This window comes from Camelus dromedarius, chromosome 14 (genome assembly GCF_036321535.1).
Source record: "Camelus dromedarius isolate mCamDro1 chromosome 14, mCamDro1.pat, whole genome shotgun sequence".
Classification (NCBI taxonomy): domain Eukaryota; kingdom Metazoa; phylum Chordata; class Mammalia; order Artiodactyla; family Camelidae; genus Camelus; species Camelus dromedarius.
Genome location: NC_087449.1, coordinates 30,075,331 through 30,192,891, shown reverse-complemented (window position 1 = coordinate 30,192,891; position 117,561 = coordinate 30,075,331). Strand labels below are relative to the sequence as shown.

Sequence of the window (117,561 nt, the reverse complement as noted above, 5' to 3'; positions counted from 1 at the left end):
AATGCTTAACCTTGAATCACCCCAAAACCCCCTGTGGTGTGTGCTCTGAGTATTCCCATTTTACAGGTGAGAAAACTGAGGCACAGAGCATTTAACTAAATTACCTGAGGACACAAAGACAATGAGCAGCAAGGCTGCATCAGATCTCAGGCAAGGCAGCTCGAGGACCTGTCTACCTCATCTCCTCATGCGGTTTCTGTCTAAGCTGGACAGCCCCAAAGCACATCCAAAACCACCCCTCATTTTGAAAATGAAGAAAATGAGGCCCAGGGAGAGGGAGTGATTTGCACCAGCCTGGGACAGAGTCTGGCCCAGAGCCCCTGACTCCGCCATCCAGTACCCATCTTGCCTCCCGGCACTGCCCCTCCTCCAGCCTCCTCTAGAAGGTCCACGTGCCCCTGGCTGGAAGCAGCCTGAGCTTCTCGCTAACGGCGTGGTTACGCGGGCTGAGCTCTCCCCTCCAGGAAGCCAGTTTACGGGACATTAAAGTCTCTTGCTAATGACTTATATTCCTCACATTCAAACTGGAGCTCGGCCAGGTACTCCAAGCAACTCCTTGCATGGGTCACGAAGCTTGAGGCTGGGGAATAACCAAAGCCAGATATTTCCAGAAGCAGGAAAACCCCTAGGGTCCCATTCTTCAGCCCCTCCTCAGCCCACAAGGAGGGTGCTCTGCAGCCAATGGGAGAAATTTTCATTTCTTCTTGAACTCTCAGGGATGACACCTGGTTAGCTGGGATTACCAGCACCTCCTAATCACCCTCACCCCATAATTATTCTAGAAGTGAAAAACTTGAGGATGGGAAATGCCTTCAGCTCCAAATCCTGCATTGAGCCAATGGGGAAACTGAGGTCGTCACGGAGACGGACCAGCTCCAGTTACAGCAGAGCCAGCAGTGGCCAGAGGCTGGCTGGACACCCCACTGTTCTGTTCTGCATCCTCCTCCTTCCCAGCACACCTCGCAGGGTCCTCCCAGCATGCACAGAGAAAACCCTTACTGTAAGTGTTTTATAGGAATCTCAAAACAAAATCCTAAAAGGTTGTAGATAGCTTTTCAAAACAGATTTGTAGAAATAAAGAAAAAACAGTTCAGGGAATAACTTGTCTCCCTCGGGCCTTACATAATCTGTTTACTCAGGGTTACCAGGCCAATGACCACGCTGTCCCCTCTCCTTCTCGAGGGACCTTGAGGAAGGTAAATTTAGGACATAACAATGAGTTCAGTGCACTAACATTTGTGAAGTGCTCCAGTTTACACAGTGTTTTCACGTTACCCTTTACAACAGCCTTGTGCAGTGAACGCACGCCCATTGCCAGAGAGACAGCATGGCCTGGCCGTGTCTCTGCTGGACACTGGAGCCAGAGAACACTAGGGCTGGTCCCCAGTCCCAACACACACACTGTGTGAGCTCAGGCCAGTCATTCATCTTCTCAAAGCCTCTGTTTTCCTCATTTACAACACGGACATCGCACCCACCTCTTGGATGGATTAGATGAGGGCCCAGCACATCACAGCCCTCAGCAAATGCGGAGGTGCTGGCCGCCATCCTGCCGCTCTGTGGAGAAAGCCAGCATGGAGGGAAGGAGACCTGAGATGGGTCCTGATGACATCATTTGATCCATCCCTCCAACAGGCTGTACCCCAGGACCTTTAAATTGCATGGACCAAAGCATTCTTTCTGGGTGGGGGAGAGTGTCCATCGCTTGCAAGTGAAAGAATCCTACAGATTCACCCACTGGCCTCAAGGGCTGTTGAAAAATCAAGAGAGACGCTGTCCTGCAGGGTGAGAAAGGTTGGATGGTCCCTCTGGAATGACATACACAGGGCACGTCAGGCCTTTGTGGAAATGCTCTACTTCCTAAACAGAAGAGCATGTATGCAGATGTTTTTATGCTATTCTTTGTGCCTTGCACATACGAAAAGTCTCACAAAATTTTTTTTTCTTATTCTACCTACAGAAATACAGCTCAAAACAATTTTCTAGAGATAGTTTGTCAATCCAGATCAATTCCAGTGCACAGATCTATTTATCAGTTCCATTAATTAAATTACCCATTTAAAACGCATGTATCTTTTAGCCCTAAAATTCCTCCTCTTATCCTAAGAAAATATTAAAATGTGCACAAAGATTTCTTTTCCACATTGATTGTCATTTTCAAAAATTGAAAAGAACTTAGGAGTTTTATTAATAAGGAATCAAGTAAATTATGGTAAAGTTCTAATACTTATGTAATCCTGAAAAGAATGTAGTAGATTTTTTTATGCATTGACAGGGAAAAATATATATAATATAAAGTTACATGGAAGGGGTTGGGGAGAACTGTGTATCATTTAGAAATTGTGTCCATGTACCAGTAACAGAAGACCTCATCACGGTGGCTTAAAGTCACAGGGAATTACTCTCCAAAGTTAAAGGAGGCCTGGAGAAGGAGCATGGGAAGTGGGATGGCTATTCCTTTAAGTTATCAATGAATGAACTGGATCCTCTCTTCTGGTCCTCAAGGTGCGGCTTCCATCCTCCGAGTCCCCTCGTAGCCTAAGACGACTGCTGAAACTCTACCTTCATATCTGTTTTGTGGGTCAGAAGGAGGCAGGAAAAAGGCTGAAAAGACACACCTCCCACTGAATCGGCCTCTCTTAAGCAACTTTCTTGGTGCTGCACAACCTGACTCCTTTGTGCTATTGGCTAGAACTTCGCCCCGTGCCCACCCCTTGCTGGAACAGAGACTAGGAAACATTGTCCCTGTCCAGGGAGCCGCGGACTCGGCCACAGCTCAAGATTCGGCACTAAGGTGCGTCTGCGTGTGTCCATAGAACACAACATGTAGGTTTGTACGAGCACAGAATAAAGCCCAGAAGCACACGCACGTAACAAAAGATAGTTGTGTCTGAGAAGTCAAGTCAGAATTCTTTCAGTCGCAGCGCCACATCACCCTGAATTAATAAAATTATTTTCAACTGACTTATTCTTTAAATCGGGGGAAAGAACATAAGTATATCTCAATTTAGAAGAAACAAGAGAGAATGGTGTTAAAGTCCTATCGACTTCTGCACGCACCGTGTAGTGAGCAACAGCGCTTTATGCCAGGGATGGAGTACAGCATTTATACTCGTGCAATTGTCAAGCATTCCGGGAGCCTTCAGAGTGTAGTAGGTGTTGAATCAGGGAAAGGCCAGACGCAGAAGGCATGAAAACCTCTTTTCTCATCTGAAGAAATTAGAATCTACTGATGATGCTCTGAATTTGATTCAATGACTTCCTTCTACAAACATTTCATCCCCCCATGAGATTCATCCAGTGAACATGAATTCAGTGCCTGCCACGGGCCAGGCAAATTATGAGGCTCTCTGAACCTCTTCTCATTTAATCATATATACACACACACACACACACACACACACACACACACACACACACACACACATATATGTATATATAAATACACACACACACATACACATACATATACATATATATATATAATTGAAGTATAGTCAGTTTACAACATTGTGTCAATTTCTGGCACACAGCACAATGCTTCAGTCATTTAATCTTCAACAAAGTCTCTGTTGGGCAGATGCTATCGTCCCATTTCCCAGACAAAGAAGCCAAGCCTCACTGAGATGAAATAAGTACTTGATCAAAGGCAGCTCAAGGCCGGATCAACCTGACTCCAAAGCTCAGCCTTTTCCTACACCACTGAAGGACGCCATCAGATCAGCCCCAACCCTTCTTCCGGAGGCCAGTGGATGATAAATAGCAAATAATCCTCACCTGAGGTCCCCGTCTCGTGCCTTAGGAGCCTCAGAGTCTGAGGCTTTCTAAAATTAGGTCGATCGCTTCCTTCCTCACCTCTAGCCAGTTTTAAATATAAGCTCTCCTATCCATCTTCCTTACTCGCTAGTGTTTCCTCTCCACCTTCATGGACCATCAAAACCCAGCAGTATTTTTCCTATTGCCCTCTCAACTTCCTTTGGGAGTCTGATTTGTGACTCATTTTGGACCCCGTGTCTTGTGAACTTGTTAATGGTCTTCCTTACCTAACTCAGCTCTGACGCAAGCCAGGAAGAGCCTCCCATGTTTTAGTCACCCCTTTGGGATAGGGCTCTGAATGTCATGCTGTCTCTACAAATTATTTTCAGTGAATTTCCCGGAGGCAAAGGGTGTGGTGGAGGGAGCCTGGGCTTTGGACCCAGACGGACTTGGGTTTGAACCTTAGCTGTGTGATAATTCTGAATCATGATTTCCTTATTTCTAAAATGCAGGTGATAACCTCTTTTTCAGGCTGCATCTGAGGGTTAATTGAGATAATACAAGTATTTTATTGCCTGGCACCTGGGAATCGTTTAATAACTTTTGTTATTTGTCTCACTTCCAGTTTTCTTGATTGAAAATGCCCCCAAATTCTCACCTTATGGCCAAGGAATAACATCAATTATAATTATGCCAACAATTACATGGAATCATCATTAAAAGCACGCGCTCTAGGACCAACTGCCTGAGTTTGAACTCGGCTCTGCCACTTAGTATCTGTGTGACCTTGAGCATTTACTTAAACCCTCTGAACCTCAATTTCCCCAACTGCAAAATGAGTTTTATGATCGCACGCACCTCATGGGGTTAAATCACTTAGACTCTGAAAAGAAAATATATATACGTGTGTATACATACAACTGAATCACTTTGCTGTACGCCTGAAACTAACGTTGTAAAGCACCTGCACGTCGGTAATGTTAATCACTTGGAATAACGCCTTGCCCACTGTAAGCACTAACCTTGTGTGGGGTACTCTCATTGCTGTCGTGCACTGAGCTCTTGTTAAGTGCCAGGCTCTGTGTTAAATTCTCGTGCATCCTTTCGTGTTTTCACAGTGACGTGGGTCATAGAATCCCCACCTTTGCGCTGGGGAAACTGAGATTCACCGGATGATGACTTACCCCGGATCCCCGAGCTCGTAGGTGGCAGAGGCTGGATTTATGACAGGCGGTCACTCCGGAGCCCTTTTCACTCCACTTTGAGGTTATCTCTGACTTCTAGCTTATTCTCCAAGGAGCCCCGTTGGCTCCCTCCCAACTTCCTATCCTGATATCTCAGGGACATTTCCACATTAATCTCGGTTTCCTTGGCTATTTACGTCCTGTTACCTTGCCCGTGCTGTATCACAAGGGTGGATTAATCAGAAATTGTGCCTCCCGTGGTTACAACCCTAAAGGAAATGTCTCAGAACCCCCGTAACCCATTCTTGATCCCAGCTCCTGAATGACAGGCTGTTTATATGGGGCAGAAGGCAGCCTACTGTTGGGAAGTCAAGAAAAGATGACCAGGTGAGAGGGCTTCGTATAAGACATGGGCCCCCAGGACCTGCTGAGTAAGCTGGTGTGCTTGTGGCTCTTGGGAAACAGGACGGTGTTGGCCCAAACTGCTGACACTTGGCGTTGCTGTGCTGTGAACTGGGTCTTCTAGGAGCAGGGAGGCATCGCCACAGAGAGGGTCATGCCTCCATCTAACCCCCAGTAGGAAATGAAATCATAGCAGCTGCCTCTGACTGGGTGCTTCCCATGTGCCAAAGAGGAGGTCACATACCTCCCAAGTGACAGCTGTCACCAATCCTTGCCTTGCCCTTGGAGCTGCAAGAATCCCAAACAACCCAGAGCTCCCCAGGGGCACCATGCTTCTTCTTGCTTCTGTGACTTTATCCATTCCTTCCTTCATTCAACACATAGATTCTGACTTTCAACTATGTCTTCCATGGGTAGAATTGTGCCCCACCCTTAAAATTCATACCTTAAAGTCCTAACCCCAGTACCTCAGAATGTGACCTGATTTGCAAATAGGGTTATTGTAGAGATGTAATTAGATGAGGTCACACTGGAATAGGGTGAATTGTGTCCTTGTAAAAAGGGGAAATTTGGACACACACACACCCCCACATGCGGGGGTAATGCCACGTGAAACTGAAGGCAGAGAGCAAGGTGTTGTGTTTACAAGACAAGTAACACCAAAGATGGCCAGCAAACCACCATGAGTGAGGTGAGGGATGTGGGACTGATTCTTCCTCAGGAGAACCTCAGCTGGAACCAACCCTGCTGGCCCCTTGATCTCAGATTTCTAGCCTCCAGAAACCTGAGAAGATAAATCTCTCTTGCTTTAGCTGTCCAGCCTATAGCACCTTGTCACAGCACCCCTGGCAAATGAATATGGTGCCAGAGCCGAGGCGATGGGGCCCTGGCACTGGACGAGACAGAGGAGCGTCCTGCCCACATTCAGCTGATAGAGACGCTAAGGGCACAGACATATGGTAAGTGGTGTAAAGGAAACTGAAGCAGGCTAGAGGGACAGAGAGTGACCTAGGCAGAGAGAGAAGCTTGTGATGAGTGCACACTTGGAGCAGAGCCTTGAAGGAAGTGAGTGAGCAAGCCATGCGAAGTGACAGAGAAAGAGCATCCCACGTTGGCCCCTTTGTCTGGGCGCTGGTCCACCTCGCCTGGGGCCTCTCCCAGCCCTTGCACCTGGCTGACTCATGCTTCAGGTCTCAGCTCAGCTGCCATCTCCTCCAAGGAGACTTTGCTGACCCCCAGGCTAAGCTAAATGCTGCCCTTCTCTGGGCTCCCAAATACCTGGAGCACAGGTGTGTCCCTGAATGCCTACTTTGTTTTATAATTTTTTTTGTTTAGTTTTGTGTCTCTGTGCCTACATTGTGTTTTCATAGAGAACCGGACCCTGTCCTATTCATTTCTGTGTCCCCAGTGGTCAGCATATAAACTGGTGAACAACACTTGTGCAGTATAAGTTTGTCGGATGGATGGTTGGGTGGATGGATGGATAGACAGATGGGTGGCTAGAAGAAGAGGTGAATGGAATCACATCTTCTATTCCTCACTACAACCTTGTGAGACGGTTATTATTGTACTCATGGTGCCGATGAGGAAATCTGACTCTCCACTAAGGAGGGGCCCTGCTGTTCACACTACCAACACTGACCGTGTTCTAGGCCACAGTTCTAGGCCCAAACTGGAGAAGGTGCTGGCTGGGCAAAGTCACCAGTTGTGCCCAAGTTCCCTGAAGTGCACAGCGTTTTACAGGTTAAACTCTGACATTTCTATTTGGTCCTCACAACAGCATTGAAAGTATGCAAACAGGATAACTATCGTCATTTGACAGACAGGAAAGTCTCGACTCGGGGAGGTCAATGGCCCGGTGTCTCACAGCTGCCAAGTAGAGCAAGGACTCCCAACTCCCTGCTTTTTCCATTCATGGTGCTGCCTCCCCAAGAAACTGACCTTCAGAACCATCTCTTAGATGCTTGGGCATAAGAAGACTTGGACTTCATCTGGCCCCACCTTTCACAGGGAAGGAAGGAGGGACTCAGGGTCGACGACCCCATGTTCACCGTCCTGCCCTCAGACTGGCCCCATGTCACCTGCTCTAAGAAAATACCAGCCAGATGCTGCTCTGTGCAAAGACAACAGGAAACACCTGCCTTTGGAAACAAAATGAACAAAAAGCAAGATAAAGAAAGAAAAGGAAACCATTATCTAGACATAGTCCTAGAACCCATTTTTCCCTGAGAGCTGCATGATCTTTCTTCAAAGCCCCTTTCCCTTTAAGACCATAAGCTTTTCTGGAGGATTAAGTTGGAGGGGACAGGGTGATGATAAATCGGCCCACCACAGCAGCCCCTCCACCAGCACTTTAATGAGAAACACATGGAGGTGGAGGGGGACTGGCGGCAAGGATGGGCAGAGCTGGAGAAGTTCCTCCCTTTCGGGGAGGCTGTTGCTTTTCTCCAGCGGCCCAGCACTCCCAGAGGGAAGTGGTGGAGAGAGAAGGCCCACCGCAGACGGCAGCCTGCGGGGCAGCAGAGGTGGCAAAGTCCTCCTCTGACTCGGCTGAAGATCGCTGTGATGTCACTCCCGCCGTCCACGCTGCCTAGAAGCCCTCTATTCTGTCTGGGGCCTCTGTGCCCCATTCAAGGTTATGGATTCAACCCTGAGAGCTCAAGGTCAGACCCAGGAGCTGCAGTCAGCCCCAGTTCCCCATATGAAGAAGATCTTTCAAGCTTCCAAAGCATTTCGGGGTATAATATCCCAAAACTGGTCTAAAATGGAAGGCTCTGACTCACCCCCGGAAGCCTGCTTCCACTCCTGAGTTCTCAGTGTCAAATATTCACCTATCATTCAGCTAGAAAAAAAACTCAGTACCTTCATTCCGTCCCTGCATCAGTCCCGTTTCTAACGATGAGCAAAGGCAGCTGGTCCTATTTGAGAAATGCCTCCTCCGTAGCACCTCCTTTCCATCGTGGACCACCCACGCCAGATCCTGCCCCGTCACCTCTCGCGTGGCCTTCTGATTGAAGCAGCCTCTCCCTCCCCTGACAACCCTCCCCACCTGTTGGTGTGATCTTCCCACACAATTAACCTGATCAGCTCAGCCCCCTGCTCCAAATATTGGGGCCTTTATTTATCCCTGGAGATAGGTCCAAACTCTTTATCAGGGCACACGAGGCCCTGTATTACCCAACCTCATCTCCACATCTCCTCCCACCTCCACCTCCCGTTCTCCTCCCCAGGGGCTCTCAACTGCTTGTCATCACCACATTGGGACATTTATCATCTCCATTCGTTTCCTCATGTTCGTCCCTTCTCTTGGAATTTCTCACTTCCCTCACCATCATCTTCCACCCCCTATTGCCCTGTCTAATTGCTTCTCATTCTTGGGGGCACAGCACAGGTGTCATCTACTTGAGGAAGGTTTGCTAGATCTCCCTCACCCCAGACCAGCCATCCAGCAGGGGTAGGTGTCTTCTCTGTGCTCCTACAGCCCACCCGTGCTACCCTGTGCCACCCAGAGTGACAGCCACCTGCTTATGTCTCTTTCTTCTCGCTCCACTGTGAGCTCCTCAAGGGCCAGGGCTCAGTTTTACTCATCTCCACATCACCAGCTGCTAGTCAAAGCCCTGATCAGAGGAAGACCTCCATCGATGTCTGATGAATGAATGGATGGTTGATGGACTTGATGTAATTCACGAGGGAAAGAAAGGAATCTAGGATAGTTCCAGCTTTGAGGAGACAACGAGGGGCTGGCTATTGGTGCTGGCTGGCATAAGGCTGGACATACAGAATGAATGAAGGTTTAGAGAGCAGATGGCTGCCCCCATTGGGCAGAGATGTCCACGAGGCAGTGAGATCTCGGTACCCATCTGAAATTCAGGAAAGAACTCTTCAGGAAGAGACACATCATTTGGGGAATCATTGCAGTGGGAAATTGCTCAGAGAAGGGTTGAGAATGAGAAAAACAGGAGAGGAAACCCTAAGGAACACTGGCTTGTAAGCACAGGCAGAGAAAGATAACCCCATGCAAATAACAGGGGGCGTGGCCAGAGAGGCAGAAGCCACTCCATCAGTGTCATGTCATCCAGACCAAGGGAGGAGAGCATTCCCACAAGAGTGACTGCTGTTTCCAGATGCAGCAGTTGCTCCTTCAGCGATGGGCAAGCCCCTGTACCATCTAGCCCTGGCCTAGACTTCCCACCTCCTCCCCTCACACTGTGGATTCCGGGCCGTCGGCATGGCTTAGGGTTCCCCGAATACCCTAGGACGTTTCACCTCCCTGTACTTTTGCTTGTTCATTTCCTCTCCCTTGTTCATCCACCCACCTGGAAATTGTCATCATCCACCAAAGGCCATCTTGAGCTTTTCCTCCTGTAATGCTTTCCTAGCCCGTTGGCCACTCCTTCCTCCAGGCCTCCACTTTTTTGTGAACTTGGCTTACACATCACCTGCAATGCTCTATTTGTATTTCCCTGCCTCTCTTCTCCACAAGAGTGAGTCGTCTGGGGGCACGGGTTGTCTATTTATCTCTCTAATGCCAAGAGCAGACACAGAGTCTGGCATAAAGTCAGCAGCCCATATATTTTACTGAATGAGAAAAACTGAACGAAAGACTTTACACATCAACATCACTCAGGGCAGAAATCAGTAGAAGGGCAAAAAACAAGAGCTGCTGAATTGAGGGTTCTCCTTTGTTGGGTTCTGGTTAACTGACGTTCCCCCGGGTTAATATTAGCCCAGGCTCATATTATACAGGATGCACTGAGTTTTGCTCTGGCCAGTGTGAGCTCTCGAATGTGGTTGCAAATGGACTCATCTGAGGGGGCGGATCACCTTTGTGGGGTTATATAGAAACATCCGTTCTTGTCGAGGCTGCCAAACTGGCTTTCCCTTGGTCCCACTGCACCAAGGGTGTCCCATAAATGTTAAATAATCATAATGACCAGGCTTAAGGGGGTGTCAGTGGTCATAAAATCCGGTTTTAATGGATGCTTCCCTGCGTCTCCTGGTGGGTGGCTAGAAGTTGAGGAAGGCCGACGGCCAGAGGTCTCCACACAGGCTGCATCTGAGAGACCTGTATGCTTGGGTGGCAGGTGGGGATACAATCACAAGCTGGGACGCCCAACCATTGATGGATTGAGGAAGCCCACCCACACTGAGCCTTCTGGAATCCATTGGTGAGTCATGGGCCAAAGGGTTATGTCTTCAATACGGGCCGTCGGGCCTGATACCTAGGCATTTCCTGCTCCCAGCTTAGGGGAGCTGTCCTTAATGAGGGTGATGACCTGTAGGTCCAAGAAATAACCAGATGAGAGGAAAACCCTATTCTCATTTACACGTCGTGGGACGTGGCTTCCTAAGCCTTTTCTGTTTGATTCTACACTCTCCAGCAGACCTCCGTTTCATTCATTCCATCATTTATCTGTGGTATTCATGCATTCCATGGACATTAAATGAGCTCCCGGGCTAGATGTTAGAAGTACAGAGATAAATAAGACATGGTTCCCCGCCCTGACTGGGTTAACTGCAGAGAGCTGAGATACCCATTCCTATGCCATGTGTTATGCATATGCAGCCACAGAGGTACGTACAAGGGGAAGAAAGGGGACCGGGGAGGTGACATTTATACGGTTTTAATGGATGAATAGAATTCCACCAGGCAAATAAAACGGTAGAAGAGAGGGTACCGGGTATCCAAGAGGGTAGAGGAGGCATTTTAAACAATTAGATACATAGAAAGAGAGAAGTGCTGAAATGGGGGTCAGGAGCAGGACCTCTGCCTCCGTAATTCCAGGGGTACCACTCACATCAGAATCTGCAGAGTCACACAGGGCATAACCTGGTGGTTACACGGCCCTCAAGGCCCTTGTCAGGAGACTTGGGTTCATTGCCTGACTCTGCTGTTAGCCCGCTGTATGACCTTGGGAGAGGTTCTTCCTGTTTCTCATTCTCTTCAAGTGTAGGACAGAGAAACGGAACTGGATGGCATCCAGATCATCTCCTCTCTCTAGACCCCTCCATGAGCCTGAGGCCAGCTGAGACGAAATGACATTGGAGTTAAGGCTTGTCCTTTCAGGGCTGATTGAGCATTGTCTTTGGAAATAAGACTTTCATCTTCCCCGAACTCTTGATTTCTGTACATATTTTTTTTTACATAATGTTTAAACATTGATACAGAGAATATTAGCACGGGAGGAAATTAAAAGATCATTTACTCCAAGTGGTTCATTTTTGAGAAGGTGAGGCTGAGGTCCAATGACAGGAAATGATCCACTTAAAGGCACATGATAAGTTAGATCAGGACTGAGACTCAAACCAGGACAGAAGTGTTCTTTGCCCCAAGCCAAGCAGTTACTAAGTTTGGCTTCGACTCCTTCCAAAACACTGTAAGCTCCTTGGCCCAAGTTTCAGGTTTATTAAAAAAAAAAAAGAGAGGAAAAAAAAAAAGGAACCAGGAGGCAAGGCAAAGCGAGCATACTATTAAGAAGCATGCTGTTGCTAACGAAGGTTGCCTGCAGATCTCCCCTCCTGGCCCCCCTGTTCCCGCTCTGCTGGCTCCCAACGGCACAGCACCCAGTTGACAAAACCTGCAGATCTAGGACCACAGCACACCTCCACCTAGTACCTCTCTAAAATACAAGAATTCCAAACCATTTTCCTCATAAGTAAATTAAATCTATGTGTATCTTCAAGTCCCTTTAGACGTGGCCCAAATATTCCAAGCACCATCCAGCCAGGCACCCAAATGAGAAATCCAAGTGGGCTTCTAGTCCCTTCTCCTTCTTTCTCCCATTCTCTCCTTCCAGTTCCAAAGCATGTCCCTGGCTCCACCCCCACTGACCTGCTCCAGAGACACGCTCTTCCTTCGCAGAGCCGTTGCATTCGTTGTCTGACTAGTCTCCTTCCCTCCCATCCATCTTCCTCCTCCTCCCACTGTGACGGTTTTGATTCTGCCCTGCTCAAGGGCCAACCAGGGGGCACTCACACCTATCAGCTAAAACCCAGTCTTAGGCCTGGCACCCCACATCATCTGTGTTCTTCCCCCACCCACCTGTCACTGTTCACCTCTGCTTGTGTTCTCTACCGGAGAGCAAGATGATTCTTTCTGGTTCCACAGATATGTTGGGCTGCCTCAGGTCTCCACACCTCTACTTGGGCTTCTTCCTGTGCCTGGAATGCTCCCCCCATCCTCAGACTGACCTGCCTTGTACGTCCCTCCTATGCAAGTCTGCTCAGGAGACCACAGCAACACACCGCAGACCGGGTGGCGTCAACAACAAAAACGTTTCCTCACAGTTCTGTGAACTGGAAGTCCATGCTCAGGGTGCTGGCAGACTCAGCTTCTCTTCCTGGCTTACAGACAGCCACCTTCCTCAGTGTGCTCACAGGGCCTTCGCTGTGTGTGCATGGAGGGAGAACTCCCTGGGGTCTCTTCTTATAAAGACACCAGTCCTATGGGATTAGGGCCCCACTTAACTTTAACTGCCTCCCTAAAAGCCCTACCTCTCAATAAAGTCACATCGAGGGTTAGGGCTTCAACATACAAACCTAGGGGGAGGGGGACGCGGTTTAGTCCATAACACCACCATTACAGTGCTTCTCTCTGTGATGGCGGTTTATGTTCACATCTGTCTCTTCCGTTGGCTTCCGAGTTCTTGAGGAAATTTAGAATTGTCTCTGAATCCTTATATCAGTGAGGACGGGTCCAGGTTTTGTGAAGGCCGAGGTTTATTGCATGTAGTGGGCCCTCACTAAGGAAAGGATGAAAAACTAGGTCTGAAGTGAATTTATAAAGGTCCTTGCTGAGCTTCCAGCTTTCCTGCTTCACAGTTTACTGCCTTTGGGCTGACAACAAAAAGCTTCGTTGGGTCATACGAAGACCACAGGCTGGAGGGCCTTCCAGCTGCTCGTCTCCCTTTGGGCAGGTGACTTCATTACCCGCACCTCAGTATTTCTGCACATGTACAACGGACTTACAATACCTGCCATGAGGGAGTTTTGAAGGTGTCATTAAATAACCTGAAAATATGTTAACTATTCATTGACTTGCTCACTGTCTGATGTTTCCAACTAAAACTGTAAGCTCCGTGAAGAAAAGAGACCCTGCCCCGGGCACGGCTGACCCTCTTCCATGACGGTGCCTGCAAATGGCTGGACGTTCAGTAAATATTTGTTGGCTGAAAGATGTAGTGCCTTGGAGTACCTGAAAGAACGGTGCTCGGCGTCTGTTGGAAAGTACCTTCTCCCGATTGTAACTATCACTACTGTGAATGAATCTTAGTTAAACGAATAAGGAAGAGACGGGAAGTACCAATGATCAGAAGACGTGGAAGTCACTGACAGCTAGACTCTAGAGAGCACTGTAATTCAAAATCTCTTACCGTCCTGAACGCTTTTCAACCCAGGGTAATAGAACTTCTAGAAGGAAAAAAGGAGAAGGGGGAGGAAAAGAAACAGAGACAGACAAAACAAATTTAAAGAAACAAAACAAAACAAAAGAACACTGAGAACCATCCAGGCAGTGGGGAGAGTCAAAATAGGAAAGCCCCAGAAATTTGACATCGTTTCTTCCACGACCAAGACAGCGTATTATTCATTGTCCCACAGCCCTCTGCGCACCGTCCGGGGAGCAGAGAGTGTTGCCGGGCACGCAATGCTCTCCAGTCCGCCTTTTAAGAGGGGGCAGGCACAGCCGTCGTCAGACAACCTCAAATCATGTCAGGCTCCAGTCTCTTCCAGCTTGGAGCTGAAAAAGCCCGTCCTCCAATTTAGCTCTGAACTCCTCACCCCAATCAATTAAGAGAAATCCCATCAAAAACCCCAAATAAGTTTGCCTGGCTTGACCTAGCTAAAGAGACATCGCTCCTCCTGGAAGAATCTGTCATTGTTAAATGGCTCACACTGATGGTTGAGGAATTCAGGGAGAGAGAGTGAATCCCAGCCCTCAAGAGGCAGGAGAGACCCTCACACTCACAGAGGATGGGCACCCTTATTACAGATGGGGAAACTGAGGCTCGGAGACAGCCACTGACTTTGCCCGGGTCACACAGCCTTGTGTTATTATTGTTAAAAGGAATCCTTGAGATGGATTTAGCTTCCTACACAGTCCGTTTAACTCTCACACTTGACCATGTCAGTAACTCTGACTCGAGGTTCAAGAATAAAAGCATGCATTTGTAGCAACATGGATAGCCTTAGAGATTATCATACTAAGCGAAGTAGGTCAGGCAGAGAAAGACAAATATCAAATGATACCACTTGTATGTGGAATCTAAGAAAAGGACACAAATGACCTTATTTATAAAACAGAAAGAGACTCACAGACATAGAAAACAAACTATGGTTACCAAAGGGGGAAAGGGGAGGGGAGGGATAAATAAGGAGTTTGGGATTAGCAGATACAAACTACTATATATAAAGTGGATAAACAACAAGGTCCCACTGTACAGCACAGGAAACTATATTCTGTACCTTGTAATAGCATAAATGAAAAAAGGATGAAAAAGAATATATATGTATAAGTCACTATGTTGTACACCAGAAACTAACACAACATTGCAAATTAGCTATACTTCAATTTTTTTTAAAAACTATTAAATTGAAAACATACATATAGAATAGTTTTGAGGCAAAAAAAAAAAAAAAAAAAAGGATAAGAGCATGACCCCAGCTTCACAAACCATGCTTCCGTTTCTCATTCTGCTTCATGTACACTGTGGGAACCTGGACAAAGGACTGCAACTTTCTGGGCTCAGTCTCATCCTTGCAGGATGGGGCAGCAGTATTTGTCTCACATGTGTGCTGTCAAGATTAAGTGAGATAGCATTTTCTTAAAAGCGGGTAGTTTCCGTGCTGAATAAATGCGAATCTCCCACCGTTTCCCCTCCTCCCCATTTCCCTGCCTTCTTTTTCCTTCCCTCCACCCCTTCTTCCTTCCTTCCTCTGGTCTTCCTAGATATGATGATGAATGCAAAGAAGTATAACACAGGGTCCTCACTGAAAGGAAGTTCATCTCCAAACAGGCTTCAGTTGGCACTTCCGCAAAACCTGAAAGCGGGAAGAGGTGGTTTCTCCAAACCCAGGTCCCCTGACTGGCCTCTCTGTTGTCACAGACGTTTATATGTATTCAGCACAGGCAGCCCAGCGCCTCCCCTGGGCCAGGTGCCGGGCCAAGCCACAGGGATACAGGGATGTCCATCCTCTGCCCTCAAGGAGCTTATAGAAAATTGCAGCTGGAGACAAGGGGGAGAAAACTCCACAGGATGCAAGACATTACATAAACATTGTCTAGTGTTCCGAAGTCATGCAGAGGAAGGGGAGAAACAGCCGCGTCAGGGTCCAGCGACAAATTGTCAGAGGGGGAAACCCAAGAGGTACCAAAGTTCTCCTTGTCTGATTAAAAAAACAAGCCAAAAAAAAAAAAAAAAGTTAAAGGGAAGTAGAAGTTCACCAGTCAGGGCAACTATTTCTGGGCACCACATTTTCTAAAGAGAATCTGCAGCATATGAACTGCTACTTTTTTTTTTTTTTTTCAGTCCTTTGGGTCCTGTGATTATTGAACCAGATGGGGAAAAAAATCTAAGATTACCTGAGACTGAAACAGTGGAAAGCAAATGAAAGGTAAAGAGGGAAAAAAAGAAGAAAGAAAGGAAGCTACCTTTAGTTTACACTTCTAAGTCCTAAATCAGGTCCCTTCATTTATTCACTCTATAATGGGAAAAAAAGAAAGAAAGAAAGAAAGAAAGAAAGAAAGAAAGAAAGAAAGAAAGAAAGAAAGAAAGAAAGAAAGAAAGAAAGAAAGAAAGAAAGAAAGAAAGAAAGAAAGAAAGAAAGAAAGAAAGAAAGAAAGAAAGAAAGAAAGAAAGAAAGAAAAGGAAAGGGGGGGTTGGGGAAGGGAGGGAAGAAAGAAGGGTGAGAGGAAGAAGAAACCTGAGAGGTGGATATTATCTTCTTTTTAAACTAGAGGAAACTGGAGTCAAGAGAAAATGCTTCGCCCAAGGCAGCACAGTAGGACGGGGAGTGAAAGCCAGGTCTGTCTGACTGCAAAGCTCAGACTCCTGCAGGACACCCGACCCCGCGTCAGAGTCTATTCTAACCCTCAAGTGATAGCATAAGTAGTAAGGGATGGTCTCAAGAATCAGGAGGTCATGGGAGTAAGACTATAAAGCACAGAGAAAGTCCCACCACTCCTGGGATTGTCTCCACAAGGTTAACTTCTCCCTTTGCTACTGACTGAGTTAACCCTGGGCAGGTCACCCAACCTCTCTGGCACCCAGTTGCCTTATCTGTAAAATGGGTCCATAACATCTTCATCATTTGTTGAAAGAGACTGCATTAGCTGACGTCTTGAGCTCCCTTCCAGGTTGAAGTAGTCAGATTCTACTCACGTCACAAAATTTCACACCTAGAAAAAAACTGTAGAAATTCCCACATGTCTCGAGCTTGAGAAATGGCTAGACCCTTGGCAGAGATTTCCATTTCGCTCATTTCTGTGTTCTCTTCTTTCACGTAATGATAGAATTTTTAGCTGGTCACGAGAATGCCCAGCAGGTCGGGGTGGCCGTAAGATGAAATTATTGGTAGTAGGATGTGAAAAAAAGTATGATGTGCAACTTCTACCCTTAAAAAGAAGGCTCTCCCCTTTCCTCCTTCCCACCTTCCTGTTGGAATGGAATGAACACATGATGGCAGGAACTGGGGCTGCCATCTTAGATCACAAGATGGAAGGCACACGATGAGGACCGCAGAGCAACATGATGGGAAGAGCTTGGTCCTGCTGCTCAAGAGGCCATCGTTCTATCCCTGGACCGCCTACCTGGACTTTATATACAGGAGAGAAATAAATTCATATCTTGTTTATGCTACTGGCTTCTAACAAATACATCCCTTTCAAAGAAAAACAAAGCCACAGATTGCCCAATTTGGGAAACAGACTGCGTGGAAATGGAGAACATTTTAGACATGTTCATGGTGCTGCCACAGTTACAAATAGAAATTTGAAGGGGGCCACTGAAATCTCATGTCTATACATGGAAATGGACGTCGGGGGAGGCCCATCTAGATAATCCAGATTATGTTTATATCAGATGGGGAGAGGGTTGGATAACCATTTCAGTGTATACACAAAACTGTAAAAATTATCACCCAACTTTTCAGTTGCTCTCACCCCTACCCTAAGCCCAGGGGCCAGGGGAGCCCGATTAGAGGAAAGATGATCTAATCCAATCATTTTCAAACCAAATCCCACTCTGACCCCAGTGCACGATCTGGCAGTGGTGGAAGTCCGGAGGATGGGGCAGGACAAAGTGGAGCTGAAATCAGCCGATCTCCAGGCCCCAGCCCTTGTCTCAACCGCAGCACCACTGCTGTGAGCTGCTTTACATACTGAGGTTCCACAGAAGGGTGCAGATGACTCTGTTGTTCAAGTCTGAGTAAGCCCAACCTCCTGGCACATAGAGGAAGAAACTAGTACCCAGAAAGGGGAAGTGACTTGCCCACAGCCGCAGGGGACGGGGAGGACAGGTCCCCAGGCCTGGGAATCAGTCCCTTTCACCTGAAAGAGACAGAAGAGAAAGAGCCTTCGACCCCAGCAGGTGGCCGCAGTCTGAGGATGAACCAGTGACTTCGTAGAGTGGCCCCAGGAAGTCACAGGCCGTGTGGCAGGAAGTCATGTGGACCTTCCTGGCTGGGAGGGGCCCGAGTGCAGAGCGAGGGGAAGCAGCACAGTTCCTGCAGCATCATGATCAGAACCTTAGTTCTCTTCTTCCCAGAAGGCAGGATCGGGCAGGTGCCTGGTGTCAGGAACAGGCCCCGAATTCCCTGGGCACCAGTGTTGGTCATTCAGGTTAAAAGAGATTACATTCATTGGAGTGATCCAAAACCTCCCAGTTCTCAAAGGGAAGATACACATATCATCTCATTTGGGGGCTCATACAGTGCTAGAGGGGAACTGGGACGGGAATCAACATGGCCTTGAGCAGAGGGTATCGTACAGTGGTAGACTGCGTGCTTAGCATGCACGAGGTCCTGGGTTCAATCCCCAGTACCTCTGGTAAAAAGTAAATAAATAAGTAAACCTAATTACCTCCCCCTCCCTCCCCTAAAAATAGCAAAAAAAAAAACAAAAAACAAATCAACATGGCCTTATGATGATGTCATGGACACTGGCAGAGCATCAAGACTCACTGGAGTGTGAATTCCTCCAGGGCAGGGGAGAGGGTTGATTGTGTTCACAGCTCTTTCCCCAGTGTTGACAACAGTACACTTGGAATGATGCCCACTAAATATTTACTTCAGAAGTGGAGGAACGTCCTCTGCCAATCTTCCCAACCTCATCTCTCCCCAGTTCCTCCACTCCATCACTCACGCTTCCTTCCCATCACATTGAACCACAGGCATAGCCCCAGGTAGAGAGGCAGCCCTTTCTCAAGCCTGCAGGTGTGATACATGCTCCTTCCTCAGCCTGGATTGGACTCTGCCACCTTTTTCTTCTACAGGACATTTATATCTCAATCTTGACATTCAGGGCTGCTGTGTTCAGATAAGCAAGTTGTTCACCAGGCAAGGCGATCAGCCCAGAAAGTAACTAGGCGCACAAAGATCTGCTTGGGCTCTATCTGCCAAGCTGTGCATCCCGGAATGGGGCTGCATTTGTCCAGGAAAAGGGGTGCCTTTTTCAAATTTTCACACAGCTTCTGTATGGGCTACGGTCCTGTTGAAATCAGTTCCTCCAGGGAGCCTCTGCCCATAGCCCAGAGGAGCTGAGAATCCACTCACCATCTCTGGCCTTTATTTTCCCTCAAAAGGCTCTGAGGTCTCCCAGTGCACGGGCTGTCTTGTTAGAAGTGTCTCAACCATTAGGACAGTGCCCCACCCACAGAGGCGCTTCAAGAAATGTTGATTGAATGGCAGAATCAGTGAATGAAAAATGATGAACTTAGAGAGGTGAGCTGCCTTGTCCAGAGTCACACAGCCAGTCATTGGCAGAGTGGCTCGAGCCCCAAGACCTCCTGGGATCTGGTCCAGAGCTTCCTTCCACAGTGGAAACCCTCCCTCCAAACATCCCTCCTAGAAGCCAGCAGACACCTTATTTAGCTGCGAAGACAAGCCAGATGAACCTAATTAATTCTGAACACACTCATGCATCTTTTTCACTCAAGTCAGTGAGGGTTGCTGGTAAACAGAAATATTTGGGGAGACTCATTTTTCCACCCCCAATTCATAATTCTGTCTACTCATCACTCTTCACCCAGATTTAAGAACTGCTAACTAACTTCATGCAGGCCCCCTGCATCCAAGGCCGGCTGTCCTGACCGGGATTTGCCCCTTGATGCTTATCGTGCAAAACTAAATCCAAGGGGTTTGACCAAGTGGCTTCTCTAAAGGGCCCCAGAGCTAAAAGCATCTCACACTTTTGTCTTTGGGGATAATGTGATCCAGACCCCCTGATGACAAGTTGCGCAGAAGAGAGTGTGAAGGAACACAGAAAATCACCACACTGGCAGCTGCAAGACCCAGGTCCCTGTCCTGTTCCGATAGGTAATTCCTCATTGGAAGAGTGAGACTGGACAATACCACTGGACCAGAGCCACTTTGCCTGCAGATGACAACACGCCCAAGGCAGAACTGTTTGGAAGATTTAAGACGATCAAGAGACGAGGGGCTTTGATTGCATCTCTATCCAAGGTGGGGGCTGTGCCAGGAGGCGAGAGAACCCAGGCGTGGTCTTCAATGCCCACTCCACCACTTGATTGCTGTGTGACCTTGGGCAAGTCACTGAACTTCTCTGAGCCTCAGTCTCCTCATCTGAATAAGGAAGATAAGAATGGGTATGTTTTTTGGGTCACATCCTTCTTTATTTATGCACTACTAGAGCAGAGAGGAAAGAGCTGGGGCTCTGGCTCCAACTTGCAGCCTGAACCTCAATAAGTCACTTCTCCTAGTCTCAATTTTCTCCTTGGAAAATACTATCTACCTCATGGAGTTGTCACAAGAACTCAAAGAAAGGAATGTATGGAAAGTACTTGTTTACGAGGTGCCAAACAAGTGTGAACTACTCTGACATTATGTCTGACTACTAAGTTACTAATAAAGACAGACCACAGATTACAGGGCCCCAGTTTTGTCACTCTTTTTTGGTCATCTTAAATAATGAGGTATCCTCTCTGGGCCTCCATTTCTTCCCTAGTCAAATGAAGGAGTGGTGGCCCCCTGAGGGCCTTCCCTCATAACACTGCGGGTACCAGAATCTCTGTCCCTTTGAACTGTCTGCTCCCTGGGCCTAAAATGTCTATGCCTATGGAATTCCCGGCTCATCCTGTAAGGCCAGGTGAAATGAACTTCCTCTGGGGACACTTCCCTGAAGAGCAAAGAAACAAGCAGACAAACAAAAATAAGCCTGGTGCTTTCCCTCGCCTTTAGTGGTCACCTGGATTCAGCACTTCCAGCTTTACTGATCAGTTCTCTGGTCCTCTCCCCACCCAGCAAAGCCAGTACCCCTGGAGGGCGTGGCTGCCATGGAATAATAGTGCCTGGGGTTTAAAGGCAGATCTGGGCCAAACTGAATTCTGTCCCGCCTAAGAGATGATGTCAATAAGTCACTTCAATTCTCTAAGACTCAACTGCCTTATCTGAAAAATGGGAGACCAATGTCGACATCACAGGTTGTGAGGACTCAATACAGGAACAGCCAAGAGCTGGAATTAGAGTTGCCCTTCTCTCTGTAAACGTTTCCAGGGTGTGGCCCAAAAGTAGCATGAAATGAAGTGTTGGGGGACAGCACTGTGTGCATGGAGCTGCTTGGAAATCCAAATCCTCCAGCCGCCAGGCCTCCCTCACCGATAAACCGCCGCCACAAAGAGTTAAAGTTCAACCTCCCTTCGGACCCCGTGCCTTTCAAAACGAAGACAGGATGGAGGCCCTGGGCTGCTCCCACTGGGCCGGTGCCTGCCGGGCCTTCCCTCTCCAGGAGGTCTCTTAGAAGAAGAAAAAAAAAGGCAAACAAAACCTTTTGCTGTGATCTCCCGGCAAACACTCTCCCAGATAAATGCCCAGCTACCAAAGCATCTGCCTTGCATTCTAACACGTCCGCTGGGCAGAAAACAAGTCGGCCCGCGCAGCCCCGGCCAGGGCACCCACCTCCCAGGCCCGGGACTGACCGTCCGCAGGCGCCGCGCTGCCCGGGAAGGACCCCGGCGAGCTCAGCTCGCAGCCGCCCCCCGCCCCCGGCGACAGGCCCCGCCCCCGGCGACAGGCCCCGCCCCGGCTCGCTGGGCAGCCAACCAGCGCTTCCTTCTCCCCCTGAACCTGAAGGGACCGCCGGGATCCGCGGGTGCCGGAGGAAAGCTCGGGACCAAAATAAACAGAAAAGCGGATTCCGAGGAGAGGCACGCAGCCGGCCACGCCCGCAGCCGGCCACGCCCGCAGCAGAAGTACCACGGAAAGAAACCGCAACAGACTTCCTCCGAGAAGTTAGAAGATATTCCGTAAAAACGACGGCAGAGGTGTTGAGGAAGGAAGAGGAGGAGAATCCGGGAGTCAGAAAGTGCACTAGGAAAAAATATATATATGACGGCTGCAATTTAAAGAGAAAGTCAATACTCCAAACCCGGCATTTGGTCCCCTCATTGATTGCATCATCCACCCCTATGTCGTCCCTTCCCTCTTTCCACAGCTTTAAGTCCAGGCTCCATCGTTTTTATGACAGCCTCAGCTCCCTTGCACTCGGGACCATCAGTGTGCGCATCTGCGGAACCCCAGGCTGGTTAAACGCTGCTCTCCCATCCGTAAGCCCTCACCTGCGCCCACCCGGCGGCACATGGCAGAGGAGCACATGGCCTGGCTGACTCCTCTCAACAGATTCCTGAAACCAGCACAAGCCCTACTACACTTCCCAAGTGGATGGATCCCACTCTTCCAAAGGACCACTTTACATCTTCCCGCTTGTCGGCCCCAACACCTCCCCTACCCCTTACTCAAAGCTTCTAATCTTGCTCTGTTTTCATTCAGGAAATAGACTCAGTCAGAGCAGACCTTCCTCCAGCCACCCCCCGCCCCCTCTCCCCACATGAATATCAGCGCTTACCCTTCGCGGATTCTCCCTGCCCTCCGTCCTGGAGTCTGTAAGGTCGCTAGGCCTTGCCCTTTCACGGGCCTAACCTCGACTGGCATTCCGTGCCCAAGTCCTTCACTGCCCCAAGCAATCCTCCCTCCTGCCCTTCTTGTCTAAACCATTCTCTTTGGCACACAAACATTCTGTAATTTCTCCCATCTTTAGAACCAAGAGCAAACCCAAACCAAACATCCCTTTTGGTGTCTTCCTCCAGCTACCAACCCATTTCTCAGCTTCCTGTACAGCACGATTCAAGTTCGGTCTGCACCAGCGGTTTTCAGACTGGTTTGTTTCACCTGCACCAAAAGAATTTTGAAAAATTATGTACTCTAACATACATTTTTAAACTGACATCTAAAGTTGCATATTGTAAGTTTAGTCACAAAGTAGGTAATTTATGGCAATTTGTAAATACTGAACATTCTTTTATTAAAGTTACTGAGACAGGAGGGAAGGAGCAGGTCACAGCCATTAAAGGAATGACACAGCATTTAGTACCACGATGGCAGAAAAGTCAGTTCCCAACAGGCCCAGGATGGCGGGAGATTCGACCTCCAGCAGACCTTGAGCTTCATTATACACACTGTAATGTACTAGCATGGTGAATGACACACCCATAAGCACCATGACACTTCTGAGGCTAACCATGAAAGGTCAAAGAGAGGGTGATGGCCCAGTTCCTGGGAGTCCCCACCCCTTCCCCAAAGCAGTTGGAATAATCCTCTCATTTGTTAGTATATAAAAACTAGCAATGCCTCACCTCACCTCTGGGTCACTCTCTCGCCCGCCTAGACAGCCCGTAATCTGTCTGTGGAGTGTGTTTCTACCTTTACTTTAACCACTGCCCCTCCCACCCCAACCTAGTGAACATCTCTTTAAATAAATCTACTTTTACTCAACTATGGCTCGCTCTTGAACACTTCCCTGCACAAAGCCAAGGACCCTCACTTGTCAGGGTGCGTCCCAGGGATTCAACCAAGTCCTGGGACACAGCCATCCTCTCACCACCCCCTCACCCCCCACCCCCACCACCACCACTTTTTCCTGTATCAGTACTAAGTCTCTATTTTACATGATCTAGTTGAATTTGAATATCATAGCGTTCTATGCTTACATTTACTTTAAAAAGTAAGAAAGAGCTCTTCTTAACAGTCAGAAATTTTCATTTCTTTTATTCTTTGAATTTATATTTTTATTCTATTTATTCCATTTACCTCCCCTCCAGAATCTTAACCTAACACAGATTATAAGATTGAAAATCTTTTACTAATCACCACATCGTATATCTCTAACAAAAACGTATGTAGATCGAAATGTAAAATGTTTTGTTTCCTCTAGCCATATGGTTCTAAGCATTTAAAAATTCCATCTGCATTGAGTTATCATAATCATCAGTAGAACACAATTGATCAAAATAAGAAATATGGATTTTTAAAAATAATTCCTAAGCATATAAAGTAAAATGTTACAGGAAATTCATCTCATCATGAGATATCAGAATTTTTTTTAATTTGTTTATGTTTCCACTGGGATATAATATTTATTGCTAGAATGACAGAGTTAAGCATGGATTCTAGTCCTATTTTTCATTTTTACAAATGTCAACACTGAGACAACTTAGTGTCATTGTGCTGTACACCAGAAATTGACACACTGTAACTGACTATACTTCAATAAAAATAAATAAATAACAACCAAAAAAATCAGTACATGGGGAAGGTGTTTTGTTATATGAATGTGACTTTATTCTTTGAATTCCTTCTAAGTTGTATTCCAAAAACCACATGGTGAACTATCATCAAACATTATTTTTAAGACTATATTATCTGACAACTACTCAGTCAGGAGCTCAGGAGAGGACATGCTGATTGTAAGTTGCCTATCAGACATTCAAGCAGAGATATCAAGATATTGTGTCGTCTGTCTCCTGCAGCAGGAACGCGGTGCCCCAGGCAGGATGAGGATGTGAGGGGGGCTGCAGCGGGTGGCTGCAGACGCTGACCCTTACCCTGACCACCATGGAATGGAAAAAGAGCTGCACTGGAGTCAAAGACTTGGGTTCTAATCACAGGACCAGCACCGCTGACAGTGTGACTGGGATAAATTATAAAACCTCTCTGAGCCTGTTTCCCCTTGTCCTTTTCATGCAGGTCCACCAATTCTGAAAGCAGGAGAAACTCTTGAAGGAGAATTAATAAAATGGCCGCACTTAGGCTAGCAGATTGCTTATTCTTATGCTTGCCCTTAAAATGGTCAACAAATCTGACTGACCTGTTGCTACTCACAGCTCCAGGCCCATTGTTAAAATACAGCTATTAATTTTACTATTTCTGCTTTATTCCAGTAATCAAAAGTAATAGTCATGCTTAGTTTCTGAGTCATTTTCCAGAGAGAAAGTCACGGAACTATAACTTTACAAGGTAGCCTGAATTATCAAGAAGACCACACCTTGGCACTTCCAAGATAAAGAGACTGAGAGAGCAACACCCACTAGACTCTGTAGAAGTGGCCGCCTGGAGACACCGTGACCCCACTCTAAGTCTTATGACAAGAAAATGGTTCTGTTGATTGTTATGTATGTTTTATTGTTTAAGCTATGGCTATGTAATCACCCTGCCCCATCCCCAAGATGGGTTCACAGTTTGAAGGCACCAGCCTGCTGTGAGCCCCTTTGCCTGGCAAAGCAAGAAAGCTGTCTCTTTTCTTCCATGCTCTAAGACCCTGTCTCTGAATTTCAATTTGGCTTATCAGGGATGGGGGTCGATCTTTTGGCAACACTCTCATTGGGGACACAGACTTTTTGGCTGAATCACTAGTCACACACTCTGAATTTTTTATTATTTTTATTATTATTATTATTATATTACCTCTTAAATGTAGTATGATACATATAAAAATTACCTTCTTAACCATTTTTAAGTGTACAGGTCAGTAGTGTTAAATATATTCACATTGTTATGCAGCCAATTGCCAGAACTTTTTCATCTTGTCAAACTGAAACTCTGTACGCACTTAACAACTATCCATTCTCCCCTCCCCTAGCCCCTGGCAACCACTCCCCTATTTCCTATTTGTATTAAGTGAAATTATGCAGTATTTGTCTTTTTGTGACTGGCGTATTTCATTTAGCAAAATGTCCTCAGTGTTCATCTACGTCGTAGCATACGTCAAGATTTCCTTCCTTGCTAAGGCTGAATTATATTCCATTTTAGGTATATGCCAACTGTGAATTTTATTGCACACTGAGGTTAGATTTTTGCTTATTAACAAAATGTTTATTGAGCACCTACTGTGTCTGTGTGCATACATTTGTGTGTGACGTACAGTGTGAACCAAACAGATATAAAGCGCATAACCTGGTGTAAAGCGGACCCATTCTCCTGTCCTGTCTTTTCATCCATCAATCAGGCCTCTGGGTCAGAGCATCAAGGTGGCATGGAAATCCCAGTGTCCCAATCTGCAGCCTGGAGATGACCTAGTTCCATCTTCCACACATACCGCTCACCTCCAGAGCCTGCCTCACACCAACATAACCTCTGCCCGACCTTCATTCCCTCCTTTATAATAGCTGCATAGACGTCTGCTTCTCTCATGAGATTATAAGCCTGTTTGCAAATAAGAAGCAAACAAGATTTAGTTCTGTATCCCCAGCACTTTAATAAGCTGCTTGGCACACAGAGATGCTCAATAATGGTTTTTAAATATTTACTCATAAAGCTGGGAAACTATTTCTTCAAAATTATTCAAATAATTCAAAAATCACTTTTTGCCTACTGTGTGCCAGGCTCTGTCCTAGAAGACAGGATTATCACCAAGAACAAGACAAGCTTGACCCACACTTAAGGATCAAGGTTAGGGTGTGGAGAATCAGCAGTAAGTGAAGAACAGTCAAAGAAATAGCAGACAGCGATTAGAACAAGGTGTGAGGGTATCAAAGGCCTGGCTTTACACTGGTTTATTCTGGAGGGTCAAGAAGTCCTCTCTGCAGAAGTGTTAGTAGAGCAGAGATCTGAATGATAAGAAGGAGCCCGGCAGGGGCAGCTCATAGGGAATGGCATTCTAGGCAGAAGGAACAGAGACTGCAAGGAAAGTTGCATTGATGCAGGTGGAAGCGGTGAACTAGCATTCCGAGTTTGGAGGTAAGACCACCACGTCTAAGGCAGATTCAGTGATCTGTCCACCTCGCCCAGAAGTGGTGGCTAGACTGGGAGCGGAGTATGGTCAGAAAGTAATCATATAAGAGGAGTTTGCAGATATTTATCAAAGTAGTTCAATCCTCTAAGCCATAGAAAAGAAATAGCCTGACTGAACGTGATCCAAAATAAGCCCACACTTCTCATTCCGCACTCCCCTCCTGGGCCATCTGTCTCATCCACTCCTCTTGTCTTTCTCCACCTCCACCATGTCTAAGTTGTTGACTCCTAAAAGTCTGTCTCCTGCCCAGATGTCTGTTCTGAGCTAGGGATTCTAGCCCCTAGCTGGAATGCAAGCTCTATTTTGTTTTGGACATTGCTTTCCAAAACCAAAGCATTGTCTGGCACAGAGCAGGTCCTCGATAAACATGTTTTGAATGAATGAATAACTAAATGAACTGCAGGCCTATTTATCCAGCTAGTTACCGGACATGTCCATCTCAACATCTCACAAATGCCTGAAGTTCCATATATCCAAAATAGAATTTCTTATCTCTACCATTCTCTCCTACAAAATGCCCTTTCTCTGTTTTCTCTCTTGGAGATCAGTACACAGTCCACCTGACTATCCATATCAGAAAGCTGGCCACCATGTTTGATTTCTTCCCTCTGTTTTCACCCATACCTAACAGACAATGAAGGCTTCTCAGTTCTAACTTTCTATCATTTCTAGAATCCACCCCTGTTTCTTTATCCCTTCTGGATTTGCCTTGGCTAGAAATCTTATCAATTCTCTCCTGGATTATTGTAATAGTCAACTAATTGCCTCATTTCTTTCTGTCTCTCCATAGAAACCTCTATTCTGTGCAATACCCATAAGAGTGATACTTTTAAAATATATTTTTAAATTGTAAAAGCTACATATTCATTCTAAAGATGTGGAAAGTACAGAAAAACTTGAAAAAGAGAAGAGAAATCACCAACAGTTCCACTATGCAGAGATAACTATAGTCATTTTTTTGTTTTGGTACAGTTCCTCCCTATAGTTTTGCTGTGCACATAGTTAGTTATTCATTCATTCATTTCTTTATTTATTTTAAATCAAAGTCAGAATCATTGTATTTTAGCTTTGAACTCTTCTTTTTGGGTTGGCACTTTATTACAAATGCCTTCCTATACCTTTAAGTATTATCAAATACATTTAAATGCTTTAAAATATTGCCTCAGTTGGAAGTATCAATTTAATAATTTTTCAATTATTTAACATTTAGATTGTTTCCAATTTCACTATTATAAAACAACTTTCAGTCCACATTCTTGTACATAAATTTTTGTCTTTATTTCTGATTTTCTTTTGATAAATTCCTAGAAATAAAATCAAATTTTATTTCTAGGAATTTACTAGATCAAATTATATAACCATGCATAAGGCTCTTAGCACTTCTGTCAAGTTGCCTCAGAGGAACTTTTAAAAAAGAGCAAATCTAATCAGGTTATTCTCTTTTGAAAATGTCTAAAGATGGATCTCAGACACTAATTCAGACTTCTTAGGTAGGTATTCAAAACTGCATGACTTGGCCTCAACTTACTGCTCTGACTTCATCTCTACTGCTTCCACACATGATCCCTTTCCTTCAGTCACATCAAGCTATATATCAGCTCATAAAATGTGTCAGCCCTTTGGACATATTTGTGTTCCCTGCCCAGAAAACCACACTCTCTTTTCTTCATCTAGCCAACTCCTACTTGTTGCTTCGAAATTTAGCATTAACCATCATCTATGTAAGATGGAAAATAGCTTGAATTTAAATGACTGCAGTGAGTTGGGCTCTATGTTAAAAACTCATTTGATTTAATTATCACAACCATTTTGCAGAAGTATGTTATCTCCAGCATCCAACTGAAAATACAGAAGCTCAATTAGTGTGGGGCTTATGTGGTTCAGTAGCAGAGTGGAGATTTAAACTCAAGTCTATCTGACTCTGAGCCCACATTCCTTATCAGTGTGTGTATGATTTGCTTCCTCTCTGATCTTTCTGTCATTTAGGTTCCTTTTTGGGGGGGTTTCCATAGTATCCTGGGATTACCTGTGTCTTTCTGTTTGTTGATACGTCAGTCTCCCTCATTAGACAGTAAATTTGTTGAGGGAAAGAACCATGTCTAATTCACAGTGTAGGCGCTCAGTGAATATTCACTGAATGAATGAAGAATGAATAAACAAACACTGGTTGTACTCATAACTCTGACCTCAGTTTTCCTTAATTTCCTTTGCTGTCACTGATGATGACTTTATGAGCTTGTCTCCTTGGGGGATCACCACTCATTTCCTCTGATGTCTTGATTCACGCTGGGGTCCTCCAACTGAGCAGAGGTGACATCATGGACACGGAACTCCTCTGCCAGTAACGATGGACCCCCAGACAGCATCCAGTGAATCAAACAGAAAAGAAAGATGTTGAGCGGGAGCGCCAGTAGAAAGTTTCTGTTTGCCCACACATGCCAGAGTAATGAGAGGAAAGGAAACACAGAAATAGAAGGCAGAGGCTTAATGGGATGGAAAGAGGCCCCTGTGTGAGGCAGGAACTGGCCTCAAAGGATTAAAAAGAAAATGAAAAGTGAAAACTTGGCACATAGCTTCAGTTGGAATTAAGAGATCAGGTCCACAGGAACCATTGTCCACTGCTGTCCTACTGATGTCAAAACTCATTCCTCCCCCTCCTCCCAACACCCTAAAACCAAGAGCAGTGCAGTGTTTGCTTACGTACAATAGATTTCACCCACCAAAACAGGCACCTTCCATAGGGAGAGTTTCTGAGAGCTGCTTGGACCACATATTCCATAGTTTGGTCACCAAAGTTGCAATTATCCTTTATTTCCCCTCTCCACTGTTACCGCAAACATCACAGCATCCCCACAAATGCCACCTAACAGTTCGTGTCACCCACTCAGAAGAAGCAGAGCAAACATGCACATACACGCATATATTTGGGCACACACACAATTGCATGCATGTCCAGAGCAAAACAATCATGTCCTTGCAAATACATATACATACTTGTATATATAATTCACACACACTTTCATGTATATATACTAAAGAAAAGACTCTCTAGTCATCTTTTCAACCAAAAAATATTTATCATATACTTATTCTGTGCTGGCCACTGTGCTCGCCACTGTGCTCCATCCTAAGGGGAAAATGACGGATAAGGCAGTGTCATTGCCTGCAAGGAGTTCACAGTCAATAGGTGAGACAGACCGCTAGTCAACTGCAGAACAATAAGACAGTGGAAGGCCAGCAAAGCCATCCAACCCAACCTTTGGGCACAGAGATTTCCCAGATAAGGTGGGGACAGATCTGATCTTTGACAATGATAGGAAGAAGTAGCTATGTATGCAAAAGCAAAGTGTATGCGTTTGGGAGAACTGCAAACAGTTCAGCATAGCTGGATTTTAGGAGACAAGGGGAAACGTGGGTGTATCCAAAGAAATAGGGTTATAGGGATAGGGGAATCCCAGATCACGAAAGAAATCCCATGCTGAAATTCCAAATCCAGCAAGGTGGCAGACTTCATTAATGTAGAACGACCTTCCATCAAGAAAAAGCACATAGAAATACTGACTAAAATATAACAGCTCCTTCCACGGAATAAAGTATAACAGTTCCCCTCCCCCATTAATACATGGACCAGATCAAAAAACATTTCACACAACAGAAATAAAAGAAGAGTGTAAAACCAAGGTAATAACTTCAGTCTGAAGTTGGTTGGAGAGGTATGTTGAGGCCAAATTGTACAGTTCTGTATATACATCTAATAAGGCTGAACTATTTTTTAAATCCTCCTTTAGAAAGTTTAAAAAGAGAATAACAATAAGATTTGCACAGCCCAGAACCTATGAGCCCTCTGGGATTCCTTCCTGTCAGCATCAAACCCCAAATTTGCTTTTTAGAGACAATGTTGTGTGGGACTCCCACAGAAAACACAAGCCCTGCTATAGATAAGCTCACAATAAAAAATTATAAACCCCACAAGTCCAACCTATTTAGTAGGCAAAGTGAAAATTAAAATTCAGAGGGATTTTACCTATTCATACTTAGCAGATTATTAAAATTTAAAAGTCTACCAATACCAATTATTGAAGATGGAAATTGATTGGAAATCTCACATACTGCTAAAAATAGTATAAATTTGATACAACTACCTTTGAGAGCATTTTAGCAATAGTATCTGTTAAAGTAGAGATGTATATACTCTACTATCTAGCAATTCTATTTCTTTGTATATTGGGACTAAAATGAGAAATACATAAAGGAGTCCATTTCTGCATTGTTTGTAATAGCAAAAAACTGGAAATAACCTAAATGTCCATCAACTTTATAATGGATTAACAAGTATAGTCCACTCATAGAGTGAGGCTACAGAGCGTCCAATGAACATCATACATCTGTGTGCCATCGTGTATAAATTACAAAAACACAATGTTGAGTGATTAGAGCAGATTATAAAAAACACACTACTATGATACTATTTACATATATATACACTTAAAACTCATAATACAGTTCTATATATAGCTCATGGATGCATATGTATGTTGAGTCAAGTAAGATAACCTGATAGGAAAGGACATACACAAAACTTAGGATGAAATTGCCTATTTAGTTTTTTTCCTACAAACGTCCCTGTTTTTCCTTTTTCGGTTGAGGTATGACACAATAGACAAATACATGAATCAAAATATACTGCTTAATAAATTTTTCCCATGACCACCATCCACATTAAGTCCTCTCCCTATCAATATGTCCCACAAAGGTAATCACAAATCTGACTTCCATCACTATACATGAGTCTTGTCTGATTTTTTAATGTAGAATTGAATTTATTGAAATAACAGAGGCATTTAGTTATCACACATAATGAGAAGTCTAGATGCAGGTGCACCCAGGACACTGGGTCAACCGCCCTGTGTGGTTCTGGGCTCTTCTTTATAGCTGGCAAGGGGCTGGCACAGCCCCGAACAGCATCCCCTCACAGCACACTTTCGAAGGAAGGAAGCAGCAATAACCAGGCTACTGAGACAGCTCAAGGGCTTTCCTGTTTTCTTAGATACATAAAACATGATCAGCTGCACAGAGGCTGGGAAGCCAGTGACCCACTCTTCTAGAATCTGTGACGGGAGATGAGTAAAGAAAAAGAAGGTTGGGTATCATGATGACAGTCAAATAATTTCCTGGGTTTCCTACCAGGCTACTTCAATGCTAGGAATCAAGTCGTACAAATATTTATTTTGGTTCAAGTGTGTTTTTCTGACGAAGGTAAGAATCATTGCTCTGGAATTTTCTGTTCTTACTGAACTCCTTGACGTGTATTGTTTTTACTTGCTTGTTTGGGTTTTTTCCCCTTTCTTTTCTCTTTGTTTTATTGAGATATAGCTGACACACAGCAGTGTCTAAGTTTAAGGTGTACAGCATAATGATTTGACTTACGTATATTGTGAAATGACTACCACAGTAAATGTAGTTAATATTCATCATCTCTTATAATACAAAAGAAGATAAGGAAAAATATTTTTTCCTGTGATGAGAACTCCTAAGATTAATTTTCTTAACAAATTTCATATATGCCATACAGCAGTGTTCACTGCAGTCATTACGTTGTACGTTACACCTCCTAGTACTTATTTATCTTAAAACAAAAGTCTGTACCTTTCAACTGCCTTCATCCAGTTCCACTCAATCCCTCCACCCCTGGTAAGCACAAATCTGATCTTTTTTTCTAAGAGTTTGGTTTTTCTTCTTTCTTTTTTTACATTACACATATAAGTGAGATCATACAGTATTTGTATTTTTCTGTCTGACTTATTTCACTTAGCATCATGCCCTGAAGTTCCATCCAAGTTATTGAAAATGACAGAATTCCTTTTTTATGGCAGAATAATATTCTGTTGTATATATATTCCACATCATCTTTATCCATTCATCTGTTGAGGGACACAGGTTGCTTCTATGTCTTGGCTACTGTAAATAGTGCTGTTGTGAACACTGAGGTGCAGAGATCTCTTCAACACAGTGCTTTCATTTCCTTTGTACATCTTCCCCAAAGTGGAATTCCTGGATTATATGACAGTTCTTTTTTTGGTTTTTGGGGGAAATACTCCAAACTGTTTTCCACAGTGGCTGTCCCAGTTTACCATCCCACCATCAGTGCACAACGGTTCTCTTTTCTCCACATCCTTACCAGCAATTGTTATAACTTGTCTTTTTAATGGTAGCCCTTCTATCACTATGAAGTGATATCTCTTTGTGGTTTTGATTTTCATTTCCCTAATGATTAGTAATACTGGGTATCTTTTCACATACCCATTGGCCATTTGTTTATTTTCTTTGGAAAAATGTCTATTCAAGTCCACTGTCCATTTTTTAATTGGATTGTTTGTTTTTGCTATTGAGTTGTATGGATTCTTCTTCTTTTTTTTTTTTGGATATTAACTTCTTGTCATATGTAAGGTTTGCAAATACCCTTCTGCATTCAGTTGATTGTCTTTTCATTTTGTTGTTTGATTCTTTTGTAATGAGTTTTGCCTGTTTTGAACTTCCTAATAATGAACTCACACAGTATGCATATTCCGTTGCCTGGTTCCATTCACTCAGTAGTCTTTCTGTGAAATGCACTCATATTGCTGTGCATTGCAGGGGTTTGTCCGTTTTCATTGCTAAATGGTATTCCTCATGTAAATATTTCATTCCATTATTTAATTATCCATTCAATTGTTGGTGGGGATTTGCGTTGTTTCCAGTTTGGGGTAGCGTTGCCATGGGCATTCTTATACATGTTTTGATGAAAATCCATCCAACCCTCAGCCCAAAGCCCTGGCTTTGAAGAGGGAGGAAGAGGGCCACACACCAAAGAAAGCTGCTGGCCTCTGGAAGCTGGAAAAGGCCCGGAAACAAGAGCCCTAGAGCCTCCCGGAAACATGAGAGGATACCTTTGTGCTGTGTTACGCTACAAGTGGGTGGTAAGTGGTTACAGTGGCAACAGGAACTAAATCCAAGTTCTGGCCTGCAGTTTGCTCCTCCAGGCTCTTAGATGGGTCGTTTCATCTTTGCATTCCTTCGTATTCCTTATTTCTCAAAATATGAACTGTTGTAAGGATCGAAAGTGACAAATAGGGCAAAGTGCCTGATAACGCAGATGCTCACAAAATGTGAGTGTCCAGGTTGGGGAGACGCAGGGAGGAAAGGCAGGAGCCAGATGCCATTCTTAGCGGTGCACCCTCCTTCCTTGGATGTGGACGGGACTCCCTCAGTGAACTCCCCAAGCACACCTTATCTAGAGCCTGCCTCTTATCTGCCCCTGGGGGACCCACACCCCCCTCCTCCCTGAGGAAAACCCCTTTTACAACACAAAAGCTCTTTAGAGGAGCCGGAGATGAGAGCAGGGCCAGAGCCTTGCTCTGCAAACAGGCTTTCAGAGATGAATGAGCTTCGACAACGTCCGTATCTACACCTCAGCCACCACATTTCCCCTGCAGAGACATTCCCACGGCGGTGCCCTGAGGGGCGACGCCCCCTCCTCCCACTCACCCGAGACAACCCCCCTCAAACACTCCAAGCTTCCAACTCTTGCCTTAGTTGTTATGAGCTTTTATTTAAAAAGCACATTTAATACAAGTATAGTTTCGCAGATACAAGTTTTCACTTTGTATTCTACAAAAGTCTTTGAATATTATTCTCTTTACAAAAATGGAACCTTACAAAAATACTGACACTTTAATGTTTTTATACAGTTTTCTCTAGTTGCAGTTATTTCTTCCATTGTAAAAACAGTGTCTACCACAGAACTACGGTATTTTAGTTGATATTAAAACAAAATGAACTTGATGCTTCTTTAAGCAGCTAATGTAAATAACACAGGTCGAAACACAGTTTATAATCATAGTGGATAGAGCTAAAATTGTTTCAGAAATAATATCTTACATAGTTAACTTTGAATGTTTTATACATTATTTATATAATATTTATATATAAAAATCATAGCTTGCTATAAGTTGAAATGAAAGGACGGCTTCTGTAGTAAGGATGTGCATGTGGTTGACCCATGTGGTTACATTTAGCCCTTTGAAAGGTTTGCCTCCAAGATCTGAAAGCATTTCTTCCTTCCTCTGTCCCTCAAAGGTTCAGGAGAGGCAGTCCCTGTCTGCTACCGGGAGTGGGACCCTGCTTGGAAGGACACTTATGCACAGAGAATGAGGAACCTGCACAGAGATTGAACCCACGTGTTCTGCCCAGCAGAACCTGCCAAGAACTGGCCCTGGAGATCAACCCCAAGACCACAGCGCTCTACACGGCTTAGCAAGAGCGGCTCCCACAGAGGCCCCCGACAGCATCATTATCCGGAAGGGCAGCCCCTCAGGCGTGAGACTGGCTGCTACCCTGGCTCATTCGGGCTTGGAGCAGCCAAAAGGTTGCTTCCTTTTTCATTCTGCCCCCTCCACCCTCCTTCATCTCTTGCATAGAAGGCTGCTTTCCATCAGCCGATGGCGGACCGCATCTTTGCTCATCTCCGGACCCTCCCAGGCAATCCCAGTGGGCACACAGCAAGGGTTTCGAGGGAGAAAGCAGTAAGAGTGTGCGGCGCCCGGGTGGTTGGTGCACACAGCATCAGCACCCTGTAATCTACGTTTCAGCGTCACAGGACGGCGAGTCAAAAGAAGACACAGGAGGGCCTGTGCCCCCCTCAAGCTCTTCTGAAATTGTGCTATTTGTGAAATTCATTCATCCACAGAGTCTCCCGATCACGAAAGTGAGGGACTGTGGTTGCGGCCTACAGGCTGAGGAAGGGAGGGAGGGAGGGACGAGGCGAATTTGGATTCAGGATGTGATCACTCAACTGAGCAAACCTGCTCTTAAAGTTAAAAAAAAAAAAAAAGTTCCTGAACCAAAGTCACAGCAGAGAATCAAGTGGTGTGGACAGAGGGACATAAGCGGGGAACCCCTAATGGCTGTTTTCTTGATTCAGTGCTGTTTCTGGCATCCTGTGCTACAAAGTGAATTTGAGCTCCTCGGGTCACAGGGGTGACCGGCAGACTAGGCGCATCATTTTAGTGTTTGTTGCAGAGCTAGCCCGTGCTCACTAGAACATGAACACTCGAACCGACGGCACATCCAGGCTTCCGGCACTCAGTGTTAGCTGGCTGGCTGTTGTTTTCCATACAGGTGAACGCTACCTATTTTGGAAGGCCACAAAGGAAGACTTTTTTTTTTTTTTCTCCTTTAAAAAAAAATCAGTCGGGCAAAAAGTTTTTCCCTACATTCTACTGTCTGATGAGATTGGAGAGCAGCAGCAAAAACTTGCTGTCAGCAGTCATGTTACAGATCGGCCAGGGCGGCGGGCGCGCCTACACCATGTTGTGGTGATTGTTCCTGTCGATGATGTCCACAGGCGACAGGAGCTCCTTCCTGATGGCGGAGGGAGGCAGGGACAGGGTGGTCTTGGTCTTGAAGAGGTCAGACACGAAAAACACCTGGAAGCACAAGATCAGAGATCCAGATCACTAACTGACGTCTGGGCCTTGGGGACAGGCAGAGGCAAAGGGCAGAGCATAGGAGCACGGGTTTTAGGAAAAGGGGCCCCCAAACTGTAGCTCTTTGAATAGGAAAGGACCGTGGAGACCACAGAGTCCAATTCTCTCTTTATTTTTTTGGTGGGGGAAGATAATTAGGTATATATATAAAAAATATATATATTTTTTAATGGAAGTACTGGGGATTGAAACCAGGACCTCGTGCATGCTAAGCATGTGCTCCACCACTGAGCTGTACCCTCCCCCAACAGAGTCCAATTCTCATTGTACAGAGAGGGAAATGGAGGCCCAGAGAAGGGCAGTGACATGCTCTGGCTTGCACAGCCATGGTAAGAGCAGACCTCACTTCCAGGGGCTCTCAGTCCAGTGCTCCATTATCTGCAGGCCCCACTTCCTTATTTCTCAAGGCAAATGAATAGCAGTGAAAGATAAGTTCTCAAACAAAGGAAGCCAGTCATGATTAGTCACCATCATTCGTCCACGATACTTTCCCTTTCCTCACAAAGGAATCTAGGGTGTAACCAGACGAGATCAGCCAATGTGAATTCCTATCAGCAGGAGCGGGAGTGAGGAAGCAGTTGTGACCACTTTTTCCTGAAAGCCCAGTGATGTCAACCATTTGACGGGGGTCAAGGAGCCAGGGTCTCTTGGCTGAGGGAGTCAGCAACTAACCCAGAAGAAAGGTCAACAGAAACCCTCCTATCGCTGCTTCCCAACCTCCTTCTTCCTCCCGAGCACGTGACCTTGCCGGGCCGTTCTTAGACCTGTTAAGAAACATTACGGAACGCGCAAAGGTGTAAGGATGGCTCAGGCGTGGTTCCTGTCTCAATTAGCCTCTGATAAAAGACTCGAGAACTTGATGTGTTACCAGAGGAAAAAAAAACTCATGCTTTGTATTTGGTGGCAAAGTAAACACACGGACATCCACTTGAGCCATTGAGCAACAGGAGTTGTATTAAGTAAGAGGCAACTGTCAGTCACATCATTTAATAGGAAACATATGGCTGGGTTCTGAAATGGGGACTAACGCACTTCAAAGTTCCTATGGCTAACAGCTTTTTGGATGGAAGCGTCTTTGTCCTGCAGATGCTAATGTGATCGCTAATAATGACAGCCCTGTGACTTCATTCTGGACACATTATAGGCAAGAAGATGAAATTCTTAATAAGACTGCACCAGCACCAAGGCTCCGGCAGCCTGGGCCTGGCCACAGAAAGTTTTTGGATCCATTGCTGAACCAATTTCCAAAACGGTCCCTCTGCAGTGATACAGCAATCAGCCAAGTGCAACCAAAACCACAGCGAGAAACTGGTGTTGCCGTTACCCCAGGAGAGCGGGGTGATGAGAAGACAAAAGTGAAACAGAGGCTTGCTGCTCATAAAACCCTCTGTACCTTTTGAATTTTGCATCCATGGCATATATTACCTACTCAAGAATTTCCTTATTATTTTTTTTGGTTAAAAAGATCTTTTAAAAAGTATAGGTTTCTTTGCAATGAACAAGAAAGTGATATATTAGCCAAGAAATGTAACATTTTAGTACCTGTACAGTCTGCGTGCTACTGAACGTTCCATTTTGCAAAGGAAATAAATTAAGCGTTTTGGTCCCTTTCTTTTCTAAGGAGATGTGAAGAGCGAGAACTGGGGCCCAGAAAGGCTTGTCTAGTAGCCAGAGCAAGCTTGCAAACCAGGAGAGAAAAGACCTGTACCCAACCGCGCCAGGAGGGCCCCAGGGGAAAGGGTTTTCAGGTGCCCCCAGTTTAAGGAAATCCTACAGAACACGATTAAAGTTAAATGCGGAGGTCGTTAAACTTTTCAACTCTTCTCTGACAGGTGCAGAGTCAGCGTACTCACCTCTACCTGGAAGTTAACCTTCCTCATCTTCCTTCCCTTTGTCTCTGAGGAAGGAGTTTCTGTCAGCCCTTCCAGTGCTGGTTCTCAACCCCACTTCCTGCCTTCAGCCTAGCCACTAGCTCCACCAAAGAAGGGCTCTTACTGATTTCATTTCTCAGAGATCCTTCTCCCAGCCCACATCCCATCTGCTGGGGGCAAACACAGCAGTGGACACTCCCAAACAGACACCCCTCCCTCCAAGACCCTGACACCACCTCCCTCGACTGGCTTCTTTCCCAATTTCATTTCCTGAGCTCACATCCACTACACAGTAGGGTTTCCGTTTCCTAAGTGTGAGATAGACATGATGTGAAGGTTCAAGGCAAGAACGTACTTGAAAAGAACTAAACCTGTGTCTGGCACCTAGTTCAGTAAAAGGCGTTCCTTTCTGTTACGCTCTGGGCCCCAAGGTGGTGACTGGACTCAGTGAGCCGGGCCCTCCTGTGTCTCCAAAACTTTGCTTATCCACCTTTCTTCCCAAACAGGAGGCTTCTTAAAGGAGCCCAGCCCCAAACATTCTACATTGCCCACAGCACTTCGCGCTGAGCCTTGCACAACCAGGGGCTTATAAAATGTTTGCTGGTGAATTTCCACACCTCTCTCTACTGGAAGCATGCATCCCGGCCCTGGGTCTTCTCAGCACAGAGAACTCCCACGGACTTCAGGGGAACCACATCCTCACACGCCCCAGGCACACAGCCCAGCAGCAAGATGAGACGTGGCATCTGGTCCAGCAGGAACCAACCTCCCCTTAAGCTATATTCCTCTTTCCGCATAGCTTGAGGTTATGCAAACACTTTTTTGGGGATCCTGAAACGCGATCCCGGCAAGACTCAAACAGGGCTCTGTCTTCCCCACGCTTGAACAGCAGAGCACCACGAGGACTAGGAAACGGGAAAAATTCTTGGCTTGGAGCAGTTCTATTTCCTGTAGAAGGTGATCTCTGCCCAGAAAGAAAACCCAGAAGCCCAGGCTGGGAAAGGTCCCTACAAATTAGGTAGCTATCCCAGGTCTGCGGGACAAACCTGCTGCCAGCCCACAGCCCCACCGCACAGACCTTCTCAGCCGTCTGAGAAGACATCAGGTGTCAGTCTCTCAGCACACACACGAGATCTATGCTCCAGGCGCCACAATGAGCTCCAAGTTATGCAACCCTGAGCACGTGCTTTCAATTCTCTCTCTCCTATTCTCTGCATTCCATCAATTGCTTCTTTTTAAATTTATTTTTAATTTTTTGATTTTTTTTAATTTTTTAATTTTTGAATTGAAGTATAGTTGGTTTACAATGTTGTGTTAGTTTCTCGGGTGCAGCATAGTGATTCAGTTATATATATATATATTCCTTTTCATATGCTTTTTCATCCTAGGCTATTATAAGATATTGAATATAGTTCCCTGTGCTCTACAGTAGGACCTTGTTGTTTATCCATTGCTTTTTTGAAAAAGGCAATCAGTAAACACTTACTGAACACCTGCTCTGTGCCAAGCCCTGGGATTATCATGATGAATATACATAAGACAGAGTTCTTTGCCCTCCGAGAGCTCACGGGGCAATGAGGGAGAGATCTAGGTAGACACACAAGTGTAATCCAATGTTCCGAGGATTATGATGGAGGGAAGTCGGGGTGCTGAAGCCCAGAGAGTGTGGCACCAACTCAGGCTGGAGGGGAGGGGCGAGGGCCTTAGAAGGCTTTCCTCCAGGGAGGTGTACTGGAGCTTAGCTTTGGAGGATAAGCAGGAGTGAGTCAGGTGGTGAATGCCAGGACTGCTGCTCCAGGTGAAGGGCGCGAGGGCGTCCGGCGTGCTGAGGAGCTGTAGGAAGCTCTGTGTAACCAGGGCGGAGCAGTCAGGGAGGCGGGAGAGGACAGGCTGGATGGTGAGAAGCCTCCTGTGACACGTTAAGGAATCCGCAGCCCGTTGTCAAGGCTGAAGCAGGGACGCAGCGTGGTGGGAAGACCTGCGTTAAGATCAATATGTACCTAAGCAGCAGGAGTCAGAAAGGGAGCAGAGAGCCCGAAGGCGGGGGTACCGGTCAGGATGCTCCTGCAGAACCTAGGAGAGGACGAGTCCTGTACGAACACTGTGCGGTGAAGACGAAGAAGAGGAGATGCGTTTTGGAAACACTGAGGCCAGAGCCATGGTTTCTGTACGTGTGCGAGAGGGTAAGTGGGCTGGAGGGGGTAAGGCTTTTCTTCCCAGTTGTGTCTTCAACTCTAGAGATCTTGCACTTGTTCCCATCAAAACTCTTAAAGTTTGGGAAACTTAAAGTTTACTAGGGAAAAAGATGCCAGCTCTGCTCTCCTCTGCCTGCTAACATTCTGGCTCTTTCTGATAGCGGCTTGGGGAGGTGGTTCTGACTGTCTCCTGAGTCAGAAGAGAAGGCTAGTCTGTGATCTGATTTATCCAAGCACTCAGGACCATGTAGCCCTTCCATCAAGAGCAGAATGACACACAAATGAGGCTGAGGGAATCCCATTTGCGGGGACGAGGAGGTAAGACGTGCACAGGAGTCTCCCTGAAAACGGCGACTTGCTGTTATTGGGCCACTGGGTCACCGAGTCCCCCTCCCCATCCTACACCTGCAACCCTAGTGACAAGCTTTGCTCTGGGAAGTAGGACAGCCTTGTCTTCCAATCCAGGTCTTGCCATTTTCAGCAGAATACCTAAACGAGGGATGCAACACCTACCTCAGAGGTTTACTCTAAGGACGATATGATGTAACAAAAGTTACATTTATTAACTATGTGTATTATGAAGTGTGGCTTGTTAAAAAACAGAGCCATGATCACTGGCTTGAGTGTTCAGAGCCTTTCCTACATCAAGTCATTTCTCTTCCCCTACCCCTTGGGTGGGAAGAAAAGAAACAAGAGAAGGAACTAGAAAAAAGGAAGAGAAGAGAGGGGAAAACAGAAATGACTGAGACTGAACAAATAGGTGAAAGCCTGTAAGATTCAGGCCAGCTGTGAAGACCACGTGAGACAGGAGTTTTCCATAGGCAGACAGGATCTGCTCTCAAAGTCCCACCAATTCTGGGGCTATTTTGGGGAATGAATCTGCACAATCAAAAAGGAGGATGCTTCTGACGTCTTGTCCCCGGCTCCAGAGACGCCAGTGCCCGGAGCACCCACAGCCCAGCCCTGCAGGGTACTGCCTAGCTCACCCATAACCAAGCTGGCCAGAGAGAAGTCTGGCTGGCAGCCAGGTTTCCACCCCCATCGCTGTGAATCGCTGAGTCAGCCAATCCTGAGGGTCATTTTGTTAAGGGCAGACTATGGCAACAAAGTTGTCCTTTAAATGTTTCTGGAGTCCCTGAATGTTTCAACCCCTGGGAGTGTGTAAGAGGACTCCTTAGAGACAGGAATCACATCAAGATTTTGATAAGCCCCCGTTGACCTTAGATGCCAGATAAATATAACAATGGAACGATTTGAGAATCTCAGAATCAGAAGAAAACTGAGTTGTCTATTCCAGTACTTCTCCAAGTGTAATCCTCAGACCATCTATTTTAGAATCAGCAGGGTGCTTCTTGAAAAAGCAGACTCCTGGGCCCACCCGAACCTCCTGGAAGGGTGGCCTGGAATCTGCATTGAACAAACACTCGTGGTGTCTCTTATGCAGACTAAAGCAAGGAGAGCATTCAGGGGAGAGTCCGTGGAGATGAACTGATGGGCTCAAACCTGAGACCTGCCATGCAATGGCTGTGTGTCTTAGACACCCTGTATTGTCTGAGGGCAGCTCCTGCATCTGCACCCTGGGCTCCAGGAGCCCTTCCTCGAGATGCTCTTAACTGCTCCCTTCGGGACCCATGCTGAACTTTTAAGGGCCTTCGTCTTAGCACTAGGGCTAGGCTTTAGCGCAGTCGTAATGCTTTGCATACTGTGTCATGGTTCCTCCGTAGACAACAAGCTACTCAGAGCTCAGCAAGCGTGGCCCGCAGCAAACCTAGCCCAGCCTCCCTGTGAGGACAGAGCCACAAGCTGCCCCTGTGGCATACACCCCGTGCCTGGGCCTGGGGATGTCCCTTGGGCATCCTGCTCTACCATCATTAACAATCTCATCCATTAAGGAATAATTTTTGTTGCCTTGGAACTTGACTCACCCTCATGCCTTAGAAGGAAAAGCCATCTTTGGCAGCTCCATCTTTTGTCTAAAAGGGAGTCAGACCTGATTGCAGTCATTGCTTTTTGACCTCAACAAAGGCCTTTCGGTGACTTTCTGGCACTGGGAACTGGCCAGCATCTGTACTGAGTAATTTCCTGGTGTATCTGAGAGGGAACCTGATGAGATAGAAAGTGTCACACTAGGAGTCAGGCAGCAGGATCTAGTCACCAAATTGCTACTACTGTGTGACCCAGGCTAAGTCACACCCTTGTCTAGGCTTGCATTATGCAAAATGAAGAGATTTATGATTTCAGATGATGGGTCTGCCCTGCATTTGTGTGCTAACGTTCTTAACAAACCTACCTTCCCATAGTTTCTGTAAGGCTTCCACGGAGGAATGCAGGTGAAAACGCTTCCTACCTATGAAGGGCTCTTCACATCCTCCCTCAGTTACCATCATCACACGTGCCAAGCATGATGCATCTTTCATTCACTGAGTCCTCAATCCAAAGATCAGACCCTATGAGCCCCACATCGTAGAAGGGGAGAAGGGGGCTGAGAAGCAGCGACACGCCCAGTATGCCTAAGCGGCAAGAGCGCACCTCCCCTTTCTGAGTCTCTGCCCCGCCATCCACCCCATTCATCTCAGCAGGGGAAGGAGAAAGGCAGTTTTTGAAGAACTCTGCAAATTGTCATCATCTACTGTGGGGCTAAAGTGGAGCTCTGCCTCTGCTTCCTTCTCCCTCCCACGTCCACGTTCCTGATACCCCTGCCCACCTGAGAGTCAGGGGCCAGGATGGCAAGGTCAGCCCCGGGGCTTCTGGGCAGAGAGAGAGGCTTTGGCGGGGCCAGAAGAGATTCGAGAGGTCGTTTCACCCCTTCCCCTGTGTCCGGGTGGTGGTGGAATAAATCCAATGGGACTAGATGGGCATCTCTAGTTACAAAAGGAGACTTCACAAATTCATGGCACAGACCACACGTTTGGAGCTGACTCTTCTAGTCCTTTGAGATTGAATCAAGAGAGCCAGCTGGTTCCTACTCTGCCGCTGTGTGTCCCTTGGATGTGTTCCACCCTCTCTCTGCACCCCAGTTTCCTCTCTGGGGGGCTGTCATCACTGAACCCTTCTTCCATTCACATTCTCGCTTGTCTCCTTTTCCCAAGGTCACCTCACTGGGGCAGAGATAAAGGATACCCTCGCCCTTCCCTACATCCTGGAGGAAGACAGCAACACACAAAAGGGCGGCTGCTGGCGGAGCCACACCCCCGGCCAGAGGAAAACCAGGAAAGACTCTGCCGCATGTTTATGAATTTCACCAGCAGCTGCTTCCTCTGCTGCACCCACCGTGATGGCGGCTTGGCCCTGACCTGACCCCGCCCTGACCCCTCCCAGGGCCCCGTAATTTGCCATCTGTTGGAGGGTCAGGGAGGAGGTGGCCAGATAGGCAAGTTCTCACCAGACAGGAAATGAACCAATGTCTGTCGCTTCATCCGAGCCCCTGGGATACTCCAGGTGGGTAGGGTGAGCCCAGCTGTAGAGTTCACATCTAGGGAGGGGTGACTGTACGTGTGTGTGTGTTGGTGTAGGGGGTACATGGGACAGGGACTGAGAGGGTCAGCAAGTGCCTGTGTTTGCATTGGCCTGTCTGTCTGTGTATGTTGGCAGTTCTGAGCGCTGGTGGCAGAGGATGGATGTCTGTGACTGGGTACAACTGGGTCTGTCCATGTGCCTCTGGGTCTCTCTGCCTCTGTCCTGTGCACCTCCACCCACAAGCATGAAGGTGTACATCAGGGTGCAGGTCTATTTGACCTTGCATGTCCTTATCGCTATGCTGAGTCCATGATGTCACGTGGGGTTTTTTTTTCTGTGTTCTCTGGAAAGGTCTCAGCCAGCAAGGGGGAGGGAGCTGAACCTGCTCCCGTCTAGCATGTGATTTCTGTCTAGACACGTCTGCTTGTTGTGACAGGACTTACCCTCAACAGGCCCGGGTGAAAGTGCTTGGCTATCACAGCCCGTTGCCCAAGGCTCCGCAGTGGCTGCAGTGACATTCTAGAGTGATGCACTGTACCCCATGGAGACGTAGAGACATGTCATGATCCCCAAATAGAGGCCACCTTCATGGGCCCTGCGGGGAGACAGCTCCATCTGAGAAGGCAGGTCCAGCTCAGTTACTATGAAGGTGGCCGTGCACAGAATCTGGGGAGAAGGTCACAGAGCTCCACGGCCTTCAAGGTCAATTCACAGATGGGGAAACTAGGCTCAGGGGCAGGGGTCACGCCTCAGGTCACAAGTTCATTCGTCACTCACCCTTTACCCAGTGCTTAGCAAGCACCAGCTATGTGTCAGTCACTGCGCCAGACACTGAGAACCAACAGCCAGAAGGTTAGGCCGCGGATTCTGCCACTAAGGCACCCGCAGTCTAGCTGGGGAGACAGACATTTGAACAGGGAATTAAGAGAGAATCAGGCTGAATCGTATGGCAGGAAAAAACATGCAAAGGGCCCTGGGAGCACTAGGAGAAAGCTAGACACTCTGTCTTCAGAAAAGACAGAAAGGAAGGTGTGGGAGACTAAACAATGCCCCCCCCCCAAGGTGCCCAAGTCCTGATTCCCAGGACCTGCTAACACAGTGACCCCACACAGCAAAATGGACTTTGCAGGTGTGATTAAGTTAAAGCTCTAGAGATGGGGGCGATTACCCTGGATTATCCAGGGGGGCCCAGTGTCATCACAAGGGTCCCCGTAAGAGGAGGGCAGGAGAGTCAGGATCACAGAAGGAGACGTGACGATGGACGTGGAGGCCAGAGAGAACAAAAGAGAGAGAGATGAAGATGCTACGCCGCTGATTTCGAAGATGGAGGAAGGGGCCACGAACCACAGGATGCAGGCAGCCTCTAGGAGCTGGAAAAGTCAAGGGAACAGAGCCTCCCTCGAGCCAGCAGAAGGCATGCAGACCTGCCAACACCTCAGTGTTAGCCCCGTGAGACCCATTTTGGAATTCAAAACTCAAGAACTGTAGGAAAATAACTCTGTGTTGTTTTAAGCACTACATTTGTGATAACTCATTGCAGCAGCAACATGAGAAACTAAGCTGCATCAGAGATGGGGTGACACTGGGACTGTGCTCCATCAAAAGGGGACAGCTATCCAAGATAGGAGCTCAGGATGCTGGGAAATCTTGAGAAGTCTGGTGCACCTGGAGGGGAGGGGGTGAGAGGAACAGGAGACGAGGCCTTACAGAGCCTTGGGTGTTGCAGAGCTGGCTCTGAGCTGGACCACCGTGGCTCAACCCTGTGCCCTCTACCCTCTCCTGTTACTGCATCCCTCTCAGTCCTGAGGACAAGAATGGGGAAAGAGTCTGTGCTGGATTTTTGGGGGTAAATGATCTATCTAAAGTGCTTAACATAGTAGCTGGCACACTGAGTTCTCAATCCTCGTGAGCAAATATTATTTCCCTGTTGTTGGGGAGTCCATCAGAGCTTGGCTGAGGAGGGTATCAGGCAGATTGGGAAATGGATTCTGGGGTCCTTGGCCCCCTGTGCCATGGCCTTGTACCTTACTGCCTCGTCCTGATCCTCCTAACCAACTTTAGGTGATGCCCCGGGTTAAGATCCATTCAAAACAGCCACATTCACGGTGGGGAGAAGAGAACTTGACTTTGCCCGGGATTCACCGGGACAGCCTTGATGCTTGGGAGAATGTTCTGCTACGAGACACGGCAGAGACCGCAGGCTCCTGCCTGGGCTGCAAGAGCTACATGCGCAACTCTAGGAAAGCACCGAGGACGCTAGAAAACCTGGGGGGCAGACACCCTCCATCCGCCCCACCGTCCCCTTCCCCAGGCATACAGCATCCTCAGATGGCCTCGTGGGTCGCCAGAACCACTTCTGGCTCAACCCCCGGTCCTGAGCTTTGCTTCTGCCTTTCTCACGCTCACAACCAGGGTGACAGGTCTCATGATGGGGAGTGACTCAGCGCCTGCTTTCCCTGGGCCGAGCATCCTCAAGCCCTTAGACTGACTCCAGTTTCCTGCCCTGGCTTCTCAGAAATGCCTCACTCAGTGCCGGGATTCCGAGCCAGTCAGGACCAGGAGTAACTGAGGACCAGGCTGGGAGTCAGGCATTTGGAGAAAAATGAGAAATAAGATGGAGTTTAGAGCCAAGTGGGCAAAAGACAGGGAAAGACCTTTATTGCCCCTTTCCAAAACATCTTTACACAGTAAAACAGGCTTTCAAACTTAAAGCCATGACTGGATCAGCCCAGAGGGTTGGGAAGGTCCCTGACACCCTGGAATTATACCCTTTAAGTAGATGTCTACGCTGCTTACGCCCCGGGTAACTCTGGCTGCTGTAGCTCCCGTGACCACACCACCTTGCCAAGGGCAGAGGGCAATGCTTCGGAATCAGCGAGCATCCTGGCAGCAGCTGTTGACTCACTCTGACCTTCGATGACTTAAGTCATCTCTCTCAGCCTCAGCTGCCTGATCTGTAAAATGGCTATAGTACGAGGGCTTCGTGGGCCTAAAAGGAGCCAATGAGTAGAGGATCTCAAACAGAGCCAGCCAGGAGTAGGCACTTTACAAACAGTAGGAGCAAGAGCTAAACAGGATAAAAGTCAGACCCTCATTTCCCCTCTCGAAAATAAACCCTGGTCCTCCCGGACGCTCTGTCTCACTGTGTGGAGCGAGAGCTCTATAAAAGACAGGCAGGCTACGAGGGACACCCCCTTCCCCACCACCTTTCAATTTTTTTAATTGGAGGTACAGGAGACTCTAATTAGGGCGGTGGCGCCGAGAAGGAAACACCACCGCAGGCCCCCGGGGGCCGACCTCCTGCCTAGAGCGAGCTCAGAGGCCACAGTCAGCAAAGGGTTACCCTGCCCTGCAAACACCCACCCCCGCTGTCACTTCACATTTAAGGGACAGGCCTCGGAGAACAAGCTGGTCAGGGACAGCTGCTCTCATTAATGGTTTGTTCCCCAATCTCTTTCCCTTCTGGCTCTGACGAAAAGAAAGAAAGAAAGGAAAGAAAGGAAAGGAAGGAAAGGAAGGAAGGAAAGAAAGGAAAGGAAGGAAGGAAAGAAAGGAAGGAAGGAAGGAAGGAAGGAAGGAAGGAAGGAAGGAAGGAAGGAAGGAAAGAAAGAAAGAAAGAAAGAAAGAAAGAAAGAAAGAAAGAGAAAGAAAGAAAGGAAAGAAAGGAAAGAAAGGAAAGAAAGAAAAGAAAGAAAGAAAGAAAGAAAGAAAGAAAGAAAGAAAGAAAGAAAGAAAGAAAGAAAGAAAGAAAGAAAGAAAGAAAGAAAGAAAGAAAGAAAGAAAGAAATGAATAAAGCCTTCAAAACAGCCAGTCCCTTCGGTCAGGGCTCCCAGGACAAGGCTGGCAAGCAGAGTCAGGCCCTTTGGGAGCGAGGGCTGTCCCTTTTCTTTTTTTCTTTTTTTTTTTGAGGGAGGGAGTAATTAGGTTTGTTTGTTTGTTTAATGGAGGCACTGGGGATTGAACCCAGGACCTCGTGCTAAACACGCACTCTACCACTGAGCTGTACCCTCACCCCGAGAGCTGTCCCTTATCCATATCTTTGCCTTCAAGAGAATGTTCCCAAGAAAGGGTAGATCAACTCACAGATTCTAGGTTTTTGTGGATTAAGCACGCGTTTACTCACTCTGAGCTAGAATCCCTGAGAGGCCTTGGCGAGACAGGGAGAAAAACATACACATTAACTCAGGTCCTTGTCCGTGAGGAACAGTCTAAAGGGAGACACAGTGACAACTTTCACATGGGGCGATAAATGCAGAGGAGCAGGGAGGTTATTGCAGGGAGACACGAGGCTGCAGCCGTGCTGAGAAACCAGGCAAGGACAAGGGGCGCTGGTCGAGAGCTCTATTTCCCGATTCCTACCGTGAATGAGCAAGGGTGAAACTAACAGGCGTGGCTCCGACATCCAGCCTAGTCCTGTGTTCTGGGATTCCTGCTGGACCGGAGTGAGCACCGCTGAGCAGGGCCCAGGAAGGCACGTCAGAGTGGGTGCTCAGTCCTGTTTGCTGAATAAGACCCTCAAAACTTTGAGCATGAAATCTAATGTTGCACAGATTTAAAAGGAAAAGAAAGTCTCTCTTTTTGACTCTTAAAAACTTTGAGCAGGCAAGAAAAGCAGAGATTCCCGAGGAGATGGAGGCTCAGAGAGGTGGAACGCCTCCTCCCACCCTCACTGGGAGTCAGCGGGGAAGGATGTGATGGGGGAACCTCGTCATTTGAGGCAATCAGAATGTGGTCCATCCAAGGTCATTCTCTAGGAAGTTCTGTGACTTGATGGACAAGGCCCTCAGGCTAGGAGAGGGCTGAGCCTTCACCAAACTCCCTCTTCCCGAGCCAACACCTAGTTTAGGGTCTAACCAAGTCCTATAAAGGTCACAATGGGAAGGGTAGAAATTTTCCAAGAAGCTGGGAAGTTCTGAATAATAGGCGATCACCAAAGCAGCACATGAGCACAGATGAGTCAGAGACTTAGACTCTTGACATGTGACCTGGGGCAAGTTCCTTCCCCTCCTGAACCCTAAATGTCCACATCAATAGAGCGACTAAGTTGGACAGTATCTCAGGTCTCTTGCAACTCCGAGCACACACCTTCGAAGCTGATGGAGGAGAGGATTCCCAGACTCTGTTGGATTAAAACTCCCAGGCTGGAAAGAAGTAGGAAATATTCTCATTTCACAGAAGGGGTCCTGAGGCAGGGTGGCTCTTCAAACACCAACAGAGAAGGGGATTGTGAGCTCCCTCAGCTTTGGTCCCCGAGCTGGAAACATTTAACAAGCAAGCCGTCCAGAGCCCTGCTTGCGTCCCGAGGATAAGAGGCTACTTACTATGCAGCAGGCCACCAGGGCGCCTTGAGCAAATCCCGCCAGGACGTCACTGGGATGGTGCTTGTGGTCGGACACTCGGGACAGTCCCGTGTAAAAGGCCATCATGATCAGGGTGAACTGCAGGAGGGGCCGGAGCAGGCGGGCACCTCGCCAGGTGAAGCGGGCCTGCAGGTACAGCTGGAGCAAGGAGAGACAGAGAACAGACACCGAGTGACTGGCCGTTCACCCGCATCCTAACACTGGGTGGACACACAGGGCGTTCTCATCTGGACCTTGGGTGCCAAGCTATAGAAAGAGCATACAATTGGACTTGACCTCAAGCCCCTTTTTTTAAAATAAGAAAAATGGAGCTTCTCTAGGAAGAGGATCACCTTTTATCATCTTTTTGATTCAAACCTTTTAGAGAATAGTAATCAGAGTTCGTAAACCTTTCTTTTTTACAACCGATGACAACTCATTCAATGCATTTGTGTGTTTTTCTGGAGATGATGGCTGTCCGGTCCCCACCACTCAGGACTGTCATGTGAATACCCGCATGGTGATCAGGGGAGGGTGTCATGACAGTCACAAGGGGATGCTTCTGCTTCAAAAGAAAGCAACTCTGTCAAAGGACAAGTTTCTAAGTCAGCACTTGGAACTGCGGATTTTGCATCAGAATATGAGGAAACACATACAGCAACCAGACAGGGAGCTTTCAAAGAGAGGTGGACAGACTCTGGATGGGGTGGGGCTGAAGAGCAACCTGAAGAAAAATGGAAGAAAAAACAAAAAAACACCTCCGGCCGAGGCACAGAAGTTGAAATGACGTCAACTGGGCATTGTCCCTTGGAGTTATCTTGCCGCAGTTTCCGCTCTAACCTCTGGGCACAACCTACTTCTCAGGGTTCCTGTGGGAACTTGGGAAACGAGGAGGAAGAGGCAGCGGGACGCGGGGAACTTCCGACTACAAATCAAAGCAAGGCCCCGGGAGAGACCAGAGAAAGGGAAGAGAGCGGAGGGGAGGGGGCGGATGGCCTAAAGATAGACCTGCGACAGCGGCGAGGGAGTGACTCTGCCCTTCCTGAGACAAATGGACACCTTCCTCTGGGTGGCCAGGAAAGAGCAAGCCAGCGGCCGGGCCCGAGGAGACAGAAGAGTGGAAGATTCCAGAGTCGCCCTTGCCCGTGTAGAGAGAGTGTCTAGCACTGAGCCCTCCACTCCTTGGAAGACAGCTTCGCAAAAGCCAGGCCTGGAAGGCAGTCGGCAACTTTACAATCGTTATGAAATTATATGAATGTATTGTTGGGAAATCTGAGAATAACGAGTGAAAAAATAATGAAGAGACTGCATTCATGATGATGGCTGCCAAACCAATGGCTTTCCATATATCAAAAAATAACCAGTTACAAATCTAAAGGAAGAGATAAAATCATCATAATAGCAAAGATGATTATATAAATAGCAATTAGCTCACCAAGAACTGCATAGGGCCTTTATGGAGTAAGGGACGCAAAGGACAATTTGACTAGGTAGCTAGAATTTTTCTTTTTTGTTGTTGTGGTTTTTTTCTTTCTTATCTTCTTTTTTGTTTATTTTTAATTTTTATAAAGAAGCTCAAGTTTCTATTTATTTATTTATTTATTTATTTATTTATTTATTTGGGGGCAGGGAGGAAATCGGGTTTGTTTATGTATTTATTTTAATAGAAGCACTGGGGCTTGAACCCAGGAGCTAAGCACACGCTCTACCACTGTGCTACACCCTCCCTCCGTTTTTTTCCCTTCATTTTTAGTTAGAATTTTTATTCAAGAAGACTCATGTATAAGAACCCTCCCCTTATAATCTCATGAGTTAATATGTAAATTTAATCAGACTCCTATGAACACTCTACAAAGGTTTGGAGAAAAAACTTTTTTAAATTATCCTATATATAAAATAGATAAGCAAGTTTCTTCTGTATAGCACAGGGAACTATATTCAATATCTTGTAGTAACCTTTAATGAAAAAGAATATGAAAAGGAATATAGGTATGTATATGTATGACTGAATCACTATGCTGTACACCAGAAACTGACACAACATTGTAAACTGACAATACTTCAATTAAAAAAAAAAAAAAGAGGAACTTGGGGGGAAAAAAATCCCTTCCTTTTGAAAGTGAGAATGGTGAGGATGTTGGTAGCTCCAATTCAACATGGTCTTTAGGACAATGGCAAGTTCAGGGAACAAGGAATGGTCCCTATGCAGTGTGACCACTGTGGTCTGGACGTCCTCCAGCCAGTCCCGGCAATGGACAAGGGTAGGGTGGGTAAGAGAAAGACCACAGGTTTTCATGGGAAAAATCTCACTGAGTCTCCATTTTCTCACATATAAAATAAGCATAACAACCTCATCTCACAGGCTGAAGCACAGATTGGCGATAACGGAGATCACGTACCTGGCCCCATGGACTGCTTGAAAACAGATGAGTTCATTCTTTGACTACTTTTTTTTTCCTTAATTTTTAATTGAAGTACAGTCAGTTTACAATGTTGTGTCAATTTCTGCTGTTCAGCATAATGCTTCAGTCATACATGTACATACATATATTCCTTTTCATATTCTTTTTCATTATAGGTTACTACAAGATATTGAACATAGTTCCCTGTGCTATACAGTAGAAACTTGTTGTTTATCTATTTTATATATAGTAGTTAGTGTCTGTGTGGTAGAGCACATGCTTTTAGCATGCACAAGGTCCTGGGTTCAATGCCCAGTACTTCCTTTAAAAAAAAAAAAAGACTGACTACTTTTCTTAATTTGGACCTAGCAGCTTTGAGATTTCTTCATTCCCTCAGTTCAAAACTCTGCGGGTCCTCAGAAAATGATTGTTCAAAATCCTCCACCTCTCCCCGCCCCCTCCACGCAGACTTGAGGTCACAGGCCTTGGTGATCAGGGTGGGGCAGAGGAAGGGTGGGTTTCCCAACCGGACGAGGCACACATCTCCCCTTCTACTGACTCAGACACTTAAGGCTAGAGCTTAATACAAAGAAAAAAATATATACATGCGAGAGGAACTTGAGGAGAGAGGAAGAGACTTGTCATCAGAATAGCTTCAGGAAGGGAGTGCTCATGAACGAGAAAGGAGTAGGGGGCCCCGGGGGGAGAGATCCCTTTGGGAAGCAGTCTGACTACAGCGGGCAGACAGAGGGAAGCTCGTTCCTCCATAGTCATCAGTAACTGACACATTGACTGAGAGAAACATCTCGAGATCCCAGGATGGATCCTGGGGTCTGCAGCGGGGGCTCCAGAGGGCAGCTCAGAAGTAGCAAAGTGAATTTTGTGGCTCTGAGAGCCTGATGCCAGTCCTGGCTCCACCACGTATTGACTTCTCTACGCCTCAGTTGCCTTCCTTGTGAAACAGGCAGGACGACAGCCCCCTCTCAGGGTCACCAGGATCAAATAAGACACCTGACGTCATCCTTTTGCTTTGATAAATGAAATTTACTCAGTGACTGTGGTTGATTTCACCAAGACAAGTGAATCACTAAAAAAAGAGACTGCACAATGATCTTCCACCCAGAGGCTACTTCTGATTTGAAAAGTCAGCTGAGGGCCAAAGGCTTGGAGGTTGAGCAAAGGATCTGATAACACCCTCCACCCCACCCCAAGTGGGGAGTGGACTGGATTTTGCCAGTTCTAGCCCAGCTCACAGGAGCCACTCTCTCCATGCCAGAGGCTTGGGCCTCACCAGGATCAGTGAGTCCATTCCGGAGCGCCCTGCTCCCTTGGAAACCAGACCTGGGGATGCTGTGTGGGTCAGGAGGCTCCCAGTAGCCCCACTCCCCAGGGGCAGGTTACCATTACTCAGGAGAGGAAGTCCAACCTCCTGACCACAAGGACATGATGCCCTGTCCTGGACCAAACAGCAAGGAGCCTTTCCCAGAATCAAAACTCCTGCAGGGACTTCGGCAAAGTCCTAGGCATCCTGAAAAGGGTGTTTAAGAAATGGAATAAGCAGAGCTGGACAAAACCAGAAAGCCTAAATCGCCCATGACCTGTCACGGGGGTCAGCAGCCCTGAGGTCCTGTCTCACTTCCCCGTCGGTGTGGAGGCCTCTGGGCTGGAAGAGTCCACTTCCTGAGCATCAGTTCGATGCCCTGAAAGGGTCAGACTTGCAAACAAAGCAACCGGATTCGAATCTTGTCTCTGCTGCACATCAGCTGCCTGACTCTGGGCAAGGCGTTCCGCTTGTCCAAATTTCTGCTTTCTCATACATCACATAAGGCAATTTGTTCACTTAAAAAAAACCGTGAGCATCTATTCCATTCAAAACTCCGTGAAAGACACAGACATGGATAAAATACATCCCTTCACAAAAAAAGAATATAATCTTTCAGCCCCTTTTTTCTACTAAGCTTTTTCTTCCAATTGCTAAAATAAAGCTGCTGATGGTAGATACAGAGATTACAACAGAAAGGTACAAGCCTGCCCACAGCCGCCACCCCCACCCCGGATGTGTGTGAAAGTCCCTGGCACACAGGACCCCGAAGAAATGGAGCTCTCTTCCCGGTCCGAACTTCAAAATCGGGGTTCTGTGGAATTCCAACAAAACCTCCTTAGCAAGGTCTGGCAGGATTCAAGTGGGTTCCTTGGGGCTGAACCAGCAAGCAGACGTGGGGTGAGCCTCACTGGTTCTTGCTTAGTCATTTGAGTTTCATTACACGATTTGCATACTGGTGAAACAGGTCTGTACTGTCCTCTGCTTCATTTCCATTGCTCTTGGGAGCTCTCTGCTAAGAGTGAGAAGGAGGCTTTTGTCCTTCTTTTGTCCCTGCCTGCTCTCTTCCTGGGGAAGTCCGTCCAGATTGCTGACACCCACAGGGAGAAACTTTCTTCCTTCTCTCGCCTCCTCCATGGCTCACACTTGGCAAAAGTTCACGTGCCGGTGACTCGAAGTGATGCAGAACTGGACTGTCTCTCGGGAAATTATTCAACTGCTTTCAGGACAAAGGGGAATTTTTAGTTGACTTTTCTCCTCCTTGAGGAGGGAATCAGATATTGTTTTCTGTCACTATCAGAGAGAGAAAAGGAAACTACTGGATTGCTGAGCACTTAGACACTGAGCTAGGTGCTGCAAATTACATGACCTGCAATTGTCACAACCATCCTGGTAGGAGGACACCATTGCGCCCATTTCACAGATGAAGGGATCAAAGTCACCTGCTGAAGGTAACGAAGGGCCATGATCTACACTGAGTAAGTTTGCCTCTTTTAAGTCCTTGCTCTAACCACAGAAGAACCTGGCTTCCTTAGGGAATTCGTGCTTTGCATGCCAAATAATTGGTCTTTGGGATTGGACTTCTGTCTCTGGAGAAAAGAAGCAATCTGAGGGGACTTCACAGCTGTCATGGACTCACGGACAACCTGAATGGGACATTTGGAACTTCAGGCTCCTCTTATTCACCTGGCATCAACACCCAAGTCTTAAACACAGGTGTCTAGCTTTTGTAAGAGTTAGTAAATCTCTGACCTGATCTTAAGCTACGGAGACCCTGTGAACAGACTCAGCGAACCTCAGAGCCCAGTTCACAGCCCTTTCCTCTGTGCTCCAACCCCTCCATCCACCCCAATCAGAGAACTGAGCTAACTGCTTCGCAACTATTTACTTTCAGGCTTTCCACACAAAATGTGAGCTCTCTTGGTGTCCGCTGGTGCTCACACAAGGTCAGGCACAGAGCAGGTACTCAGAAACTGCTGGATGGATGGATGGTGGATAGATGGATGGTGAGGCAGAAAGGAAGAAGAGGAAAAACATCTGGTACAGTGGCTCCTTGGAAATAACAATCTTGCTCCTGGAAGGCGTTTCACCAGACACTCCCAGAACCTGTGGGCACGTCTCGCGGGCATACCAGACCCCACTGCTCCGGGATTCTAAACATGTTGAACTCAATGACTAACAACCACACGCCGGAGAACATGGCTGTCAGAGCACAGCCACTTCCCTGTTTCCTTGGTACCCGAAAAACCCTCCAACACATCAACAGTTCTCACAGCACCACAGGGAAGAGTCCAGAGGTAAACAGTTCAGCAAAGAGGCAGCAAAGGCCTTCCCTACATCACACATCTTTGCGATCTATCAAGTCAGTGATGAGGAAATGAACAAAATTCTGACTGGAATGGAAAGGAGCAGGGTCTGGGAGTGTCAGAAGACCTGGGATTCATCCATTCATCCATCCATCCATCCATCCATCCATCCATCTATCCATCCATCCATCCATCCATCCAACATTCACTGCATTCTTAACGAAGTGTCAGACACTGTTTGGGGAAGTGAGATACAGCAGTGAATCAAGAGACAAAGACCTCTCCTCCATGAAACTTACAATTTATCTGGTGGAGATAAACCAATAGTAGGTCAGATAGTGAGAAACTGGGAGGAAAATATGGCTGTAAAGGGAGTTCGGGAGTATCAATGGCAGGGGGCGGCCAGGGAAGTCTTCTCCGACAAAGCGAACTGAGGAAGGGGAGGTGCGAGGTGCAGACTCCCGGGAGGGGAGCTGGGCAGTCTGGCTGCTGCCTGATCTGAGCTCCAAATGGAGGAGCTGGGCGGGGGCTGATGGTCCCAGGGGTCTTCTCAGCTCCCCGTGCACCCTCCACTCCCTGCTTCCTACAGTCCTCAAAGCCATGCTGAAATGAACACCTGCAGATTCCACATCACCATCCTCCTTCCTGCCTGCACACAGGTAGTTCTTCCAGCCCTCCCACCTCCACCTGACTAGCCCGCAGGAAGCCTTCCTGAGCTTCCTCCTCCACTCCAGCTTAGCTTGGTTACCACAAGTCTGAACTTCAGTAATAACCTATACATCCCCCGTTGCCCCTGCACCATGCACCAGACTACCATCATTGTCTGCCTGCTCCTCTAGACTGAACTGCCATAGGGCTATGAGCATGCCTTGCCAATCGCTCCATCCCTGCCCTTGCCATGGGGCTTGGTGCCTAACAGTCACTCACGAAATATATGCTGACTGATGAATGCTGAAAGCATAGGTGAGTTCCTTGAGGGCAGGGCCCAGGGCTGATTCACCATCACGGGCCCGGCCGGGCAGAGGTAACTCCAGGCATGCCACGGGAATCGATGCCTGCCCCGGTGTTGGCATTGTATCCAGACAGCCAAGTCATCCTCCTTCCCTGAGCGTGGAGGGGAAGGGCCAATCCCGACGTGGTCCTCTGGGGTTTCAGACCAGGACTCGGGGGCAGGAAGCACCATGGATGCTTACATATGCTGTGGGATTTCTCTAATTAGAATTTGCATTAATCTCTAACAAGCCTTAACCTCACCCTTAAGCTTCCGTGCCCAGAGATAATTTGGCGTTTGGGGCATGGTTTTTCCATGCTCTCCATTTTATAAATCAAAACCTAATATGGAGTGCCCCCCACCACCACCCAAAGCCATGGGAGGCTGGTGCTGAAAGGCCTGGGGAAGGGATGGCTGGTGCTTCAGGTCTGCTGCTCTCTGAACTCCACGGTAACCTGGACATAAGTTTGTCTCTGACGGCTTCCCATGTTCCCTTTTAGCACCAAGGGTAGTCTGAACTTCTTTCAAACAGAACCATAGAGATCGAGAAATAAGTAGGCACCATCTAATTCCACTCTCACATTTGGCAGACGGGGAAAGTAGGGTCTAGAGAGGTGGTAGCAACTCTGCAGAACAGACACGATTGTCTCCCCTGGATGAGTACACCGAGACTCGAACCAACTCATGGTTCCACAGCTAGTAACAGGCACGGCCAGAATCACCCAGCTCTGTCCTGCTCTAAAGGCAAACACTGTCAACACCACACACAGCAGGTTCAAATGTGATTCTCCCCCTGGCTCCAGAGAAGCTGCAGATCACAGGCTGCACTAAGCAAAGCCCAGGGGGCACTGGGGGAGGCTGGAGTCGCCTGTGTCCAACTCAGGCTCTCCTGCAGCCCAGCATAAAAGCACCCCTTCTATGGGAGGGGTCCAGGGGCTTCTCTGACATACTGCAGGATTTCCCACTTCCCCGGACAGGCGGCAATGGTGTTCTTCCAACTTCCTTTAGAAAGCTCTGCAAATTGGACTTTCAAAGGGTTGCGATGTCTGTGTAACATCACATAAAAAGGAGCCCCGGGGAAGAGCACTGCCTTCCTTACTTCTTAGTCTTTACCTTCAGAGGTTGTTTTAGGACAAGATAGTCTTAGAGCTAAAAAGAAAGCCTTGTGTTTGCACGTTGTACACGTGGGTGTCTGTGAGTTGTGAATGTTGAATGCATATATGTTTGCAAGAGCTCCAGAGAGTGTGTGGTGTGGGCGCAGGGGAGTGTGTGTGAAAAATAGACTTTGGAGATGAAGGATTAAGGGGGCTGCTTTCTTTCTCCCTCTCTTCCTTTCTTCTCTCCCTTTCTCCCTCCCTCCCTCCCTTCCTTCCTTCCTGGAATAAAATGATTTTTTTTCCTCCCTCAAAGATGCAAATAAACATCCAATCCCAATCAACTGGTCATCCATCACCCCCACAGGGAGCTCCTATTATAACCACAGCTGGTAGGAGGTGACGGGCAGTGGGGGTGCGGAGCACCTCACTCACTAAAGCAAATCTGAAGGAAGGTAGGTCGTCTTCAAGCAAAATTGAAATTCAGGTTGGAGCCTATATTCTTTAAGTTTATCCTGCAGAGGTTGGCTGGGTTTTGTTTCCTGTCACGCAGCACAGTGAGAAAACATACAGCGGGGAAGGTATAGCTCAGTGGTAGAGTGAGTGCTTAGCATGAACGAGGTCGTGGGTTCAATCCCCAGTATCTCCATTAAAAAAAAAAAAATTAAAAAAAAAAAACATACAACGATGCTGGAGTCATAAAGACCAGCTACCAAATGCTTTTTGAGTCTCTTAGATTCAGGTCTGTTTGTTTGAAACGGAAACAGTGTAATCAAAATATATCTCTTTGGGTTATTGACAGAATCGAAAGTTACGGCGTGAGCTCAACCCAGTGCCGGGCCCACAGAAGGCACCAGAAACCTGTCGGCACTTTCACTTTCGGAACAGCTGTGGAGCACATACAACCGACGGTGCTGGTTTCAAAGTTACCCAGTATTTTTCTCTTGGAAGAAAATGAAGGCACGTTAAAAAAAAAAAAAAAAAACACAGACCCACTTCCCTAAGCACCTTTACAAAACACTGAAATTTCATTTTGTAAAATTGCTTCCAGCCCTAGGTAAAATATAAAAATGGAACAGGAAATGAAATATCGTTGCTAAACTGTCCTTTCTAAGAGCAAAGCAAAAACAAAAACAACCACAAAAAAAAAAAAAAAAAACCGGTGGAAGTACTATCCATGAATAAATAAAATCCACGTTTAATGTTTTTATAGGTGGGGGCCCACCTTTTAGCTCTGCCTCCTAGACGGGAAGCCCAGTGACCTCCAGACTTGGAAAGGATTGAGGGAAAAAACAAAACAAAACAAAACAAAAAAACCCTCTCTGCTGTTTTTTCCAACTCCTAATTATGTTTTTTAAATTAAGTCGAAACCAAAACGTTCTTTTTCCGAACAGCTTATGCTCCTCTGAGCAACGTCTGACCTCTCAGCGCCTTCTCGCTCTGAACTCCATCAAAGCAGCCAAAAGCAGGAAGTGCCTTGGCACACGGACCTCATTCAAGTGGAGAGGAAAGGCAGGGGGACCACATGTAACTGACAAAGAGAAACAGACCAGCCGCTGTCTGGGCGGCAGCTGGAGCGGAGCAGGGAGCTACACCTGCACGGTCCCAGCGTCTCCAGGAGGTCAGCGGAGGACCGCCGCCATGGCAAGGGCAACGCGGGAGCTCAGATCATGGCTCCACCACTAGCTGCAGGTCCTCCAGCACACTGCTCATCCTCTCTGGGCCTTTGTCTCTGGATCCAAGCAACGGGGCTAAGGAGTTCCTATTTCACTGTGTCGTGTTGACGTCACATGTGCTCATGGATGCAGAAGGATTCTGGAAAACTCAAAACCACTCTCAGTAGTCAGAGAGTGATTTTTAAAGCTTTTCCATCAGTAGAGGATGGAGGAGGACTGGCCTGGAGAACACTGCGAGGAATTTGATCAAAAGGCATGGATTTGAGCGCTCGTTCTGGTGTCTATGTAAATTTTGGCAGTTCACTTGAATTCTCTGAGCCTTACTCAGTAATCCTTTCCCACAATAGAGATGATACTACTTATAACATAAGATTCCTGGAAGGATCAACTGAGTTAATGGATTTTCAGAAAACAGTGCTTGGTACCATAAGATGTTACACAAGTGTCTTTACCAAGCAGTAATTTCAAAATGGGTGCTCAATCCTTATCAAGCAGCCATGGTAAATATTATTTTTACTTGAAAAATGGGGAAAGCCTGGAAAGTAAAATAACTTCTGCTAAGGCAGTGGCAGAGCTCAGAATAAAAGCTAATTCTTCTAGCAAACCTCCCTTTCAAGGATTTCTCAGTGAAGGCAGTCCCTAACCATTCCGAGGGCTCTGAGTACAGAAGAGATTTAAGCTGGGGCTGGATGCTGAGCTCCATTGGAGTCGAAGCCAAAGTACTTACCACCAAATACAGCATAGTGTACATGGAGAAGGATGCGTGGCCAGAGAAGAAGGACTTCCTGCAAGAGCAAGAGAGGGCCATGTAAGGGCCATATTGCCATCCCCAATACACATTTGTCTGTCTGTCTGCCCTCCCTAGACTGTGACCCCGAGAGCAGCACCACCCTGTTCATTTTTGCATCCTTGGTAGTGCTTTGGACACATTGCCTGGAACCCAGCAGGCACCCACAGATGCATGAATAAACAAAAGACAGAATGAATGAGTGGATGGACTTAACGATGCGTGATCGTAATTGTCTATTTACTATCTGTCTCAATCATTTTACCGCGAGTGCCTTAAGAATGGGGACTCTACCTTACTCACCCACCGACACCAGGGCTCAGCACTGAGCCTGGCACCTGACTGAGTAGGTGCTCACTGCACTGCCTGCAGCCAAGGGTGAACACAGTCCCCCGGGAGGTGGGGCTCTCACCTGGCTTCCTGGACTTTGCTGTCATCGCCTCTGCATTTGTAGTTTTGAATGTAGCCCTCGGAGCAGTTGATCTGGCTGAAATCAGGGTTGCAGACGCTCAAGAAGTGAGGACGCAGGCGCCCAATGGAGACTTTGGCAATATCTGTGAAGGACTGGCTGATGGCACAGCCGAAGAGGAAGCAGCCCACTTGCTTATAGAGGGCTGCCACATAGGGATTCTGGACTGTCGACCGGGACTTCTCCTTCAGGTAATAGATGCGGTAGAATTCCCCTGTGATGATCTGAAAGGAAACCCACAGAGGAATTAGGCAGTATTACAACCCATCATCAAAAGTGAGGCTGTAAAGGATGTTTAATGACATAAGATGACGTCCAATACATGACTGCAGGTTATAATCTAGAAAACTCCAATTTTCTATCTAAGAAATAAACAAACACAAATATGCATGGGAGAAAAGATCAAAGTGAGAGTAAAGAGACTTTATCTTTTTTAAACAAGTCCTACATGGCCATACAGTACCTTTGTAATAAGAAAAATATGCAATCAAATATATTTGTATGTAAATATATAACATAAAATATATAATATATAAAAATATACACACACGCAGGCACACACACACATTATACACATACTTTTTTTTTTTTCAACAGAAAGAGACAAGTAATGACGGCTATAGAAAACAAAAGTAAATGAAGATTTGAGGACATGGTTAAGGGTGGTCAGGATGTCAGAGGGTCTGAGCAAATCTCAGGATTCTGGGATTTGGGGTAAAGGATCATCGACAATGATCTAACTCTACACACGGTCTCAGCCTGCACCTCATGCAGCCATGGAGGAAGTTTCTGTGGGAAGGAGTGAACGCCCCCCAGACCCAGCCCTGGGTTTGAATCCAGGCTCCACCACCTACCTGATGTCCCTCTGCATTAATACACCACTGCAGAGGTACTGACGGAGATGTGGTTAGCATGGATGGGAAATGCTTTGGGCAGGATGAAAAGAACACGGGGCTACAAACCGAGGAACTTTTATACAATGCCCTTCAGTGTCTGTGAATTCCCAAGTCCGCCTGCATTGTCTCCTCCGTCCTGAAGGACAGTGAGTGAGTCTGGGTTTTCATACCCTTCCTCCATCCCACCATGTATACTCCTTAACGCTTAGGGGAGATTTATCACTGCTAGAAAAGCGGGGGTGGGAAGAGCCACCAATTTTGATTACCTACTGCATTCTGAGTGTTTTTATATACTTTATTTCATGAAACCCTCACAACCACGGGAGATAGATCAGGGCTCAGAGGGGCAGCACTTCCACCAAAACTGCCTGGTTTTGCATCAGAAATGATGCTGCGTGGGGGATGGTGGGCAGCGGGCTCTCTGCAAGGCAAATGCCTACGATGCCTATGCAGCGGAGGACCAGCTCTGCGTTGGTGGGCGATGCACGATCAGACAGCCCGCTGCCCTTGCCTTAACGCCACAGCACAGCCCCGGCCACTTCCTGGTTGCAACCACAATCCAGGGACAGCGATGTTCAACTCATCCCTCACCACAAAGTCCCGTCCACACTTCCTCCCAGGAAAGGCTGATGAGCCACACTTGCCCTTTCAGGGAACAGAGAGCATGTTCACAACCACAAGGGAAGCAATAGATTGACACATCCGGGCAGTCCTCAAAGTCTCCCCTTATTCTTTTACAGCTGGGGAAGGCGTCGAGGTGAGGGCTCTGAGCCAAGTCCGGGGTTCCCAAGTCTGGGGAGGAGGAGGGCCACGTAGGAGGGAAATGCCAGCTGGGCCCAGGGGTGAGCAGGTGCAGGAGTGAGAACAGCCACTAGCATCACTAACATTTACACAGTGATTCTGTGTGTATAAATGCTTGATATTTCTAAGTGCTACCCTCTTGTTTCCTAGATCATATTGAGTTTCCTAGAGATGGTCAAAGGCCAGTCTGGTCTGGCATCCTGGCTCAGCCGATCCCCAGGAGACCAGGACTGTTAGTGGAACGAACAAATGAATGAAAGGGAGCTGGATGGTGGTCCTCACAGTGGTTTTATTGCAGAAGTGGAAATGTCCTCTAAACATGACCAAGAGTCCTTTGACAACATGCTGCAGAGATTAAAATCTGAGAAGCCTCGCCAGTCAGAAATGAAAGGGTCCATTATATATGGAAGAAACTGAGGTTCAAATTAACTCACATCTAAAGATTAGACCCAGGTGTGCTAACTCTCCACCCAGCATTCTTTCCTACCATTCGTGGTCTAATTCCCCTTTTGAACCTGTTTATACTTTTACCCTATGTAACCTTACAGGCTAACACGTTCCAGATGTTTATTACCACCATCGTGTTCTCTCTTATTCTTCTTTATTTATAAATCATGCTCACGTGACTTTAGACACAGGGAAAAACATGAGACTAGGAGTCAAGGGGCCAGGGTTCGAGTCCCCACTCGCTGAGTGATTTGGGATAAGTCAGTTTCTCCATTTGCAAAATGAGGGCGCTAGACTCCGTGATTTACTACTTCATAACTACAGTGACATTTTTTCCCAGCTTTCTTGTGCAACCTCCACCAGGAGCCTCCCGACCAAGCAAAGGTAATAAGCAGTAGCAGAGGAGAGGCACTTCCTGGGAGATGACACCACAGGCAAGGAGCAGAACCAAGGCCCCAAGCAGTCCCTGCCCTTGGATCACTCCTGAGTTCATTGAACCATCCACTGCCACAGAATAAGAAACTGTTTCTAAACTCGCTTGGCTTGAGCGTAGTTTCCTGTCTGATGCTGAAAAAGACCCCATGGATTTCCACTGCAAATCACAATCTCTTACATGAGTTTACTGATTAATCTAAGAGGAGTAAACTCTCTGCTTTAGTCATCTTAGCAAGAAAGGGTTTGATTGCAACTCAAAGTTTTCAGCTTAACACCCCTTCATTCTAAAACTTCAGTTTGCCACAGTCTTGCAAATAGCCAACTGCTCATTAAAGTGCTTCCTCTTCTCATGGAAAAATAAAGATAAACATTTGATGGCCCCTCAAGTTCCCAACAGCAAAGCTAATAACAGCAGCAATCTGCTATATTTCTTTTGCTGTTTACAGTTTCATTTAACCTGCAACTCTGTGAAGACAGTATACCCAGTCTACAGGCGGGAATATTAAGGCACTGAGAAATAGTGACCTATCTGAAGGCTTTGAGGCTAGTAAGCTGACAGAGTCGATATCCTGACTCTCAAGTTCAAAGAGCCCAGATATCCTGGCTCTCAAGTTCAAAGACCCACAGCAGACGACATCGAGATCATTTTACTATTTCTGTTGTTTCCTAAAAACAATTTCCACGGTAGAAGAGCAACTGTGTATTTTCAAGGACAGGACCAGGCTGAAGCCATTTAGCAGACACATGACTCCAGGATCACATGGCTTCTGGGGCAACCCTGACAGATCTTGGAGTTAATGAGCAACAAATTATGTATTTTCCCCATCCCCTTGTACGGAAGGGTCGGGGAGTCGACAACACAGCCATAAATCATCATTATGAACCAGCCGGACTTGGCTTCTTGTAATCCTAACCCTTAAAAGACCATTTAATGAAATTCGGGCTGCAAAAAGAAGCCGGAATACCTCACCTCTGCAGAAGAGGCGAGGGCTTAAATTGTTCTCCAACACGTTACACACCGAACTCTGGAGTTCCAGATTTACTGCTTTCGGACTTTATTCATTACTCACAATGTTTTTATTCCTGGGTAATAAAATAAGCGCTTCCCTCCACCTCCCTCTCCCCCTGCGCAGCCTCTGTCCCCACTCCCAGCCTCCGGCCCCTGGAGTCCTCATTTCTGCTTCAGTCAGCAAGGTTGTGATATGTAAATTTCACGGCTGAGAAAAATGCCTTCAATGTCGATCCCTTTCTGAAGCAGCAAGCAACAGATTCTGGGGGTGCTGGCAGGTTGCCAGGTGAGCCGAGGAGAATTCTCCCCTACCTGCCTTTTAAAGCATTTGGCACGGAATCTGGAAACTAATAAAGCAGGAAAGCATTGCAATTAAGCTATGAGGGGACAGAAAGGGATCAGTCGATCGATCAGTCCTCGTCTGAGAATGGCCGCAGTTTGGAGAGAGGTGGTCTCCAAGTCTAAGACAGCGCCTCTTCCTGTCTTCTCTGATAGAAAAGAGTTCAAACTGCCCAGAAGTCACAAATATTGAATAGTTCTGGAGAGGGAATTTGGGGAGACATCGGAATAGACATTTTGGGAAGGAGACGGCACACAGGGGTAAAAGAGGCACTGATTCTGGAGCCAGAAAAATCTCGGTCTGAATCCATCTCTCACCTTAGACGAGTGGCTTCACCTCTCTGGGCTTAGGTCTCCTTGTCTGTGAAATAAGATCAATAACATCTACTTGGCAGGATTTGCCAGGGGACTCAAGGAGTGACATGGCACCTAGAAGAAGAGCCCTCCAGGCCTTGTTTTTTCCCTTCCCTTGGAAAAAGGGAAACAAAAAATGAACAAATACAGTCATACTTCATTTGATTGTGCTTTGCAGATACTGGGTTTGTTTTTTTTTTTAAACAATTAAGGGTTTACGGCCACCCTGCGTTGAGCAAGTCTATTGGTACCATTTTTCCAACAGCATTTGCTCACTTTATGTCTCTGTGTACTCTATTTTGGTAACACTTGCAATGTTTCAATTTTTTTTCATTGTTATTATATTTGTTATTGTGATCCACGTTCCTTATTGTTATCACTGCAAAAAGATTATGATTCACTGAAGCCTCAGATGATGGTTTGTATTTTTTTAGCAATAAAGTATTCTTTAATTCAGGTTTGTACATTGTTTTTTAGGCATAATGTGATTGCACACTTAACAGACTACAGTTTAGTGTAAACATAACTTTCATATGCACTGAGAAACAAAAATTGCATGTGACTCGCCGTATTGCAATGATCTGGAACTGAACTCACAGTATCTCCAAGATGCCTGTACTTGTATAAAACATCTTTTCCAAGATAGTTCCAAGAGCTCCTTGGAAAAGAACATTCTGCGCTGGAGGGCTTGGAAGTACCACCCCTCCATGGTAGAACCAGAAACGCCGGGTATTGAATATGTGGGTTTCGACCATTTTATTAAGGGTGTCCTTTTTTAGGAGAACAAAGTGGAAGGTAAGTTTAAACCCAAGGCAGCAAGGACAACCTGACTGCATCGTTTGTTTTATTTATAACTGCCCACTCTATAGATTAGCCCGAGAAAAGTAAGACTTTTGCACATAGCGTCCTAACCATCCCTCTTTCAGAGACAGAACTCATTTTATTCCTATGCCAAGTTCAAAGGACAGACTTCTCTATATTCTCATTTGCTGGAATGATGACATTTGCATAGCATGTTAGAGCTTACAAAACGTTTTCCTCTGCACTGTGTTATCTGCTTCTCATGACACCCCACGAATTATTAAATTATTATCTACACTTTATAAGTGAGTATGTTGAAGGCCAGAGAAGCCACTGAATCAGCCTTGGGGGACAAGGTAAAGGACAGTAGCAGGGCCATCGCTGCAGCCTGGGCCTCCTGGGCTCTGTCCGATGGCATCAAGCTGGCTTTCTCTTAGAAGTCCTAGCAGTTAGCAGACGGATGTCTCCAGGGAGAGAGACGTGCACAGAGCATCTGGTAAGATCACGTAATCCTGTCCAGCACCTGCGCATCCAGGTCTCCGCCAGCCACAGAGCACCAAGCTCCCCCATCACATCTCAGCTCTGCAGATCAGTGAGCTTCTCTCAGCCCAGAAGAGATCTGTCCATTCAACAAACATTGGATAATGGAGAATAATGAAGGGAGAATCATTTCTCTCCATTTCTTTCTCAGTCCCAAGGGAAAGGCAAAATGTAGCGTGCCTGGGTGTTCCTGCTTCTAAGAACGGAGACAGAAGTGTTGCCCTGTGTTCTCTGAAGCCCAGTGCTCCATCTACTACAATGGGATACAGTATCTTTAGTGACTAGAAGTAACTGATGAGAAATTAAATCTCCTATTCTTCCCCCACTTGGTTGTCTTTAGCCTCTTGGCAAGTCCTAGACCGGAAAAGGCAGTGGGGACCTAGATCTGTCCAAGGCCACCAGTGGAGTTTCTGGGTAAGTTGAAACTCCAGTATCTAGAATACAGACAGCAAAGAAGCCAGAGAAAGCTCACAGGAGCTATTTATGGTTGAAATCAGCAGTGGCTGCCCTAAGCCTGCAAGCTTTATGAAGAAGGCAGCTTGAAGCATCATGACTTTCCAAAGTCAGGGACTCAAGGCCATGTCTGTTCTAGGCGACCAGCTCCGCCATCCATGCAAGAGTCTCCTGACTGCTCTTTCTGTAGCATTGCCTGCTGCCCACCTATTGCTCCTTTTGACCTTGAATTTCCTAACATCCTTATAGCATCACTGTGCTTTGCCTCCTATATCTCAAACAGCTTTCTTCTCCTTCCATGGGCTCCACTTCCAGGTTCTACCAGATAAATATGGGGTCTTCCTCAGGCTGCATCCTTGCCTCTCCATTGTGATCTCAGTGGCTCTGATAGTTTCAATTATTACCTCTGCAAAGGTGATCTCCAGCAGGGCATCTCTCTCTCTCTCTCTCTTTTTCCCTCTAGTTTCAGCTTAGCCCTTACACCATCAGCCTTGTTCCAATCATCTGCCCAATATTGTCCAACTAGTTATCAAACCGATGTTATTAGCATGTCAACCTGACCAAGTCTACAATCACACTCCTTCCAACTCCTGCCCCAAACCTCACTTCTCTTCCCTCCATTTCTGCTATAGGTGCCACCAAACATGTAACTGTACAAACAGGGAATCTTAGACCCCTCCCTCCTCTTTACTTCTCGATGTCATCAAATTCTGTTCATCCCATGTTTCCAAATGTCTCACATCCATCCTTTTCTCTCTCTTCCCCTTGCATCCCTACCACTGTGGTTTGGGCCTCATCCTTACCTTGGCTGGAAAGTTGCCCAAGTGAGCTTAAAACATGTTCATCAATCTCCAGCCAATTAACTGGAGTAAAAACTGCTCTGCACTCAAGGAGTCTCACAATCTTGCAGTAATGGCCTCCTCCCTTATCTCTGTCTACTCCCTGACACTCTATTTCTCCAGCCAAACAGGTCTGCTCTACATTTCCTGAAAACAGCCTTTTGCTTCTACCATCAATGAAGCAATCTCTTCTGCCTGGACTGTCAGGATCTCTGGTGAAAATCTCACCCCCGCTTCAAAGTAGAGCTCAGGTGCCAACTAGTGCACTGGGTTTGAGTTTGGGCTCTTCGACTCAAGAGTCTTGGACAACTGAGCTCTGTAACTCAGTCTCCTTGTGTGTACAAAGAGGGGTGATGTGGAGACAGTGCCAAGAGCTCAAGGGTTGTTGGGATAATTCAGTGGGACAAGTGTTCCATGAATGCAGATGATGAAGACGGCGATGAGCCTTCACCAATGAAAACAGCCTTCAGTGACCTTCCCCTCAGCTCCCATGGCACTTTATTTCTACCTCATCTACACCATTTGGCTGGTTTTGTCCTTGAAGCTTCCACCTCTCTGCGACCTACCAACCCTGCCCTGCCCTGACTCTCTTCATATCCTCTGGCCGACAGCTTTGTCTCCTTGAGGGTCTAACAGTGCAGTCAGTCTCCTTCCTCTTTAGACCATAAGTTCCCGGGACAGGATCTGTGTCTCGTACATCAGCTTCCCGGCCAAGGTGCCCACCGCGATGCCTGCTTGTTCTAAGGAAGGTGTCACCGAGAGGTCATCACCTTCTGTACAGAGCACTTCCTACAATCCACACTGTCCCACACTGTCCATCTCAGGTGGGCATCTGCCTGGTGGTCTAGGTGTTCTGTCTTCCTCCACATACTGAGCTCTCCACGTCCAGGAACTAGAGCTTTTCTAGCTCACGAAATAAAGAGCCCCCCGCAGAGCACCTAGGGCAGAGGGGGTCTTCAATGCCAGTTCCTGCACTGGGCTTTGAAGCCAGACAGACCTAGGTTTTAATCCCTGCACCCCATTCACTAAGCAAAGTAACTGCACACTAGCCACATCCCCTGGTAAGCCTCAGGACCCTCCCTCCTTTGTAAAATGGGGTAAATAACACCTACCCCTGTAGCTGTTGAGGAGGACTTAAGATAAAGCATATTAGTTGCTGGCCCACTGGAGAGCTCGTCAGGGCTATCCGATTCTCCTCCCCATCCCCTAACACACTGACTCACACCAACACACTTCCCGGCCTCCCAAGCATTATTACTTAAGGTGGAGAATCATCACCTTCCTATTTGATATACTTTCTAAATAGTCTTTAAGCCCTAAGACTGACAGTAACCAAGGAAGAACTGCTGCAGAGAATGCGGGGGGGGGGGGCTGGAGGGTGAAGGGAACGACCTAAACCCTAATCTCAATGCCTGTGTTTGTTAAATCGCAAACAGCGCCCCTCTCCCCACCCCCAGGGATGAGAGGTTCTCAGAAGAGCTCTGCAGCCATCCGATCAGGGATGACACAGTTGAAGGATTAATGCAGCCACTCTCTGTTGGTGGTCTTGGTAATTGCACAGACGTAGTGGATTGTAAACTGGGGGACAGGGTCTCCCACCAAGGCACCCTGGGCCAGCTCCACTTCACTGTTTTTCAGAGCTGAAAACGCGACGAACATTTAATGAGGAGGCAATCTTGGGGAACCTTGTTTTCTTGGCAGTGCTCTCTCAGATAAACGGAGATGGGGGGTGGGGAGGAACTAATGAAGTCCAGATGTGGGCAAACTGAAGCCTGATCTTGAATAAACAAGTCTTGGAGGTATAAGCTCTTCTTCTTGTCTCTCCAGCAAGAAATGTGCGTGTGGTACTGAGAATGTCCCCATGGGCATCATGGACCACAGTTAAGATTTTAGGGAAACAAATAAGACACTTGTCCCTGCTCCCTAGGTCTTCTGACATCTTTTGGCCTGATGCTTCTGAGGTTCTGTCCAACATGCATGACTTCCTCTGTGATTTTCACAAACATACTGAGCACCCAAGTCCATGCCTTGCACAAGCAATATAAAATCAGATCAGACCGGTCCCTACCCTGATGCAGCTAAGGGGATAACCAGGAAATAGACAAGGAAACAGACAAGCCAGTTCAGTACAGTAACTGCAAAGAAGGACATGGGCCCAGGGATCCCTGAGTCCCTTGGAAGGTAGGGGAAGAAGCAGTCAAGGAATGCTTCCTGGAGGAGATATACACTTGGTGTTTATTTAGTGCCTACCATGTGCAAGAGGGAAAGACCTGATCTCTGCCTTGTGGGAACCTATTGTCTAGCTGGGGAGATAAGATGTGGACACAAATCACATTACAAGGCGATGTGTATTGAAGGTGCTATCTCCCTGCTTGAGATGGGGCAGCTTCTGGCAACTGAGTGACAAGAGACAACATGCAGCTTGTTGGGCTGGTGTTCAAGATGCGATCCCAGCACCTGCCCCACTCTAGGTGTTTGATAAGTAATTGTGGAAGGGACGCAGGCTTTAGAAGGCAGCAGTGGTGTCACTATTAAAAGACAAAACAAAACAAAAACCTTGCCTTAGAATCAGAGGACTCCTGGTCTGGCCCTTTTCCTATGGGAAAGCCACTTCATTTCTTGATCTCCGGTCGTCTTAGCTGTACCAGCCACCCCTCAGGGTCACTCCCAGATGTAACTAAGAGAATGTGCGCATAAAGGCCACTCTGTAAACTGCACTGCATGACAGAAATGAAAAGGATGATTCTCAACAATGACACACATGTCATTTGATCTGACCCTTAGAACAAGACTACGGAGTCAGTGAAATGTTGTCACCAATTTACAATAAAGGCAGGCATAGCTCTTTTCCAAAGAGGTCAACAGCTTGCCTGCAGGTGAAGGACAAGTCACAGAAGGGTTAAGTTCGGAATTAGTACGTGAACCTCAGTCAGATGTTGCCAACATCTGAGCCTTTTCTCCAGGTAGGAACATCACTACGGAGGTCAGAATCAACGGGCCTGCAGGGAAAGTAGCATTTTTCTGGCCAGAGGAAGAAGGGGATTCACCCATGACTCACCCATGCTTCAACTCCTAGATATTAAGAATCTGTATTAAACCCCTTTCGGAGTCTGATCAAGGCAAGCACTGAGCCCATGTTTATTTAAAAAGAATACTGAGCATTTTTTCCATATTGAAATCTTTGCCCATAATACTCCTCAGCGCACTGCAAGGCAAATTGAGAGAAGGCTAGATAGGAGATGATATTTACTGTTTCTGCTCCTAATCTCACTGCTGCTAGAGTCATTAAACCCTTACAAGGCAGGGATAGAAACCGTTGCCTTGTGGATTTGGAAGAAATTCCTATTATGCTATAATTCCAGAATCCGAGATACATCTGAAAAAGAGGTCAAAATGACGAGATTTTTCCACATCTCCTGCCATAGAAAGGTGTCTGCTTTCTCTATAACTTCTGACGCTTAGCATTTCTAAACCACACGCTAAACGCCACCGGCAGGCCCTTCCTTTGTTGTGGGGACTGTTCAGACTGGAACAGGGCATCCAGATCACTCAAGGCTTCTCTTGTTGTTTTAAACAAGTCTGACATTGGGCAGGAGGAGGCCAGGGCAGCAAGTAGCAGCATGATTAGATTTCCAGCTCTGGGTCCCCTCCGCCCTCCCTAACTGTCATTCACGCCCTCTGATCAGAAGCAGATTCTGGATGGAGTCAGTGGGGCGCTGGCCAGTCGTGATGGGAGAGTTGGGGATGTGTGGTCGTTGTTGAATTCAAGTTGTAGAGACTTTCCAGAATTGTGTATATGCATTAAGGCGAATTATTTACTTTTCCTCTGAGGTCTTGCCTTTCCCTTTTTTCACGAGTACTCTGGTACTTAATGGCAGTTAAGTGGGCAAGCCAGCCTCATTAGGAGCCCACATCTCACACAGGCTTCTCACCAAAATGCAGGGGAAGCTGGATCAGAAGATAAACATTTTCTTGCAAAAAAAAATGCATTGGAGGGAGAGTCAAGAGACCTGGGTTCTAATGAATGAGCTATAAGGGCAGATCCGGAGATGCGATGAGTCCGAAGTCCTTTCCTGGTCCTACTGTCACCTGATATAAATCTTGGCTAAGCCACTTCTTGACTCAGTTTACCCATTTGTGATACAAACAGTGGACGCAGACCAAGTGTACTGCATGGGTCAGGTCCCAGGTTGCTTCACATGCATGAGCTCCCGATTATCTCACAGGAAGATGCACTGGCTCCACGTCACGGGCGAGCCTGCGGCGGCGCGGTGAGGTTCCTCGCTACTCGTTCCACAGTGGAGGCGCTCAGGTACGAGCCACAGCTTATGTCTTCAACCGCCCCCCCCCCCCCCCAGCCCCTGCCAAACAGAGACACAAGAAAACCTTGCATCTGGGAGTGGGGAGAGGGACGCAGGGGGCGTTTCTGCGAGGGAGAAAGGTTTCACAGCACGACAGCAGCACCTGACAAGGAACAGCAATTCCTGCAACATTTGCTTGGCTGGCCTTTCCCAGAAGCACAGGGAAGCCCTATCCAAACCCATTTTGCCGACGCTGTTCGGGACCGTTGCTCTTCCTACCCCTGAGGCCACAGCACGTGACCGTTTCAAGGAAACCTGGGCGGTCAGGGAGCATTTTCATTAAAACATCAACGTGACCCGAGGAGAGAGGCCACCCACCACGAAGCTCTTCAAAGCAGATTTTTCTTAGGAACGCTAGCATCTCGTGGGGAAGAAGGGGCTGGTCTTGGCAAACAGCAGGAAAAGAGCGGCTGACCAGGAGTTTGGCTTGAGGAAGGAAGAACAGACGAGAAGCACAGACGTCCGAGGAGCTCCCTGGGCAGCCCACTGCAGCGGAGTGTGTGCCCTGAAAACGGATGGCTTTTGATTCCACAGCAATCCCCAGGAGTGACTTCAAACACCACTCTCACTTTACAGACGAAGAAAATGAGGCCTGGAGAAGCCAGTGCTTCACCTAATTCACATAGCAGAGGGGCCAGGCTTCCAAGGAGTGTCTCTCTCCACTGAGCGTGTCTGGGAGCTGCCCACCAGGCAAGCCAGCAATGATCACAAGTAAAGACAGCGAAGGTGGCAGGACATCCCTGTCCCCGTGCTATTCCTGTCTCATCTGTGCCTGGGTTAGAGTTGGCTTCTAAAACCATTCAACTAACTGAGCCTCCAAGTGTCAAAAACACCTGTTCAAACCATAGCACAAGATTCCACGTGAAATATTTCCCCTCCACTACAAAGGTTTTTTTTCCCCCCCAGGCAAAGCCATTCTTCCTGGAGAACTCAACCCCACACTGTTAATTCGGACCAAATAGTGAAAAAAACATTTTATATTTCTCAGCTTCTGAACACAAAGATCCTTAGTTCGCCTTTAAGAAACTCCTACAGTTGCCCAAAGGACTGTTTTTCTTTTAAAGGTTGGAAAGAATTCTACTAGCCTCCCTGCCCCCTCTCCCCAATTTCCAACTGTTGATTGTGTGCCTGGTTTACGATGTTATTAAAAAACAAAGAGGGGTCTCAAAGTTTACCACCAACCCCTAGAGTGGGGAAGTCAGAAGAAAAACTTCATGAAATGTGCTTCGTGTACCATCGGCAGCTTACATGTGATGCAAAGAAGGCAAGAGCAGCTAACTGCCTATCCCGCTGAGCCGTTCATTTGGATAGGACAGCCAGCCTCCAACCCGAAATCAAGTCTGCAAGATGGAAAGAGGGCTTCAGCTCGAACCCCAGGTTTTACTTGCTGTAGACTTTGAGCATATCCTTTAACCCCTCTGAGCTTCTGATTTTCCATTTGTAGCACTTAATGTGTATGTAACTTCCTTCTTGGCTTGCCAATACAAGCCAGAGATAACCTTCTAGGCTATGGCTAAAACAAAGATGACTCAAGGATCTGGAAGAGAGAATTTTTTATCTTGGTGGACACGATGCCTAGCCCTCTGCCCGCACAGCTGGGGTTCAAGGAGAAAGAAAAAACTTGGAAAACACTGGAGGTTGTGGGATGGATGGCTGTGAAAGTGTATGAACTACATGTTACAAGGCTAGATTACCCTCAATGACTCTACTTCTCCTCTGCCCTAAATGGATACATCCAAAACAGGGTGGTGACCGAAGTAGCCCACACCCTTGTTCCCATGAGGCTACCCTTGCTCAAATCAATTCTGGACCTTGTCAAGTCTATGGCACATTTTTGCACCCTCAATGAGGGCTTCTTCCTCTAAGGGAAGATCCGGAGGTAAGTCTAGACTTTACATCCGCACATGAGTAAACTGCTCAGCAATTAAGAGTTTGCCAAGCATTTCAACATTCATGATCGCTTTCACTCCTCACTGCAAAGCATTGCAGCAAGACGGTCCTCCCTGGTTTTAAAGATGTACAGCTTGTCAGAGGAGGGCCAGGTCTAGAACCGAGGTCTCTGGATTGCAAGTCTCATTTTATTTTCACTCTGACACCACAGCCACTGGATGAGAAAATTAAAATATGCTAGAGAATGCTGATGGCATTATCAACATGGAACAGCACCGCATGGAAAGAACACAGAAAACGCCTGAGCTAGCTGGGAAGCCACGTCCCCCATCCTCTGGGGCCCAGCTTCACAGCACGGTAGCTCGGAGCTCGGACTCTGGGGTAAGGGACAACGAGGTCAAATCCCAGCTCTACCACTTATTAACCAAGTGACCTTGGGAAAATTATTTTTACTCTGCAGACCTCAGTTTCCTAATTTGTAGAAGAATGATAAGAACAATATGTGGATTTTATTGGATTGTGGTGAGGACAGTCTATGTAAAGTACTTTAGAAGACTGCTTAGCATATTCTTAGAATACTTAAGTAGTATTTAGTATTTTTTTATTTTTTATTGAAGTATAGTTGATTGATATACATGTAGTATTTTTAAATACTTTTTGTAACAGCATTAACTGCATGAAACACAGTTAATAATGGTGTTAATCAAACAGAATTCTCCTTGATCTGGCAAACCTCTGCTAGCTCAGATAGTCTATGAGGTGACACGGGAGCCAGACGGGGCGGGCAGGCACTCACCGCGAGGATGGCGATGACAATCCCCACGGCGCAGAGCACGGCGTCGTTAATCGTCTCGCCGGTTTTCAGCGGATACTTGATGCTCTCGTCATTGCAGTAGAAGCCCCGGTGGTAAGGCTTGATGGTGCTTGTCTCGATGATGATGAAGGGCAAGCCCGCTGGTGGAGACGGAACCACGGCATGGACCAGGAAAAGACAAGAGCGAGGGAAAACATCAGTGCAAGGAAGCCGAGGAAGAATGGCCTACAGCAGAGACCATCCCCCACAGCAACACGCCGGTGACGGCAATGTCACCTCCTTGCATTGATAGTGATCTGCAGCCTACAGAGAGCCTTCTCTACAGGCACCCCCTCTCCCCTGCTTTACACGCTAAGAAGAGTATATCGTGATCCTCTCGTCTGGTCCAAGAGCACAGAGGGCGGCAGTGGAAGAGCCAGGTTGGGAGCTTTTCCACTGCTCAACAACAACCCGCTGAAAATCAAAGTCCAATTTGTAATGATTAGGAACACAGCCCCACATCTAATGATGTCTCATGATGCCGATGCCTCTAAGTGACATTTTTCTCTTACGTCTTAACCATTTCCCCTTCGAGAAGCTCATCCCACGACTCTAGTGCATGGAGTCCTGAAGACCTTGGAGCCAGACAACCTGAATTTGAACCCCAGATCCATTACTTCTTAGCAACGTGACGTCTGGTTCTCTCTCCATCTTCCTGAGTCTCAATTCCCCACAAAGGAGTTGTGGTGAAGACTACAGGAGGGAAAAACCCACGCAACTCCTAGCTCAGCGCTGGTGCACAGTAGCTGCTCAGTGAATGCTGCTTTCGGTGCTTTGCTCTCACTGTTCAGGGTCATTGACAAGACTGAGCAGAGCTGAGCTGGGCCCTGCTTGCTGTCTGCAGCCCTGGAGCAGAGCCCAAGGGCATCGGGGGCGCCAAGCACCCTCGCAGCTGCTGCTAGTTTATCAGCAGCCAGCTCAGATGCCATTCTCTTAAAGGTCATGGAAAATAGATCCCAACACCTGCCAGGAAAAGGCCCTCATGACCCTGAAGCCAAAAGTGAAGGCCCACAATATCTCTTGCCTGGACCCAGCATCAGCCTCCAAATTGGTCTCCTGGCCTTGCCTGCCTCTTACACATATCCACCTGTCTACTTCCTGACCACAAGCATCTCATTGCCTTGTTCTGGCCTCTTCAATATTCTCCACTGCACAAGACAAGACGCAGTCCCTAAGTGTGACCCCTGGAGTTCCCCATGACCTGAGCCCCCTGCTCCAGACCCATGACCCGCTGCCCACCTTGACACGCCCTCCAACAAAACAGCACCCAGAGCCTCCACTGTGCGCACGCTCTTCTCTTAGGCTGGAAAGGCTTCCTCCCTTACAGCCAAGGGCAATGCCAAGCCCCCGTGTCAGCTCACAAAGGTGAGTGAAAGGTGAAGAAGTACAAGGTGAGTCGCTGAATGTCAGGAGTAAGGATGACCATGAGAAGCATCTCATTAGTGATAACAGGCACCATTGGTGTGTGACCACAACGTGCAAGTTAGTTTATATTCATTTTTGTGCTGAATCTTCCAACAACCCTGGGTGGGTCATTTTAAATCATCACTTAAGCACTGCGATCGCTCATCTTCTAGTGGGGAGAACAGACTTAGAAAGAATATTTAGCTTATTCAGAGTCTCTCAGTACACCTCCATACGCCTAAATCCCAAATTTAACTGTGCAAATTGGTTTCATCCATATGTGAATTTCATTGGGGGGGGGGGGACAGATAAGCAGCTGTTTAAAAGATAAAATTCCATGTTCAAGTTTTTCAAAAAGAATTAACTTCACGTCATGTGGCTTGAAGGCCCAGACTGCCTCTTAAAAAAAAAAAAAAGTACCGTGAACTCCACAATTTTTAAATTACTTCGGTCCAGACCGGGCAGCATTAAAAATGCTCACTTTCTCAAAAAGTGTATTTATGTATCACTGTGCATACACACATGGATTTATTTGGTTTTATTCTTTGGATTTATTTGAATTCTACGGCTATTTATTTTGTGACCCCTAACTGCTTCCTGCTAGAACAACAATTTACTTTATCAAATTCATACTGGTGCTTTGAAAAGAAAGCCCAGCCACACACCACAGCATTGTGCCTGACCTTCTTAAAGTAAACACAGAGGGGCCCTGGAAGGCAATAACCATGAGCTCTTGAAACTCTGCGATGGAGAAAAGGAGGAAGGGGAGACAGCGGATAAATGTCCTGGCTGAGAAATGGCTGATATTCGTGGGCTGGGGGCTGGGAGAGAAGGCTATCACATGGGCTGGAACCATCTTCATCCCACTGCCTAAACATTTTGAAATGTGGCCAAGCTGGCTAGGAGAAGTAGCTGAGGAGCCACCAGTATGATATTAATAGTCCGTTTTTAAAGTTCCACACATTGTGATAAACACCGTGAGCTTTGCATCTGAGCCTGGCCACAGCCTCCGCGGTGCCTAGGAGCCCAGGCGTTGCTAATAAACTCAGGAAGGGAACAAACCCTCGTTCCTTAAATTCATGCTCTGCTCTGAGGCCCCTGGCTTCTATTTTTAATAGTGTTCACATGATAGGCCTGTAAAACATATGTTCCTAAGGACGATAAAACACATATAAAAGAGCTGTGGAGTCAGGCAGAACGTGGGGAATGATCTCAACTCTGCTCCCTCCTCTTCGAGCCAGTGACTTCCCATCTCCAAACCCCCTTCTCGATGGGGAGAGTGAAACCTTGCTTTGGGATGGCTGGGATGATGCCATAAATTAACTTGTTCATTCATTTATTCAACAAATATCTATTGAGTCTTAAATATGTATACTAAGCAAGGAACACAAAAATGACACCAGCCCTGCCCTCAGGAAGCTTACAATCTAATAGGGGAAGACACTGACAACGGGATAAAATCAGTCGTTTTAGCAGGAAGAAAGCGGGCAACCACACAGGGTAATGTCAGAACAGAGTCCACCACGCACTGTGGACACTCAACAAATGTCATAAAAGGAAGAAGTGAGGGAAAGTCCTCCAGAGAAGATTTGGAAAGAAAAATGTGTTCAGTTCCTCTGCACTCTTAATCTGGGAGCAATCCAAACCCTTTTCCTTCCTTCCTTGTCCAAGATTGCAAGAGGGTTTCCGGTTCCTATTATGTGAATGATGACCAAAAACAGACGAGCAGTTGGATCTGGATACATTCTGTTTATTTTCTTGAAAGGCATGGAGATGGCATTTAGAAAAGCCAATGGCCTTTTCTGTCTCCCCTACAAACTTGTGGTCTGATTGGGGAGGGTGCCAGTCAAGTCTTGACTTGGCTCCAGGCAAAGTGTAACCTCAGATTCCCTTCAATTGATGGGAAAAGCATAAACATGTCCCCTAATGGGGCAGCTGGTCCTCAAGAGACAAGAACAGCAGACCCTGCCTCTCCAGGACACAGAGAAAAGGCTGTCTTTTTCCAAGGCAGGGTCTGCATGTCCAGCATTGACACCATCTTTATTATTACCACCCACTACAGTTCCTGATCACTTCAACAAAATGCCCAGTGCTGGCCATTGGGAATCAGGGTGGGTACATCAAAGGACCTGCCCTCAAGAGGCCTATGGTGTTTGTTTCAAGGTCATGAAAACAAGTGCACTAAGATTTTTAGTGTGAGGACCTGATGACTGGACAGAGGACAGCAAGGGCACAATAGACTTCTCTCATAGGGACACTAAAGATGGCATGGATGAGAAGATTAAGCAGGAAGTCTCTGGGTTCCAGGGGCTAAACACTCTTGTGAAAACTCAGTGTAGTTGAGAGATTGTGATAGGCCGTCAACAGAACTGACGGCCCATTGCCATGATGAGAATACAGTTTTTTCTTTTATTTTTAAGCCTTTTTTTAAATTAATTTTTAATTGTTTTGTCCAATTATTTATCTATTTTCATCTTTTTTGAAGAGGGTAGGTAATTAGGTTATTTATTCAATGGAGGTACCGGGGATTGAACCCAGGACCTCAGGCATGCAAGGCAGGCGCTCTACCATTGAGCTCTACCCTCCCCCCTGAGAAGACAGTTTTAAATTTGACTACAGAGGTGGAAGAGATACACAAGGGACCGGGGATCCCCACATAAACCACGGCAGCCTGACTGACCTGCTGCCTGTGCTCTTCTCGGCACAGAGGGGGCCACCGAGTTGGAGCTGAAGTCCCAACCTTCCAGTGGCCCAAAGGCCAACAGGAGAAGCAGTCATAAAAACTAACATGTTAAGTCACCCGAAGGTTCAAAGGGATTAAAGTGACTTACCAGAGTCACTCCGCCAGGAAGCGGTGGAGCTGGACGGGGCTCAAATGATCTGACTCCTGGGTGCTTTCTAAAGTAAGTGAGTCACTTAAAACAGAGAGAAGGCAGCACCTCGGAGTATTAAGACATTAACTGAAGCTCGGCAAACCTCACGGTCTTTGAAGAGAAAAACGCTTTGTTTGGAAGTGTCAGGGCATCAGCGCTGGCTACTGTTCACTGAGTACTCTCCACCGTGTACCACACACGTGCTTCAGCTCTATTGTAATTAAGACTCGGAAGCTAACATCCTGGAATTTAAGATTTATCTATGATGAAAGGTACATTACAAGCTTTTTGCAAAGCAGAACCAAAATATGTGTGTGTGTGTATACACGTATACACGTATGCACACACACACACACACACACACACACACACACACCATCTGCTGATTCTAGACCCAGACTGAAGCATTTCTCCGTCTTTTAATCAAGGATCAATTAACTTCCTAAACCTCCAGGGACCTCTTGGGATGTGGAGGCCACAGAGGAGGCGAAATCCGAACTCACTGACAAACGCTTAATGGGCAGAAAATCAAAGCAATGAAGAAAGGCCCCTGTGTTGGGTTCAGGCCTTTGAAAGTTCTCGGGCTTTGAAAAACTAACACTTGGGCAGGTTGGGCGGTTTGGGGGTGGGGTGTAAAAAAACATGGGATAAGTTTCGTGGCCCACCCATTGATAAAGTCATGTGGGAAGTGTTACCGAAGTGACCCGGCCCCGGAGCCCTGCTCCCTGTAGTGACAGCTTCATGTCTGCCCAAAATTAAACACAGCCTCCCGCTCTTCAAGGGTTTTTTCAAAAGCCCTTGTGAGAGTAGGAAAAGGGGGGCAGAGGAATGAGGAATCTTTGCACCATCGTGTAACCCAAATCAGGGCATCAGGGAGAGGCACCTCATCACTCCTCTAAACCATGTCCTTGCAGGGCCTTTTCCAGAGCTGTCCAACCTCCCACTTCACCTGAGCTGTGGTTACCTTAAAATAAGCCCCGCCCAGGATCTGTGAGAGTAACAATTAATCTAACATCTGCAGAAAGCCCGCATACCTACGCGCAGAATAATACTGGACACGGCATCTCTGTGTAAGTATCAAGCTCACCGTAGTGGCTCAAACCGTGAGTCTGTGACAGGAGTTTAGACACCTCACCTACGGTACAGAGTTCTGCCGACTTCACGGTTTTAAGCACTTTGCCAACAAAAAATTAAGGCTTAGAAAGGTTAAGCGGCTCATCTGAAGTCAAAGCAAGCAAGCTGCACCAATGTGGACCAGATGTTAGAAACACAGATGGATGACACCAGGCTTCGGATTTCAAGGAGTTTAGAGTCTAATTAGGAATTAATGTATTCTCATCTCCACAACAGCTAGGAAAAGTTACAGCTATTATTTTCATTTGCAGCCACAGAAAACCGAAGCCAGAAGTTTTGTCACTTATCCAAGGTTCCCAAATGAGTCAACTGGTCACCAGGATTTGAACTCAGGTCTGTCTTTCCTTTGGCACACGTTTTCTTACTCTACGACCTGACCCTCCCTTTCTTTATAAATGTATTCCCTGTTCAAATATGACCAACTGGGTTTTTTTTTTTTAATCACTTAAGGCTAGAATGGTCAACCCAACTACTACTTAGAGGTTCAAAATACAAATATTTATGTTGCTTGTAAGTGACAGGGTTTCTATTTAAAGTAATTAATTGCTACTGGTCTTAGAAGTGTGCAAACTTTCTCTGGTTTACGATATTTGTCCAGATTTTTAGACTGGACACAATCCAGATGAGACAAAGCGAAGTTTACTATGAAGGCGTTTCCCACCTTTGAAAGAGGCTGCCGTGAAAAACACTTGCTGTTGGCTGATGTGAACGTGCCACATGCTGGGTCTAGCGGTTCTCTCTGACAAACGCTCAGTTCTCCAGCACTGAAAAGCTCAGGCCCTTTCTTCACAAAAAAAAAAAAAAAAAGAAGACTGTAGGAACCAAAAGCAACTACATGGTAGAAATGGAGAAACAAATGACAGGTCTAGTCTTGGCACCTGGGTCTCCCGCGCCCGAGTCCCGGGTCTTTAGTTGGACTCCACAAGCGGGTGTGGACAGTCCCTGAGTACTGGGCACTGCAAGAGCTGCTGGGGACACAGCCACAGGCACTGGCTTTGAGTTCCTCACCTTCGGAAAGTCAGGGTCTATGACGAGGAGACACCTGTCTCAGTCTAGTCATGGGTGTGAAAATGGACTTTGGGTGACCCTTCTGATTTGAAAGGGCTTAAAGTAAAAACATTTTATTCTTTAAAATAACTAATATCAGCCGCCTTAAAACCTCTAGCTCGGGCTGTTTGAGCTTTTGCAGTTGGATTTTTAAAGGGCTGCCACATCCACCAGGATCTAAAAAACAAACTGGCCAAGAGTTCAGGATTCACACCTTCCATGGAGAGAATCCCGGACTTCTCTTGCTGCCATTATGGATTTCACAAATGAGATATTTTATTCCTAGGACAACACAACTACCAGAGCCGGAAGGACTTGCGATTCCTCTGCCCCAGGTAAAACGGGGTCACTTCCCAAGACCTCCTTCCTCCCTTTTGATCCCTCTTTGAAATAAGGATGGGAGTAAATCTACATTCACTGGACACCCCTCATGTGCCAGGGGGTTTGCATATATCAACTGGTTTAACTCAAGACAATCCTCTAAATTAATTATTAGTATACACTGAGGGGCATATTAGTAAAGCACTGAGGGGCAAAGAGATTTTCATTTGCCTCGGTGTCCACTCTGCTGATGAGAGGTGCAACCGAGATATGGAATTGAATACTCTGACTCTAAAGTTCATTCAGTGGCGGGGCTAGTTAGCCTTTCTTACTAAGTACACATGAACTCTGTCTATGTGGATTATTTGCAAAGCTACAAAGCTCTGGAAAGTGTATGTTGACCTTGAACGAAGATGAAAAACCAGGCTCCTCCTTAGATGCTCAGATGGATTCGTATCGATCCACCCACTCTCCCGCCTCAGTCTCCCTTCCAGCCCAGATGTGTTCACTTGCAACACGCTGCCCGGAGCTAGGACACAGCAAGCATCACATGTGTGCAGAGGGTTCTACAGCTGGCTCCATAAATGAACACATCCAGTCTTCCTGACCACTCCGGGAAGTAATGCTTTTAACATCTTGGATTAAAGTACCTACTGGCAAACTCCGATTCATCCTTCAAGACTTACACATCTTTCTATAAAGGAGTCGCTCAGCCATGTAGCCCACTCTGGCTGAGTTACTTCTTGCCAGTTTATCCATGAGCTTCGAAGTCAGGCAGGCAGGATGTCACTTCTGTCACCTGTCACACTCTACTGTCAGGCCACGGACAAGTCACCTCACCCCTCTGAACGTCCTTTCTGCCTCCGTGCAACAGGACCACCTCCTACAGCAGTTCCCAACGTACAGAGTGGAGTGGGAGGACCAACCGAGACGGTTTATAAAATATCCAGTAGTCGCTTGGCTCCATAAATGTTAGTTCTTGCTCCTGTATACGACAGGAAGCCGTGGGAAGCTTTTAAGCAGGGATAAGATGTGATCCGAGTTCTGTCAAAAGTTCACGCCAGTAGCCACAGGCCCACCAGCCCCTTCCCAAGTGCAATCGGATCCCCCAGGAAAAGCATGCTCATAAAATCCTCTAATTCCAAGGGCTTCTTGAGATTGTGTAAACAGAAGGGGGCTTTGATAGTGGTTAGCAAGACGTGGCACCCTGACACAGAGAAGAAATATCACAGCAGGAACCCTGCCAGGCATTCTCAACGATCATAGGAGGCTGAATGGGGAGGTAAGTCTGTAATAAGGGTGAAATAAAAAAAAAAAAAAGTTACTTTTTATTTTGCCAACAGTTAAACATACGTTCGCATCAGCAGTGTGCTCCCATCCAAGCCATGCTGCCCAGGTGTACACAAAACACCAGGTTCCCGTGGCGAGAAAATAAACAACAAGGGGACTGGCAGGACATCAGAACACCTGGGAGGGCCAAGGCCAAAGTCTGAGGGAGTCAGAAGGCAAGACCGGAGCCAGATGCGGCACCAGAAATGCAGAGTGGAAGCATTACTGGGGGCCTTGCGAGAACCAAACCAGGCTGGTAGGCCCCCCACCCCAGGCCGTCGGGGCACTCCATGCTGACCCATTAAGCTCCACGGTCCTACCAAGTTCTAGGGCAAAGGTGACAAGCTGGCAGCCCGTGGCCAAATCTGGCCTGCAGAGATGTTCCTTTTGGCCCATCCAGTGTCTAAGACTTTTTAAAATTCGTAGTTAACATTGAGTAACAGGAGGTCTCAGGTAACATTCAGATTTCTGCTTGCTGAGCCACCTCCACCGCCCCGTGGCAATACAGGCAGTGGTAACTGGCCGCACCTTCCCCAGGGCACCACCCCTCCGTCCTGATGCCCTGACACCAAGGCTCCGTATCACTTCCATCCCAACTGAGCTTGCACTGTCGGTCTTCCTATATCTGGTCTACCTCAGTCATTTATGTTAACTGTCTGGCCCATGGGAACATTTGGATTTTCCATCCCTGCTCTAGAGAATATGGAAGTCCTTGGATGAATCTATCACAGAAATCACTAACACTTGACTCAACAAAATGTCCTCCCTGAGAGGGAATGGCCACATTCGATATGTGTATATATACATATGGGTATGTGCATGTGTCTATAGATCTGTCTTAATCTTAACCCAAGACCATGCCTCCTCTCTCTGTTTTCAAATCCAAAAATTGTGTCAAGTCACCACTGCAAGGCAGTTACTAACAGCTGGATTTGGCGGGCGGGGGCAGGGGGTGTAATTAGGTTTATATATTTATTCATTTAAATTTTATTTATTTTAACAGAGGTACTGGGCGTTGAACTCAGGACCTCATGCATGCTAGGCACGCACTCTACCACTGAGCTATCTGCATTTTAGATGTGAGGAAACTGCAGTTCCAGAGCTAAGTGACTTGCCAAAGGTCTCACAGTAAAAGGAACGAGGGTTGGAAGCCCAGGCTTGTTGCACTACAAAGCCTTTAGCAAGTTTACTCCATCGGGCTGGCGGTGGGGCCAGAAGGAGGCTGGCCTTACTGGCCAGTTAAACAATGTGTCCGTGTTAATAAATTACACGATCATGCTGTAGATGAAAGAACGTGGACCCATCTGATACATCTCTCCATGATACTAAGTGATCAGAGAGCTTGATTTTTTTAAGGCAATAATGATTAAAATAAAAACAAATGTGTTTGCATAAATGTATAGGAAATAATCGAAAATTCAGAAAATCTGGCTCTGTCCACATACACTCTATGACCTGTAGATTCCGCCCCATACACACACACACATACACTCCCCTATTTCTTTTTTTTAGGGGGGGGCGGTTATTTTATTTATTTTTAGCGGAGGTACCAGGATTGAACCCAGGACTTCATGCATGTCAGGCATGCACTCTACCACTCGAGCTGTACCCTCCCCATCACGTCCTCATTTCTGAATTTAATCTAATCTCTCTCATATCCCAAATCCTTTTTTCTAACACAATCCCCCAAAGCAACACAGCACCAGATATGCTCTGAAGGAGCAGGAGATTGCGCCAGGAATAGTTTATGGAGAACTTAACCAGCCTCAAGTCTCAAACATCTCTGCAGGCCAGATTTGGTCTTGGGCTGCCAGTTTGTCACCTTTGCCCTAGAACTTGGTAGGATGATCTTTACGACACTTAATCATCACAGTTCCCCAGACTTTTTGCATAGTAAAACTATCAGAAGATACTTTGTAGGGCACCACCAGGTAAACCGAGGAGGTCGCTGGTCAGTGATTCGGCTGCCACGCCCGCCCTGCCCTGCTGGCCCCAGGGCTAAGGGATCCATTGCAGCACACCCCGAACTAATCCACGTGCTGTGTGATCCTCCTGGGAATCTCTGCCCTGGAGAAAGCTCCCAGGAAGAGGAAGAGCACAGATTTCAACAAAGCAACTGGGAACTGGGTTTGAAAACCAGTTTTGCCACTTCTAATCTAAGCAATCTTCAGCAAATTGCTTAACTTTTCTGGGCCCCGGCTGTAAAAAGAAGATGCCAATAGCCCCTCTGAAGGGCTGTGAGGACGAAATACCAGACGCTGGGTATTTAACCAAGGTTAGTTCCCCGCACTCCCAGTCCCGAAAATCTACTGTTTATATGATGCCTGTCAACCGGCTTGACTGGTTTCCTCAAGAAGGCGGTGGGACTAACCTGGACAGGGCTGTGTCAGCTCAGACAAGGCCTGTCCCTCGAGCTGCACAAGACTGGGGCGGTTCCAGTGTGCGCGGCGGAGGAGACAGCCCTCGCTCCAGGAGAACGCACTCCCCGTTCCCAGCCCTGTCAATGTTCTTTTGTAAAACACAGAAACCTTCTTCAAATCTGACAGCTGCCACATGCACAAATAATTCAGGGATGTAATTTTGTAACTGAATACAAGCCCTGAACGCTGAAAAGTTTGAAGTCCAAAATAATCCCTTTGACCTTCTGCCTAAACACTCACTAATCACTTTTTAATTTGTAGTTTATTTCCTCTCTCTGTACTGTCCTTATAGGCTATATTTTCATTTCAGACGTGTCCAGGGAATGTATGGCATTGCAGAACACCTAATTAAAGTGCAAGTCAAACTTCTCCCCCAGACATCTGAGGCTTGGTGCGTGCCCCACTGAGTGCTCCAAATTGTCCTGGGTGGCAAGAAAGTGAAGGAGAAAGAGGCTGCTTTGAAAGGAGGAAACTCCTCACTGAGAGAATTATGAGCTACAGAAATTAAGCTACAGTAAGAAGTGGCCCCCAGCTTTTAAAAATGCATACTCCAGGGACAACCACCCGTGAAGCCACATGACAGAACTTCCACGGAGGCATGTCTAAAACGTTCAGGGAGCACAGAGGACGCCCTCTAGCATGTGACTTGGCAGCCAATAGGCAGGCAAGACCGGTTTATTGACTAGCCCCGCAAATGCATTTCAAAGATTCCTTCTTGTCATTTGAATGCCAATGATGTATTTAAGGCAATACCATATATATGTATATATGTATTTACATGCAATATGTTGTATATGTGCAGCCAAATTGTAACAATTGTGTAATAGAACTGAAAAAAACAAAAACAAAACAAAACAAAACCCCACCAGACCTAGAAAGTCTCCCTGTCCTCCTCCAAAAACACTGCTTCTGTGTTCCAGTCTCCTCCCCTCCCCATCCTTTACCCCTGTGGAAAAATGAGAGAAGACCTCTGAGGGAGCCTATCTAATTCCTAAAACCCAGATGCTGAAAAGATGAGAAAAAGGAAAAACTGAGAGTTAAAAATGTTATTCGATCCAGAAGAAATTTCTGCCTTGGGGGGAAAAAGGTTTCTAACTCAATCATCACTAAGATCACTGGAAATTGTAGAAAGTTGAAGCCAGCTAGATACATCGGGGTCAGTCTACTTTGTGTCTCTTCCAGCAAATCAGCCAACCTTTCACCTCTTGAGCAAGGAAGAGTCTCAAGGAGTCTGAGCTGCGTCAGCTCAGCCAGTATCCTGGAGGGGAAATGACTTCCACACTAGTTTTTGATTCAGTGAAGAAATGCCTGATCTTAACAAGATAACACAAGTGAGTTTGGGAGTTTACTTAAAGCCTCTCTTGCCACAATGACCTTAAAAACAAATACTAACCAACGAGAACTGATAAGAAAAACGTGTATTCATCAGCATTAATTCTGTTGCTAACAAACTCCATCATCGCACCTCTGCTCTCTTGGACTCTATTTCTTCATGTGCAAAATGAAAGAGGTGGTCCTACTATGTGTCTTAGGGGAATCTTCCTAAGTTTAGGGCTGTTCACCTTTATCCCAGGAGTACAGGGCATTTTATAAACAAACTGAAGGCTTCGTCCCCACAGCATCCTTACAGAGCAGGTGGGCCTCACCACCTGCCCACTATCCCAGCTGGGGTAACTGGGGAGCTACTTTAAGTTTGTGAAGGTGATCTGGCCAAGCAGAGCCCTCTGGAGTTCAAAGATGCTCATTTATAAAGAACAGCTCCAGAGAACATCCCCCAAATCTACAGACCTTCGGATACAAACTGAATTCGTGACTAGCAGCACTTGGCTTGGTCAAAGGAGGGATCAGCAACCCTGCAGTGTGGGCTGGAGACAGGTGGGAACTGGCATCAGTTACTGCTGCCAACTGGATACTCTTCTGGCCATTTTCAAGCTGGATCTTATTTCTTCCTTCCAACAATCCTTTCCAGGTAAGCAGTACCGGGTCGATTCTGCACAGACTGGAACTGAGGATGAGCAGTCAGGTCACAGAGCCACTGAGCAGGAACGCCACCAGGTCCGGCTGGCTTCGCATGCCCGCACGCCCGGGGCAGTCATCGCACTTTCTGTGTTTGGGTGCCTTTGATTGGACCTCAGAAGGGGGCCCTCCTTAGAAGTCGTTGTGCTCTGGGCCCACCCACCCTCTGGGGCCCCAGCAGCCCCGCCCCTTCCCCACCAGGATGGGGAAACAAAAGGGAGGCATTCAGAAGCACGTGGGAGAGCCGGCGGTAGTGAAGAACTCCTAGGTGGCTTGCTATAGGAACCCTATTGTTCCAGAGGGAAGCTCTTTTGCCAAAACTCTCCAGGAAGCCACGGCTCCGTGATGCCTTTTTCAGCTGTTGAGAGAAAAGGGTGGCTCCTGGGATGTTTCTTCAATGGTTCTGGAAGCCAGGCCCTTAATCCTTGCAAAGCAGCAAGGAGCCAGCTTCTCTCAAAGGGACAGAATGTCTAGAGTCCTTCTTCCAAATAAAAACATAAAAACCGCTCAACGTCTCCTTTACAACCTCTCAAGCAGTATGAATCGGGAAGGGGGGGAGTATAGGGTATTGAAGCCCAAGGTGGAGGGGGGCGGTTCAGGCCTTCTCTCCCCATGACCCTGCTCACCTGACCTCTCAATTGCAGTAAATGACAAAGCCCCCACTGTTCTCTCTGCCCATCCTCCCCCAGAACCCTCCTGTCACCCCCCCACCCCCCATCCCACCCCACACACACATACACTTTTTTTAAAGGGCGAAATGCCAAATAACATTATTCCCCTTCACCATGGTATTGCTATGAGAGCTGCCTGGTATGTTTGCCTGAAAAATGGAAGGTTTTCATGGAAATCTCAGCCTCCATGACAGCTCTCCCTTTGTGGAAGTGGACTTGGAGGAAAAAACTGGAAGGACCCTAATTGAGCAGACAAGAGCAGAAAGCAAGGCCCCTGGAGCTGCTCAGAGTTCCCCAGGAATACCTGACTGCACCTTTGGCAGCCAGTAATGGGCCTTGGAGCTCCCGCAAAGCCACCCTCTGCAGCCCCTCTCTGTCCCTCCACACAATGTGGCTCTCTGTAGTGGCAGCCTCACCGCAGGGCAGGGACCCTATTATATAATCTGAGGGGGAAGGGAGCACTCATAGTGCAGACATTATCCAGGGATGCCAACAGGTAGGCCCGCGATTGATGGAGTCGCACAAAATTCTTCCACTGCTAGTATTAATCAACTGAGCACCGAGAAAATAAAAATGGGTCTTCCAGCTCCGGTTTGGTTTGGTGGAAGTTTGGAATGAGGAGAGCCAGGAACGATTCCCTCCCCTCTCTGCCAGGTGTGGCGGTGCAACCCTGAACCGGCGAGTTCTCAGGACCTCCACATCCTCGTCGGGCAAAACAGGTCATGGTGTTTGGAAGGGCTGCTGTGAGCATTCCCTGAGACGGCGTGTCATACAGCCGGGCCCCAGCAGATGCACCCTAACGTTCCTTCTTCCCCCTCCACCACCCCCCCACAAGCGCACGAAGGGGAGGGGGGCAGATTCCTGAGAATACGACAGGATCCGTGAGAAAGCATCTTTCCTATCACGCTCCAAGGACCGCCAAGAGCAGGGCTGTGTATGTGGGCTCCTGCCTGTCCATCAAGATGACAGAATGGGTCTCGGGGAATTCATTATTCAACAGACTCGCCCTTCACATATCCCATCCAAAGGAACGGTCCGATGCCTTTTCGTACACTGGCTATACAAAATACTGAAAGACCAGTGCACTTCAAAAGCCTCACAAAAACCCAGGACTGGGTTTGGCAGGAGTTCCTCAGCCACTGGGTTTTTCTGTGTGTGGTTTATAATAACATGCAAACCTGATGCCAAGTCCTCATCTATTAAGGGACTGCCAATTAGCAGGAGGCTTAGAGCTGCATGTTTGAGAACTGGGGAGCAGGTCTAATTAGGCTTGCAAATCATTTCTGTCCATCGCTCCTCTCAGGCTGACCCAGGGTACACTGGCCAACTGCTCTGCAGATACTCTTTCCGTGTTCCTCTGCACACAGCTCTTTGTGGGTGTGTTTGTTTTAAGGTTCTAGGCCCGACGGCTAGTGCTTATTTTCATGTCTGTCTTTAAGGGTGAAATGGGGGATTTGAACAAGGTTGTCCCCTGGACAGTGACTCTCAGATTTGGCCAAGCATCAAAATCATCAGGGGCACTTATTAAAAAACACATTCCAGACAGTGCCCAGCTCTACCCAATAACTCAATCAGAATTTCCGGGGCAAGGGCTTGAGAATCTTCATTCACAATAAGACCTTGAGATGGTTCTGTCCCAAGGTGAGCTGGGAATCACGACGCTGAAAAGTCAAAACAATTTCATGTTTAAATTCAAGGGCTTTTAAAATGCAGTTTTTCACGCATGCACTAAATAAGTGAGATGTTAGGCCATATCAAATATCAAATGATTACTGCGTGCCTGTCACGCGCTGGGGATGGGAAATGCTGAGATTAGGAAAACGGATCCCAGCCCTCACAGAGCTCCCTGCCTAGGGGGCCAGTGACATCCCAATAGAAAAACCCGTCTTTCCTACACAGGGATCCTGGGAGAATCCACACCTGCAATTCTCCCCTCACTTTCTCTTCTGCCACGTGGTGAAGTGAGCTTTCCAAGAGCTTTGCCAGGGTGGCTCTGAAAAAGAAACAGAATGATTTCAGACATCAAATGTCAGAGGCCTATCTTAGAATGGGAGAAAAGAAGTCTGAGAAACATATGGTTTCAAGATTCAGAAGAAAATCCATGCCTTACAACTGCCTGGTCTGAAGATAGAAACAGAGCGGGAAGTAAAATCCGGAGGCCTCTGTGCAGCAGAAGCAGCCTAGGGCTGGGTCTTGGAGCCCAAGGCTGATTCTTCACCGACTTCAGAAAGTCACTTTTCCTCACCGAGATTCCTTATCTGCTAAAGAGGGGAGGCTGCACTATTCAGTCATGTCCCAAAGCATATCTGGCATAAACTGCTTTCCCTGGAGCCTTCATCAAAGTTCACTTTTGAGTTTCAACAGGGAAGTGTACAACCTAGAAGAACTGAAGTTCTCCAGAGCCCTCTCTAAGGAAAGTTAGCCTAAATGATCTCTAACCAGCTCCAAAATTATGTTTTGAGCATAGGGCTTTCAAGTAAGACTGATTTCCTAGCTAGCAGGGACGGTGTTTTTTATTTATCCCCGACACAGTGCTAGATACACAGCAGAGACTCAAATAAAGGAACACATCTGGAGTACACCAGTTTGGCCAGTCTGCTTTTGAGAAAGATCACCCTGGCGGCCATGGGGAAGAGGGACCAGAGCACGGGGACTTTACATCTAAAGCTCCCTGCTCACTGACCAAGCACCTTCCAAAGGAAAAACCTGCATTTTCTAGACACATCCCCATCAACCCTAAATGAGATGTATTAAAACCTGTCACAGCCTTGATGCCAAGCTAGGTCCTGGACAGTGCAACTCAATAGACACTACCTGCTCTCCAGGAGTGGCTGGGGCTGTTCCCTCTTTGCTTCAAACCTCTCTACGAAACTCACTGCTCATCTATTCAGATTCTCAGGTTATCTTAACACATAGGAGCAGACCTAGGTGTAGACAAAGTAGGTGGCTAAAGGGGACAGGTAACCCATCTGTTGGCAACTGAAACACATGGCAGCGAGTAGCATGGTGGAGCTCCATGTGTGTGGAGTTTGGAGTCAGACACACCTGGGTCCTGTCTCCACCTTAAACAAGTCAGTTACCCTCCCACAAGGATGTGACATGAAAAAAGTGCCATGTGCAAAGATGCTTCATATAATGCCTGGCACACAGAAACGCTCAGTCAGTGTTCCTGGCATCATGAATATGGGATGGTGTGCCTTCTCTAAGAAGGTGAGAAACAAGCATTATCTTGGCCCATAAAGAAATCCATTTCTTTACGGGGGTACAGCTCAGTAGTAGAGCACATGCTTGGCATGCACGAGGTCCTGGATTCAATCACCAGTGCTTCTGTAAAGGGGATGGGGGGGGAGGAAATAAAATTAAAGATTTTTTTTAATTATTTAAAAAAAAAGAAACCCACTATGTATGTCATATACAGTTACTGAATATGTTGTATGAAAGTCCCTGTGGTAGTCTTCGGTTTTTTTATGAGGTGGGAGCGGGTGTTGGACAACACGGATTATTAGAAAAAAGCACAAGTTTTGCAGTCAACCAGATTTGCTTCTGAAGCTCAGATCTGCCTCTTTTTCTCCCGTGACACTGAGCAAGCTGCGAGCCTCTCCAGGCCCTCTGCAAAGTGGGGCCAGTGGGGCCAACCTTGCAGGGTTACTGGGAGGTTTAGGGGTACAGTACCACATACAGGGTGCGTTCAATTCACGGAGCACTTGTTACCGTTCACAGTCGTCCCCATGAAATGCATGAGGATGAAGAAGGATGACTAGGGAGCCCTCTGCCCCACGTGGGAGTTCCTCCTTCCCTCGAGAGCATCAGTATGTGCAGATTTCTGTAAAACACCGATGTCTGTCCAATGTTTGATTATTTCCAGCGAAAGGAAAATGACGGTGCTTTCTCAGCACCGCGTGCTGGTTTGAATGGAATGTCCCTTGGATCTTCCTTGGTTCACGCCACACTATGGAGGCTATGTGTTTACTTTCTCTTCATTCACTTTTGTCCAATAAACATTATGCACCTACAGTGAACAAAGCATTGATGTAAGAGCAACTGGGGATATGCATTGATCACAGGTGAAATCACTTTTTTTTTAATTCATGTGAGGAAATCAAGAAGAGGAGTGATTTGCCCCAGTGTACTCAGTGACAAAGGGACACAGGTACACACCGTGCCACTGCACCAGGGGTGGGCTGGCTACAATAGCTGGTCATTGTGATAATGGTACTAGCCTTCCCCGGGGCCTGGTGGTGTGTATGTATATGGGGTGGGTGTGTGTGTGTGTGTGTGTGTGTGAGTGTGTGTGTGTAGCTTGCCACAGTCACTAATACAGGAGAAAGAAAATGAAAAACTAAAAAGAATCTACAAAAGACAGAGAAACAAAATAAAAATTGGTGACCAATATCCAATACCGATTGGTCTTGCGATAAAGTGTGGTTCAATTGCCAGGGAATGACTGGAACGCCATAAAGCCTACCGGTCACTGTATTTCCTGGCACTTTCAGTTAAGAATGGAATAGTCTGTGCGACAGGGTAAGCAAACGTTTAGAGCGGTAAGAAGTTTTAACTAAGCATAGTGTGTTGTGCTTAACTTTGTTTTTAAATAACATGATTTATACAGGTTTCAACTGGTAAAACTCAGTTAAATTTAGCAGTTAATAATTATCGGTGTCTCAAACTAATTAAGCTCATATCAAGGAAGAACTTTTTTTTCCCCTTTGTTCATGGTATTTACAGTTCATGGGGAGAAAACAGGATGTGATGGTAAGGTACCATTTCAGAGTCACTTAGGCCTACATTCAAATCTCCAGCTGCTTGGCTTGGGCCTCAATTTCCTCATATATAAATGGACAGTGTTATGGACTGAATGGTGCCCTCAGATTCCTATGTTGGAGTTCTAATTCCCAGGAGCCCCAAGTGGGACCTTATTTGCAGATGGGGTCTTTACAGAGGTAATCAACTTACCATGAGGACATTGGGGTGGGTTCTAATGCAATATGGCTGCTGACCTGATGAAAAAGGGAGACTTAGACAGAGACAGGGTGCACGAGGGGAAAGCCCGTGTGAACGTGAAGACGGCCCTCCACAAGCCAAGGAGCTCTCTGTGCACTTGGATGGCTAGGAGGAAGCATCCTGCACCACCTTGATTCCAGACGTCCACCTCCATAGCTGTGAGACAGTAAATTTCTGCGGTTTAAGCCGTCCGGTTTGCGGTGCTGTCATAGCCATCCAAGTGCACAGCAAGCAGGAGTACCTACCCTAGAGAGTTCTGATCAGGGGGAGCAGACTGAAGGGAAGAGGAAGGGAGTGAGAGAGAAGTCTATGCGTGAAGAAAGGGTGATGCTACCTCTGAATGACTGCAAAGGGTCATTTGGTAAAGCAAAGGTGAAATAACTTGGATTATGGTGACTATTGGCAACATAGAAAATCCTACATATACACACTGAAATAAGTGAAAGAAAATCAAATAAAAATGACTAAAAGGAAATATGCCCAATGGCATATTTGTGTGTTAGGTGGTGGATTATGGGTGATGTTCCCTCTTTTCACCAAATTTTGGGTTAGGTAGTTTAAAATATCAATGAAAAACAATTTGCCTTTGAGAAAATAAAGTCTTAAAAAGTATGCTAGTGTCAAAAATGTCTTGGGTAAAGAAGTAATAAAAGAAGGTCCTCGTCTCAGATTTCACTGTTGGGACTTCACATAAGCCCTTCCTTATTCTCTATAACTCTCCAAATACACATGGGAATGCAGCATTTTCCCCAGATTTTAACCTATCATACAAATATTAGAATCCAAAGAGGAAGAGAAAACCTACATGCGTGACCCTGGTATCTATAAACACATCAGAAACTTTCTAAAATGTTGCTCAGTAAACCAGTCAGCCATTGTAACTTCTCTGATTAAATCCAATCATGAAAACCACCACTTGCCATGGGAATCAAGATGGCGGAAAGCCATCGCATGACAGCATCTGACTAATATTAGGGTAACCTAGATACAGATTCAAGGCTTGGGCACCTCTGAATTCGAATATGTTTGCATTTGTCACTCAAGCATATATCTGTAAAACCACTGTGCAGGAACAGTTAATAGTTAACTGGCACATAAACAATGCTCCGAGGCAGAGACTGCGCAAGCTTGCATTCTTGACTCTTGGAAGACACTCAAGCATGGGCTACAGCATCGATGCACATTTGGGGCACAGAGCAAACATTCAAGATCCCTAATACATGAAACATTGTCCCTTTTTGCCTCGCATCTGAGTCCTTTCTGTTCTAGAAGAATCAGTTTTCCAAATGTATAACCCAAAGCCACTGCTCTTCTGTAGAGAGGAGCTCAGGTGACCCGGTCCCCTCAGTGTAAGTGCTGTTACCAATGGTTCTGCCAAGCCCACACTTTTCCTTCTGTTGTTCCTATGGTTCTATTTCTGCCCCCTCCCACCATCTCACCAACCAGTTGACGGGAAGTATGTCTTCCCTAGTCATGGACTTTTTGCTTAATAGGTGGTTTTGATGTATAAAAACGAAGAACAGAACTGGCCAGAATGTAAATGATTTTCTCTTCCTTAAAAATCATATCATCAAACTTTTTGCCCTGCAGATGGCCCTTCTCTAACTGAACTGTCCCTGCTGGACTCCTTCTGCTGATCAATGTGCCACTCTGCAGCAAGTCTATGAAGATGAGCATTAGGAGTTTCACTTTGGGGAAGGTCAAAGGTAAAAACTTTTTTGGGTGATGGGGAGAAGGAGGTGTCACATGTATGTGAACACAGAGGGAAGTTCTTCAAGTTTTGGTCAATTGGATGTTGAGTTCCTTGAGTAGGTATTGTGCCATTTAACTTTGTGGCTACATAGCCTGGCATGTAGCAGGTGATCAGCTAATATTGCAACTGAGTGAGCGAGTGAAGGAATTCATGAGTGTGGTTGCTTCAGGTCTTGAAAGAAAACCACTGGCCTTCAGGTCAGGCATCTTGCTAGAATGGGAACGTCTACCTGTAAGTTCAAGGATCATTTCCCTTTTCTGCTCAAAGACATACAATGACGTTCAGTCCACATTTTTTATGGGCATGCTGATGTAGCGGACAAAGCAAAGATAACAGCTTCTGAAACCAACTTTCGAGGGTTTTGAAAGAAACTCTCACTGTATGGAGAAACTTTATACTTCTTCCATCCATCTCCGAGTCCCTCTTCTCCTCAGTAAGTCCCAGGGCGCTTTTCCAATCCCACATTGCTCTGTGCTGAAGCCAAAGCCCAGTTTCCTGCCTCAAAAGGCCCTTTGTTTGGGCTCTCTTTCCAAATCAGCATATCCTGAGCTTGAACCCTCTTGCTTTTGAGAACTCCGATGCCTTGGCAGCAGAAGGCTTTGCCAGCAGGTTTGTGGTCCTCACAGCTTTCAAAAACCCCAATGTGAGGGCATGTCTCTAGCTTAGAAACTCTTTTCATGGGAGGGGGGAGAGAGAGTATTATTTTAAGAGTTGCAAAAACAACTTCAAATTGACTCTTTAGTCTTTAATTGCTACCAGAAGACTGAGAACTTCTTGTTCTCTTGTATTTAATTAAGATGATAGTTTTAATCAACTTTAAATGATATTGGTTAATATGCTCTGCTCAGTCTCTCCGGCGGGCTTTGCCTCAGAACACTGGAATGCATTAAAGACAAATTTCCAACACGCTCTCTCCAAATTGGAAAACACCTTCCTACGGCAAACGCAGATGAGAAGAGAGCTGGCTACATGTGCGCAGCCGCTCAACGAGTCCTTGGAAGGACTCCAAAGTTACTTCTCCCAGATAAACTGCAGCTAATCCATGCTTTGTATACCACACGTGCTGTAAATCCAGACAGCACTCTCTCATACGCGTACTTGTGCTGCTGGCCAATTCTTTATGACAGATGAGTTTCCAAACCAAAAGATTTTATGGGCTAGGGTAGAGATTAATGTGGAAGAGCCTACCGTCTGCCACCAATCATCTCCCAATCGTGGGACAATCTGTGAGATGGGAACTGTTGTCCCATTTTACGGATGAGGAAACTGATGTTCAGAGAGGTTACAAACCCTTGCCTCAGGGTATAAGTTGGCAAACGGCGGAGCCAAGACTTGAGTCCAGAACTGTCCCCCAAGACATATCCTCTTCCCACTGTGCCAAAGTTTAAAACTTTATGACTCTGGAGTTTATAAACTGTGGGAACTTCTTACAGTGAATCTGTTGATCTCTCCTTTTATGTTGCACCCCTGTAACAGGATTCAGCAAATCAACGCAGTCAAGACTTCCAACCATGAAGCTCCCTCCTAAGTGTCTTTGATAGTTGATGACTTCAGCAGAACTTAGAGATCATCTAATTCAACTGTCCCATTATTAAGGGAAGGAAAGTTAGACCAATGGAACATAAGGGATTGAAGGTCGCTACCTAGTGCCAGGCTGGAAGGACTCAGAATGAGGAGGTGAAAGTACCCTATGGTTAGAGTAGTTAGGGTGTGGGCTGAGCAGAAACCAGCCTTAAGAAAGGATACTCTTTCCCATTGGCAGAGAATAAGGAAAGGGTGCTTTGAAGAGCAAAGACATGACCCAAAGCAGAAGGCAGACATCTGGGGCATGTCTAGGAAACAAGGAGACCCGGACGGATGAAGGTGGATGCCAATGAGAATACCTGTGCATTCAAAATAAGGCTGGCAGGAACTACAAACGGTTAAAAGTAGATGTCTCTGGGGAGTGGAATTTGGAGGGATGGTGAGAGGGCTACCCCCTCCTAACATAATCATATTTTTGGAATATTTTTTACTATAAGAGTATATTATTGTGCTTTGAGATGTTACGTTAAGGTTTAAAAGGCTTTGTCAATTACTGACCCATGGGGCCATTATCTGATTTGCAGAAGAACCAAAACCACAGAGTAAAGAGATGCTTTAAAGTATGGTATATATTGGATTTAAACCTGAACCTGCACAGTAAGGGTTTAATTTCCTCTGGATTTACTCATTTTCTAAGACAGTTCACTTCCCTGAGCCTAGTTTTCCCATATATACCGTGGGAGCGGGTAAGGGAAAACTCTCGATGCTTGGGACCATCCACCTCCTGTTTTGTAAGATTATTCTGAAGGATGGTCTCTGTCCCGATAGTCAGAGCTAAGGCAGAGGAACCATTCTGCTCAAGTGAGTTCTTCAGGGCAATGCCTTCTTCGACAATGGTACCTAAGAGCATCCTTCTGAGCTGCCCATCCAGACAACTGTGAAGGCACTGCCCCCGGCCCCCTAGCTCCATCTGCTACCTCTGTACAGTGTCCATGCTGTATTTTTAGAACTGCATCCGCCCAGTGTACACTGCAGAAGACTCACAGGCAGAGACTACACCCAATTCATCATTAGACATAAAAGGTGCTCAATGAATATTTGTTGAAGTGATGCATCACCACTATTTATTCAAGGGCTTTTAATTACAAAACTGATTAATATCATTATTAATGTTAATAATTACTTACCAGCATGGTACCAAGCATGGCGGAGGCTGGGTTAACATTATAGGAAGGTAGATTTTATGTAACAGAACCTTTTAAACAATTAGAACTGCTTCCCAGGAATAAAATTCACAATCACTGGAATTAATAGGCAGAGGCTTGATACTAACCAAGCAAAGATGGTTTAGAGGGGCGGCACTGGATTGGGGTGAAATTGGGAAGACTGATCAAGTGGTCTTGAAGCCTGGGTTTTGAAATAAGGTGTGTACAGAGATCTTGGGTTAATTCCTAGCACCTAACCGCTCTATGCCTCAGTTTGATCATATAAAATTGGACTAATCATACACTCATTCGCAGGGCTTGAGTAAAACACATTAGCTGCTCTTAACTGTTCGTTCCTTCCGCCTATAAATCAGATATTTTGATACTTCAGTCTCAGCCCTCTCAGAATCATGGGAAGCAAGGTTAGCCCAGATAAATACCTGAAAAGGCAAACATACAAATGTGCAGTGTCCTCAAATACTGGGGGATTGTTTTTCAATGTTTTTCCAATGGGTAAAAGCAATGAAGGAAATACTCTTGAAGTAACAGAAGTAAGAACGAGCACAGCAATACGATCAAACAGAAAAGAGCTGAGAGGAGAAACTCCTCCCCTTCCTCCTTTAGGGTAAACCGCATAATATTTTAAGGAATAGAGATAGAAATTTCGGAGGAAGCTCCCAACTGGGCAAAAGAACTCGAGAGTTCTTCATGCTGGAAGACTGAATGGTCCCATTGCTCAGATGAGGCAACAGAGTCACAGTCGCAGAGAGGGAAAGTTTCTTGGCTAAGGAGACCCAGTAAGTTAGTTAAGAAAGTTAGCAGACATAAACCCAGATTTCTTAACTCCCTGCTCGGTTACCTTCCCCAGACAGGAGGCACTTCCTGTCCTCACTCAGAGCCCCTCCATAAGGCAAGACTAGGATGAGAAAAATCACTCATCCTAAAATACAGCCCTAGCTTTTAGGGTAAGTTCAACTTTTTTTTTTCTTTTAATGGAAGCTATCACTGTTAGTACAAATTCAGTCTGTTGACCAAGTTCAAAACACCATGTGAATGCAAACTTGAACTTAAAATACCTAGCTGCCTTTGGTTAGTTACATAATCTCAATCTCTCAGGTTAGTTAATACTTTATTATGGGCTGTTACAAACTTTCCCAAGTGAAAGCTTTTTCCATTTCATCACATTGACTTGCAGGAAGTATGTACTAAGCACCAAGTGTTTACTTTTGTAATGATACTTAGTAATAATTCAGCTATTTATAGAAGAGATACTGTGTCAGTGGCTGCCTTAGGGCTGCTGTAGTGTAGGCAACAAAAATTGTATTTTTCTTTTTGCTTCTTGTCTATATTCACTAAAGTGACTTTCTATTGGCATTTTCTTTAATGTCTTGACTATAAAAAATTTTAAGCACCTGTTATGTCCAGTTCCATCTTAATAGAAAGCTATAAAGCAAACCCAACATTTTGACATTGGGAAGGTCAATACAAAATGCTATGATGCCCCAAAGAAGGACTAATCCTGCCCAAAGGAAACCAGAAAAGGCTTCACAGAGTGGCTGGCACCTGAGCATCAAGAGGTGAGCAATGCATATCAAGCAAAGAGGAAGAAGGACACAGTGGGAAAGTTCCTGGAACAGCCCCAGAATGGAGATGTCTGGGACAAGGGCATCACGGGGGATGTGGAAGGGATGGGGACGCAAGGGAAAGGGAAGCAGGAAGGGTTGGTTGGGGCCAGTTACTGAAGGGTCTCTAATACACTAAGCAGTTTTATTCTGTAGTCAACAAGGGGTCCTAAAAATCCTGAAGAGAAGGGCCTATGTGATCAGAACTACAGTTTTGAGAAGTGATTCCTGTATTGTTAATGCCTAAATGACATCTGGGATTCACTGTCCCCCTAGAAATAAAAACCTATAAAGGAATGTCTTCAAAGATAGGTGTATGATAGCATGTATCTAAAATGGGATAGAAATAGGGAGACTGGAGAAGAGAGAGCAGATTTAGAGGGCAAAATATATCCATCTATTCCTTGTACGAATATGACTTTGTAGATTCAAAGAATTTTCATATATATACATATACATACATGATACCATACCCTTGGTCTCAAGAGCTCGATGAGGTCGGCAGGGAATGAATCATTGCCTCCGGTTTATCATTCCTCAAGTGGCCGTGATGTCCCAGAAATCACCCAGCTAATACAGCCAAGTTGGGAACACAGCCCAGGATCAGCACGGAGCTGCCTCTTGCCTTTCTATTTTGAAATTTTCATTTACAAACTTAACGGGCACCAAAGGAAAAGTGGGAGGAGGGATAAATTAGGAGTTTGGGACTAACAGATCCAAATGACTGTCTATAAAACAGATACACAACAGATCTTACTGTGTAACTCAGGGAACTGCATTCAGTATCTTATAATAACCCAAAATGAGAAAGAATATCTATTCGTGTAACTGGATCACTATGCTGTATGCTGGAAATCAACAGAACATTGTAAATCAACTATATGGCAATAAGTAAATAAATAAAATTTCATTTAATTATCAGCTCAAGGCAACTGGCCATGTTTTCTCCAAGAACGACTGTGTGTCTATCTTCTCATCTCCTCACCTGCCCCTTGAGGGCAGGATCCACCTCTAGTACGTTATCTCTTTGTATTTATCTCAATAAATACTGCTGGAAAGATAAGACAGGCAGCTGAGTCCCAGGAATGCTCTCATCTATATTTTTTCTGACAACAGAGAATGGAAACTAGGCAATGATACACTTTCTCCATTCATCACTGGTCCACAGTGGGGGAACAGCCCTTGCTATGACTCCAATGATCTGAGGTGCCTCTGGCCAGCTGCTCTGTTACTCTGCATTCTAAGAGTGAAGGATCTGGACAAAACGGGCTTGCTCTCAGTCCTGTTGAACTTTTCCATGGGTCTGTGTTTGTCAAAGCCTCTTGCCAACTCAGTCCGAAAAAGAAATGTCCCAAAACTTCTTTGAGGAAAGGGGGGAAAAAAAGACCTGCTTTATACACTTGCTTTCATGCAAATCACATCACCATTGAAATCCCAGCTGAATAGGAGCCCTACAATAGCCTGGGAAACACACAGAGCCTCTAACCAAAGTGGAGGCTGCTGCATTTCCCTGCCTTTTTAACTCCTTTAGAGAACTGAGGAGAATTAACAACACAATCCGAAGCTGCTATCCCCCTGCAGAAAAGTCATCCCATTTCTGCAGGAAATCTGCGAAGTAGTCTCCTGCCTAAGGCTCTACAGAACTGAAGCTGGGATGCTCTTTGACATATTTTCAATCAAAGTGGACATACGGTCCAAGAGACCAGCTCCAAGCAGATTTTAGCAAAGCAGTTCCCCTGGAATCTCAGTAAATGATCTCTGCTAGTGATTAACTAGTTGAATTATTAATACAGTGTGTCACCATCCACCAAAAAGGATTGAGACAGGCGGTGCCCCCCAGGTTCCGAGAAAACTGAAATGAACTCCAACCTCCTCCTTAGAGGCTGTAGTGACATCCAAGAGAGTCAATAAGCCCCTTGCATTACTGCCCACCGGGAACATGGTCAGCCAAGTTCATGCCCTTCCCTCTTTCAGCCCAGAGGTTTTGAGTCTAATATCTGTCCTCTCAGAATTAACAAAGAAGCAGGCAATACTAAAGCGGGCAAAAGGCTTTAAACCCCAAATCCCACTTGAACGCTTTACAAGGTCTGATCATTTCACTTTAAAGCTTTCTGGCTTGCTGGCTTGCTTCATAGGCTCATTTTTGAAAATAACAGTCAGTGCAAATTCCAAGGCAGATCTGCACTGCGGGAGGGAAGAGCACGCATAGGTGCTCCCTGGTTCTCATCCCAGGGTCTTCATCATTTTCCAGATGCAGGATTCCCAGTAAGCTCTTCAACCTTTCCGAAGGACAACTGACACATCTGTAAAATCAGTTACGGCGGCATCTCCCCTTCATGGTTCTACGATTTGATGAGATACGCGAATGTGCCTGACTATAGTGTAAGGGTTCAAAAATGTTCCTCTCCCAGCGTCTTTCCTGTTGACATTGGGAGAATGACATTCTGGGTGTGGTGGTTTGGGTGTCTTGTTTTACTAACTTTTCAAGGCTGGGGCGTTGAAGAGCTAGAATGAGAAAAATTCATTGAGGCAAGAGGGAATATTTCCATTCCCATTCTCAGATGCATATCTTATCACCTGGTAGAACTATTCCGCGAAATAGGTTATTCATTAATAATAAATGTTAGGCTTTCACGGCTGAGGTCACCATAACCGCAAACAACCAATTTAAAGCAAAATGATAATTAAAGGTTCTTCAACGCCGTCAGTGGCCTTTGGAAAATTAAACCTAAAATCAAGAGGGCTTGTTTTCCCCCGGGGATTGAAAGCCCTGTATTTTGAATGCTTTGACCCAAGGAGTATGCTTTAATTTCCCAGCCAGCCTCTGAGAATCCTGCATTCACACAATAACTAGTGTACGGACCTTCCAAAGCAATGGCTCACTAGGGTGAGCAGAGCCCATCAGCCCTCCCACCGTGGCACTGGAGCCACCCCAAACAGATTTAAATGAGAAGCCTGTTAAACAAAAGATTCAAGTCTAGTGGTCCCCCCTTACTTACGGGGATACATTCCAAGACCTCCGCTGGATGTCTGAAACTGCAAATAGACCCGAACCCTAAACAGACTATGAATTTTCCTGTACATTCATGGCTATGGTAAAGTTTGATTTATAATTTAGGCACAGTTAGAGATTAACAATATGAATAATAAAAGTTATGTGATTGTGGTCTCTCTCTTAAAATGCCTGATTATACTGTACTCACCCTTCTTCTTGTGATGGTGTAAGATGATAAAATGCCTATGTGATGGGATAAAGTGAAGCAATGAGTCGGCATTGTGACCTAGCGTGAGGCTACTATTGACCTTCTGACCATACATCAGAAGGAGGATTGCCTGATTCGGGCGATCCTGGATCATGGAGCCACGATGGTTGGAGGTCAGCTGCAGACGATGCTGACGACTGGAGATCCTGGCGAGAGATTTGATCATACTACTCAGAATGCATGCAAATTGAAACTTACGAATTGTTTATTTCTGGGATTTTCTGTTTCATACTTTTGGACCGAAGGTAACTGAAACTGTGGAAAAGGAAACTAAGGGTAAATGACTACTGCAAGTTGGTGACACTTCTGGAAGTATTTTTCAGTCTCAGCCTGCCAGAAGTTCCTCCCTTCGATGGCACAATGTGCAGCTGCCTCAAAAGAAGATACTATGCATTTAACCAAACTTTATCCATTAAGGCCAAGATGACAGCAAGACAAATGCAAAGATGAGAAATAATGTATTAGGACCTTGCTCCCTAGAAACCTACCACGGAAGCCAAATTGACCCAAACAGCTACTTTGGGCCAGTGTCTAATGAAACCCACTGTGTGGATTTCTGCCACTTCCTGTCAGTGGTTGCTAACTTTACGACAATGTGGGTCATTTGTGGGGAAGAGGCTACTGGTGGAAGTTCTATTTACTGCATTTAATGAAGGTGCCGCATTCACAGCCACTCACCAGAGCAGCTCACAGTCCCTCAGTGTGACCCAAAGGTTACACAAGCCACAAGGACAGCAAATGGAGCCCATGGTGCAAAAAGGGCCACTAGCAGAGAGACCCACTACTGCTGCCCTGAAGTGAGTGACACAGGCCTAGTTCAAGTCCCTACTCCCTTTAAGAAGCCTTCCCAGGGTCAATGGTCTTCCTCTCATCTAGATTCACAGAGCAGCTTATCCACTCGACGACATCCAACTTTTCCCCAACAAGATCCCTCACGGTTCCCTCCTGACCCTCTGTGAGGTCTGGAAGATGTCCTTATTTACCAGGTAAACTGTATTTCAATGGTTTCTCCACTTTTGACAGACAGAGAAAACGAACTATGGTTACCAAAGGGGACAGGAAGAGGGGAGGAATACATTAGGAGTTTGGGATTAACAAATACAAACTACTATACATAAAATACAAAAATTAACCACTATATATAAAAATAGATTAACAAAACAAATGTCTTCTGTATAGCACAGGGAACTATATTCAATATTGTGTAATAACCTTTAATGAAAAAGGATATGAAAACGAATGTATGTATGTATAGGTACAACTGGGACATTATGCTGTACACTAGAGATTGACACAACAACAACAAAAAAAAATAGGTAAACAACAAGGACCTACTGCATAGCACAGGGAACTATACTCAATTTCCTGTAATAAGCTATAATGGAAAAGAATCTGAAAAAAATATATAAGTATATATATGTATACCTGAGCCACTTTGCTGTACAACTGAGACTAACATTGTAAATCAACTACACGTCAATAATAAATAAAGTTTTAAAAAAATATTTCACCACTTTTGTTAATCAAAGCCTGGGAAGTGCCAATCGCATCTCCTGAGGAGTGGAAGCAACCAGCCAGACCAGAGGGGACCGCCGGGTGTCACTCCACGGTCAAATCACAGGCACGGAGCGCTAGGGCTTCGACCAGTCCAGGCCGAGGCGGATGGTCTGAGTTACTCTAGGCAAGTTAATCATTGAAAAATGTACAGAACATGTTAGATATTTTTGAAGTACTGAAAAGAGCGTGCGAGGCCCCGTGATTGCCCTGATGCACCTTGATGGGTCCAGAGGACAAGGGGTGAGAATCACGAGTCTAACTCACTTTGGACAGTTCATCACGTGTTGCTGATGTGAAAGTGGGCAGGGAGTAGCGGGGAAGACCTGGGCTTCAGAAACACTCGGAGAACTAAAGCAGGACAGCCTAGTGGTTAAGAAGGGCCTCGTGAGACAGACCGCTCAGGTCTGACCCCAACTCTCAAACTCACTTGCTGCATAACTTTTGGTGAAGTTATTTTTAATGTCTCTGAACCTCAGTTCTGTAAATGGAGGTAATAGTAATAAAGAATCCACAGGCTCATTGGGAGGGTTAAATAAGAGAATGCATGCACACTGCTTCGCCCAGTGAGAGGTACACAGCTGGGACTCAATAAATGTTAGCAATGGTCATTATTTAGTCAGGCTTCAGTCCAAACCCCAAGCCTAACACACATTAGCCATGTAAATTTGGGCAAATCATCTACCCTCACTGAGCTGCAAAACCGGTTATTGACATCTACCTTGTTCTGTTATTGGAAAGATGAAGTGAGATGGCACCTAAAACTCCTAATAATAAAGGCTGAGTGCCTTTTCCTCACCCTCTTGTATTATATGTGGTTTAATTTTCATGCACTTACAGCTTAACCTTCAGTGTGAGTTATCTCCTGGCACCCAGCATACGAATCTTAAAAATGCACAGTAGAGGGAGGGCATAGCCCAAAGGCAGAGTGCGTGCCTAGCATGCACGAGGTCCTGGGCTCAATCCCCAGTACCTCCATTAAAAATAATTAAACCTAATTACCTCCCCCTTGACAAAACAAAACAAAAAAAGCACAATAATTGTAATTTCTGGGATGAAATTATGCAGACAACCATATCTCGGGGGCGGAGGGGGTGAAAAAAGTCACCCCTATTAGGAACTATAGTTCTAGTTTGTGGTCTTAAAAGTATTATTAAGCAGATCTGAGGAATATTTAGATTCTGATAGTTGTACTTTTTTTTTTCAAGATACTCGGAAGATCAAAGGCTGTTTTTCATCTCGCTGAAGCAGGAATCTGCTTGTCACACCCTGTTTTGTGGCAGCACATTACTGGGCGGGTGAGTGGGTCCAGCTGACCACCCAGCACCTATTCCTCAGCCAGCCTTATTGTTCTCTGCTCACTCATCTTAAACCCAGTGACACTGTTACACTGATTGAAAACTTTGTTTCTTTGTGAAAAATTCTCTGAGGAACAAAGCAACACTATTGTGGTTTCTTGAATATGTTAATTCCAAAGGTCTTCGGTCAAACTTTTGTATTTTTTCCACACATATTTGAATGAATCTTAAGATACTTCTAAAATGGGGCAGCCACTACGGAAAGTAGTTGGGCAGTTCCTCAAAAAGTTAAACATAGAGTTACCATATGATATGATCCTGCATTTCCTCTCTGAGGTTTATATACCCAGAGAATTCAAGATGTACGTCCAAACAAAAATCTGTACATGAATGTTCACAGCAGCACTATTCATAATAGCCAAATAGCAGAAATAACCCAGAGATTCTCCGAGTGATAGATGTATAAGCCAAAAGTGGTATGTCCATATAAAATGGAATATTACTTGGCAATAAAAGTAGATGAATAGATAAAAAACAAGTTTATACTGTATAGCACGGGGAACTATATACAATATCTTGTGGTAACTTATGGTGAAAAGAATATGAAAATGAATATATGTATGTTCCTATATGACTGAAGTATTGTGCTGCATGCCAGAAATTGACACAATGTTGTAAACTGACTATACTTCAATAAAAGTATATTTTTTAAAAAGTAGACTAATATATGTATATATATGTATGACTAAGACATTATGCTGTACACCAGAAATTGACACATTATAACTGACTATACTTCCAATCGTTTTTTTAAAATTAGATGTACTCAAAATGCTGAACATACATGATACAATATGGATGAACGTGAGAAATGTTATGCTGAGTGAAAGGCAAAGAAACAGAAAGTTGATAGTGGTTGCCATGCGATGGGGGAGGAGGGGAAACGTGGAGTGACAGCTAATGGGTATCAGTTTTTTGCTTTTTTGCAGTGATAAAAATGTTCTAAAATGGATTGTGGTGACGGTTGCCCAACTCTGTGAATACATTAACAGCCAGTGAACTGCACACTTTAAATGAATAAATGTTACCGTACGTAAATTATACATCAACAAAACTGTTTTAAAAATACCATTATAACCCAAGGAAAATCATTTCTCTAAACCAAGAGGATTTCCAATGGCCCATTTATTCTAAGGGGCATTTGAGAAATCCCAGAGCAAAAATTGTATATATATACACATATAAAAATATACATGCATATCTCTTTATGTATACATATATGCATACATTATTACATATGTGCATATATATTGTAGCCTCATCTTTCTAATAAGGCTATGAACATGAAGAATCTTTACTAATTCTATAATACAGACCTCTTAAGTCTTCTACAAACACTGCATTTCCAGTATTTGTGGAGGGAGCAGCATCACCGCAGCACAAAGGCTCCCAACCAGGAGATCAGGACCCCCCTGGAACCGCCTTCTCAATGGTCCTGCTCCTCTGTCCCCAGTGCCTTCAGCTCAGCATTATCTGCCTCCCAGTGGGTCTCCTCCTTGGCCTCCAATTTCCCTCCCTGCAAACCCAGGGATCTCAAACACAAATCAGATTAGATTAATCTCCTCTTAAAAACTGTTCATGAATGCGTTCATTCCAAATGTTGTCTGTTAAACTTTTATACTTTTTTTTCCCTTAGACATTTTAACTAGCCTTCTGATATTTCTAAAATGGTACAGCTGCTATGGAAAAACAGTTTGGTAGTTCCTTTAAAAGTTTCACATGGCATAATCATGTGACCCAGCAATTCCACTCTTAGGTATATATACTGTGTTTGGTTTCTGCATGAAATTTTCCATAATAAAAAGAAAAATGAAAACTTTAAAAATAAAACTTCATTTGCTGGTCCTCCAAAATAAAGTTCAAGTTCCTTAGCGACTTGTCACTTTTGGCCCCCTTTATAATCAGGCTCTGAACTGTCGAACTGTCTCTCCAGCCTCATCCCCAACATACTCTTTCCCCACCAACTCAGTGCTAATACACACTTACACCCCAGCCTCCAGCTACTCACCCTTCCTAAATCTGTTTGTGGTTTCACGTCTCAGCACCCATTGCTCCCTCTGCTGCAATACCCTTTCCCACTTCATGGCACGTGGGCTATTATTTCTCTTGCAAGACTTCATTGCTCTTCTTTGCAGCTACAGCCCTTCCCTTAGCACTCCCAAGTCAGCAGCGCTTAGTGTATAAAATTATGCAAAAGTCTGTTACCCATTCACCAGCCTGGGAATTCTTAAAGGACAAGGAACCCCACCCCCAACCCCACCCCAGAAGAAGTCGGTGGTGGGGGGATGGTGGGGAATGCACTTAATAGATGCTCAAGAAATATCTGCAGAAGAGAAGACTTAAAAGACAGGTACAAACGTAGACTTAATTAAATAGACTCTAGAAATTATACTGATTGATGCCGCAAACTAACATGGGGACAAAATATAAAGAAACCACCAATGAGAATAGTTTCCTTCGTGTCAATATAATCTTGTCTATTACATGCTTTAGGGATACACAAACAGGAACCAAAGCATCCTGCTTATTACGACAAGGCGCTCACACTGATTTGCATTTCTCTGCAAAACTCTCAAGGCATATAATTTTGTTAATTTGTGACAAACCTCAAAAACACACTTACCACCAATACTCTGATTGCAATATATGCTTTCAAAGCACCCAGAAATCAGCAAGTTCCTTTCAAAAGTCGCCAACTGGATCTTATGTGTGTTGTTCAGTTTGGTTTGTTTTAAATTTGGAAATTTTCATACAGACCATAATTTATAATTTTACCCGGACCTAACGGAAGCATAGTTTCACAAGACTCTTTAAGAAACTGACCAAGCCTTCTTTTGAATGTTGAGACCGCCAACTAATGCATGACCTTGAGAAAATTATTTTATCTGAGACTCAGTTTCCTTCTAGGTCAAAAGCAAAAACTTCAACAACGTGAGCCCTCTCTCTTCTCTCTGGGGACACACTGCTTGAAAAAGATGGTGCCTACTGAAGGTCAAATCAGTCAGCAGTGATCTTTGGTAATAAGCACTTTCTGGAACAAGCACCAGTTTAAAGAAAAGTGATACAGCCAAAAAAAAACTGCCTAGTCCTTCAGATTTGCCCCATGTATCTCTGGCCTCATTCAACTATCATCCCCTGATTTGGATTAAAAGGTAAACCTGTTTGTCTTGTTCCTCTTTTAAATGACACAGGCAGGAGGAAAAAACAGACTAGAACTCTCTGGAGAACTACCTCAGAAATGGTATCAAATTTCAAACCGACAAGTACACACCAGAAAAGCAAAAATGGTGTTAAGGCAAGACCTTGGTTCTAGGCCCTGCTTTTTGACTATCGCTGGACAGGTACTAACCAGTCCAAGCCTCAGGTGTCTCCTCTGTGAATCAAGGGTATGGACTAGGGACACAGTGACAGTGACAGAGCAGAGAGTGAGGGACACCACCCCGCACTAGACCAGGCATTGCCTCACAAGTTCATGACACGTGTTATCCCATTTTACAAATGGGAAGAGTGAGGCCTGAGACTGTCATAACTTCCCTGAGTGCAGGCAGCTAATAACCATAAGCAGCTTCCACCTGTCTGTCTCTAAAGCCTGTGCTTCCCCTCAGACCTCCCACCCATCCCTGTTTAAAGAGGCCAATTTTTCTGACGGTGATGAAAAATGACCTTGGTATTGTTGATAATGAAATCCCCAAGGTACTTGCAAATTCTAAAGATTCCATGAATCTAGGCGCTGCAGAATTGCTCCGATGGAATTTTCTTTATTATGGCCACAGGGAGGCCCATTCAGCACATGCTAAGCTGTTCTGCATTTACAAATAACTCTGTCTCCTCCACTGCCCAACAGGATCCTTGAGTTAAGCCTCATATTATGTCCCAGATTGAGCCCTGGAGAATGTATTGTACATGTTCGACTGAATAAAATCAAAATAAATGAAATGGAATGGAAAACAGGGGGTCTTCACTGCATTAAGTGCATTGAAAAGTGGGCACAAGGTAAGCTGACAAGAACTCTGGAAGATTTAGAGACCACCTACCAGCTGGGCACCCTGGGGCAAGTTACTTAACTTCTCTGAACTGCACTTTCCTCCTCCACAGAAGGAACCTAACATCTATACCACGTGGCTGGCCTGAATAATAGATCTGATAACTAGCACAGTTCCTCCTTTCGTCGAGAAATACGAAGAATGCCCTGGATGGCAAGCATTGTGATCATTTTCAATCACTACCGTTCTTTTTAGATTTTTCCCTTGGCCGTCACAAAATGCATAGAAGAGCTGATCCTAAAACAGACCGTTTGTCCAGATTCCCTGCCAGCCTTCCTAAGGTGTATGTGTCTTTCTCTCAAGATGATACGGCCCTGTCCCTTCCAGAGGGAAGGATGTGACCACCAAAGGATACTGAAGTCCCTGCACTGTGACTTCTCCCAAACCTGCCACTGCTTTTCTTTTCTTTCTTTCTTTCTTTTTTTTTTTTTTGTAATTGAAGTATAACCAGTTTACCAAGTTGTGTCAATTTCTGGTGTACAGCATAATACTTCAGTCATACAGACACATACATATATTCGTTTTCATTTTCCTTTTCATTATAGGTTACAGCAAGGCATTGAATATAGTTCCCTGTGCCGTACAGTAGAAACTTGTTTATCTATTTTGTATATGGTAGACACTGCTTTTCTTTGGCTGATGGAAAACATTTGTGTTCCCTGCTTTTTTTTCTTAGGATTCTCTTAACAATTGTTTCCCCTAATACATTTCAGGCAACTTGGCTGCCAGAAAATGAAAGACAACTTCGTAGAACCACGGAGGAGTAAGAACATTGGGAAGGAAAGGAAAATTCTACTGTTCCTATCACTGATAATAGCAACATAATACCTGATAATGGGTGGGGGGGAGCATAGCTCAGTGGTAGAGCACATGCCTAGCATGCACAAGGTCCTCGGTTCAATCCCCAGTACCTCCATCAAAAATAAATAAATAAAAACCTAATTACCTCCTCCCCCTAAAAAAACCTGACAATGACAGGGTGGTTTTTCACTTTTCAAACTGCTTTCAGATTTGCGTTCTCAGCTGTGCATCATGGTACAAGGGTGTCATGAGGTTTGCTTTCTTATTTTACAGATAAGGAAACTGAAATCTAAAAAGCTAAATATTTTTTGTCCAAGTCACACATGTGGATGACTTTATGTCAGAATTCAAACCCAGATCTGGGTGAATCCAAAGCTCATGGTCTTTCTATAATACTTTGCCAAGCTAACTTTGATCTTTTAAAGGCTCTCTTTAGAAATCTAATTTATTCATGTCACTTTTTATTCATACACAAACCTCAATATCTCAAAAGAAAACACTTACAGAGTTAACACCTCATTTATCCAAAGTGGTCACTTGGCTAACAACTGCCACTACAGAGAACTCAGTTTAGAACCCAGAAATAAACAAAAATCAGCCTGTCAGCAAGTAGGAGACACCACCAAGTCCTTGCACTGAAAATGACAAAGAGACCTTCAGGCCGGCACCCAGAGGTAATTTTTCCCCTTGAAAGAATCCTAACAACCTTGAATATCTTTACTGAAAAAGACAGGTGTGCTAGCCACAAGCAGAACAGAAAGCACAGACAGCCTAACAAGGAGAAAAGTGCCAGAACATCCAGTCCCTCTATGGGAACCGACTGTCCTCCTCAATTGCTCTTAAGACATTAGCTGTTAAGCAACACAGTGGTTCTTAAATTGGCCTGTTAAGACCCACCAGAAGCTTTATAAAATACAGAGTCCTGGGCACTGGCCCAAAGTCTCCTGAATTTGAATCTTCCAGGAAGGAGCCTGAGAATCTGTGTGTCACACTAGGTGGGTCTCCTTATTAGCTGAGTTTGTGAAGTACTGACATAGCAGACATCCCCCAAATACATGATCCCTCCTCAAATAAGGGCAGGGCATCTCCACAAATATAATAACTGCCCACACAGGGAAGGTGCCCTCGACTCTGGTCTCATTAGCATCACGCTGTGCACAACTGGGTTTGCCAGTGCAAACAACTGCACAGGAAGAGAGGAAGAAAGAATCTGAAATTGACAGGAAATCCCAAGGGGTGACAGTGGAAAAGGACCCCAGCTCTGGCTTTAGCAGTCTCCCACAAAGGCAGCTGTACCCCGATGGTCTATCGCTTAAGTGTAAGAGGAAGGGACGAAAGTGCTAAGGAAAAAAAAAAATAGCCAATCCAGACAATGAGGAAATAGAGGTTTTCAACCATCCTGGAAGAGTCAGCAGGGCTCACCTATGAAAAGGAGGCTCCCTTCTCATTTCACCCCACGCAGGATGCTTCTTGGCTGGGAGGTTCACCCCATGAATGAAAATCTGTTTCTACAGCCTCTGATTCACATGGTAGGTTAAGTTTTCAAAATCTACTGGATTATTAAAAACACAAGCTCAGTGACTATAATAATCAAGTAACAAAAAGTAGGGAAACGTCACCTGCTGTGCTTGCTCATTTGTTTGCTTGTAATTCCTATAAATTTTAGGAAGCGGGGAGAAGACACACCTGGCCAAGAAGCATCTAGCCAGTTTCTCAGCATATTGGATTCACTCTAGGAAAAGACTGTGCTATTTTCTCTCCGGAATGAACCCCCATTTAAGCTAATTTTCAGCAACAATTCTTTGATTTAAAAAAATCTAACAACTCAATGGATAACGCACAGTCTAAGAGAAGCAATGACTGGGTGTCTGTGTCACAGTATCTACCAGCACAGACTCATAAAATCATTAGTACCAGAAAGGCTCTGAGAGATGCTGTAGTCTCTCCCCTTTGTGATGATAATCAAGAGACCAAAGTCAAGGGGATGTTCCGAAAGTCACACAGCAAGGCAGTGGCGGTACCAGACCGGAGCGCCTGTCTTTCTGGGTCCCTTGTCCCTGTAATGACTCACAGTGCTAATACAGTCAAGAGCTAAGCAGAGTGCATGTACCAGGGAGACGTTTAACAAATGCCAGTGTCATTCCTCTCTGCTAGAAATCGATCCCAGAATGTCACATGGCAGGCTTAGACATTAGATACAACCCTGCCCAACCAGTCATTTCACCGATGGAAAAAACTGAAACCCATTAAAAACCAATTTGTCCACAACCACAGATCTAGATGGTGGCGCTGGCCAGCCTGGAACCTGTAATAACACATGATGAGTTTACATATCTCATAGATGGAACAGTCCTAGAATTTTACCTCAGCCATTTAACTGCAAATCAAGAAGTGTCCCCAAAACGTTCTAGAACCACTAAATCACATAGCATTGTGGCTGATCATCCAGATTGTCTTATTTTGTCCCATTTGAGCTTCCTTCTCTCTGCTTCATTGACATGTTTCCTGGTGGGGATGGCTCAGAAGTCAGGCCTTTCACACCAAACCTGCCCAAGCACCTGCTCCCTCAACTGTCTCCCATCATCACCATTGGCTCAGCTAACCTACCTGCCCATATCAAAAGCCAACAGTCTTCCTGAACAAAAGAAACTTCCCTCAAGAGGGTTCAGAAGGATTATACTGTGAAGATTAGATGGCTCAAGAATTCTGCTAAATTTTAGGGTTTCCTTCCCAGCTAAAGTTTAGATCAACATTATGCTGTACACCAGAAGTTCACACACTGTAACTGACTATACTTCAATAAATAAATAAATATTTTTTAATAAAAAAAATGAATGGAAATCATCTGTTTTCAACTCATTGGGCAAATGTGGCCTTCTCCTATTGGAAGAGGACGCTGTATGGTCTTCACTATAATATCACCATCAAGTTTTCATTTCATGGTCTCATCTACCTACGGTTCTGAGACACAACATCTGCAGACAACCACAAAATGTCCATCTGGGTTATAATCCCTTGCATTTGCCCAAGTCTTGAGAGATGACCAATAACTTTCACTTCTAGTATTTCCTCTGATCCTCACAGCAACATAATGAGGCGGCCGTTCTGATCACCATTTGGTGGATGGGTTAACTGAACTCAGAGGATGAAGGGCCTTGAACAAAGTCCACAGGACAAAAAGCTGGACCTGTCTAACACTGCTCAAGCATCAAAGTGCGTGGGTTGGGAGGAGGCACTCAGGGCATATCTGGAGGGGGACAGGGAGGAGACAGGGGATGGGGCAGAGAAGCTCCATATGGATTTATCGAAGCTCTGCATTTGTCCTACAGCCATGCACTGCCCCTTGTCCTTTCATTAGAGCCAATGTCTCAGGGGGTAAAAAGGTGCCCTCACAATCTGGGAATTCCTTAGTGCTCGAACTGGCCCCAGATCAAAATGATCCCTTGAGGGGACGAGACCATATTACTGACCAGGAGAGTTGAACCACCTTTGTCCATCTGTCTTGGTGCAAATGACTAACTGGAAAACGTGGAGGGACAAGGCTTTCTGCAAACCAAGCTTCAGGATTTTCTAATGAAAATCTGAGATTCAGAATTCTTCAGATGAGGGCAGAAAAGTGGGATGGACTCCAGCCATGCTCGCTGAGGATTAGGGATCAACTCAAATTGACTTCAGTGTGATTCTCAGTTTTCTCATCTATAAAATGGAGATTATCTCTTCATAAAGGTTGCAGTGAAAAGTACATAAACTGATTTATCTTTAAAAGAGGCTAACAGAGCTTACGAAAACAGCAGATGCTCCTCCTTCCTTGCCTGGGAAAATTCTCTGCTGTGCTCTTGTAACCTGGGACAGCAGAAGCATTGCACAAAAAACCAGAAGGCCATACACATTATGCAACTGAAAGGAAAACAAATCGATTTCAGAAAAACAGCCATGAGAAGATTCATAACTATATTTATAAAAGCAATAATTAGCAAAGATAGCTATTCACTCAGGGGGTAAACTCCCATCGGTGATTCGCTAACACCAGATTCTTTTGGCCTTCAAAAGAGAGTGGACTTCTGTTTTTCTCACCGAGAATTTAACATTCCAAAAAGGTATGTGAAATGAGTTAAGCTGCTTGCATATTTTCACTTACATAACACCTATTTTGCACATCAGCTTTTCTTTTGTCCAGATACAAGGAAATGGAGCTTGCTGTATATTCCTGCGAGAGAATAAACAAAACTGTCTCGCTTTTTCATATATTAGGGCCTAATAATCCAGACCGTGCGATCAATAAACTGTATAAAAATTAAACCATGCTGACAGTCTTAGGCAAAGAGTGAACCAAGTAGAATCAATTTTTTTTAGGACTGTGGTGTGTGGAATATTAAAATCACATGGTGTGTTAATAATTTTCTTTTGGAAGCCGAGTAGAGTTCTCCTGCATAAATTTCGCAAGTAAATGTTTACCTTACAGTGTCTCCTATTAAAGGCGGTAGAACAAGGCATTACATTAGTGATACTGTAATAGAGCCCATGCATGGGGAGACCCTTTGAAAAAGACTTTGTGGACATGATGTTAATGGCAAGGGACATATCCTTAAAACAGATAGCTATGTGCTTCTTTCAGTAAAATACAAGGTTCCTGTCATCTTACTAACTTCTTTCAGGTAAACAAAACCATGTGCTCGAACAGACCAACAGCGAGTACATATAACAGCTAGGTGTACAATATTCGCTTTGGGGGGGGAGGCACAGGAAGAGTCTCAGATGAACTGACACATGCAAACATACACCTTACTTACACCTTCAATGCACAACAGTATTTGGGGTTTCTTGTCCCTGGCTTAACTAATGCTGGTATGTGTGTCTTTCTGCAAATTCCTTCACGCTTTTTTCTTTGATAAGATACACCATCTCTTGGGACTGCCTTCTGAAATCCGAACACGGAGAGAGGAGAGAACAATAAAACTGTCGGAAGGCTGTCAAGCAAGTTCTAGCCGGGCTTTCCTAATCACAAAGTAGGAGGTAGGAGGGCACCTCGAACCTACAGTTTAGAAAGAGTTCACCCTACCACCAACAAAACTCACCAGTAAACACTGGGAAGCCCCAGGCAAGTTTACAGCAAACAGATTCAGTGTGTTTATGTGCTCCTTGTACTCCCCCAGGACCAGGGAGGGTCTTTTAAAAACTCAATAGCTTGGCAGGGAGACTTTAAGCACTAATCTTCCCCCTGTGCATCATAAGCCAGTTGCCTTCAGGAAGGTAGGCCCCCCAGTGACAATTCCTTTACATAACATCTTAATGTAGAATTCATATGAAGAGGTGGGAACAGGGTTTGCCACCTGAACTAGTCACCTGTCTTCCCTCCCACAGAGCACAATTTTACCTTCAGCTCTGTCTCTGTCAGAGTATCTAAAAAGGGGCCATTCTTATTTGTAAACTCTGAAAGTCCCCTTTCTCTCTGACTCTCAAAATGTACTAAGGCCGGTCAAGCCAAGGACAGATGGACCTCTGGGAAGGACCCTGCTATGAACACAGGGATGTTCAGCTCCAGCCCAAGAAGTCTCTGGTTTGCACACTCTGCGTGGACAAATCCATTTCAAAGGGGACTTGAGCCTCCGTGCAGGAGTTCTATTTTAAGGGAACTGAATTGGGAACACAGATGTTTCTTCAGTCAGCAGAGTTGGCAGAACAGCTCCTGGACCGAATCCGAGTTCTTAATGCAGGAAGGGGCCCCGAGAGCATCTACTTCAACCCTCTCACTCCACTGATGAGGAAACTGAGGCCAAAGAGGCAGATAGGTGGCACACCCGGCAAGTGGCTGAGTGGCAGTGTCCTGGTGACAAGTCCTGCACGCTTTCCATTACACCAAGATTCGCTTTAAAAATAAAAGAAAGAAAGAAAAAGAAAAGCTACGCTGACTTCAACCTCGGATCTCCTGTAGATTCCTGTCAATAGCCACCACCACCACCCCCCCCCCGCCCCGGGGGCGAGTCCATAAATCCTTCTTACTCTCTTCCCCTCTCCAACCCCTTTACTCCCGCTCTGTCAGCTGTGGCTTCCAATCAGTTTGGAAAACTGAAGTGGACTACAGCCTCTACTTTCTGGAAGTACAATTAATTGTGGTCCCGAAGCCTGACCGTGGCGAGCCTTCCCAGAGCCGCAGTTTCCCGCTGGGTGAAATGGGGCTCCTCGCCCGTCCTGCACCGAGTCAGGGAGAGGGCTAGTCCAAACTATCACCTGGCACACAGTAGGCACCTAAAAAGTGACTGCTGGATCGGCATCCAGGCCGTAGAGAGCACCCTCCCAACCCCTGGGGGGCGTTCAGGGGAGCAGCAAGTGACGAGGCCAGCTTGCAAGTCCCGAGCCGAGGCAGCCCCGGCGGAAGACTTGGATGTTTACATTCGGCCGGGGTTTAGGCAGCGCGGCTCCCGGCGGGAGCCCGGCGCTCCAGGAGATCCATTTACTGGGAGGGAGGGCCACCAGCTCTGGGTCCCAGTTCAGCCGACTTCCCGTATCCTAACAGGGCGGGCCCACACCTTTCGTGGGATTCTGCCTGGGCTTCCAAACGGAGGCGGCTTTGAGGATGCGGTGTCCAAGCGGCCCGCGAAAGCCGCTACCGCGCCGGACCCTCCTTTACAGGCCAGGGAGGCGGCGGGATCGGGGAAGGCAAGGGCCCGGGGACCGGGAGCGGCGCGGAGGCTCCCAGAGCGGCCGGCGCGGCGGGGAGACGCGGCCCTGCGCCAGGAGCGAGCACCGAGCCCCGCGCGCAGCCCCCGGGGCCGGGGTGGGACGCGCGCGGGGCGGCGAGGGCCGAGGGCCAGCGGGACTGGGCTCACCCATGAAGAGGCAGAAGAGGTCCAGGCAGACGAGCAGCACCCGCTTGCTGCCGCCCTTCCTCGGGTTGTTGTTGAGCGCCGGGCTGCCGCCGTTCTTGCTATCCGCGACGATCGCCTTGTCGTACCTGTAGTTTTGCATGGCGCTGGCCCCGAGACAGCAGTCACACACCCAGACACCCGGGTCGCCTCCTGGCCGAGGCTGCTCGGGAGAGTGGCGGGTCTGGCTCGGGGTGCAGCGGGAGAAAGCGGCCCCGCTGCCCGCTTCCAACGCAAGCGGCGGGGCTTTCTACTCCCCTGGTGCTCCTCTGCTTTTCCTGTCTCAACCCCGAATCGTTCGAAAGTCCAAGGGGAAAAGAGCCAACTCCCGAGCAGAAACTTGTGCAAAGCTGCGCTGCGCTGCGCTGCTCTGGACGCTCGGCGCTGGCGTGCCTGTGCGCAAAGCAGCGAGTGGGCAGCGCGGGCGCTCGGCCACCTTCCTCCGCAGCCGGTTGCTTAATGAATGGGAGCTGCGCGCAGCCCAGCCACCCCGGAGCGCTGCCCCGACTCCAACTTTTCTCCTCCTCCTCCTGCTGCTGTGCCGCTGCTGCCGCCGCGGCTGCTGCTGTGATCGCCTGGGTTTGTTTTCGGCACTTTTATTTCACGAGGTCCTTTAAAAAAAAAAGAGAGAGAGAGAGAGAGAGGGAAAGAGAGGGACCTCCTTACTTGGCTCTGAAGGGATTCCGAAAGCACAGCCCCTTCCTTAAGCAGCCGAAGACGTAGGATAATTAAGGCCACATTTCCCCCCACCCCCTTACAAAAAAAAAAAAAATTCCTAAAAGGAAAAGTTACTCTCAAACCAGAGAATCCGGGAGCCCCTAGCGTTCAGAAACACTAAATTGTTACAAAAGAGGGGGGAAATGTGAATAAAAAGAAACATTTTCTCGCTGACCTTGGGTCAGGCAAAACTGTTGAGGCTGTGCAGCTAAAAAGCATTTCTCCTCCCTTACACATTTGTCGCTTTCGAGTCTTGGTTTTGATTTGAATCGTATTATTCCGAAAATACTCAAAGAAAGGTGTCTTTGGTTTTCTTAAGTTCTTAACATCCAACACCGGAGACTGCGCTGGATTCTGAGGATACTAACAGGAAAAGGACTGCATGACTCTGGAGCTACACCCTGTGGATTGGATCCTGGCTGTGGCTCTGAGTCTCGGCTTCCCCCTATATAAACTGGAGAAAATAACTGTTTCTCCTAAATAGAGTAATTGTAAAGACTCAGTTAGCTAATCCATATAAGCGCCTAGAACAGTGCCAGGTATATAGCAAATGCT

General features: G+C 46.2%; 1 protein-coding gene across 1 annotated transcript; it reads right to left on the bottom strand.

The window, feature by feature from the left end:
• Positions 1–34,205: 34,205 nt before the first annotated feature.
• PLPP3 (phospholipid phosphatase 3) lies at positions 34,206–117,023 on the bottom strand. Its single transcript, XM_031465203.2, has 6 exons — positions 116,254–117,023; positions 74,031–74,188; positions 60,013–60,293; positions 59,541–59,598; positions 49,006–49,182; positions 34,206–36,101 (listed from the first exon to the last, which is right to left on the bottom strand). The coding sequence occupies exons 1-6, from the start codon at positions 116,390–116,392 to the stop codon at positions 35,976–35,978; spliced, it is 939 nt and encodes a 312-aa protein (XP_031321063.1). The 5' UTR covers positions 116,393–117,023; the 3' UTR covers positions 34,206–35,975.
• Between the last annotated feature and the right edge of the window lie 538 nt (positions 117,024–117,561).

Bases quoted from the DNA above. Each gene is read 5' to 3' on its own strand.
- PLPP3 (XM_031465203.2), bottom strand. From the start codon at position 116,392: ATGCAAAACTACAGGTACGACAAGGCGATCGTCGCGGATAGCAAGAAC. The intron at 49,183-59,540 runs GTAAGTACTTTG...TCCTTGCTCCAG, and splicing joins ACACTATGCTGTATTTGGTG to CTGTACCTGCAGGCCCGCTT. The intron at 36,102-49,005 runs GTAAGTAGCCTC...TTGTGCTTCCAG, and splicing joins CCCTGGTGGCCTGCTGCATA to GTGTTTTTCGTGTCTGACCT.